This window comes from Platichthys flesus, chromosome 5, assembly GCF_949316205.1.
Source record: "Platichthys flesus chromosome 5, fPlaFle2.1, whole genome shotgun sequence".
Taxonomy (NCBI): domain Eukaryota; kingdom Metazoa; phylum Chordata; class Actinopteri; order Pleuronectiformes; family Pleuronectidae; genus Platichthys; species Platichthys flesus.
The window spans coordinates 26,539,961-26,660,598 of NC_084949.1; the positions used below are offsets into that span (position 1 = coordinate 26,539,961).

The 120,638-nt window shown below is 45.5% G+C and overlaps 1 protein-coding gene across 1 annotated transcript; it reads left to right on the forward strand.

Annotated features, from left to right (window-relative positions):
• The first annotated feature begins 11,627 nt into the window (after nucleotides 1–11,627).
• On the forward strand, nucleotides 11,628–112,670 carry cacna1ab (calcium channel, voltage-dependent, P/Q type, alpha 1A subunit, b). The gene is made up of 49 exons (XM_062388442.1): nucleotides 11,628–13,673; nucleotides 31,866–31,971; nucleotides 32,400–32,539; nucleotides 51,695–51,786; nucleotides 52,015–52,167; nucleotides 52,715–52,902; nucleotides 53,777–53,880; nucleotides 54,022–54,137; nucleotides 54,224–54,268; nucleotides 54,643–54,735; nucleotides 54,831–55,028; nucleotides 55,768–55,880; nucleotides 56,731–56,843; nucleotides 56,957–57,088; nucleotides 57,199–57,271; nucleotides 57,400–57,520; nucleotides 57,697–57,764; nucleotides 57,987–58,093; nucleotides 60,160–60,313; nucleotides 60,555–61,162; nucleotides 61,332–61,639; nucleotides 62,168–62,300; nucleotides 62,388–62,517; nucleotides 63,865–63,924; nucleotides 64,041–64,147; nucleotides 71,129–71,228; nucleotides 72,103–72,263; nucleotides 72,992–73,129; nucleotides 73,415–73,616; nucleotides 73,703–73,867; nucleotides 74,324–74,434; nucleotides 74,767–74,850; nucleotides 78,514–78,630; nucleotides 78,722–78,787; nucleotides 79,070–79,170; nucleotides 79,267–79,417; nucleotides 79,909–80,036; nucleotides 80,700–80,796; nucleotides 88,368–88,473; nucleotides 89,364–89,471; nucleotides 91,881–91,984; nucleotides 95,322–95,443; nucleotides 96,008–96,143; nucleotides 97,130–97,219; nucleotides 100,223–100,240; nucleotides 100,657–100,692; nucleotides 103,584–103,788; nucleotides 105,444–105,682; nucleotides 107,118–112,670. Exons 1-49 carry the CDS (start codon nucleotides 13,372–13,374, stop codon nucleotides 107,841–107,843), a joined length of 7,275 nt encoding a protein of 2,424 aa, XP_062244426.1. The 5' UTR covers nucleotides 11,628–13,371; the 3' UTR covers nucleotides 107,844–112,670.
• The last annotated feature ends 7,968 nt before the right edge of the window (nucleotides 112,671–120,638 follow it).

The window sequence follows — 120,638 nt, forward strand, 5'->3', positions numbered from 1 at the left end:
TCCTCTGCAGTACCGTATGTGACCACAGAGTGGCAGGAGAATACTGCCCACTACCCAATCGATTAGAAGTATTCTTCTTATTTTTCACAATTCAGGTCAAAATATACCAGCGACATATTGACACAAACATATTTCAGTTTGGTAACAGGGTGAAGATTTGAACTGTAAACGTGTGTGAGGCTGTAAATGTGAAGCGGAGACGATTTTAAAGTTTTCTGTAGGAAAAGTGCGGCTGCTCAGCACATTCCTGTCCCGGGTAAATGGACGGTTTAGAAATCATTGATTTGTCCTTTATTTTAATGAGGAGGAATCTGCTGGGAACGTGTTTGCTCTCTCCTCTGAGTGAAGTGTGCACGAGGCAGCACTTTAAACAAATACCCACTTAACACCACACAGAGGGAATGTGCACTTCATGCATCAACACACCGTTCTACTGCATTGTTCCTATTTTTACATGTCCTCATGTTTAGATTGCCCCCTGTTCCTGCTGCTACTGCTATTTTAATACTTTATTATATTAAGACTGCATCTTACTTATCACCTTTGTACTGATGCCTCTTATTTGGGCTTTCTGTAATACTGCAAATGAAGTCTTATCATTTGAGTCAAACGCAATAATAATAATATTAATAATAAACTTAGAGAACCTTTTAAAACAAGGTGCTGAACAATTTAAAAAGTGGTGATGTGCTGTGAATGAAAACACACGATATCCACAGCAGGATTTAAACATCATGAAGAAAATGAATTGGGTTGCTTCGTTCAGGAAGTTAGGTTTGGACATGTGGAGTCAAACGATCTGAAATGCACTGCAGGTCTAGAACAAACCTTAAGTCAACAATAAAATGTTAAAATCAACTCAAACATTTGTTGGAGACCAATGAAGAGAAGAATACAATTGAAAGCCTTTATTGTTATCCTCAGAATCAGAGGTGCTGCTTCTGAAAGTCAGAGACATTCGCTCTCTTTTCGTGGATTTAGTGAGAAGCTGTGTTTTATTTAAACGTAAACACAAATGACCACAGTCACCAAACATCAGAGCTCAGCCGCTGGTTTCTTTTGTTTCCAGACGGCGTCCCAGCTCCTACATTTATTCTTGTCTGATGAAATGTGGGGAACGGGTTCAGTGCGGAGGAAACAAATTCCTGTTTCCTCTTTAAATACTATTACAGTGGAAGGGCTGTGAATCTAACATGGAGCTGGGTGGGGGGGTGGGAGGGAGGGCGTTGGGTCGTAGCCCAGCGGGAGTCTTTGGGAGGAGGGTTTATTTGTCTGCTTCATCTGCACCATTTCCATTAAGACCCCATTCACAATTTGGCTTGTGAGGGCAGCTTTGCATTTTCAGCAGTTTTTTGTTTCTCTGTGTCGGGGGGGGGGAGCAGCTACTCTGCAAATTAAAGTGCAGCCCGTCAGTGTTAGAAAGTTGTTCTCCGTTTGTTTTCTCTGCAGGAATCAGTATTTTATATTAATCTGTTTTGAAGGAATACGTATTTGGTTGCCTGCCGGAGTCTGAGATGATTACTGCAGAGGTCGGGTGTGTTTGTTTTGTTGCGTCAGCCGCTCCAGTGGCCAACACAGTGCGCCTGTCAATTAGCTAATAGTCTTAGTCACAGCTATCTTCCTGTAATGACACAGCTGTTTCTCCGCCCGCCCGGAGGAGGCCTTGTTGGACGCTGCTGTGTTCGGGGTTGGGCTGCGTCCCGATGCTAATGGCACTGCTGGAGATTTTGGAAGCTTTTGCAAAGTCGCAGCAATTCAATGGGTTCAAGTCTGAATCTAAAACATCAAGGTTTTAGTTTAAAGATCCTCGTCCTGGTAGAAGAACACATTTAATTCCCTTCGACTTTCCTTGAGAGAACGAGCAAGAAACCTTAACGATTCGGGATAAAAAATGTTAAGCTCACATACGCTGCTGTGGCTCAGGTTGTAGAGCGGGTCGTCCACAAACCAGGACGTCTGATGTTTGATCCCTGGCACCTCAAGGCAGCATTCTGAAGTGTCCACGGGCAAAATACTGAAGCTTAAACTGCCCCGGATGGCTGGGCCGGCAGTGTGTGATGGATAAGGAACTGGGTTGGAGGAAAGTGTGTGTGAACAGGAACATGCAACTTGACTGTGAAGTAAAGGGTCGATAAGACCGGAGAAGCTCTAAGTGAATAAAAACTCTGAATCGGTTTCTCCTGCCACCTCCTGGTGAAGTGTCAGAGTGAGTCCATGTGAGGAACCAGCAGGACAATGTGTGGAAACTTCCCAGTGAGCGACTGGACGTGTGGAAACTTCCCAGTGAGCGACTGGACAATGTGTGGAAACTTCCCAGTGAGCGACTGGACGTGTTGATGAGGTTTCTAACACGTTAGGGACGTGAAACTGGAAGAACACAAAGATCTCAGGATGAAGAAGAGGTTTAACAAATACACAACTTCCACAGCAGAATTTAAACCTCATGTCCTTCCTGACTGACCCGTAGTTCTTTAGACCCAGAACCTTTAGATCCTGGTCCCTGTGGGGGAACAGTTCCTAGTTCAGGGGAAAGTTGAATCACAGATCTTTCAGGTTTGCTGTGGTCATGACTCCAGTAGGGAGCACTTTGAGAAAATGTGGGAATTAGAATTACGGATACTTGAATTTCAGTGACGCTGCAAAATGATGATGATTCATAATTTTCTGAAAACTCTGACGGGAAGAGAGAGTGAGTGAACTGCTTCGGGACGAGCGAGTGGTTCGACTGCATCGTCTGTGGTGTACTTTCATTCTTAAGAGCTGTTTCCTCTCTCTCTCTCTCTCTCTCTCTCTCTCTCTCCCTCTCTCCCTCTCTCCCTCCAGCTGTCACTCAGGGTCACCCCCCTCTCTGTGATTGGCCGGCAGCCAGCCGTTTAGTGAGGGCAACGCCTTACCCTTGATGCCTCAGCTTTTTTCTCAATGAAACCTTTACACCGGGGACGTTAATGGCACACATACGCTTTACACTTGAATGATAGATTGACTTAGTAAATGAGTTTAAACTTCCAATGGCTTTTAAACTCATTCAAGCTGCGCTCAGCAAGATTTTTATGTAAAAATCCATCGGTCTGCTTATCTGAACTGAATTATAGCCGCAGCACAAGAGAGCATCTCGCTCCCACTTCAGACGTCGGAGATTTGCCCGTTCGCTCAGGAGACAAATACCAAGTTTACACTTATACCTATATTTGACCTACAGCCATTAGACGGTACAAGCTGTCAATCACCACCAATGCAAACAGTGCTTCACGGTGTATACGACTGTAAATTATCATAATTTACTTTCTCACTGAACTACCCGTGGAGTCGCCCCCTGCAGGTCTTCCCAGAGATTGCCTCCACTTTGTTGTGGATGATTCTCAGTTGATGCATTAAATATATTTGCCTCTCTGTAAAACAACAGATGAGACATAACTCATGTTGCTCCATGGACTCATTCCTGTCCTCAGATGGACATTTAGATCCGTCCTGAGGAAAAGAAAGGGAGCTTGAAAGAGAGGAAGAGGCAGAAGAGGGAAGAGATGAAGAGAGATGATTGATTCAGTCACTTTATCGCTGCCTCAGTGTCCTGATCTACTTACTGCTCACACACACACACACACACGCACACACACACACACACGCTCTCACACAAACACATACCTAAAGTTTATAATACTTCACACATACCACAATACACACTTAACACAGAGAGACACAAAATACACACAACATTAATAGGCTAAAACTCACACACCCACACTTGCACGTGTGCATAATAACAAAATCACACACACCTTCGATAGGTAAACAACAGGTAAACACACACTCTCTCTCTCTCTCTCTCTCTCTCTCTCTCTCTCTCTCTCTCTCTGCACATCACACTGAGGACGAGTGTGTTGGGAGTAAGTGAAGGATGAGATAAAACAGGCTGTTCCTTTCCCACCCTCCCTCCCTCCCTCCCTCCCTCACTTGTCCTCTCTCTATCTCCCTCTCTGTCCCTGTTCTCCTCCTTTTCACCTTCCTCCACCTCCTTATCTCTCCCTTTCAATCGCTCGCTCCTCTGCTCGTCTCCTTTTGCTCATTTCGCTATCTCTCTTCTCTCACTTCCTATCTGACCTCATTCTCCTCTACATCTCTCCGCCTCATCCCCCTCTTTTCTCCACCTTCCCCTCACACCCTTTTCATCTCGTCCTTTTAGCTCCCTGTAACTCGTCCTCCTCAAGCTCCCCTCCTTCTCTCTTCACTTCTTCTTCCTCGTGTCCTCCCCTTTCTCGTCCTTTTTTCACTCATCTCCTCTTTGTCTCCATCTTTACTTTCAGTCGTTCTCTCCTCTTGTCTTCCTTCTCACTCCATCGTCAGAGGACGTCAGGGAAAGTATTAAACTGTGCACGTGTTCTCTTTGGCAGGTAGAAGAGTTTATTTTTATTTTTAGTCTCCTCCAGGCTTTACCGACGATGCCTGCTGCAACCAGTCGTTTATTTTTCACCTGTTTTTCTCTTCCTGCTGTTACCTGCACCCCCGATGCAGTTGGCAGACGGCAGGGAAACCACCTGGAGAGACGAGGGACCTGGTCCAACACGAGCTTCTATAAATAGACAAGCTCCAACATCGGTCTCTGGTCCACCTGGCCTCCACGTCTTTGAACAGAGGCGGACTGGGAATTGAACCTCAGACCTCGTTCTTCAGGCGCCTCGCTGTATTTATAGCAGGATACAGTTTCTGTGCTCTTCTGGTCTCGAACCCACTGACACGTGGAAAAGAGGTTTGTCAGTTAAATCCACAAATAAATGAGACACTGTTAAAGAAAGAGACAAACACAGGTGATGATTGACCTTCAGACTCAGGGGAATGAATCTAAGTACACAGGCAGAGAAAGCAAATCAAGAAAATACTGTATAAGCAAACTTCTTTAAGGCTACAGCCAGATTACTACAGGGTGGCTCCTGTCACATGACCTCCTTCCAGAAGAGAACGACTGGCATTGGCCTGAAGAGGTCATTTTAAGACGAAAACAGAGTAGCCTGGAATTAAATGAGGCTAACCTATGGTCACTACTGGTTTCCGAACACCAAGATGTCGCTGGACAACATGGTCAAACTGGAGGCCTCAGAGCATAAACCAGTGGGTGAAATCACGTAGGGTTGTTAACTGGCGATTTACCATCACTTCCTGTGGCTGTTGCGTCACTGGTTTGAAGAAGCAGAAACAGGCCGGAGCTCCACAGACTCTGTTCTGACACCAGCTTCCTGAATCTGCACCGACCACATTTCTGTTCTGGGGAAACTGGGACTCGTGTGGTGCAGCTGGTTCGCTGCTATGTCAACAAAAGAAAAATCCCATGAGATCCTACTGGGATCGTCATTGTCCTGGTTTTCTCTCACCGGTGAAACGCTGCGTCTGTGGCCGTGATTCTGATTACTTAATAGTTTAACTGGTGAAGCGTGTTCAGACGCCGGGCCGCTCAGTGACACTGTGTCAGAGCTGCGTGGAACCGGCTCATTACTCGTGTGAATAACATTATTACTGTGACTGCTGGTGTCCGAGCAACTGAAACCATCATGTTGGAATTGAATGGATTTGTATGTCTGCACCAGTAACAGGGGCCGGAGGCATCATGTTTTCTGTCTGTCCTTGTGAACACGATACTCACTAACGTCTTTAGGGCCTGTCTACAGTTTGGTACTGATAGTTCTACTGGTGTGATTTTGGTGTTTGAGGGTCAAAGGTCAAGGTTGCTGTGACCTCACAAAACAGGTTCTTGGTCTTATGAACACGACGCTTCAGGAACACCTTCAGGGAATTTCTTTAAATTTAGTAGAAACATTCATTTAGACTCAAAGATGAACTGATTAGATTTAGTCGGTCAAAGGTCAAGGTCATGGTGACCTCAGATGACTCTAATTCTGTCGTCTCGTTCAAACCACCTCTCCGTCTCTCAGGCTGGACACTGAGCTTGACCCACTTAACCAACATAACTTCATCCAGCTCCATTTCCCTCTCGCTCCGTCCTCCTCTCTCCTCCTCCGCTGCATCAGCTCCTCTCCGACAGAACATATACGATGACTGACATCCATTCAACCCCTTTTTCTTTCTCTCTCTTCTCTTTCTCCTCCTGTCTTCTCTGCTCTGTCATTCCTCCCTGGCAGAGCTGATTCTGAAAAGAGAAAGTTGCCTTTACGGAGGAAAAACAACCAAACAGTGGATCCGAGCATCGTCCTGACTTTGCTCTTTAATCAGTGTCAGCGCTCTGGGAGTCGTAATTCACTCGCTCCCACCGAGCAGCAGCAGCTCCCTCACTGCAGCCTCTTTACACTCACCATGTTTTCCTCTTGTTCTTCAGTAACTGTGGAGTTTGAAGAGCAGGTTTGTGAAAATGACACAAAGAAAAAACACTTTAATCACATGGATTTTTATTTTACCATTTTTAACACTTTCATTTTGACTTTTTGTCATAATTCAAAAATACAGACACACATCTTCCTGTTCTCTCTCTCTTCTGACTGACGGATGCTTGTCCTTATTTGTATAACATGGCTGATTCTCAATTTTCTCCCAGTCACCTCTTTTAGAATAAGCTCCTCCCAACACTGAAAGGAGTAAATACACAAACACATATTTTCTTCTTTGGTTTAATTCTCCTGTAAATTTAACATTCATTCAACTGGAAGGGGATTGCAGCCCCTGGGTGGGTATCAGACATCCTGGGACATATGGGCTTGGTGTGCTTGACTTGCCTTTCCGCTCGCCGGCCCTCAGACGCTGGCGGGTCGCCACGTGTTGAGCTGCATGGAGCTGAGCATTCTGGGTTGTGGATCTGGGATTTGACCCGCGAGCCGTTTCATATATTTACATGTGATTCCTTCTATCGCTGAGGACTAATGAATGGTTTTCTACCAGCTCTCTCTCTCTTCTGGTTGTAAACTCCTGAGTATACGAGTGAGAATTATTTTACCTTATTTCAAATTTGATTAACAGATTATAAACTATTAATAGATTATAAATGATCATGTCTGAGTTTGGAAACGTCACAGCTACGTTCTAGTCTGGACGGACAAACATGGAGACATTTGGAAATAAAATAATTTAATTCCTTATTGTTTCTTATATTATTTCTTTATTTCTTTATTTCTCTCTCTCTCTCTCTCTCTCTCTCTCTCTCTCTTTGATTCTGCTGATTCTTTGAACAGAATGCTTACTCCACACACCAGAGTGGGGCCCATTAGCTGAGCCCAGCACACTCCTCCTCCTCCTCCTCCTCCTCCTCCTCCTCTTCTTCTTCCTCCTCCTCCTCCTCCTCCTCCTCCTCCTCTTCTTCCGCCTTCCTGCGTTCCTCCTCTCCACTTCCATTAACCAGCCAATCAATTAATACAGGTTGAGTTGGCGTTAGAACGAGCCAAAAAAAGAGCAATCGTCTAATTAGCTTGGACGCTACATCAGCTCGCTATATCTTTCTGCCTGTTTGCATAAACCACACACACACACACACACACGCACACTCACAGACAAACACGCACACACACACACACAGACGTTCTCACATTAATTTCAGATAAATGAAGCATCGATCATGTGACCAGAGGTTCTCTCAGACACGTGAAGTCCAGTAAAACGCAGCTTTGTAATTGTGTAACTGCTGATCATCACTGTGTCAGGAACTGGACTCAATACAACACAACCTTATTAATCCTCAACACAATAAAACACCTTGAAAGAGATGTTCAGTTGCGTTAAGCTAAAAGTGCAATTTCTTTAAAAGCACTACTTTCAGAATACTAGAGTCTGTGATTGTGTCAAAATCTTTGCTCTGGTGTTGAATTACTTCTGCAGTTGAAATGTGGTTTAGTTCACGTGTAACAACATCTTCTCTAAGTCTTGTTTACATCTGACGTCCACACTACACCTTCTCTGAAACTGATACGTCTGGACAACATAAACACACATGTCTTCTTGTTAACACGCACATGCTCGGTGTATGTGAGTGGTCACTTGATCTAAGTGTGGACAGAGATATCAATGGTTTCCTCCTTACACTTCTGTCTGTCTCTCCTCTAACTGGACTTTATTTATGAAAATCATTTTTTTGTGAACCTCGACCTTATGCTCCTCCGTGATGATGCAGAGCTTCCTGGCTGCAGCAGCATTTAGGAACCAGAGCAGAAGTCACAGAGTTCACATCTCGGCCAATCCCAACATCCCATTACGAACCCACTCAGCTCACACTCATAAATACCAGTCCTCTAAACATCATCAAGAGCCATGATTTATTCTTTTTAGAAATCCACGGAAATGTTGAAAAATGCCTGATCTGTGAAGCACAATTTCAACTTGACGTGTCTGATTCCTCTTTAATTTATACTCTTTTGATTTTTTTTCAGTTTTTCCCCGTGTTAGAAACATCATCAACTCGCTCACGGTGAATCCTCTGGATAATCTCCTGCTGTGTCCTCACACTCGGACATTATCCAGAGTTCATCTTCCATTTAAGAACAACGCAGCAGGAGATTCTCCGGGACAGACTCGTTCACAACAACAGGAAAATGTCAGGACGTGAAAAATTCTGGTACAAAAATCGTTGGCGTCTAGGTTCATGGAGCCTCTTCTTCATCCTGAGATAGATCACCTCGCTTGTGGTGAATCCTCTGTGTAATGTGTTGCTTTTGCCATTTGACCAGGGGGCTGCTGGGAGAAACAGACTCTCACATACAAACCCTCTGGATAATATCTGGAGATTATCCGGAGTTCTCTGCAGGTCTGAAAGCAGCTCTGTCTGCTCCTGTGTTTGAACGTGAATTGGCCTGAACCCTGCTGTGTTGTCTCTCTGTCTCTCCACCTCTCAGCAGCTCTGTAGCTCCGGCCTGCTGAGTGAGATCAGAGAGAGGAGAGGGAGGGAGGAAGAGAGGGGAGTGTGGGGGGGGGGGGGGCGTCACTTCAAGTGGGAGGTGCCAGGGCTTCCTGCGGGGGTTGCCTGTGTGAATGCTCCCTGAATGACAATGCTGCGCATCAGGGCCTCAGCACGACTCTCTCAGCAGTGCACACACACACACACACACACACACACACACACACACACACACACAGGCACACACAGGGAGAGATGTATGGGCATGTAGCAGCAGCAGCATTATAATATTTAAAAAGTGAAACGAATGCGAGAAATGAGCAAAATGTCTGCGGCCTTCACCCTCTTCTCCTCATTAACAATAAGTGATCGGGGGGGGGGGGGGGGGGGCTCGTCATTTCTGGCATCCAACCATCGCGTGGTTTCCCGTGATCGCACACATCACAGGCAGGCTTGTCCTCCGCCACCACCATCTCTCCACCACCCAGCTCTTCCCGACACTCGCTTTCACTCTCCTCTCTCTCTCTCTCTCTCTCTCTCTCTCTCTCTCTCTCTCTCTCTCTCTCTCTCTCTCTCTCTCTCTCCCGTGCTGTCAGCGGGAACGGGCCTGTTAGTGGCCACCAGTCTACGGGAATCGGATGACGGGCAGGTCCGGTGATGCAGACACGTTATGACGTTGAGAAGGCGTCTTGTAAATAATAGCACGGCCCTGAGACAGCTGCAGCGGGGGGGGGGGGGGGGGGGGGGGAATGAACTACTCAGTGTGCATCTGCAGGAAATGTGTTGGGATTCTTTCGAGAGCAAAATCAAGAAGAAAGAAAAGGCTAAAAAATGGATTCAGCAATTTAGATATTAACTTTATTTGTGTAGCACTTTTCAAAACACTTTTAAAAAGGACATGATTTTGACTGTTCCCTTCGCAACCAGGTTAGTCCCCATCACAAAGTTTTTCCTGGGACTTTGTGGACTTCAGTTCCATCCCAGAATCCACCATATGGCTCAGTTTGAGTATTCCACCGATCAGAACTGCTAGCGTGGCCGACAGAGGAGACAAACGGCAGAACCAGCAAACGGGTCTCAGCGCTGAGCAGATGGCCGGAGGTACAGGAGCCCACCCTGAAGCACGATGGAGAGAATCTCTTCCAGAGACACGCAGGTGGCGACGGAGACTCACTCGCTCGTTTCAGAACTTTGGACAGAGACAAAAAGGCCTTAGACAAATACCAGTGGTGGTTTCAGCACCAAGGACAGCGACAATATGTTAAGAGGCCAAAACGTGTGATTTAAAACAAATCTTTTGACTTCCTCCTCTTTCTTTTATATAGAAAATGTCTAAAAGAAGCAGTTTTAAAGGGATTCTCTGGTCAGTGTGTTCCTGTGGGCTCTTCACTTCCCTCGCCGCCCGCTCCCATCTCCATGCACCTTCATTTCCCTGAGCTGGAGAGGTGACAGCTTGGTCGGCTCAGCCCAGGAGCACAGCTTGCTGAAGGGCATCAAAGACGACTCAGATGCCAGAGCCAGACTGACAGACGGCTCGGAGGAGAGGGGACGAGTGAAGACAGAAAAAAAAACTCTTTCAAATTGTCCCCAAAATAACAGTGTCCTCAAAAGACTCCCCGCTCCGTCCTGGCTGTGCAGACGAAATGTTGGTCCAACTTATTCATTGGTAAAATAAATTTTTTTGGGAGAAAAAACTCAAATATAATCATCAATAAAACTCTTTTTTCCTAATCCTCATTTGGCTCTGGATGACACAGTCAAGCTAAACACAAGGACGGTTCTCTTCTTGTCTCAAAGAATCTCTGTAAACTGTTATATTTAGATTCATGTAACATGTCCTGACTGTCAGATGGGGGATGAAAGTAAGAACATTGGAAGTAATCACCTAAAATAATCCTCCCTCTACACCTTCTCCAACAACCACTGACAGAAACTAGCTCTCGTTTTACCGGGAGGTTCCCTTGAAATCCTCTGGAGACCAAAAGTGGCTCCTGAATCTTATTTTGAAATTCACCTGAACCGGATTTAAGATCTTTTCCCATTTCTTGGACTTGTCTTGGACATTTCTTGGCCTCATCTCCTCTCTGCCCCTTCCGGGTGTGAGTAACATGGCGAATGGGACAGAAAGCTGTGGACAACTTTGTCTCAAGGGGCCTCAAGCTGAAGGAAGTCTAATAAATCAAATATCATTGTCAACCAGTGACACAATAAACGTTTAAACCTGTTTCACTGAACCAAACGAGGGTCACATCGAGTGTTCCGCATCAGGAACAATATAAAACTGTTTATTGTCCAGTATATATTCACCCCCCTCATCTCCTCTGTGTTTCCCCTGTGCCCCCCCCCCCCCACACACACACACACACACACACACTCGGCCTTGTTGGGTTTGAGTAAACAGTGAATGGGGCGATTTGTACGGTGCTGTTGGTGCATTTGTCAGAAAGCTGCAGGCCACTTCTCAAGCGGCTCCAACTCCTCCAATGCATAATATTCTAATGATCATTGGCAAGTTGTGTAATGATTAATAAAGGGGACAATAAACTATTAATCCAAACCAAACACAATGAGAGCCTCACACCACATTCCCCATGTTTGCTCGAGGCTGTGATGGTTGGATGGAGCTTCCCTCTCTCGCTGAAGGTTTGAGGCTGGAGCTCCATAGACCCAACTGACGCCCATACATCTCCTTCGTGCGCTATGGGGAGTGGGTTGAAGTGTGTGTGTGGGGGGGGGGGGGGGGGCTCCAGGGAGGCGCCGTGCGTCGTGCGCTGCAAGGCTTGGCCACGGATCTGCGCGCGGCGCTCGGTTCCCGTCAGAGCGATCAGGTGCTCAGCGCGCGGCTCAACCCGGACGGCTCACCGGACGCAGGAGAACCGGAGAAGCTGCTCCGCTCGTCGGGTGTTCTCCGTTTTCCCACGGCTGGTCTTTAACGGGAATACAGCTCCGGACCGACTGCGCGTTGGCTCACGTCCCCTTGGGGGGTCGAGGGAAAAAACAGGGAGAGGGGGGAGAAGAGAGAGAGATAGCAAGAGAGAGAGAGAGAGAGAGAGAGAGAGAGAGAGGAGCTGGACTTGCTGGGGCTCTGCGGGGTTGAACGCCTCTCTCTGGTTCGGGGAGCCTCGGGGGTGATGCTGCTGGGCGGGCAGGGTGCACGGTTTCTACCCGGTGGCGGAGGAGAAGACGATGCGAGCCGCGGCTCCGACGCACCAGCACCGCGGCCGTCGTGTTTTCAGACCAAGAATTGATGATGGTGATGATACCGCCTCCCCCAGTGGTCTTTTACTGCTCCTCCGGATCCTACTCGTCCGGGATTCTTCTTCTCCGAGCCTTGGATTATAGATGATTGTTGTGGACATTCATTTTTCTCTTCATTTCATTCACTCTGATTTTCTTTCTCTCTCCCCGGAGGGACGAGGGGGGGTGGGAATTTATAAATCGGTAGATTGAGCACCGGTGGATTTTTTCGACTCCAAGTGCGCGCAATCACGCCCAAAATCAGTGAGCGACGCCTTGGTGAGGAGGAGGGGAGGAAGAGGAGGAGGAGGAGGAGGAGGAAGGGGATGCCGCACCGTCCATCACCGAATATCAACAAATGTCACCGGGCTCGGATTTTGGGGAAGCCCCCCTCGGCTGGCGTTTGCGTGTAACCCGAGTGGCGCGGTGGCCGTGAGAGGTGGCACCCGCCGCGCCGCGCCGCGCCAAACATTGCGGATATATGGCACAGGAAGAAAAAATGAATTATTGAAGAATTCACTCGTATCTATTTCTATTTTTATCTCGCAGGGACCTGGGGGAAGGAGGGGAAACAAGGCAACTGCAGATCCTGTCAAGATGCACTAGGCTGTAGAGAGGCAGAGGAGGAAAAAGACGCAGTCTCCAGCTGAAGCTACTTAGTGGAGATGATTGCAATATTTGTTTAAAACGCACAGCCATGCATCCTTTACGCATGAAGCCCAGGTGATCGATGTGTTCGCAGATTGAGATGCACGAAGCGGTTTCACTCCTCGAGAGGCTTTTACCCAGCGAGAAAACAGAAAGAGGAAAAAACAGGATGCTTCATTTTCCACTGAGAGAAAAACGCTGATGCAGATTTTTTTGGGGCCGTTTTCTCATTCAACAATAAAACCAGAGGTGTTATTTTCTTCTCCTCTATCATTGCATTGATTTGACAGAAATTAAATAAACACATCCCCCCCCCCCCATTCATATTCCAAACGCACGACCAGAGACACCGTGCGCTTTCCCTCTCCTTTCCTCTCCCTCCCCTCTGCTCTCCTCCTCCTCTTCCCTCCCTCCCTCCCTCCCTCCCTCCATCCCTACATCCCTCTCCACACTCAAATGGAGGTATCTTCTCGGCGCTGAAGATCCGGGAAGGAGACAGAGATAGTCAGGAGGAGGACAGAGACAGAGAGAGAGAGAGAACCGTGCCAAACTCCATTCTGCATGTGCGTCCGGAGCCGAGGCTGATGGGGTGGTGGCATGTGGAGGTGTCACTCTGAGGTTCCCCCCCGGCTCCTTCCTAACCTCTGGCGTTTGGTGTCTGCAGAATGGCGCGTTTTGGAGACGAGGTGCCCAACAGGTATGGAGGTGGAGGAGGAGGAGGTGGTGGTGGCGGCGGTGGCGGGGGTGCCGGCGGACAAGGGGGGCCCGGCCGCGGTGGCAGCAGGCAAGGGGGGCCCCCCGGAGCGCCACGGATGTACAAGCAGTCGATGGCCCAGAGAGCCCGGACCATGGCCCTGTACAACCCCATACCCGTCCGGCAGAGCTGCCTCACGGTCAACCGCTCCCTCTTCCTCTTCAGCGAAGACAACCTGATCAGGAAATACGCCAAAAAGATCACCGAATGGCCATATCCTTTCATGAGCTGCTGAGGAGCCAGCCCGAGGTACCGTGAGTGTGTGTCCGTGTGTGTGTGTGAGCGAGCGCGCTGGTGCATGGCCTAGTGTGGTGTGGAGAGGCGTGGGGTTGAAATGGCAGCTGCAGGATGGAAGTTGTGTGTGTTTTCTTTTCTTGTGTTGTGAAACTAAGCTTTTTTGTTTCTCTGTGTTTGTGTGTGTGTGTGTGTGTGTGTGTGTGTGTGTGTGTGAGAGAGAGGCCTGTACTCTGGTGTAGAGTGGTTTGGTTGTGAATAAGCACCTGGAGGATGAAAGTTGTGTGAGTATTTTCTTCCTCTTTGCAATATTGTGTATTGAAATGTTAAACTAGGCCCAAGTGGTTCTTCATGCTCGGTGTATGATGTGTGTGCTGTGTTAGTATGTTTGTGCGTCTGTGTGCTGTTGACTGATACACACACACAACCCCCCGGCCTCCACCCGCCGGCCTCATTGATGGAATGAGAGATGGATGTTGATGAAGATGATGGTGGTTGTCATAACACCGGCAATCACAATCACGCTGGTGATTAAGATGCGTCTTGAATTCAGATCCAACCCGCTAGTGACCTGAGCGTGTGTGTGTCTGTGAGTGTGTGTGTGTGTGTCTGTGTGTGTGTGTGAGTGTGTGTGAGAGAGGTATTAGGCCTTCTGGTGTTGTGGGGACCTGAATCTTGTTACACAGCCACATTAAGGGGACCTATCCTCCTTATGGGAAGACCTCACAGTATAAATCATTACATTCCAAGTTGAAGGAATGTAAGAGGTACGTCTCAGGGACATTAAAGTAAATCTAATCTGAAGTCATGAGGACAGGACTGTGTGTGTGTGTGTGTGTGTGTGTGTGTGTGTGTGTGTATCTGTGTGTGTGTGTGTTACAGTCAGAGCTGAGTGCTGATGTCAGCATTATGAAGGCTTAAGCACCATGCAACCAGAAGGGAGAGGAAATGACTCTCCTGCTCCGTCTCTCTAATTACTACTGACCATATATGGGCGGCCGGTGGCCGGGCAGTGGAAAAAGCGGTAATTGTCGGGACGTTGTCTGCTGCCGTTACAACAACCTGCATCTTAACAATGTCGTCTATCTGACAAACTGCGATACTCACTCTGTGTGAAGAAACTAATTCAGATCGTTGTTTGGGTGACTCCCCATGTAGGTGGCCGTGAAAACTCAACACACTGCAGATTAAAGAAAACACACATCGTCATCAATTTCACGACAAAATGATGAAAGTTCCGACTTCAATACCTTCCCAATTGAAGTACCTCAGGGTTCATCACTTCTTTAGGTCCCCTGGAAACATTTATTTCCATTGTTGATTTCATTGCAGCGCACGTGTCGTCAAATTGACACAGGCAAATTTCTATTTGCCTGTGTCGAGCTCTCTGACCGCCGGAGTGACATGATGCAGGATTTAGAACATCTCATTGCATCATTTAAAAATAATCTTAAATCACTGGATCAAATCGATATCACTGTTCACTTTGTCTAAACTTCAGCAACGATTGGGCTTCTCATATTTACCCAACAAAAAATACAACTTGTCTCTCCCCAGAGGGGCAGCTCAGCTCTTCTATGCCGTGCACGTCCACGGCCCGACTGGATCCGGCCCGTCACAGTAACACATCCCTCGTGTTGGACCCCGAGGCCGGGGGGGCAGCCCAAGCGGGGCTCAGTTTGTCCCGTCGATGACGAGGCACTGAGAGTATTTTCCACAGCAGCAGTGTCTTGTTTCTTTTTACAAACACACACACACACACACACACACACACACTCTCTCTTTGACTCTATCAGATGTTATTCATCGCTTTCTCTCTCATCTATTGCAAACAATGAAGTAGAGCTCAACCACAGGGGTCTGGAAGTGAACGTTCATTTCATTTCTGAATTAAGATTTTGATTATCGGCCATATTGTTGATCACCAGGTAATATTTCCTTTTTTATCCTGATCCAGAAAAGTTCTCATCGCTGAGGAGGTTGTTGTGGCTGCTTGACTTGACAGAGATTGAGACTGGAACAAGGGATTCATTCAGGATTTTGAGAAGAGCCTGATATGAACATTTGATGCTGATACCAAAAAGGTTCTGTTACGATATATCAGCTAATCTGTGAGACAATGATTCCTGAGATGTCATCTTCAAAACCTGACGACAGAGAAATGAAGCTTGATGCCTCACAACATCTCTTATGAAAAACTATAAATAAAAGAAAACGTGTTTCACATCAATCTATCAATCAATCAAATTTTAACAAGGTGTGACATCCTCTGTTCTTCATACAAGAGTAAACATAAACAGGGATAGTATATGTCTGATACTGATATATTCAGTATAAATATCTTTACATTGCCATTGTAACTTAAATGCAAAAATATCCTATTGAATCTTGTTGAAATTAAGTTATCAGAATGTAATTATGTTTCTTAAAAACATATTTGCTAACACGTACATGAGCTTATTTTAGTTAAAGTTTAAGCAGTTATTTAAAATACTGTTACTTGTACAAGATGAGCAGTAGTAGTGCATCACAGATCCAGAATCAGCAGTGTCCAACAGAAACTCAGTCAAGAGTTTATTGCATAAATACTTGGAGCTGAAGAACGTCCACTTCCTGAAGTGAAAGTGAGCGAGCTGCCATCTGCACCGAGCCCGGTTGTGTTGGTTGGCAGGAACTGTGGCTTCTTCCACCAGAGACCCAGAGGACTTCATTATACCTCCCTCTCCTCTCCTTCCTCCATCTCTCCCTCCCTCTCTCTCTCTCTCTCTCCTTCTTATCTCTCCTCCACTGCACTTCTCCCCCTGCCTTCCTGCTTTAAATCTCCTGTCCTCCATCTTCTCTCTCCCTCCACATCTTTCTGTTTTTGTTTACCATTTTGTCTTTACTCATCTGTGACTTCTCTTGTGAGTCTTCAGTGGTTGAACGGTGGTGACGGGGGGGTGGTGTGAGGAGCTGAAGGTCGGTCAGAAGAATCAGCTGTCAATCATCTGGAGGAACGTTCATGTCTGTAAACGAGACGGAACGAGGAAGAAAAACATGAGAGTCGAGAAAACGCAGCTGGACTCTTGAATATTTATCTAATACGATGATTTGTTTGTTGTTTATCAGAAAGTGTTGTTTGAGGTGAAACTTGATATATGAGTTTCTCATCTAATCGGAATGAACAGGAAGGACACACACACACACTTACACACACACACCGCTAGGTGCTTCTTCTGCTGCTTTGGAGCTGGTGGATCCGTTCAGATCAGTCATGGCTGACAAAGGCTCACAGTGTGTGTGTGGGTGTGTGGTTGGGGGGAGGTGATACTGTAACACCTGTTCAGCAGGATCACTTACCTCAGGGGGCTCTGATGCATCCCTTCACACTCACAGACACACACACACACACACACACACAAACACACACACAGTCAGTGCAGCCCAGTAGATGGCAGAAAGAAAACGCCATTTGGGACGTTCATGCTTCAGTGTACAATCTCTCTCTCTCTCCCTCTCTCTCTCTATCTCTCTCTCTCTCTCCCTCTCTCTCTCTCTCTCTCTCTCCCTCTCCCTCTCTCTCTCTATCTCTCTCTATCCCTCTCTCTCTCGTTCTCTCTGTCTCTGTCTCTCTTCCAAGACACAAATTTAACATTTACTTCAGATTCTTTACAAGTCATCATTTGTAAAAGGCGTTTTTAAGAAAACTTCATGTTGAAGACAAACTGTGCTCTCTGACTCGATGCAGTGTATCGTCCTTGTACTTATACATGAAGAGTACTTAAAGACGGATATCATCAGGGATGTGGGAGACAAGCATTTCTTGTTAAAGACGACACATATTAACATACATGTACGCAGTATACTCAGTGTATAAAGTATATACTGAGTATACTGCCATCTCCGTCTTACTTCCAACATCCTGACAGACAGAAGAGCTCCATAGTAAAGGTTGTTTTACTCCAGACATGTGATCCTCACAGTCAATGTGTGTGTCTGGATCTCACTGTGGTGAAATGTGAGGCCCCTGCTGTGCTGTCCTCAGATCTGTGTGTGTGTGTGTGTGTGTGTGTGTGTGTTTTGCATGTTGTATGCAGCTGTGTGTTCGATGAGGTCGAGGTGGGTCCATCGTGTGTTGTGCTCACACTGGACGAGACTGAGCAGTACCACTTCATTCCATTTTTGTCTTGAATGAATAGTTTGTGGAATACAGGCAGGAAAGGTGAGGAGGATGAGGGTGAATGGGATGAAGACAACTGCACAGAGGTGTTGAGAGAGAGAGAGAGAGAGAGAGAGAGAGAGAGAGAGAGAGAGAGAGAGAGAGAGAGAGAGAGAGAGAGAGAGATGGAAATGTGGAGAAAAGAAGAGAATTAGAGAGCGATAGAGGTGGAGAGCCATAGTGTTTTCCCCTCATGTTGAGTCACTGATCTACATTCAATCTGCACTATGTGAATTATTGATTGGCCTTTAGCAAGCCTGTGTGTTGTGTGTACGTGTGTGTGTGTGTGTGTGAGTGCATGTGTGTGTGTGTGTAGTAGTGCTGAGATGCTTTTGCTGAAAAGCCCAGTGGTGTCGTTTTTTCATTTTTATTCTATTGACAGAGCGAGAGAGGTAGAATAGGGAGAATGGCACCGATTTGCACACGAATTACACACACTTCAACACACAAACACACGCACAAACACACACACTCGTCCATTGACACACACACACACAGACACAAACAAACATGCATAATACTGTATACATTCAGCCACGGGCACATTTGCATTTTTCTGGTCAGGACACACACTCACACACTCACACACTTACAACCACACAACCTTGGAGGCTGATATCTAAATACCAGCAGGGAGGAGACACTCTGAACCAACTCCCCCCCCCCCCCCCCCCGGTTTCCTCAGCCTGATGGTATCTTCTCCTTCAGGAGGTTTAGTTTGGAACGTTCCTGATGTTGCACGGAAGCAGCCTTGTCAGAGAATCGATGTATTAGCAGCATGTGTGTGTATGTGGGTGAGTTTCTATATTTGCAGACTGTCTCATCTCCTGTTCTCTCTCGTCTGCGTCTCGGGCGTCCAACACACGTCTTAGTCATCTTCTGGAAATACATTCTCCGTTTCATATTTATCCTCGAAACTATGTTTGTAGTTGGAAGAGGACGTGGTCAGTTTTTGGTTTCTCTCTAAGCCAGGAACATTTGTTCCACCTTTCTCGAATGCACCTCTCAGAAGAACATGAAGCATGCAAGCCGTGTTCGGCCACGTGTTTTATTAAAGCTGTTTTCAGACTTGAAGCTCAGAGGATGCCCACAGGTGTGGGTCCAGACTGCTCAGGTTTGAGGTAGCTACTAGAAGACAGAGCTGAGTTTCATGTGAACTAGACTCGTGTGGGGATGTGTTGCTCTTTCAGTTCAGAGCTCAGGCACCGAAGTCCGTGGCCTGATTCTGTCCTGGAGGAACCGGCTCGTCCGGCACCAGTTACCCAACGCTAAAGGGAACTGGAAACCTCTGTCCAACAAAGTGGATTTTATCCCAAGCAGATGAAGAAGAGTTTCTGCCGGGAGAGAGTTTTCATAGATTTTAAAAGTAGAAGTGGACACACAGCCTCAGATTCTCATTCTGTTGGAACATCAGCAGACTGATCTCTGTCAGTGTGTGTAATCTGCTGCAGCCTGATTGAATTTAAAGGGACTCTGGGGCGGTAGTGGAGATATGTGCTCTACTGAACGATTCTAGTTATTTGTGTGTAGACAATCAGAATTAGAAAGTATTTATTGCCAAGTAGTTTCACACCTACAAGGAATTTGCTCTGGTTGTTGGTGCATACAACGAACATAGAAACATAAAAAACACAATAAATACAACACACATAACAAAAGCAATAAAAAGAAACAGGAAATATTTACTCACTATTTGCTTATTATTTACTCACTTTTTCTAATATTTATACAAAGTAACATTTATTTAGACATAAACATATCTAAATAAAATATATATAAAAGATAAAAGACATAAAAACTGAAGTAAAAAGTGAAATGCAAAACAGTGAACAGTGTCAGATTGCAAGATGCAATGTAAAGCAGCTGCAACTGAAATTATTAGATGATTGAATATAAATGATTTTGCTTATTGATCCTTCAATCAAAAATTCTACTATTTATTCATATATATTGATCTGTTGCACAATTATAATCCGATAATCTTCAGGTTTTCGGCTGCAGGTTGCACAACATCAGCAATTTGATTACCTCACCTTGGGCTTGATTAAATATTATTCTTTTTAAAATGTAGTCTGGTAGGATTTGAACCAGCAACCTTACATCTAAAATGTCTGCATCGAGGGGCTGCTCCCCCATCCTTCCACGCCGGGCTGCCTCTAATGGTTATTTTGCCAAAGTAATGAATGCTGGTGTCGGGAAATGATCACCTTAATGATCGTAATTATTGTAATTGAGCTGCAGTGGAACATTATTGGAGGTTCCAGATAGATGAGGAGAGGAGAGGTGTGTGTTTGTGAAGCGAGGGGTGTGATGGGGTTGGGTGAGGACAGGAGGAGAAGAAGAACAGACTATTACAACAAAATAAAAGAGCGAGATATCGACACTCTCAACTCTCGCTTCATCTCTTCTTCTCCTCTCTCGCCTCCTCCCTCCTCTTCTGCCCCATCTCTTCCTCCGTTCTTTCGACTGCAGTGTGGAGAGCAGACCGCAGCAGCGAGAGAGGGAGGAGAGAGAGGCTGAGGAGTGAGCAGTGGTGGAGGAGTGGAGGGGGAAAAGGGAGAAGGAGAGAGGAATGAAGGAGAAGTGACAGGCGCGTTGTGCGTTTGATCTGCGCTGGTTTCCTCCTCCCCGCCACTGCAGCCCAGAGCGCCTCCCCCCAGAAACACAGGCCAAGTGCAGACATCTGTGTGTGTTTGTGTGTGTGTGTGTGTGTACAGTCCATGTGTGTCTAAGTGTGAGTGTGTGTTCTTTGCGTTTGTGTGTGTGCTTGTGGAGCGAGTGTATTTCAAAAGCTAATTTGAAGCTTGGTTTTGTTTTGCAGTGCGGTCCCCAGCTGCTGTCGGCTTTTCTATTCCATTACCCATCATTCCTTGCTGTGGCTAAGTGGTGGAATAGGAGTGCGATTGTGTTTTTAAAATAAAACACCTATGTCCTCCTATCTTTCTATCTTTCTATCTGTTTATCCATCCATCCATGATCTTTGTTGCAGTGACACTTTGAAGAGGATGTAGTACTTCATTTCCAGAGCAGCGAGTCGGTGAATCCACCCGATGCTGGTGGTAAAGTTATGATTTATGTAATGGTAGAATCAATTAAGCTTTGTTAGTAAATGGATTATTTAAAGAGTTGCTCTTCAGTGTGAAAAGTTCCTCCGAACAAAGATATGAAGCTTGTTCAGATGCTCAGGAGAGAAATCGTCCCAAATAATTAATATCCCAGAAATCAGAATCTCACTTAAGTCGTCTCCAAAATCACGTCAACGTGTCCTTGGACCAAAGGTGAGAAAACAAACACACAAGCCGCGAAGGTTTAGAAATAAGTTGAACACAAACTGCACCTCAAACATCGTGAAACGGAGACTTCCTCTTCTCCTCATTAAGCTCTAATCTACAGGGGGAAGTCAAAGTTGCTTGCAGGTGATTGGTCAGCGCTGAGCCCGTCCAGCTGACTGCGACCCGCTGCCCAATCAGCAGCCTGTCAATCAACCCGACAGCCAATCCGCCACGTCAGTGTGTCACTTGATTGGCCCTGTCACTCCGAAGGGGTGGGGCCTGGGGTCAGCACGGAGTGTCAATCAACGGGCAGGAGGATGAGTGCAGCGGTAACGGGGGGGGGGGGGGGGGGGGGGATAGATAAGTGACACTTTAATTAGCTAAAGGCTAGTTGGTGCTCTCAGGGTGGAGTTGATGGTGTGTGATGGGGTCAGATCAATACAAGGGTTTGTCAATATCCTGCAGATTTGGTCTTTTAGTTAAATAGTCGGACGTGTTGTTGTTTCTCTGTGACCTTGTGTTTCTGTTCTTGGTTGATTTAATGGAGTTTCTCTTAATTAAGACCTGAAGATAGATGTTGTTGAAATCGTTCTTTACTGGTTGGAAATAAATAAATTCATGTTTTTGGCGTAATTTGGGTTTTTGAGATACTTTGCTAGAAATTATGGCAAATATCATGAAAACAAGACCTGAACACTTTCTGAATAAATAAATGAAGTGGGTCACACTGTATCAAAAAAAGAAAGTAAACTTAGTTCAGATAAATTTTGGTTTCCTGTGATGGTCCTCAATTATTTCCACGTTAGATCGTGGTAATCTATCTCCATCAGTCCGGTCCGAAGTGGGAGGGAACCAGAAAGAGAACGGGAGGAGAAACTGGAGGAGGGAGTGTTTTCACTATCGGCAGCTGTTTGTCAGCCACGCCTCCTCGTGACCCCGGCCTGTGACCTCCTCCTCCTCGTCCTCAGGGGACGGAGACGTCAAACCAACCGACCTCATCAACCACAAACACAAAACAAGTCAATGCGTCTCCTCGTCCTCTGGGTACAGTTCTCGTCACCAGTCGAACCAGTAAACAAACCGAGCTTGTCCAGAGAAGTAACTGGAACCATGTCTCTGTGTTCCGTGTGTGAGACTGTATCTGGTGGACTGGATGGTCTCAGCAGTTTGTGTCCTCACGCTGACTCTTGTCTCAGTCCATCAGCAGGACGGCTCCATTAGCCCGCGTCGATACCGGCCTCAGATCTCCTGGTCACAGGTCGTGTGTTTGAACCAGTGAGGATGAGATGTCAGTGTCATTAGGGTATCCCAGGGCTCGTCCAATCACAGGGCTGCTCAGCGCTCACGGGGGATTACTGTGGAGAGGACAGATAAGATGTCTACAGAACAGAGATTCTATAAATTCCTTAAAAAATCCAATGTATAGATAAAATCCTTGTCGTCCTTTGAAGACTCACGTGCTCCTGCAGCTGGGACCATGTCTCTGCTCTGTCCTCCGAGTCCTCGGCGTCTCACGGTGAAGACAGTTTGGATCCTGATCACGCTTCAGTTGGACCATGACAACTGTGCCGTATTCCCAGTGGACAGTGGTATATTATGGGATGGTGCGTTCTACGTCTTCCTTGTGCTTGAACCAATATTCTTAAGAGTAAACACACCTGTCTGTAGATTGAGTGTTAAATATCTCAACCAACCACCAGGGGGGGAAGATGAACTGGCTCGTCCATCTTTATTTACAGTAATTGGGGGGGGGGGGTGTAAAAGTTGCAATGAGGTCAACATTTCAATTATTTTAAGATTTCTGATAGTTTAGAAAGTAAAGAGTTTGTTTCTGGTTTCAATAAATCAATATTTAGATTTTAGAGAATTACACATTCTTCTTGTTTAGTTCTTCACTTCACTCTTTACAGTGTGATTTCTTGCTGAAGACGCTGGTATGAAACCCACCATGGATTTTAACAATGGTGGTCCTGTGTATGTGTGTGTGTGTGTGTGTGTGTGTGTGTGTGTACAGTGTGTACAGTGTGTACAGTGTGTACAGTGTGTATATGTGGGTGAGAGAGAAGTGTGTGGTTGTAAAAAATACCAAGAGAGAAAACAGACAGAGGAGAGGACATAATTATAATTACAGTCTTTAATCCTCTGGACACACACACTCACACACACTCACACACACTGGGTGAGCTTTTAATTAACTATTGGGCGACAGGGGACTCTGGTATTGGGCTAATTATTTGAGCCACACATCCCTTCACTCCGATACGCTACCAGAGAGGCAAACAGGTATTCCTCTCTCCCAGCTCGAGAAATCCCTCGAAGCCAAAGTCAAAGTTATCTGGGACGGAGAGCGAGTGGAAGTTTGGTTTCTTTTCGGCCGCAGACTTATCGGCAGTGTAATGTGGATTCAGTGTTGAAGGAGGACAAGGAGGCAGAGTCACGGGCTGCCGGACGTTAACTGGTAAAATTACACTCAACATGAACTAAATGAAATCCACAACACTAAAGGAGAAGTCATATGAATTTAGTTGTCATTAAATCTAATATTAGATTTACCTAATTATATATAATTTATACCAATAAGATAGAGCAGCTTATTTATACCTAGAATATAAATAAGTTTACAAAAACGTTTTGCAGCATTTGTTATCGGAGGATTTCAATTTGTAACAAACTTCACGATCTCAGCTAAAACAGTTCAATGACATTTTAACTTTAAGGTCATTAATAATTAATATGAAAACATAAAATATCCGTTTTCATGTGTGTAATTTTTACTTGTCGGATTGTGTGTATATAGCTGTGTGTGTGTGTGTGTCTGTGTGTGGCGGTGGAAGCAGCAGTCAGGTGGATGCAGTCTGTTTCTAAATCAGATCTCTGTGTGATTCACTGGGTTGATGAGTCACCACAGCAGCGAGAGCACAACACACACACACACACACACCCTATATGTGATATTTGAGTGTGTGTGTGTGTGTGTGTGTGTGTGTGTGTGTGTGTGTGTGTGTGTGTGTGTGTGTCCGCTCGTACTAAATAACGGGGTAGTGCTCCGCTGTGCCGCTGTGATTTGGTGACTAATGCAGAAGCTGCTGATGTCATGTGTTTGTTCCCCTCGCTGCTGAACTCCTCATTTCCTGGTCATTCATCATCCATCAGCCAATCAGCTTGCACCTTGCACGGGCGTGCGCTCACAGACGCGTGCACGTGAACAATCATTATCTATATAGCAGATGCAGGCAGTGCGATATACAGGTTATCAGCTATTGACATAACATGACGAGTTGCTTTTATTTAAGGAAGAGTTCACCTTCTTCTTCTCCTGGCGTCCATGTTTTTTCTCTTCTTTTGTATTTGACTAGCAAACGTCTGCAGCACCCTGAGACCTGCTGCCGGGCTGTGTGTGTCTGATTTAAGGTTGTCATGCCCACGTGCAGTTGTGCGTTTGTTGTAAACGTGCACGGAGGCACTCTGGCTGTGTGCATCATCTTTTTATGGGCAAGGTGTGAGCTTGTGTACGTGCACGTCTGTGTGTGTGCATGAGTGTGTGAGTGGGTGTGCAAGTGACATGGGAGGAGGGGATGTTTAGATTTGTGGCTAAGGTGAATGTGTGTGAGTGTGTGTGTGTGTGTGTGTTTGTGTGTTTGTGTGTGTGTGTGTGTGAGAGAGAAGACAGACTAGTCGGCCATCAGTTCTCTTGACAGTTTTACGGCTGCTGAGCTAGCAGGACGCTGTGGGATGTTAGTTAGCCCACCTCTTCACACATCAGACCTGTGTGTGTGTGCGTGTGTTTGTGTGTGTGTGTGTGTGTGTGTGTGTGTTTGTGTGTGTGTGTGTGTGTGTGGGTGTGTTGCTCATTGCTCTGACTACAGCTCCATTGACATTCCATTGGACCTCATTGACTTTGACCTGCAGGCCTGAACATGCATGTAATGATTGTGTGTGTGTGTGTGTGTGTGTGTGTGTGTGTGTGTGTGTCAGTACAATGTTTTTCAATTACACCCCTGTCTGTCTGTTTATTTTAGTGAACGTCGGGATGGTCAAGAGAAATTTATTTTACATTTTGCAGAGGATCCACTTAAAGGGACAAATTGAGGATTTAAAGGTGTGTGTGTGTGTGTGTGTGTGTGTGTGTGTGTGTGTGTATGTGTGTGTGTGTGTGTGTCTGTGTGTGTTTGTGTGTGTAACCTACTTTTATGGAGCCCACTCACTCAGAATGATAAAAAATGCTGCAATTCTCCCTCCTCTCTGTCTACCTTTCCTTCCATCTCCTCCTCCCTTTACCCTCCTCTTTCTCCGCTCTTCTCTCCCTCCGTCTCTCTTCCTTCTCATCTTCACCTCCTTTCCTCTTCCCATCTTGCGCATGCGACTCCCTCCCTCCCTCTCTCCCTCCCTCGCTCCCTCTTCCCTTCACCTCCTTCTTCCCTCCTTCTATCCTCCATCGCTTTCCATCTCTTCCTCAACGGCTGCATTCTCTTCATTCTTTCTCCTCTTTCACTACTTTATGTATTTTCTGCTCTCACCCTCCATCCATCATCTTCTCTCTTTTTACATACTCTCCTGCTTCATCACCTTTTTATTTAATGTCTTCCATGCTGCTCCATCTCTCCATTTTTTTCCATGTGTTTCTCCATCTTTTTCTTTCATTCTTTCAACTCCCGGTTTCATGCCTTCATTTTCTTCCAATTTGTATTGCCTCTCTTCTTCAGCCATCTCTCCGTTCTCTCTCTCATTCCCTCTTCCTCACCTTCTTACTGCTTCCACTCATTCCGCCATTTACTTCTCCCTCTTTTTGATCTTCACCTTCTATTTATTTTCTATTCTTCTCTTGCCTTCTTTCTCTGCATCTTTTTTCCTGCTAAATTTCACTTCTTCCACTCCACCTTGCTCATGCCCTGCATCCTCACTTTCTTTCTTTCATTCTTTCATTCTTTCATTCTTTCATTCTTTCATTCTTTCATTCTTTCATTCTTTCTTTCTTTCTTTCACCTTGCCTCTTCCCTCCTTCTTTTCCTTCCCTTTCTCTATTTCACCCTCTGTCCTGGCGAAGAGATGCTGGCGCTGTAGCCTTTGGCCCGGCTGAGTTAAAGATGGAGGGAGAGAGAGGGAGGGAAAGCGAACAAAGTAGACGGAGGGCGAGATGGAAAGGAACGGTAGAGGACTATCTTCCGGCACAAGTGGTCCAGATTAAGATGGAATAGAACGAGGCCTTGACTCAGGATGGCGTGAGAAAGAGAGGGAGGGAAGCAGGAAGAGGGAAAGATGGAGGAGAGATGTGAGGTCGTTGGCTGGAGGAGGTTCAAAGAGGAAGATGTGTAGTTTTTTTTTATATGAAAGATTTAGGATGAAGGATTTAGGGAGTTTTGAAAATGTAAAGCTTTTGTTGGATTCAAGGTCTGATGCTGAAATTCAGATGGTGAGAATAATAATAGTTTAGATAGATCATGAGGAAGGTACTTTAAATATGAAGAGTTAGAATATTACAGTAAATCAGTTATTATATTATTGTTTAAGACATTTGAGTATTAATATGGTTCTGCTGTCCTTAAATTGACCTCTGCACCTCACTACCTTATTTTGAAGGTGTGCTGAAGTCAATGTGTTTCACAACCAGCCCCAAGCTTTTATTTTGAAAGGTTTTATCGTTTGGTGTTGAAGTATCTCTGCCACGGATTTTAACCTCCAACTTTTCATTTTTATTTGATATTTTATTTCATTTTGTTGGAAGCGTTCTCGTGTTTTCATTCCAAAAACCTGAAGCCAGAAAATGTGACTGACACTGGGACCAGTTGGAGAGAAATGAACGAGTAGCCTCAAAATAAGAAACTTTTTTTGTCCTCGTCTGCCTCTGGAGCTTTTACCAGAGTCTGAGTTTGAATAATTCAGAGGACGAGTGGATTTTTTAAATAGAGCAGGACTCCACATGATGGCCGACCCACAAAAGAAGCTGCTGCAGCACCGTCACCTGCCGGAGTGAAAAGCAGCAGTGGAGACGGTTTCATGTGTTTTGTGTTGATCTCAACCTGTGATGTCACGATGCTCTCGTTTTAATGCACGTTGCATTTTTACACTTTTAGTTTTTCATTAGTTTTTCTCTGTTTATTCACATTTCATCTTCTTTACATCTTTTTCTTCTTTCTATACTATTGTTTGGAAACTTTTAACTAAACAAGAAGAAAAGATTCGTGAGGATAAACAGTTGTTCAGGAGAGTTTTCTTAACTTGAATAAGGCCACAGATGTTCTTCATTACTTCCCACCTTTGTGTGTGTGTGTGTCTGTGTGTGCGTGTGTCTGTGTGTGTGTGTGTGTGTACACAGCTGTCACACCCATGAGATGAGACAGTTTCCTTGAGTTGCATCATGGAAGATGCTGCAAGTGTTACTGTGTTTATGCACGTGTGTATGTGTGTGAATAATTAGTTTATGTACTTATGCATGCTGGTGTGTGTGTGTGTGTCAGTGTGTGTGTGTGTGTGTGTGTGTGTGTGTGTGTGAGCGTGTGTGTGTGTGTTAGACATCTTATTTGTGTCACTCACTTTTGTATTTGTGTTTTGGTCCAGTGGCTCAGCACAGCAAGAAAAGAGAAAGTTTTGGAATGTCTGTGTGTGTGTGTCTGTGTGTGTGTGTTTGTCTGTGTGTGTGTGTTTATGTGTGATTGTGTACAAAAAAACAAGCTTCTTCCACAAATGAATAAGAGCTGGGGTAAGAGAGCGAGCGAGACACGCACCCTTTTATCTTTCACATGTCTATATATAGCAGTTCATGGAGGAGAAGAGTGGAGCAAGATGGGAAGGAGGGAGCGAGGGAGATAGGGCAAGCGGAGGTAGAGGTGGAGAGGATGGAGAGACGGCAAGATGGCTGAGCGAGAACAGAGATGGAGGAGAGATGTGGAGGGATTTTGAGACGAGTGTTCAACCTGCTGAGGCCGTCTGCTGGAGCCGAGAGACGGAGGGAGCAGATGGACGGATAAATGACAGAGGGATGGAGAGAGGAAGAGGAAGAAAGGGAGAGAAAGAGTCTTTAAAATGTTTGCAAACTATATATATATATATATATCAATACATGTACATACAGCATGTATTTTATTTTTTCTGAAAAACAAAGGAAACCAAACAGACGTGATTAGTCATTTTTCTTTGTTAACTTCTTTCAAACTAATAAAAAGCTCAAGACGTTTGAAAGTGACTCCATTTTGGATCCTTCATGGAGAAGAGTCGTGTTTCTGTGATGACCTCCGCTGGCCGGGTTCAGGCGTGGTGTGTTTTAAATGTGGCCACACCCTGCTGTGATGTATCTCTGCACTAAAACACAGCGTGAGGTGACGTAGGACGCAGGGCGGAGCAGACTGGAGCATCACACACACAGAGACTGGACTGGGCGGAGTCACTCGTTAACTCACATGACAGATGATCTGTGAAGGTCTCAAACAAACTAATCCTCATTTAGCTTTCCTGCTCAACGAGTGAATTTACTTTCAGACCCAGCGGAGTCCACATTGCTCTGATGTATGATCGTGTTCTCACCTGTTTCCTGCTATTTGTCAGGCAGCAGCAGGGAGGAGGAGGAGGAGGAGGAGGAGGAGGAGGAGGAGGAGGAGGAGGAGGAGGAGGAGGAGGAGGAGGAGGAGGAGGAGGGTGTGTGGGGGAGGAGGGGAGTGCTGCTTGCGTCACTCCCATAAAGGAACCGACTCTTGCTGAGTCGAGTGCTACACACTTTCATTTATTTGATAAAGCTTCATTTGGTGTGATTTAAAATCTCCCCCTCATCAGGCCCGGCTCCCCTAAAGCACAGCCTCAGCGCCACGCCAAAATGCCTCATCAGCTGAAAACACAAACACACTCGGCTGAACACACACACACACGCGCACACAGACACGCACACTGGTACACAAGGACATTTTTCACAGGATGACTTAGACGGAGGCAGATTGGAGAAGGTGTGGGTGGTTCTGTGGAGGTTTGGGCTCTGAGTGTGTGGACAGAGGAGGATTCTTTTTAAACACTTAGTTTGTCATGCTCCATCATGGAGGAAACTCTCTTTCACAGCAGGTGCACACGTGTGGGCCTACATGCACCGGGTCAGGTGACTGTAGAGGTTGGGCGACCAAATGAACTTGTGATGCAGATGTGAATAGTTTGTGTGACGGTGGAAGTAAAGCAAACACCTTGAGAAACCTTAAAGTATAAAACAGAAATCAGATGTAATTTGCGACTGTGTAATCACCTTCTATTTATTAGGTTTTATTTACAGGCTCAGTTAACGTAGGGTTAACAGAGCAGTGAACATCTTCCCTGGAGCCAAACTGCAGACGCTTCAGCTCTAGACGTTGAAATCACAAAAACTCAATCATATAAATATTCAGCCATTTTGGAATTTTGCCTGAAAATGGAGCATATGCAAACATACCACTTGTCTCTCGCTCTGTAATCAGTTGTTGCACTTGTTAGCAGAATCTGTGTTTGTGTGTGTGTGTGTGTGTCTGTTTGCATACATGCTTTTGTTTGTATGTTTGTGATTAATTGTTTGCTTTGAGTAGCCGCCTGCAGTGGGAAGAAGAGATAAGAGTGAAAGGAAGAGGAGAGAGAGAGAGAGTGTGTTTGTGTTCGTTTGTGTGTGTGTGTGTGTGTGTGTGTGTGAGAGAGTGTGTGAGAGTATGTGAGTGTGTGTGTGTGTGAGGTCAGTGTGTTTGGCAGGGCTTGCTTGCGGCCATCAGAAAGCCATTTTAATTAACGAAAGAGGAACACGCACATTTTTGCAGAGCTCACCAATATTACTGCTGCCAAAAATTTCAGCTCTCTAATTGTTTCCGATTCACTCAATCGCTCTTTCTCTCTTTCTTTCTCACAAAGAAAAACAGAAGTGGGAGAAAGTGAGGAGAAAAGAGAAGAGGGGAAAATTCGGAGGGGGGCCAGGAAGGGAGGGATGAGGAGAGAAAGAGGAGGAGGACGATAGAATAAAAAGAAGCATGGAAAATGAAAGAAGTAGAGAGAAGAGAAAGAAAAATCAATGAAGCTGAAGAAAAACTGAAAAAGAAACAGACACAAAGGGAAATGGAAACTAGCAAGAAAAGAAAAGGGAGAGGAAGAGGAGAAAAGAGGGAAAGATCCCAACAGATATAGAAAGAGACAGCAGCCACACACACACACACAAACACACACACACACACACAAACACACACACAGACACACACACACACACACACACACACACAGGGAGTGCTAACTCGTACTTTCGGCAGGTTGTTAGCCCAGCAGAGTGTGTGTCTCCTGAATAATGCATGGTGTGGCAGGCTAGCATGTAGTACACACACACATACACACACACACACACACACACACACACACACACACACGCACACACACACACACATACACACACACTGGGCTGCGTAAGGTTTCTGTAAATTGATTTGCAACTAATTCCAGCAAATGGTTCATGCAGTGATTTGAAAAGAAAAGAAAAATGAATGAACAGGAGAGTGGATTAGATTGAAAGATGACCCAGCAATAAGAATAACATAAATAATAAAAGTATGTCATTGGAGGATATAGAAACAGGTGGAGGTGTCATGGTCTCTTCTGTGCCGACTCATTATCTATATGACAAACTGCCCTTATATGGCTGCTCTCAGGACCCGGGTGCACAAGGAATTATGATTATGAATTATGAATTTTGCAATAACTGGGTTAGAAGCCAAAGTTTCTAGTTCGACCTCAGAGGAGAGGTCTTCAGGTGCAGCTGGTCCTCCGTCCTGTTTGCACAACTGTGTCGTGAGCAAGTCGGTGTGTGTGTGTGTTGCTTCTGCCAGTCAGCGTGTGTTGTTGAGTTCGGCGTCTTCTTGTTAGTGCGTCTCCTCGGACTGACCTGTCTGATCCTTTCACATCAGCCAGCGGCCTCTAGCCCCTCACACACACAAACACACACACACACACACACACACACACACACACACACACACACATACAGGACCGCCCAGTGTCGATGTCAATGTTGCGTCTGGTAAACACGACAATAGACACGTACACACACACACACACACTAGCAGGCTAACAGGATAATGACTGGCCAATTAGGCACAGGCTTGATCTGTCTGGATGTATCCAGTCATCTTAGCCCCTCCAGCGGCTCTTACTCAGGCATGGACACACACACACACACACACACACACACACACACACACACACACTCCACATAAAAACAGAGTGGACTGGATTGAGCGCCGTGAAAAGCTGGCTGCTCCACCGCATGACCTCTGTGAGTCAGACTGTGTGTGTGTGTGTGTGTAGGTGTATGTGTGTGTGTGTGTTTGTAGGTGTGTGTGTATGTGTGTGTGTGTGTGTGTGTGCGCAGGAATTTTATTCTTGTGTTCTGTGACCAACTGGTGATAAAACCAGTTTAAATTTAAAAAACGTGAGTCATTGCTTCTTGTGTTTCTGATCTGGGCCGATGCAGGAGTTGTGTTGTCTTTTGTGCGTCTGAATGTTGAAGAACCTCCAGTGAACTGACGGTCGCACAATCCAGATATGAACACAGGAGGAGTCGCACAGGAGGTTCAAGAGGAGTTAAATATTCTTGCTGCTCAAACACGCAGTGGCTTGGTCTGTGCATTATGTGCGATGATAGCAATGTACAGAGTGTGTGTGTGTGTGTGTTTGTGTGTCCTTGTCCTACTTTGTTGCTGCTGTTGGCCTTAACTCCAGCTCCACTCCATTTGAATGGATGATCCTCACCACCATCATTGCAAACTGCATCGTCCTGGCTCTGGAGCAGCATCTACCTGATGGAGACAAGACGCCTCTGTCCGAACGACTGGTAACACACACGCACACACACACACACACACACACACACACACACACACACACACACACACACACACACACACACACACACACACAGGAATATATTGAATACAAACAAACAAGCAGCGTGTGTACAGATAGAAATAACCACACAAAACTTTGCTGACAGACAGACAAATGTAAACTTAAATACACAGACACAAATTAAGAATAAATTTAAATACACAATCACACATTCTCATGTTTGCTGAAATAACAACAAGTGTGTAAAACCTCATATTAGTGTCATATTGTCCAAAGTGAGACTTCCAAGTGTTCTGGGTTATGAAGCCCAAATCTACGAAAAAGAGCGAACAACAAGTTAAGTTTCAGAACAGACAAGTTGAGGTCTTTTGACAGTTTCTTCCGAGTGGTTGACACGTTGTTCTGGTCCCGCAGGAGGAGACGGAGCCCTACTTCATAGCCATCTTCTGCTTCGAGTCGGGGATAAAGATCCTGGCTCTGGGCTTTGCGTTACACAAGGGCTCCTACCTGAGGAACGGCTGGAACGTCATGGACTTCGTGGTCGTCCTCACCGGGTGAGTACCACTCCTCCCTGTATCCCCCCCACATCACTTCTATGTCGTCCTTCCATTTGTTTCTGTCTCGAAGCTCAGTTTACCTCCTCCCGGTTTTTTAATCTATGTCCATATTTGTTGTTTATTGTGTTGTTTGCCTCGTGTGCGTCGTTCACAATGTGAAGGAGAATCTCCTCCTGCAGTCGGGACTTTGTTGACGCTTGTGTCGACTGTTTGTTTTCATCCTTGACTCTGGTGGAGGAAACCGTCAAACAAATCGCTGATAAGGTGTGTGTCTGTGTCTGCGTGTGTGTGTTTGTGTATTTTCCCAGAAGTATTTGAAGTGGCGACCCTTGTGTGTGTGTGTGTGTGTGTGAGATCTAAATATGGCAGCCTGAGTGAGAGAGGGGGTGGAGGTGATGGTAACAAGATATAGTGTTTGTCAAGAGGAAAAGACTTGAATACAATCGGACATATACAAGATGCACACACACACACACACGCACACACACACACACACACACACACACACACACACACACACACACACATGCATCGTTTCGTTTTACTTACACAATTAAAAACATTTAAGGTGGAAAGACATTTTAAGATACGGTTAATGCTTACTCTAAATCTGTGTGTTTGTGTGCGTGAGATTTGTGTGTGTGTGTGTGCGTGTCTGCAATCAGAAAAAAGGGGGAAATCATGCTTTTATAAGAACAAACATACACACAAACACACACACACAGACACACACAGACACAGAAGCAGCAGAGGCCTGGTTTGACAAGGTGTGTGTGATCAGAGCAGCTCCCCCTCGGTCGCTATCCTCCTTTAATGAGGACACACACACACACACACACACACACACACACACACACACACACACACTGGATCAGAGCAGCACTGCAGGGAGCAGCAACCAGGGCAAAGTGAAATGTCACTTCTCTAAGAGATGGGGGAGAAGGTTTGTCGTTATGGCCATGGCCGACAGTTTCCTCCATCCCTCTCTTTCTCTCTCTCCCTCCTCCTCCATCCCTCCCTCCCTCAATCCCTTTTTCTCTCACTCTGTTCATTTGAATGCGTTTTATTTGAACATGATATGATTGTTTCAGTCATGAGGTGTCGTTTAGTTTCTATTCAAGATTAAATGTAGAAAAGAGCCGTCCACACCAAGAACCATGTTACTATACACTAGATCATTCTAATGCAGGTAGATGGCTCAGATCACAGCACATGTATGTCACTGACAGTGATCATGTGAGGATCATGTTCAGGTTCGATGGTCCACACAAACAGCCAATCAAAAAACATCAGGATTTACAGGGTGTCATAGTGAAGGCTTTACTTTTATGAAATGCTCACCAGTAGAAGGACGTCCTGGCTGTAGTCGGGCTCACCGTCACAATCTGTATTTTTGGACACATTCTAGTTGCTCAGCCCGACGGGGGCACGGTGGTGCACCGGTTAATGGTGTCAACTGGCATTCTGGCTTCCCACCGCCATGCACTGGGGTGAGGATTGGGTTTGGGTTGGTTGGAGACCGTAGGTGTGAGCGTCCAGAGTTCCCCACTGCCTCTCGCCCGTGTCCACTGGGCTCGGCTCCAGCTAACTCCTGCAGGCCTCAGTTGATAAGTGCTGTAGATGATGGACACGTGCTTGGCGCCACTGTTTTAGTTTTTCTGCAATGTTTCATGGGAAAGGCACGTGAGCTGGTAACCGAGCTAAGCGGGTGTGGGTCCCTGAGAGGGACAAGGCTGGTCACCAGTTAAAAACACTTCTCACAAGATGAATTATATCTTATTTCCTCCTCAGTCGCTCCATCTTACACTCACCAATTAGCAATTAAACAACCACAGATGGATAGATGGATAAACAGAGAGACTGAGGGAGCCCGGTGAGAGCAGTGGAGCCTCCCCTCGCCACAGCAGCAGCAGCAGAGTAGGGCTGTGCTACTGCAGCTAGATCGTAGAGCGAGGGGAAAAGGAGGAGGAGGAGGAGGAGGAAGAGGAAGAGGACACGTGACGATGTCTCTCTGCTCCCCTGGGCTCTGGATAACAGAGAGAGAAAGACAGAGGGAATACAAGATGGGTTTGGCTGTCGGAGAAGGCGTGAGAGGGATGGAGAGCAGAGTGGAGGCAGAGCGAGAGGAGGAAGACCACAGGAAGGAGGGAAGAGTGATGGGTGGGGGTGAGGAAGGAGGAGGTGAAAGTGATGTATGGAGAGTGAGAGAGAAAGGTTCGGAGGAAGGATGGGAGAAGAAGGAGGAGGAGGAGGAGGAGGAGGGAAGGCAAAGATGGATACGGAAGAAAGGGGGAGGGGAGAGAGAGGGAGAAATGAGATAGAGCAAATGCTGAGAGGGGCATGCTTTGAGTGTGTGTTTGTGTGATTGTGCGTGTGTGTGCGTGTGTGTGTGCGTTTGTGTGTGTGAGCGTGTGTGTGTGCGTGTGTGTGTGCGTTTGTGTGTGTGAGCGTGTGTGTGTTTGTGTGTGTGCGCGCGCTGCAGTAACCTGCTTTTCCCTGCTCCCGATGATCAATCACTCAGCGCAGCCTATATACCACACTGCTGTTATCTGGTGTGCGCACACAAACACACACACACACACACACACACACACACACACACACACACACGCACGCACACACACACGTACTGTATTTCATCACTTATATTGGGAATTTATAAACAGAGAATTATTACGCATACATTACTTTGGCCTATATAGACAAATATAGACATATTTCATATCTCCATGTTCATGGTTTTAATATGGAACACCCTGTGTGTGTGTGTGTGTGTGTGTGTGTCAACAATTCCATATTCTGAATTTCAAATCTTAGAAATTCTTAAATTAAATAAATGATCACACACTAGGTCTTAAATACATTTTAAACAGGTCTTAAGTCTGTTATTGTTTATTTAACTTTCAAATGTAGTTTTTAAGAGAGAAATAGTAAACATAGGTGGTAATGGCTCTGGTGCTGTCGTACTTTTACTTTACAGAATAAATAAATGTTGTGTATTCAGAGTTATTCATAGTAAAGTTTATGGTTCAGCTGTAAAATATCTAAAATATATGTCAAGTGATACGGTGTCGAAAATTAGTTTGTCCCTTATGTTGGCTTGAACTAAATTAACTTTTTTAGTCTATGTTGTTTCATATCATGTTCAAGAACAAACACTTCAGCCTGTAGGAGGCGCCACTAAGGTTTTATTATACTCTCTCTCTCTCTCTCTCTCTCTCTCTCTCTCTCTCTCTCTCTCTCTCTCTCTCTCTCTCTCTCCCTCCCTCTCTCTCTCCCTCCCCTGGGAGACTGTATGCTTGTGTGAGTCGTGATTTAGAAGGGTGTGTGCATGCGTTTTCATCTTTGTGTGTGTGTGTGTGTGTGTGTGTGTGTGTGTGTGTGTGTGTGTATGTGTGTTTGTGCATTCACGCATTTGTGTTTCGGCTTCATTCTTGGCGAACACACTGGAGAGAGAGAGAGAGAGAGAGAGATACTTGATGAGGACACGTATTAATGAGAGGAGGAGAATAGAGGAGGGGACACACACACACACACACACACACACACAGTGAGGAGTGTGTTCAGTATTCAGTGATGACAGTCCATTGATTTCCAGCACCGTGCTGTGACGTCACACAGTAATCTAATCACTTACAGTAGAGTCTGGTCCAGTCAGTCAATGAGAGGGCAGCACAGACACGACTCCTCTAATGGACGCTCACAGACAATTCTAAAATAGACATCATGGACGTTTGTGTCAGTATATTCGTGCCTCTCCCAACATGGAGGCTTCTCTCTCTCTAAGTGAAACCGAGTCAGTCAGCAGACGCTCACTAGGTGTGTGCAGTCTGTCATGTATGTTGGCAAACACGCAAACACACACACACACAGCATCCAAACTGCTCCACATATCCACGTTCAGCTGCGTTGAAACAAAACACAACATAAATCAAATGTGTGTGTGTGTGGGGGGGGGGGGTGACACAGATAAGTGTATGGACAGTACGAGAGGAAATGAAGTTTGGCAGGGAGAGAAAAATGAGGTCGGAGGAAGGGAGGGAGAGAGGGAGAGAGAGAGGGAGGGAGAGTACCTGGTTGGAATTTGTCCCTTTGCCATCACTTCCATTATCATTATTGCTCTGCAGTCATTTACAGGCTCATCACTCTCCTATACGTTCTGCTATACCCTCCAACTCTGTGCCCTGCAGGCTGCTGCATGGACACACACACACACACACACGCACACTCACACACACACAGCCCAGTAAAATGTTGCACAGGTATCATAATGTCCTTTTGTTTAATAATACTCTGAGTCCTGGATGGAACTTCTCGTTTTAATTGTTGTATCAAAGGTTCCTCGTAGTTTAAAAATAAGCTTACACCTCAGATGTTGATAAAAGAAGAGTCTCTGGTTTATCTTGTGGAATTTGTGAATGAGAAAAATGATTTGTGTCTCTAAGTGTGTGTGTTTGTGTGTGTTTGTGTGTGTGTGTGTGGGTATAACAGTGGCCCTTTCAAAAATAATTGTGGAATAAAATCGTCATTGTGTCCTTTTAGGCAAAATCTAGCTTTTTTATAATTTTGCCAAAAGCCTGCCTCAGTGTGTGGTGAATTGTGCACCCACACGCCCTTGTGAACAGAAATAGAGTCACAGACACTAACACACACCTACAGACACACAAAGTGGAAGCAGTAGCGTGATAAACTTGTGTCATCATCGCACCCACAGATTGACACTCATCGTCCTGCTCGAGTCTCTGTGGAGTTGCTTTTTGCTTTGTTGTGTGAAATCTGACCTCTTTGGCAGGTTAGGCATAAACACTGTGTGTGTGTGTGTGTGTGTGTGTGTGTGTGTGTGTGTGTGTGTGTGTTTATAATGTGCGGCCTTGTGTGATTTTATTTTATTAGAAAGGCAGTCCAGTCAAAACTTGGGGTGAAGTTAAACTTTAAATTGGCAAAGGCTCCATCACGTCGTATTTATGTCCAGTTCAATATCTCTGTTTTGGTCTCCACCATCTCTTTTGAAAAAGGCGAGACTTTTTGCTTGGATGTGTCACAAGTGACCCCTGGCACGTTGCATGTAATCCTCATATCTCTCGTTTATACATTTTTGATTAATGTAGTTAGAGTTAGTTGAGGGTACTTATCAGTTTTCAAATATTTGCGAATGAATTTGCAGATCAAAAAAACCTGCAAAGCCTCCACAGAAACCAAAATAAAAACCATTCCATACACACATTCAACATAAAACTGCACGACATGTTGTGTAAGTGCCAACACCCACCAACACACTGAGAGGAAAAACACACACGGGGATGCAGAAGTCCAGACGCCGTACAAGAGTCATGCTGGCAGGAGACAGAGGGACAGGTGGGCCAATCAGCCGCCTGGCACGGGGAGCGAGGAGGCGACTGGTCAACGGAAAAACTGGAGGACGATTAGACACAGAAACGAGTGATGGAGAGAAACTGCAGAGAGGAAACAGACGAGTGGATGGGGGGAAGGAGGGAGGAGGAATGTCACAGGGTGAAACTATACAACAAACATGAGCTGTGACAATGTGCAAATACAAAATGAAGGAGCGTCTGCTTGATCCTTGTCGTCGTTGTCCCCCCACTCTATTGCCACATTGTGGTCTTGTGTGCTTGTTTGTGCGTTTGTAGTCATTTGTGTCATGGATCTCTTGTATAATGAAAGTTGTGTGGATGGAGATTTGCTGTAAAACTGAGGGGAAAATATTCACAGTTTTAAAAGTGTTTATTTCCGCTTCACGGTCAGAGAACCAGCCCTCATCACCCTCCAGTGGCAAAGACTCAGAAAACCTCCACCAGGCAAATAAAGGTTAATAAAACATATATGTGATTAAAGGACAGGAGGGTGGACGGATGGAGAGAACAGGAGGCAGAAGGCAAGAGACTCCCTCTTCCTCCGTCCTCCACCTGCTCACGCATGATGTCAAATGAGAGGAGGGCAGACGCACCAAGAGAGGGAGGCAGCAGCAGAAGCTTGAGGGAGAGAAAATGGATGAAGGGAAAATAAGGGAGTTTGGTTGGGGGTGGAGGAGGTGGAGCGAGTCCATCAGCTGAGTGGTAGCACTCTGCTGAGATCAGCAGTAATGTGTGAGCGAGAAAGTGAAGAGAGAGAACGTCGGAGGAAGAGGGAGATGAGGATGGAGAATGCGGTCAGAATGAGAGTGCTTCCATCCCGCCTCTGCCAACGACAGCTTCAGCAGCGAGGAGACGGAGAGAACTGGAAAAGACGAGTGGTGAAACGAGGGATGAAGAGAGACGCTCGAGCGGAGAGAGGAGAAAACAACATGTGGATTTGATGAAGTGCGAGAGAGGGAGGAAGAAACATCCCCGGCAGCACCCTCCCCGTCTCTCCTCCACCCCCTCCCCCCCAGTTTATTTCCTAACGTCCCCTCTGAAACCAACAAATAGACTCTCCCATTAAGGTGAAGTGACTGGGGCATACCTTGGCGGAGGAGGTCGGGGGGGTGAGCGGTGACATAACAGTCATAAAGTGCTGCTTAATGTCCCGTGTCCGCAGCAGAGGACAGGGTCGGTGTGAGGGGGTTTGGAGAGTAAGATCGTTTTGTTTTCCCACCTTGATTTATCCCAGTAAAGCTTTACTGCCCCCCCCCCCCACACACACACACACACACTCTGTACCCCACACACATTGGACAAGTACTCAACTACTTTGCACTAAACAACACAAATCCCCCCTTGCATCATCTCTAACATGTGGGGCAGCAGGTCCCTAAACTAACTTACTTAATTCTGTGAAACCATTGACTTTATATAAAGATGGAGCACCCCCTGGTGGTTGGAGTATTGGTCATAAACCCTGCCTCCTCCATGTTAGCAGATTGCATGTGGACAAAACCAAAAAGTCCTGGGTCCATATTTTTTATATTTTGTCGACCAATTTCTCGGATGTTGTCACCTTCTCTGTATATTTACACAATGTCTGAACATATTGTTCAAATGCTTCAGCTGTGTCACATTGTCCGTCAGGTGTGTGTATGTGTGTGTGTGTGTGTGTGTGTGTGTGTGTCTGTGTGTGTGTGTGTGTGTCAGTCAGGGAGGGGGATGAGGGCTCAGTGGGAGACACTAAGGGGACAGGAGCTCATACTGGGATGACACATGGCCCTCCCACACTATTACCACACAATACACACATACACCACGTGCGTGTATACTGTTACACATGCAAACACACACACACACACACATGGCACATATATAGCTCATGCACATGTCACTGGCGGGAACTGGTCACAGTTTTTTGCATGTTGTGGGTTTTGGCAAAATAAAAAAGGACCAAGAAGCCACACGGTGAAGGAACACATTACACACAACACACTCGTGAATTAACACACAGGGTCTCTACAGGTCAGTTGTGTGCGTGTGGCTTCAAATACACTAAAGTTTCATCTGTGACAGTTTATAAGCTGCGTCACAGAAACGGACCTCAGGTAATGTTTTGCTTATTATTACAGTTTCTGTCAGAAGAGAGGGGCAGATACAGGAAGTACTTTTCACACTGCCGAATCAGCTCCGAGTTGATTCTATCTGCGGGGGGGGCAGCGGCCGCACGTGAACACGCATGAAGGTCACTCTCAGCTGCTAAAGTCCAAATGACAGGGACACAGATTGAAAGCTGACAGACTGGATTTTCCTGGGAGAGAGAAAACTGCATTGTATCGTCTAACTGTGGATGGTAAAAACTTTACGGACCATTGTAGCTCGCTGTAGCTCGACAAAAGGCGACATATTTTACCGCACACTCACTGGAATTTTTTGGGATATATTAGGGAACTTTGGCGGCACAAATTAGAACATGGTGGAGCCACCACAGTCTAGATTATCAATGGGAAACAGTGGCCTTGGTTGAGGTGTGTGTACTTATAAGCATTCTAGTTGTTTTAGTTTATCCCATAAGACAGTTACCTCACCACCAGGGGGCGCTTGGTCAGTGGGAAAAACAATTGTTCAGAAAACCAACAAACTGAAATCACTGGTTTAAGGTTTTACTGCCATTTCCAAACACTCCCATGTGACTCTATGTGCTTGTGTGTGTATGTGGGGATTTGGTGTTTGTGTACCACTAACACAACAACTTCAGTGTTGAACACACCAGCAGCAGCAGAGAAAGTAGGTCATCAATACCTGGGCTGCGCTGCATCGTGCCCTGTGTATGTGTGCAGGGCAGGCACATATACACACATGTTTATCTGATGTGTGTGTGTGTGTGTGTGTTTGTATGCGGTAAAATGATGCATTTGGTGAGTGTGCGTTTGTGTCTGCATGCAAGGCAACCTTTGCTGATGTGAACGTACTGTACTGTGCACACCATGCACAGGAGCTGCTATCAGAACAAGGTGGGAGGGGGTAGGTAAGGATAGTGTGTGTGTGTGTGTGTGTGTGTGTGTGTGCGTGCCTGGGTGTGGGGATGCAGGGGTTTCGGGGGGGGGGTTGAAAAACAATCGCTAGGAGACTTCTCATCCCCGTTGCTGCGGCAATGCCGAGATTCCATCAATGAGCCGGCGCTGCGTTGCCCTGGCAACACTTATGAATGAGAGCAGGTCGGTAACCGTGGAGACTCGGCAAAGAGAGGAATTGCCGGTTGCCACGGCAATGCCACGAACGGGGGGGGGGGGGAGACCGAGCGATGCGAAGGTGGAGAGTGACCTCCGACCTCCGAGATCTCCTTCACCAGCGCGAAGACTCTCAGACGTCATGTGACTTCTGTTGATGGTTTGAAACACAGATTACCAGTAGACCAGTGGGGAAATCACACGATGGAACCACTGAGGGTGAAGAAATCAATTCATGATCATTTCAACAATCACTAAAAAGTTATGAATAAATAAACAGTGATATCGGATCAAGACTAGAGGAGAGAGCCTCATTAATTACCGATGTCATTACGTTGGCTGTGTTTCAGGAATTATTACCAGTTTGTTTTAACACTGAACTGGTTTAAATTAAATATATACATTTGCGTGGTTCCAGATGTTCTAAAATGTAGATGTTTAGGACTTCCGTTGCCGTGTGAGTAGATTAAACATCAAGTTGTTTGGTGAAACTCGGCAAACGAACTTGTGTTGATTTGAACAGAGGCTCTATCTGATCCCCCGGCTGGTTTGTGTTATTAATTTTGTTTAAACGATCACGCAAAAACTACACAACAGATTAATATGAAACCTGGTGGAGGGATGTGCTGAGTCAGGAAGATACAATTCTCCTACTTTAACATTGTAAGATGGGGTTCTCAGATATTCATTCATTAATGAATCTTGATTTAAAAAGTAAGGCATAGGCGATTTTAAGAATAAAATAAAACAATTTGATAATGAATTTAAATGTTTCAGTTGATATTAATGGGACTAACCGTTAATAATACAAATTGCCTTTTTTCTTTGGGTTCGCACTCGCATCCCACAGATGGAACAATATGTGATATGATTCAGTGATTTGCGGTGATGAATTGAGAGGGAAACACATTCTATTCCATCTTGACCTTTAATTTCATACAGCATACATGCTGTTAGCATATCACAGAACAAGCTTAAAGTGTGTGTGTGTGCGTGTGTGTTTGTGTTTGTGTGTGTGTGTGTGTGTGTGTGTGTGTGTGTGTGTGTGTGTGTGCGCTTTACAGGCTCATGTTAGGTGTTTCCCAGCAGTGAGAGCCTCTGTCATCACTGTCCAAACACCTTCTCCCTCTGCAGATAAAACTCTCCTCCTCACTTTTCTTTGGGGTCCCCCCCCCCCCCCTCCCCCCCACAGTTGAATCTCACACTTCCGACACACCGGACCATCACTCTCTTTCAATCTGCTCACTCTTCCTCCCTCTCTGTCCCTCAGGGGACGCTTTGTCTCTTCCCTCTCGGTGTCTCTGTGTTTCATCGAGTTCCTCTCGTCTCCCGAGCCGTCCCCTGTGTTTGTAGTGTCCCTGTCAGTCAAAGGATGAGGAGTCGAGTTCTAGAGAAACACTGGAACCTGCAACAGGAGCTCAAGACGAGGATTTAATGTAAAGACAAAATATTACAGTTAAACTTCGGCAGCAGCAGTTCACATATATTATTATCTAGTTAAGTTGAAATGTTATCGCTGCAAACAGTTGTGGGGGAAGAACTTGAACATTTTGCAAAAGCAAAAGTACAAATAAATCTACAATAAATCAACAACTAAAAGAACCACATTTGCTTATTACTTTCTCACCACTGAGCGCTGTCGCTGCAGGAGGCGTGGTCTAATGTTACCTGCCCGCTCTGATTGGATCAATGGACCAATTCTCGATTGATTGATATAATCTATTGCATGAGGCAGTGGAACTCTCCTCGTCTTTCTCAGCATAATAAAAAGATACATCTTTTAGATGGGATCATCAAAAATACATGACAATTGCAACGCGTAAATTCAAATAGAATCACTGAATTTACGCGTTGCAATTGTCATGTATTTTTGCTTAATTTATTAGTCACAATCTCGGAGGTTAAAACCTATGGACTAAACCTAATTGAATAACAGAACCTTAATATATATTCTCCTCCTGATCATTGAAATCTTCTCAGGTTTCTCTTCAACAAAGACAGTAGACAATCATTATTTAATTTATTTATTTATTATGATCTGACAATGATGACAAGTCTGCTTTAAAAGCTACAAGATAAACAAAGTGGAGTTTTTCACAGTCACAGAGCGCCGTCTTCAAGCCCCATGAACCTATCTCCACTCTTCTTCCAAGTTTAAAGCAAATGTCAGGATGATAACAAATCCCAGTTATCAAATAGAACTAAAACTATAACGAATTTGAGGACCCCCTCCAGAGACTCAGGGATGTTTCCAAAGTGAAATTTTGTATGTAATATGGTCGTACATACAATATTTCAAATGGAGTTATTTGCCGTACGTGTAATGTCTATGCTTAAAGTTACTAAATCAAGGCACTCCACCCATGGTCTTCCTGTCTACTACGCACTTTCTCAGTTTGTTTTTCAGTTTCTCCTCTTTGGAGATCTGGATCTCATTGGAGACTTAGCTCTTATCTTTGGAGATCTGGAAACCATTGGAGATTTCGATCTGCTTGGCGATCTGGATCTCATCGGAGACTTTGCTGTCATCTTTGGATGCTTGACTCTCCTCTTTGGAGATCTGGATATCGATGGAGATTTGGATCTGCTTGGCGATCTGAATCTCATCGGAGACTTTGCTGTCATCTTTGGATGCTTGACTCTCCTCTTTGGAGATCTGGATATCGATGGAGATTTGGATCTGCTTGGAGATCTGGGTCTCTTTTGAGATCTCCTTGGAGATTTGGATCTCCTTGGAGATCTCATTTGAGATCTGGTTCTCATTGGAGATTTAGATCTGCTTGGAGATCTGGATCTCCTTGCAAGCGTCCAAAGATGACAGCAAAGTCTTTGGATCTCCTTGCAAGGAGATCCGGAGGAGATCCGGATCTCCTTGCAAGTGTCCAAAGATGACAGCAAAGTCTTTGGATCTCCTTGCCGATCTGGATCTCATTGGAGACTTTGCTCTCTTCTTTGGAGTCTGGACTCTCCTCTTTGGAGATCTGGATATCGTTGGAGATTTGGATCTCCTTGGCGATCTAGATCTCATTGGAGACTTTGCTGTCATCTTTAGACGCTTGACTCTCCTCTTTGGAGATTGGGATATCGATGGAGATTTGGATCTGCTTGGAGATCTGGATCTCTTTGCAGATCTGGATCTCATTGGAGACTTTGTTCTCATCTTTGGAGTCTTGACTCTCCTCTTTGGAGATCTGGATCTTATTGGAGATTTGGATCTCCTTGGAGATCTCATTTGAGATCTGGTTCTCATTGGAGATTTGGATCTGCTTGGAGATCTGGATCTCATTGGAGACCTTGCTGTCATCTTTGGAGTCTTGACTCTCCTCTTTGGAGATCTAGATCTTATTGGAGATTTGGATCTCCTTGGCGATCTGGATCTCATCGGAGACTTTGCTGTCATCTTTGGACGCTTGACTCTCCTCTTTGGAGATTGGGATATCGATGGAGATTTGGATCTGCTTGGAGATCTCATTGGAGATCTGGTTCTCATTGGAGATTTGGATCTCCTTGCCGATCTGGATCTCATTGGAGACTTTGCTCTCTTCTTTGAAGTCTGGACTCTCCTCTTTGGAGATCTGGATATCGTTGGAGATTTGGATCTCCTTGGCGATCTAGATCTCATTGGAGACTTTGCTGTCATCTTTAGACGCTTGACTCTCCTCTTTGGAGATTGGGATATCGATGGAGATTTGGATCTGCTTGGAGATCTGGGTCTCTTTCGAAATCTCATTGGAGATTTGGATCTCCGTGGAGATATGGATCTCACTGGAGACTTTGCTGTCCTCTTAGGAGTCTGGACTCTCCTCTTTCGAGATCTGGATATCATTGGAGATTTGGATCTCCTTGGCGATCTGGATCTCATTGGAGACTTTGCTGTCATCTTTAGACGCTTGACTCTCCTCTTTGGAGATTGGGATATCGATGGAGATTTGGATCTGCTTGGAGATCTGGGTCTCTTTCGAGATCTCATTGGAGATCTGGATCTCCTTGGAGACCTTCCCCTTATCTTTGGAGTCTGGACTCTCCTCTTTAGAGAACTGGAAACCATTGGAGATTTGGATCTGCTTGGAGATCTCATTTGAGATCTGGTTCTCATTGGAGATTTGGATCTCCGTGGAGATATGGATCTCACTGGAGACTTTGCCCTCTTTGGAGATCTGGATCTCATTGGAGACTTTGCTGTCATCTTTAGACGCTTGACTCTCCTCTTTGGAGATTGGGATATCGATGGAGATTTGGATCTGCTTGGAGATCTGGGTCTCTTTCGAGATCTCATTGGAGATTTGGATCTCCGTGGAGATATGGATCTCACTGGAGACTTTGCTGTCCTCTTAGGAGTCTGGACTCTCCTCTTTGGAGATCTGGATATCATTGGAGATTTGGATCTCCTTGGCGATCTGGATCTCATTGGAGACTTTGCTGTCATCTTTCGACGCTTGACTCTCCTCTTTGGAGATTGGGATATCGATGGAGATTTGGATCTGCTTGGAGATCTGGGTCTCTTTCGAGATCTCATTGGAGATTTGGATCTCTGTGGAGATATAGATCTCACTGGAGACTTTGCTGTCCTCTTAAGAGTCTGGACTCTCCTCTTTGGCGATCTGGATCTCATTGGAGACTTTGCTGTCATCTTTAGACGCTTGACTCTCCTCTTTGGAGATTGGGATATCGATGGAGATTTGGATCTGCTTGGAGATCTGGGTCTCTTTCGAGATCTCATTGGAGATTTGGATCTCTGTGGAGATATGGATCTCACTGGAGACTTTGCTGTCCTCTTAAGAGTCTGGACTCTCCTCTTTGGCGATCTGGATCTCATTGGAGACTTTGCTGTCATCTTTAGACGCTTGACTCTCCTCTTTGGAGATTGGGATATCGATGGAGATTTCGATCTGCTTGGAGATCTGGGTCTCTTTTGAGATCTCATAGGAGATCTGGATCTCATTGGAGACCTTCCCCTTATCTTTGGAGTCTGGACTCTCCTCATTGGAGATCTGGATCTGCTTGGAGATCTGGGTCTACTAGAAGATCTGGACTGAGGCATTGAATGCTGAAGTATTACTGAAGGAAATATTGTTTGACACTACAAATTGAGATTATAGGCATTCCTTTGCTAAATCCTTTCCTTCAATATATAGAGTATAGAGTGTGTATCGTGAAGGTGTGATCAAAGACCATCCAAAGATATCATAAGCGATCCAGATAATACCCCATCCTCTGATGAGTCCTTTTGATCAAAGACAATCCAAGGATTGGATAAGCTATCAAGACTTTTCTCCATCCTTTGAAGAGTCCTTTGAAGGTGTGATCAAAGATCATCCAGAAACTCAAGGTCAAACACAGAAATACAGATTATGTTACATAATTGACAGACATTGTTATTAGTATGTCAATAGTCATTGATTGTCATAACCTTTTTGAGTGAAATTATTAATAAATATCATATATTCAATATTTGGTTAATTATTTTTGTGTTTTCTTAAAAACCTGAAAGATTGACCTGTGCCATTATTTTAAGAGGGTGACAATATACAATATCATGTTATCAAACCCTTATGACAAAGAAATGTGATATAGATTTTCAACCTAAAACTTTAATAAATAGTAAATGGTGTATAATATACATCTTTTCTGTGTACAAGTAGTTTTCATATTGGTGGATATCAGCCAACATATGAGGAATCGTTTGCAGTTTACACACACATAATGGGTATAAATTACAATGATTTTGAAGTTATTATTATATTATTATATTATTATGACCCAGGCACCGAATGGTGAGAGGCCCTATTGAAATTGTAAGGATTATTATTATTATTAAATTACAGAGGTGTATCGTGACCAGTTATGAAAACAAGTCTGTAGGAGCAATAAGAAAACATTTACAGGAAGCCCGCCATTTTAGCTTTAGTGGTCCTTTTGGCCTTATTCCACATTTTTACTTTGAAGTACTTATCCCACGGCTTTCTTCAGAACAACTTCATATTCAGATGAGCGTCATCACAATAAGATGGAGATAAAAACTGATTTAAAAAATCTCAGACATACAAGGTCCAATCGAGTCCAAACTAGACATGTAAGACAAGAGTCCCGGTCTGATGACATCTACACAGAAATTATGACTTTAAATCACAGCGCCCCCTGATGGCTACAGGAAGTGACATGTTTTATACTTTGATGAACTGCTCCTGGCTGCTTTACAATATACAGCTCAAAAGAGCTCAGTCAAGTCTTTGGTTGATAGTCATAATTGTGACATTTCCTCAAACCATGTAAACATTGATGTGCTGCGAAGGATAATCCTTCGCCAAAGGACACGATGTTGTCATAAGTCCACTGTGCATTGTCCTATAACTACCAAACTTCTGTCATCTGATCAGAGTCCAAGAGTGAACAGCTGTTTGTGTCAATATTTCATCAGTGTCGTGAATGTCTGTGAATGTGTTTTGGACAATTAAATGCATCTTAATATTAATCCTTGCTGCAGTGTGCAAAAAGCATGCAACGCGGAGACGTGCGCTTGGTCATCGACCGCTCTCTCCACCGACCGCAACAGGCTTCAACGTGCGGGTGCTCAGGCCCTAGTTATACTTGAGACTTGATATTTTCCAGTTTAACTATCAATTTCATAGAAAGTTCTAGAAAACAGAAACACAACCAAATACAGGCAGCTTAAGATTTAAGAAATGTTTTTAGTATTTGTTAAGAAAAATGCAAATCTTTTCTATAATCTTAAAGTTGTCTTGTTGATACATATCCACTGATACCTGATACCGATGAGTGTATATACATTGTATTGATGTATACATCAGGAGGGGAAGGCAGGGAGAAAAGCCAGAGAGGTTTGCTTTGTCAACATCCAGCGTGAGCTCAGGACCAGGGGAGTCTTCCTTCGTCACGAGTATCCCAAGATCTATAATCAGCTGTGTGAGTTTGTGGAGAGCATCAAAAGGTTGACTTCTTCCACGATTTACCCAATAGACAGAAGAACAGGGAAACAGTTTATGTGCATGATCATGGCTGCATCTGAGCCAAGAACACTGGACTGGTTGGGTACCCCTCATCTCTTGGATGATATAATATAATATATCACTGAATAGTAATGGTAACAAGGAGGGCCATTGTGTGGTGAAGTAATATGTGCGTGCCTGTGTGTTTGAGTTAAAATATAACCAGTGGGCGGCTTCATGTTTAATAGAATGAATATCTGCTCAGAACAGGCAGCCAACAATACATTTTTGCAGGAATGTAATTTACTTATTGTCATATTGCGCATGGTAAATTGCTCTTGATTGGAGCTGCAGCTAAAATTATAACATATTGAGAGTGATGAAGCATGCATACAGATTAGACAACATTCCAATGAAACAAATATTTTGTTTATCATTAACATGTAGAAAAAAAGCGAGCGTTGCATGCGTTTTGCCTGAAATTTTGTATAAATATTGACACAGAGAACTGTTCAGGCTTGCACTCTGATCATGAGACAGAAGTTTGGTGCTGATAGGACAATGCACAGTGGAGTTATGACAACATCGTCTCCTTCGGTGATTCATGGTCCATGTATGTCCGCGATACAGAACCACATGTTTTAATGGCATGTAATCAAACTTTGACGCCACACCACGGTCCCCTGAATAATAATAATAATAATTAAAGATCCCTCTGATCGTTGAACACTGACACTGCAGAAGTGGAGTTGTTTGTTTAGGCTCAGCATCAAAGGAGTCATGGTCCAGAACATCAGGTTTAATGGCATGTAATCAAACTTTAGCGCCACACCACGGTCACATGTTTGATGAAAAATCGATCTTTTAATAACTTTTAATCTCCATCTTGTTGTGATGACACTCATCTTAATTTGAAGTTGATCTGATGAAAGCCCTGGTACAAGTATACCAAAGTAAAAATGTGGAATATGGCCAAAATAGCCAAAATAGCAGGCTTCCTGTTGCGTTTTTCCAATTGCACCTGGAGACTTTTTTGTTTGTCTGGTCATGATACACCTGTGTATCGATTTTTGTGAAGATCGGTCAATGTCAACACATTCCAGGGGTCTGGGGGGGGGCACCATTGAGACATTTTTCTCACGCCAATTGAAAATTCACCACTTTCTAACCTTCTGCAAATTTTGGTAAGAATTTGAGCATGTTAAAGCCCTCAAAAAGCCAATTCATTTGCCTGAATAATAATAATAATAATAAAATGATAATAATAATAACTAAAATCATTACAATTTCATTAGAGCCTCCCACTGTCAGTGCTCGGGCCCTAACAACTAAAATCTAATAACATAAATAATAGATAATCATATTCCCTCTTGCTGCAGCACTTCCCCTCCTCTCCTCCGCTTCTTCCTCTCCTTTATTTCCTTGCTGTTGACTTGTACCTGCCCTCTCTCTCTCTTCACGCTCATGTTCTTGTTCTAATATTTATTCTATCATCCCTCCATCCCCTTCACCCACCGCTCACTGCGCCCTCTACTGGCCACCTTCACGCACTGTGAGCAGGTTCAGCCGTTGCCAGGGGTGACTGCATCCTGGAGGTTTTGGGATGTCTGTCGGCCGCGGAGGACGTCTCCGTCTCACACGGATGAATCCTGAAGCTCTGCGTTGGCCTTCGAATGAAATGTACACGAGGAAGGAGGAAAAAATACTGAGGCGGGGAAATGGTATAAAAAGAAACAGAAGGAAGGTCGCCGGATGAGATTCGAAATATCAGAACAGACCCTTTGATCGTCTGAAGCCTTGATGTCTCCGGTGCAGGATTATAAAACATAGAAACAGGAGTCAAAATTATAAAATGAAAACTGCAAAAACATATATTTAATATCGCATGTCAGTGTTGTGCTCCTCACACTGAGACGAGCTGGAGCTCTCCGTGTGGAATCCGAGCTGGACCTCAGGCTGTTTGCTTATTTTGCTGATGTCCAGTGATTCTGCAGCGCGGCCTCCAGCTCTGGCAGTTAAAAAGCCATTGAGGGAATGAGGGGCTTGGCTGCCGGTACAGTGTCGGTTAATAAATGTCCTCTTACTGGAATTAGCAGCCGACCTGGAGAGAGAGGGTGATGATGATGATGGGGAGGATGAGGGAGGACGGAGCAGGAACAGGACGGAGGAGGATGGAGGAGGCTGAATTTAACAGAAATTCTTAATTTAGATGAACTTTTCTCTCTTGATATTTTTCACCTTTTCTTTATCTTCGTGCTTCGTTTTCTCCTGCCACCTCCACCTAACCCTTTTTATTGCGGAGGGACAGAAAATACAAAGTGGTATTGATTGTGCATCCTGCTGGACGAGGTTAACTCGTCTGCATGGTCCAGTTTTGTGTGATGAAGATGAAGAGCAGATGCAAACAGCGCAGGCGCATTAAAAAGACAGACTCCGGGTTTAAACCATACAAGTCGGCATTGAGGTTCTCCTCTTGGCGTCTCTGTTAGGCTACAGTCCCAGGCGCTGCTTGGGTAAATCAAGCACAGCTGTGTGTGGAAGTCTGGGACCTGCAAGCTGCAGCTGAACATGTGAATCCTGCAGAGCTCTGAGAAACAAGGCCAAAGTTCATCCGTGTAAAATAGACGTTTATTTATTTTAACATCAATAGTGGTTTTGATTTTTAATGCTTCTGATCTCAGGTCAAAGTCCGCCCACGTACAGTGCTCCTCCCCCTGGCCTCCCTCTCTCTCCCTCTCTTGCTCTCCATCTCTCTCTCTCTCTCTCCTCCTCGGAGCATCCCCTCTCTACGCCCCCACACTCCCCTCCCTCCTTCCTGTTGGACAGACCCTGCCTTCCGCCCCCGTATGAGACAGAGCATGGAAATTTCCAACCTGTCTCTAACTGACTTCACACACATACATGCACACACACACGCACACACACAGACACACACACACACACACACACACACACACACACACACACACACAGACACACACACACACAGAGCTTTCAGAACTGCAGGTTTGTGCGGTGGGAGCCGCCTGACTGTCCGTGAGTTAGTGACTTAATCACTCCTGTTATAGTTGTTCATTTTAAACCTAGTTACAGTGGCACATGTAATTAGGTGCAAAATCATGAAATAATTAATAGTGGAGTTCGTTCAAACACGTAACAAATTCAAACAGTATTTCTTCATATTTAATCTCCATTCATGATCTATTTCCTCGATTGTTCTGCAGCTTCTGTTGAAATCGCTCATCAGCAGAAAGAATCTGTTCATTTAACGTGGGACCACAGGAAGCTGGAAATGGCCTCAGATAAATACTGATTCACTTACCGACTGCCTGCTTCAACTTCTGCTAGATGATTCATTTCATTAATTTCTCCGAGAATTGATCATTGATCTTGATGGAAAAATGCGGAAACAGTTACAGGACTGATGTTCATGTGATCTGTCAACCTGGACACGTTCATTTGTCTTTGCTCAGCAGGCAAGTCAGTGTTCAATCAGCAGAACGCGGGTGTGTTTTAAAAGACTCTTTTTGACAATAGAATAATTTTCCCTCCCTCTCTCTCTCTATCTCCCTCCCTCTCTCTCTCTCCCTCCCTCTCTCTCTCTCTCTCTCACTGCAGTATTTTGTCCTCGGTGGGGTCTCAGCTCGACCTGAGGACGCTACGAGCCGTCAGAGTGCTGCGACCACTGAAACTGGTGTCTGGGATTCCCAGTAAGTGTCTGAATGCAACATATGACGTGAAACACTGAAACAAGTAACACAATTTACGACAACTGTAAATTTGTTGATATCAGCTATACAGTTACTACAGTAAATCTACAAATACCTTAATCCAGTGTCTGGTTTTCCACTTCAAAACTCCACTGTCCACTCTGTTCTTTTATGATTAAAGGCCCAGCAGCACTGTCCTGACTAATTGTTTTGCGCTGTGTCCTCCAGGCCTGCAGGTGGTGCTCAAGTCCATTATGAAGGCCATGATCCCCCTGCTGCAGATCGGCCTGCTGCTGTTCGTGGCCATCCTCATGTTCGCCATCATCGGCCTGGAGTTCTACATGGGGAAGTTCCACAAAACCTGCTACGATGACTTCACAGGTGAAATAAAAAGATGGAAAATACATATGTTTATCTTTAGAAAAATCTTCAAAGAAAGTTGGAGGCCATGTCTGCTCCCAAGAGTGAAGCCCAATCATCTGCTTCGGTGGCTGGCTGCAGAAAATGTCATAAAGACTTCCTCCTCCAGGTTCAGGTTCCTGGTAATGTGCATGCTGACTCACTGTCAAACTGTTCCATTCATATTTATCTATTTTTTATATATATCCTTACACTTAAGATCTGCATGTAACTTATTATCACTCACTGACGCCATTTTTTGACTCTTGCTGCTGTAATATCTGTTTTATCTTATCCTCTCCTAACTTATCTTGTGGCTCAATGGGATCACAGATCCTAGTTCTGCTGTTTTAAATATGCACCACGGTCCTGGAGCCGACACACCGAAGTGGAATGCCGGCATCATTAAATTAAAAACAGTTTTTTGATCAAATACATAGTTTTGTCTGATCCAAAATGTATTCGAACTCCTTGACTTGGTTTTAAATCGTGGATCTTTCCTTCTCTCTGTCTCTCTCTCTCTGCCCAGGCGAGGTGGTGGATGAACTGCCGTGTGGAACAGTGTTGCCGTCCCGGTTGTGTCCGAACGGCACGGAGTGTAAAGCCGGCTGGATCGGACCCAACTACGGCATCACCCAGTTCGACAACATCCTGTTCGCCGTGCTCACCGTCTTCCAGTGCATCACCATGGAGGGATGGACAGACATGCTGTACTACGTGAGTTCACCCGTCCGACCTGACGAGGACACGACCCTAGTTTAGATCCTGTTGATATGAGATCACTAATGTTAACCAGATGTTACCCAGGTACACATCTTGATATTTGTTGAAATGAAGAAGCAAAATATGTTTTTTCCAATTAAAGTCTTATTTTGTGGATGTGTGTAGAATCCCAAGCTGCCTCTGTCAGTGTGCAGGTCACCAGCTCTTCATCCCTGTACCCCCCCCCCCCCCAAAGACTTGTGGAGGTTTAATTCAGCTAAATGAGGCGTAAACCACCATTTATTTGTCTTAGAGCCGCTTTCCACCCCCTCTCTCTCTCTCTCTCTCTCTCTCTCTATCTCTTTATTATTCTCTTCACTTTCTTTATCCGTCTTCTCATCTGTCCTTCGCCTGCCGTCGCAGTCGCTCTCCCTCTCTCTCCGCCTCCCTCCCTTCCTCTCTCTATTCCCGTCTCGCTCTATATTTAACATCTCTTCTGATGGATGGAGGCCGACTTCCACACTCACACAGGCAGTCAGAGGGAAACCGATGAAAGTTTAATAGAGAACGGGCAGATTTCAGTTTGCCGTGCTGTATGAGAACCGAACCCATGCACGCAGCTCAGATAATAATCAGCTGATAGTTCCATTAGAGCATTACACGGGTCACAGGAACACGTTATCCCCCCCGTGCAACCCCACACACCTGCACCAGGGTCAGGCTTAAGGTTCAGAAGAGGGTCATTTCTGAACCGGCATACGTTTCCCTTCTCCTCGGATCTGATGCAGCTCAGGAGAAAGTTGCAGTGTATTTGATTTGTCCTCTCTGGTAACAGACATTTGCATGTATTAATGAAACTGTCCTAACTGGTGTGTCCGTGTCTGTGCAGAGTAATGATGTGGAGGGCAGCGCCTGGAACTGGATGTACTACATCCCCCTCATCATCATCGGCTCCTTCTTCATGCTCAACCTGGTGCTGGGTGTGCTCTCAGGGTACGCTCCTCCTCTCATGTTCACGTCACTAAAAGCTCTAATATGTATTGTACTTCCTCATTTATTCTACATTATCGCTAAATCTACATTTTGTAAAATGGTTAAATAAAAAATTTAGAAAACTGACAATTGTCCCCGCAGTGAATTTGCCAAAGAGAGAGAGCGGGTGGAGAACAGGAGCGAGTTCCTCAAGCTGAGGCGGCAGCAGCAGATCGAGAGAGAGCTCAACGGATACCTGGAGTGGATCTGCAAAGCAGGTCGGTGCTCGTGACACTCCGGTCCCTGAGTCCACACACTAACCTCACACAGCGTGCTGACATGTTGTTTCCTTTCATTCGTGCAGAGGAGGTGATTCTGGCCGAGGACGACACCACAGTGAACTTTGATGGTATGGACCTTCCTCCAATTTGAGTTGTGTGTATGTGTGATGCAGAGAAAAAGAGACGGTGCTAACTAGGAGACTACAGTCCAATCTACGGTCAATCTCAATGTTAAAGAAAGTGAGAATCCGCCCCTGGGTCAGGAAATATCCCAAAAGTTAACAGGTTCTTCCCTGACCCAAGTTTTCTTCTGATCCGTTTATACATTCTTGTGTAATCTTGTTGTTTTTGTCATGAGCAGAACGTCTATTGTGCTTGTTTGGTCGTTGTGTGTTGAGCATTTTCCGCGATCTCTCCCCTTATACGTGTTATTGTGGGATTTTTGCAAGATGCAGCTGCAAGTGACAAAGTTTGGGCAAAAACAATCTTCTACTCTCGACAGGAACGAGGCGCCGGCCGACCATCAAAACCAAAAACAACAAGACGGAGCTGCTGAACCCGGAGGAGGGGGAGGACAACATGGGAGACGCAGTGGGTAAGAGGAACAGCGGACAGGACGGAGACACACTTTCATTGCTGTGACCTGTAAACAAACCACACTCCCTAACACCCCCCCCTCCTCGCTGCTAGGTTTCGCCCGCTCCAGTATCAAGAGCAGTAAGGACGGGTCCAACTACAACAAGAAGGAGCGACGGCTGCGATTCTTCATCCGCAAGATAGTGAAGACGCAGGCGTTCTATTGGACCGTGCTCTGCCTGGTGGGCCTCAACACCATGTGTGTGGCTGCGGTGCACTACAACCAGCCTGAGATGCTGTCCGACTTCCTGTGTGAGTGAGCGCACACAACACACACACACACACATATAGACACACATACACATATCAGCTGTACTGCCGTCAATCACCAGGGGGCGAGCGGGACACTTTACTTTTTAGGAGCTGTCATAAGTCATGAGTCCAATAAAATGGCTGCTGACGTGCTTTGGCCTCACTTTGCATTTTCATTCTCAATGTGACTCAAGACACAGACGTGCTGCTGTTGACATGAGCAGACACACACACACACACACACACACACACACACACACACACACACACACACAGTCAGCTCATAGTCCCTGGCCAGGGTCCAGTGTCATTAGCATATGAGGCTGTAGCTGCTGATGGAGTCCATTCATCACCTCCCTGTCGTACACTGCTGGGCTCGCACTACCATCAGCCTCCACTCCTCTGACTCCCTCGTTTCCCTTCTTCTCTTTTGTTTTTCATCCCCTCCTCTCTCTCACTTTCTGTCCTAATCTGCTTATTTCTCCTTCGGCCCTCTCTCTCTCTCTCTTTCTCTCTCTCTGCCTTCCTCTCTTCACACTCCTTTATCTTTCACTCTCACCGTCGCCTTTCCTCCAAAATCTCAACCCTTGCCTTCCCTTCTCCCTCCCTCCCTCCCTCCTATCCTTTCCTCCCTCCTTCCTTTCCTCGCTCTCTACTTCTCCTTTCCTCCCTCCCTCCCTCCTATCCTTTCCTCCCTCCTTCCTTTCCTCGCTCTCTACTTGTCCTTTCCTCCCTCCAGTCTATGCAGAGTTTATCTTCCTCGGTCTGTTCATGTCCGAGATGCTGATCAAGATGTATGGTCTGGGCATCCAGCCCTACCTCCACTCCTCATTCAACTGCTTCGATTGTGTGGTGAGTGCACACACACACACACACACACACACACACACACACATTGGGCTCGTAAGTATCGGGACTTGATGACAAATCCGCACTCAACAAATTTGAGTAATCGATTTTTCTCCCGTGGCTCTGCGACAAAGACGCAGAGCAGACTCAGCGTCGTGTTTGGCTCAAAGTGCAGGAGCTGTGTTTTCATTTGTCAGTTTGACATTGTGACTGACAGCTCACTTCATATTGCACTGGGACACAGCGCCTGATGAAGTGGCTCCACGTCCGACTGCGTTCAGGCAGCCGGTCGGGTCAAACACTCCCAGTGCAGCAGAGTTGAGGTCTGCAGCTGATTTGGGATCAAAGTTTTTAAAAATGTGAACGTGTCCTCCTTGCCATTATTTGGATATGTATATATATTTATATATATATATATAAATAAGCTGTTTGAGTATTTCCATATTAACAATGCAGTTAACAGTTTGTGATCAAATCAATGTTTGTTTGTCTGTATAGTCTTTAAAGCACTTTGAGCTGCACTCTGTGTATGAACGGTGCTTTACAAAAAAAGGGTTTTATTATTGTTATTATTATGTCAGTATTATTTGTGCTGTGGACTGGTACATGTGACCGGATCGAGGACCAAACTCTCATTGGACACATGTAGAAAATACGATTTTTTATATTTATGACATTTTAAGCCATAAGGGGGGGATTGGGAAATGTTTTTTTTTTTAAACCACATAAGACCAAATTGGTGCATTTTAAATATTGGTGAAATATCTTGTTCCAGGTATCTGTTACGTTGTGCACCACAAGAAGCTTAACAACAACATTCATGTGTGTCTGTTGTGTGTGTGTGTGTCTACAGGTAATTGTGGGCAGCATCTTTGAGGTGGTGTGGGCCATGATCAAACCGGGCACGTCCTTCGGGATCAGCGTGCTACGAGCTCTGCGACTGCTCCGCATCTTTAAAGTCACCAAGTAAAGTCTCGCTCCTCCATTTCCCACTTTCTGTCTGTCCTGCTTGTTTCCTCTGCATCACTAACCTTCATCCTCCTCCTCCTCCTCCTCCTCCTCCTCCTCCTCCTCCTCAGGTACTGGGCTCCTCTTCGAAACCTGGTGGTGTCACTGCTGAACTCCATGAAGTCCATCGTCAGTTTGCTCTTCCTCCTCTTCCTCTTCATCGTGGTCTTTGCCCTTTTGGGGATGCAGCTGTTTGGAGGACAGTCAGTATCAACACCAACAAACAGACACATTTCCTCTGTATCTAATATCAAGTCTTTAGCATTTTTTAATATACGTATGTAACTGTGAACGTGTTTCATTTTTTCCTCAGATTCAACTTTGAAGCAGGAACTCCTCCGACCAACTTCGACACTTTTGCTGCTGCGATCATGACGGTGTTTCAGGTGAGAGAGCATCGACACACGAAAAGCAAATTTGTATAATCGCCATAAAGTAAAATCCCCATAACTCTTAAGTTTTAAAATTAATATTAACTTCATCCCTGGTGTTTATCCTCTTCCTCTCTCTTTAGATCCTGACAGGAGAGGACTGGAACATGGTGATGTACGATGGCATCGAGTCCCAGGGAGGAGTGAACGACAAAGGGATGGTGTTCTCCATCTTCTTCATCGTCCTCACGCTCTTTGGCAACTGTATCCTTCGTCCAACAAGCACATACACAAATATTCTCCTATTTTTTTTTTTTACAATAATTTTAGTATTGGTGAGGTTTTTCCTTTCCCATCTGTGTCTCTCCATTTATTTCTTCTCCCCATGTTGCTCCACCAGATTCCTCTCAGTCATTTCTCTTTAACCTCCTCCACCACAGACACGCTGCTCAATGTGTTCTTGGCCATCGCTGTTGACAATCTGGCCAACGCACAGGAGCTCACAAAGGTACCGGATATAATATTTAATATAAAACCATTTTTAGATTAATAAGTGAAATACTAAAATACTTTGACCTATGGAAGGAGATCTAGTAATTTGGTAAAACAGACGTGACTTCACCTTGATTTACAGTTTTTGGTTATTTTCTAATAATTTCATCATGTGCCGGTAAATTGAACTTCAAACCGAGATAATGTGAATGAGACGGTTTCTTTTCTCCTCCAATAGGATGAGGAAGAACAAGAGGAGGCAGCCAATCAGAAGACAGCAATGCAGAAGGCCAAAGAGGTAGCGGAGGTCAGCCCACTGTCAGCCGCCAACCTGTCTATTGCTGCGTGAGTCCACACACACACACAGACACACACATATATATGGCCAATATACACAAACTCAGGGAAAAACATCCATCTAAATAATAAAATATAAATAAGTGGATAATTTGAATAATTCCTTTAGCTCATCCTCATGCAAACTGTTTTTTAAGTCAATTAAGACCCAGATATTTTTACAATAGCGTTCGGATGTGCAGCATTTCTAAAACTGCGGTTTCAGGGGAACGTGCAAATCTAAGTTTCTCTGAAAACGATGACACCACAGTTTACTTTACGCCCGCAAGAAGAGGCCGATCAGCATCAGGGCAACACAATACAGAACTAAAACTACACACGTTCAAAGGTGCAGTTTGACATTAGTTGCCAATGGAGTAACTACTTTACAGTGACTGTGTTGAATGCTCTGCTCGGTGTTATTCCATCTGCAGCTAAGTGTTACATTACCCACATTCACAGGAAAATGCATCGGTAACCTGAATGTAACCTAAAGCATAAACCCTCCTCAGCCCTTTGAAGGGGCCTCGCTCCCAGGGTCTAAAAAGTGGTCCTCACAAAGATGATAATTCCACTGTGCACACAACCCACACTTGTAGACAATAAAAATCCCTCCGACTCTTTTTGTCAAATCGCACTCGCACACAGAACACTGTCTCTCTCTCAGAGCTGTCCTGAGTGGCAGGCGCTCATGTGCACGTGACGCACACACACAAGCACACGCCACCACACTCTGCCCGTTGTCGTCCTCCAAAACACGACTTAGCGATTGTTCTGGGAGTGAAAGGAGCCGATTCAGGGCTTTGTGAAGGGAAGACGAGCGAGAGGCGGCCGCTCTGTAAAACCCGCTCCTGGCAGCAGAAAGGCTGACAATGGGACACATCAAAACGATGCTCAGGAAGAGAAAGGAAACCTGCTGCTGCTTCAGAAGTCACCGGACTCGAGCTGAGCCTCTGACGCCTCGATCAGGAGCTGCTGGGTTTGTGCTGCAGCAGTGCTCGTCATGCACACACTAACCTGTCAATCATTTACCGTATAACTTCTATATGTGAGAATCCAAATCACGAGCAAGGGGTTAAAAAGTTTCACTTGAACAGAACGTAGAAGGAGCAGCAGTTAGTTTCACTCCTGCATAAACTCTCACAGTGTTTCAGTCACTCACAGGTTTATCATTTTAATGTGGAGGTCAACCAGGATGAGGTCACATGATGTCAAATTGAAAATATACATTATTTACAAATGACATCACCCATCGGTTTGTGAGCTGCAGATTTCTCCTTTGTTTTATGAGACCATAACTGGAGGAGCAGTGGGTGGAGCCTAACAGAGAGCTGCACACCCAGCTGTCAATCACACAGTGCTTTATGGTCTGTTTGAAAGAAGATTCCTCCTCTTTCCTGTCGGACTCCTTCTGATGGGGACTTGGACGTTAGCACAGTAAACACCATCTGTTGCACGTGAGAGTTTTGTTTGTTCACGTGCAGCCCTGCTTCCACCGGAGGTTGACAGAAGTCTTTGGGAAACACCTGAAGAGAAAGGGAAAAACAATGGATCTGCTTATTCATTTGGATCTGCGACTAAATTGAATGGGTTCTTTCCTTTCCACCAAATGCTGTGGTGATCCGTCCAGTGGTGATTTTACCAGCTCCGCTAACAGCCTACTTGGTGGAGGTAATGTGTGGAGTAGGTGGTCTGTGGCTGTGTCACAGGTGTAGTACCACAGTTGGACACTTGGGCGCATTTGCGAGACGAGAATAAAGAGCATTATCATAAAATACAAACACATCGCGGATAAGATCCTGTAATTCAGACTCAGACGGGAGCTCGATGGTCATTGGTCAGTTTCTCAAGTCAAAAAAACAGAGGTTGCTTCTTTTAAGACAAATTGCTGATAAGTGTGTGTCCAGTGCCGGGATGGAAAGTGTTTACATGCTCTTCTCTTCTTCACAGTTCAATGCTTCCTTCATTCACACCTTAACGTAACGTGGTTCTGAAATCTCTACTTATTTCCTCTTCTTTTTCTCTCGCCCTCCTCATCACCTCCGTCTCTCCCCTCCCACCTGCCCCTCCAACAGCAAGGAGCAGCAGAAGAACTGCATCAAGGGGAACAAGTCTGTGTGGGAGCAGAGAACAAGTGAGATCCGCCGGCAGAATCTGATGACGAGTCGCGAGGCGCTCTACAACGAGCTGGAGCAGGAGGAGTGGAAGGTGGGAGGCGAGGGAGAGGAGGTGAGGAAACCCCCAAACAAGTATAGACACAAATACACATACATCTTTAGTATCATTTCACACTGGTCTTCAACAACAATTCGGTAATAATTTCCCATTTTTTATCAAAACCAGGACTAACAAATGAAAAGTTTCCACATGGCTGCTATCCCTGAATAAGAAAATGCATCTCATGATATTTGGATGAGCTAATCCTTTCTAATCCTAACTATAGCAGCACCCATCCCCACCCCCCACCCAGGTGTCCTACCCACGCAAACCCCGTGGTGACATGAAGACCCACTTAGACCGGCCGCTGGTGGTCAACCCACAGGACAACCGCAACAACAACACCAACAAGACCCAGCCTGGTGAGCTGCCTCTGGAGCAGGAGTACCGGCACCAGGACATCGACCACCAACGCCGAGCCGCACACAACCACCACCACCACCGCCATCGCCATCAGAAAGCTATTGGGCCAGAGAGTGGGGACGCCGGGCAGCCCACAGAGACCCGCATGGAGCACGGGTTCAGCTGCACGTCTCTGGGGAACGTGGAGGGCGGTGTGCCGGGCCAGCCGGGGGAGGAGAGGCACGGCCACAGGAGCCACCGGGGCCACCGGCACAGGAACAGGGAAGGCCGGGAAGCTCGCAGCGCATCTCCCCACCGCAGCGAGACGGGAGAGGGGCACCATGAGCACAAGAGGTCCAGGCAACACCGCCGGGCAGCCAGGGAGGGCGAGGAGGGCCGGAGACACAGATCCAGGGGGACGGAGGTGGAGGGGGAGAAAGTTGAGGACGGTGAGGGACGTAAGACAAGACGGCACCGCCACGGCAACCAGGAGAGGAGCCGAGGGCATCGCACCAGAAAGTGAGTGAATAGAGCATGACAAGTTGAGTTTGTGTTTGTCTGTTGCCTTTACGTACAACAAGAGATGCCCCCCCCCAGTGTTCAGTGCACGGAAACGCATGAATAACAAAGATGCCCCTTCCGTCACCTGATCTTCCCTGTTTCATCTCTTGTCTCCTTCTCCTGTCAGGGAGCACCACAGCTCCGGCCCCAGTCTCTCCACCACTCGACCCATCCAGCAGTACAACGAGGACCTGGACAACTTCCGCAACAACAGCAAGCTGGCGAGCGCCCACGAGCATCCTTACGCCCTCCCGCCAGACCACCCCGACCACCCCGACCGCGTCAACAACCTGCTGAACTGCTGCGACGCCGACACCCACACCCTGCTCCACAGCATGGACAGCCTGATCCTGACCAGCATGGCCAAACCGGATTACACATCCATAGACATGCCCCCGGTGTACCCCTACCCCTCCACCAATGCCATCCTGCAAGGTGAGCGGCCATCTTAACGTCATAAATCCTTTGACACCGAAAACAAACGTCTCTTGACCGGCCTTACTTGAGTCAGAGGCGTTGATTTGTGAACTCCAGGAAAAGTTTGGTCAAATGGGTCTGTGAGTTTTCTGGATATTTTCCTGCTGTATTCTCACCTGGGTTCAGCCGTCCTCCAGAGTGTTTTGCTTTGGGGCTTGCAGGTAAACATTTGTTTACTCAAAACAGCTCAATCTGAGGCGGTCTGTTTTAAATGATCCTTGAGGTATTTTGACCAAAAAATGTTACAGACATTTCATTAAGGCCCCAAGGAACCATATCAACTGTGGGGAAATGGGCATAATATGTCATCTTTAATAAATGATTGGTATAAACCCGCCGTCTTTCAGTTCTGCTCTTGGAACGATTCCGTCTGAAGCTGCTGGATTCACGTGTTTACTGTTTTGCTCTGGTGAAGCTGACCTCCTTCTGTCTGTCTTCCTGTCCATCCCTCCTCCTTGTTGCCCTCTCTCTCTCTGTTCCGCTCAGTGAACAAGAACGCCAACACCGACCAGAAGAAGAGCGAGGAGAAGAAGGAGGAGGAGGACGAGGAAGGAGACGGCGACGGCCCCAAACCCATGCCTCCCTTCAGCTCCTGCTTCATCATGTCCAACACCAACCCGTGAGTACCGACTCTACTGTGTGTAAAGTGAGTATGAGAACTAGTCTCGTGCATCAACACGTGCACGCCTCCTTGTTCGCCCCACAGGTTTCGGAAGTGCTGTCACTACATCCTGACTCTGAAGTACTTTGAGTTCAGCATCTTGTCCGTCATCGCCATGAGCAGCATCGCCCTCGCTGCAGAGGACCCAGTGTCGCCCGACTCGGCACGAAACAACGTGAGACCTCAGTGTGTGTGTGTGTGTGTGTGTGTGTGTGTGTGTGTGTGTGTGTGTGTGTTCATATGCTCATGCCCATAGAAATGTTGACAAAGGTTCAAATCAAATATACCATGGGGAAATCGTTTGGAGGCTAAAGTGCTGTGTGAATATTGCAGCTAAAAAACACTTAAAAGCATAAAACACCAAAAAGATGAAAAACAAACACTGGCAGAGGTTGTGGAATAACTTTTATGATATTATACCACCAGTCGAACATATTTCTAATATTACAGTTTTTTAAGAGAACAGGGTTTTCAAAGTGTTTTGAGAATAGCACCAGAGACCTCTTACACGTCATGGTGGATCCCGCCTTACAGCTGGTGCGGATCAGGCTCTGAGTTCCGGTCCAGAGTCGGTGAAGCCTCAACACAACAGGCTCTGCAGCAGCAAAGCAAAGGTCGTCCCCCCCGCTCATGCTGAGAAACCCTGTGTCAGGACGGTCAGCGATCAAACCTCTGACATTCAAGAACCTCTTGAGGACTCATCTCCTCCGAGAGCACCGCGGGTTTAACCGATTTAGCAGCTGGTGCTTCAACGTCTCCGACTGTACCGGAGCTTAACGGTTGTGCCTCAGTTATAAGTCGCTGTGGAAACTAGAAGGGCCCTCACCACAGCGGCCCTACCCCGGCAGCGGCTGATGGGCCACTTGATCACCGTATTGCATATTGAGATCAGATACATCCAGATCATTGAATCTGCATTAAAGTGCACCTGTTCACAGGCAGCAACACTTCACACATGAAGATCTCTGCAGTATTTATTGAGAAGTAAAAAAATATATATATATGAACCATCACATCCTGTCACCAATTTCAAGAAAATGGATTCATTAGTTTTTGCTTAATCCTGTTCGCGGACAAAACTGAATTTGATCAGTTCGTCCCTGATCCTCACGTCACTAAGTTTCATGGAAATCCGTCCAGTAGCTTTTGCGTAATCCTGCAAACAACAACAAAAAATGACATTGTGTATTAAAATGTATGAAGTGACTTGAAAGTGTTGATTATTGGACTGAAAGTAGCTCTGAGGTTGAAACTGTGGACGATCCTGAGAAGAAAGGGAAATCGGGAGAATGAGAGAAAATGAATTGAATTGATTATTTTCTGACTTTTGAATAAATGTTGATAAATGACTGAAATCGCTCGTTGTGACAAATGAATCCGATAAAATGGGATTTTTAAAAATAGAAGAAGCAAAGCGGATTAGGATGTTTAGGATTAGGATTAGTGTGCTTGGTGTCTTTTTGTTCATCTCTCTGTTTCTCACTGGGATGATTCTACCTCCCTGTGTTGTGTTGCTCTGCAGGTGCTGCGTTATTTTGACTACGTTTTCACAGGAGTCTTCACGTTCGAAATGTTGATCAAGGTAACAAAGTATCACTCAGTGTGTGTTTCTGTGTGTATTTGTGCTGTGTCCGTGCACTGATGTGTGTGTGTGTGTTTGTGTGTGTAGTTGTACTGAGCCTGCTCCCTGTTTTCCAGATGGTGGTGCTCGGCCTGTTTCTCCACCAGGGCTCCTACTTCCGCGACTTGTGGAACATTCTGGACTTTATAGTGGTTAGTGGTGCTCTGGTGGCCTTCGCCTTCACGTAAGTGCCCCCCCCCATCCCCCCTGACCCTCCACCCTCCTCTTCATCATCTCCACCACAGTCACACACACACAAACACACACACACATTTCTCCATCCAAAGAAAGACCCTCGTCACGCAGCCTTGTGTGTCCGATACAACAGGCAACGCTGATGTTTCTCCTCTAACTTCATCACTTCTTCATTCATCTTCTCTTTTTTTTTAACTTCCACTACTTCCTCTCTCTCTGCTCCAGCCTCGCCTCATTCTCTTCTTCCGTTTAATATTATTATCTCCCGGGTTTGACATCTTCTCTTCACATCTCTCCTTCCTGCCTTCATGTCTTTCCTCCATCTTCATCCCTCCTCTTCCTCATCGGTCATGATCAGCAGGTCTTTCTCCACGTTTCATCTCCACGTCACCTGGACAAACCACCCGAGATCCTTCAAATCCAATCCTACATTTTCCTCCCCTCTAAGACCCCCCCCCCCCCCCTTCTCTGAGCTACACCCTAAAAGTGAAAAGGGCTCCTCTGCTCATTTTGACTCCCACTGAAAAACGACACCCGTCTAAATGATTGGAAAGCATTTCTTCAGCGAGGACCCTTGAACTGAGTTTTTAGAGTGTAGTTGCAGCGTTACCTCCACCCTCCACCCTCCACCCTCCACCCTCTACCTCACTAACCATCCCAGACGTGATTCCCATTTACTGTCTGTTCTAATAAAAGCACCTCCTGCTCCTTTCCTACATTTTCTCCTCCCGATCCTCCCTTGCTCCTGTTCCCTTGTGTCAAACCTTGCCGCTCTGATATTTCCACCAACCAGGCCGTGAGTCATCCCTTCCTGTTTTCTTGCATCTAAAACCCCCGACTCTGATTCCCCAAACCTTTGCTCATCAACACACACCCCACTCCCAGGTCCTTTACAGCTCTGGCCCCTGCTGATGCCTTCATGTCCTTTCAGATAACTCCTCCTCCTTCTCCTTCTCCTCCTCTCATCATTATTACATTACATCAGATTTCCCTCTACTACCTCCTGGATCCTAACATACAGCAGATAGAGTAAGACGACAAGGGAAGGATGAGCCACCCTCATTTCTTTACCTCAACTTGGGTCCATAATTGAGACCGGATTTTAAAAACCTGGTTCAACTTTGCTCTCTATAATCTTAGAGTTCAGTGCTTGTCTGGAAGTAGCTTAATTGATATCAGCTCTCTAAATGTGGCAGATCCATGAATTATTTACTGGGAAATCACAAAGTTGAACAAAGGAGATAAAATGGGTCCATGTCCCGTCCGTCCTCCAAGTTTCATTGAAGTCCATTGAGCAGATCTTGCACAAGCCTGCTGACAATCACACAAACAAGCTAATGGACACATGAGGTCTTTGGCCCAAGTGCTGTAATTAGCCCAAAACACAAAGTACTGCTGAGGGTGATGAGAATCATTTTTTGGATATAAACCAAAGTATCAAACAAGTTGACCTGCTGGTGATACATATATATTAAGAGGTTCACCACAGTTAATACAGTTTATCCATTGGGGACCATGAATACCTGTGTCTGGACTAATCTGGAAGAGTCGTAGGAAACTGTCCCTGATCAGCTTTTGAGGTTTTGAGAAAAACCTCAAAAATGTTTAACCCCTTCTGGACAATTGAGACGTTCCTGAACGCTCTTGCTGTATGTTGGGAAAAGTTTCATCCATTTCTCTAGTGGTTGCTGTTACCTTCAATCCCTTCTCCCCCTGTAGTCAGCCCCCTCCGTCCCTCCAAACTCCACCACTTCCACCCCCCCCTCTCCAACGGCCATTCAAGCAAAACCACATCCACCTGTGCAAAAAAAAACCATCCTCCTGCCCTCCTCATCCTCCCCCGTCCTCCGGGCCCGAGGTCCCCGGACAGTCGGTCCGTGGGGGTGAGGGCGCCCCAGACACCTTTAACCCTTTAAGTGCCCAGGCTATCTGTCCGCCACGGGAAGGAGCACCCCCACCCATGCCTCTCTTTTTACTCACACACAAAGAAACACAAACACTCACACACTCATCCGCCGCTCTGGCCAAGTTCAAGGTATTTAACTCTCCTTCCTCTGCACGACCCGGGGAAAGCAGAATGAGCGTGGGAGGGAAGGAGGGAGGCATGCTGGGTGAGGGTGTGGCGGGTGGAATGATTTGTGATAAAGGTAGACAACAGGTAAATACATATGGATTATAAAATGTATGATTACTATGATATATGCACCTAAGTAGGCCTGAGTGAGGGAGAAAGACGCTTGTGTGCATCTACCTCAGCTCAGTGGATGATCACTGCATGTTTGTGTGGCTGCATGAAGCTGAGCACAACCCGTGATGCAGTAGACAGCATCACTCAGAGCTGTGTTTGCAATGTTCAGAGATAAGAAACACACAATGATGTGCCCAGTCAGGATCCACCGCGGAGCCTCTGACGCCCCCCCGTCCACACTGATGCGGATATTTTGACCAACTGTTCCCTCTGGGTTTGAGCCTCTGGGCCACATGCTGGCGTTTTCAAGTTCAGCTTAAACTGAGATTTCCAACATGCAGATTTTAACGAGAATGCCCCCGAAACAACAATGGCGAGGATACCCTGGTGTCGCTCTACGTTGAGTTAGCACTGCTCGGTCTGATTACACATTTGCAGCTAAATTTAGCCTCATTGCACCAAACGGATTCTCGAATGTGAATCTGCAGAATCTGTTGCGAGCTCCTGATTTCCGTTTCCACATTGACCAATCACGGGTAAACATGTGGAAAGTAAAAGAGGTGCAATGACTGAAATGCATCGACTATCGGTTCTTTTGGTTGCTCATATAGAGATTAACATAAATCTCGTGTGTTTTGTGTGAAGAAACGTGAGATGTGTGTCATCATCAGACTTTGAACAGCAAATAAATATAGGTTGTTGTCCCCAGATGCTGATTCCTCTTCAGAAACGATAGCTGATGGCCTCCAGGGTTACTGACCCACCTTCACCTCGCCCAGTATCACTCAGACCACAGTTCTTCTTTGGTATTTGACGGATCGTTGATGGAGAGCGGCCCGAGTTTGTCTTTTATATATTTGGTTTAACAGAGGAGGAAATATTCATCCCCCCAAAAAATATCCGCAGTAGTGTGGACAAGGCACTGGACCCTGTTTAGACCTGATAGTTACATGAGTGATCCAATCAAGAGGACACGCCCCTAAAAGCCTGAAGATCTGGTGATATTCAGAGGTCACAGGTTCACAGAAAGATCAATAATGACAGAACCCAAACTTTCACTTTGCTGGAACATTTTAAGAATCAGAAAAACTTTCTGATTCTTAAAATGTGAAGTGAAACGTCACTTTATCAGAAGATAGAAAAAAGCGGAAGTTATTAAATTCCATTGTGCCTTGTGGCTGATAGGTTTATTACAGGAAGTTGAGAATCACTCCACCGCTGCACCCCCCTCAGCATGTCCCCCCCCGCCGACAAAGGGGGTGCCTCCTCCCCTCTACCGCTGACCTCCCCTTCCTCTTCTCGCCATCTTCAAGGTTCTCCCCTCGCTTCCCACTTCTTTATTCGTCCCTGTTTCAAGGCGATGCCCCCTTCGCCTCCTTCTCTCCACCCTTCCTCCCTCGACCACCATCTCTCCTCCTCTCTACCTCCTCACTCCCACCATCCGCTCCAGGGCTGAGATGTAGAACGTTTTTTGCTTCAAGGGGCTTCACAGCGTCACACCTATGAAATCTCTCTCTGACGCATGACTCTGTTTAAAAGCAGGTCCGTGACGGAACCATTGTGCGGAGGATCTTTTAGCATGGTCAGAGTGCAATGGCTTCAGACTCTTCTGGGTTTTAAACACAACAGTTGCGCTTCTGGCTCCCATCACCCCCCCCCCCACAGTACACGCTGAATGAACCGTGGTTGTGACTGGGAGCTGCATGCAGTCGCAGCCCTCTGTGAGAATGCCCTGTCGTCCTGTTGGCGGTGTGTGTGTATGGGACAATACACACAAGTCCTGGTTTCTTGAGGCTCCGCCTATGTGCTCTGTGACATGTCAAGAAAACCTGGAACCGGCCACTTGTTTAGATTTAGTGCCGCTCTCCTCCCCCTGCGCAGATGTGCATGCAAAAGAGCTTTGATAAAAATCCCACCAGATGATTGCAGATCTAATGAGGGCAGATTGTGCTGCACGCTGCTCTAATTGATCATTATGGTGCGATAAGATAAGAATCGGTGTAGATGGATGCAGCAATCGAGTTTCCTCCTCCGGCCGTGAAGGTAATGCTTCATAGAGCTGGTGGCTGGGCAGAAGAAGCCAGGAGACAAGGAAGGTTTGCATCCACACTCTGAGCCAGCGGCTGCTCTTATTGGTCTGTAGATCTCCAGAAGTCGCCTGAGAATATAATGTGTGGACGTCTCTTGAGTGGAGCTAAGTGTTTCAGTCTTAATGGAGAATAGACCATGTTTGCATTTAGACTTGTTTCCACACAATGTCCACATTCATTCCTTTCTTAATTTCTCAATAATGTGTCTATAAACTGTAAATCAGACACATAAATGTTAAAGATCTGCCCATGACATCATTGTGGTTACATTTCTGTCGACCAGATAAAACGACACAGTCACCAAATGTATAAAACTATTATCTACATCTGGTTGTGTTTCAGTTTTTAGGGCCATAAGAATTATTATAATAACCCGGAGAATCAAGTTTTGTGTTAATATTAAGACGGGACTTCTCCCATTTCTCTCTCTTGACGTTGCCCTGATGATCTGTCATATTCTCATCCAATCAGAATCCTAGACGACGAGTTGATAGATCTAGTGTGTGGACGACAGGTTCTATTTCAGATTGCCTAACCCTGAACTTTCACAGCAAAGGAATAAATGTGTGTTTTATTACAACACAGAGGAATCACTGAATCTGCCAGGAGACGGGTGTGTAAACATCCCATAGGTTTGTTATGGAACTAAGGGGGGGGGGGGGGGGGGGGGTGTGGAGTAAAATGAGGAGTGTAGTGTTGTAGGGGGGTGGGGGGGGGCGTTACTGAGCAGCTATGTCCATCTTGCTGTCCTTCCTTCTTTGTCTGTCTCTCATGTAAATGTATTTTTCCCTGTTTCTACCAAACCCCCTCTCTCTTGTCCTGTGTCTGTTTGTCTCTCTCTCTCTCTCTCTCTCTCTCTCTCTCTCTCTCTCTCTCTCTATCAATGTGTGTCTATGTCTCCTTCCTTACCTTCCTCCTCTTCCTCCTCGCCCTCCTCGTCCTCCTCTTCTCCTGTCTCTGTCTCTCTTCCTGTCGCTGTCACTGACTCTCGCTGTCCCCACCTTCGTTGAAACTCGACAGGACCAGCACCCGGTAAAGTGTCATCCTCCTCTTCCTCCTCCTCCTCCTCCTCCTCCTCCTCCGCTCTGTCCCTTGCTCTTCATCACCGGGTCAAACAGGCTTCTCTCTCTTTCTTTCTTTGTTCTTCTGGTCGTTCGTACTCATTGGCGCCGTGACGTTCATGCCACACAGGAAACAGGAAACCATCCACATCCTCACGTTCAGTCCTGCAGGTGCTGAGAGTCTGAAACTCAAAACCCTGTAGTTCTTCTAATCCACGTCTCCGTCCGCTGGAGGACCTTTTCAGGCGAAGGGACGGTTCGATGACACGTCGCGCTCTCACACGTTAAACTCCAGACTCAGAGAGGCTGCTGTCGTTGAGCTGGTGTGTGTGCGTGCATGTGTGTGTAGCAGGAATGTCGTTAATTCCAAACACCTTTGGCCTCGCTGGGCTTTACTCTAATACTCTCAAGCTGCTCTGATAGAGAGAACTCAGTCCTACTCAGCTTCAGAGGAGGAAGGCCTATTGATTATTGATCGAGTCTCACACACACACACACACACACACACACACAAACATGTAGAACTGCAGAGGCTCAGACTCAATCAATCAGCCTTGAATTGAATTGTCTTAGGTTTCCTGCCACGGGAGCTGAGTTCATAGTTAAAGAGCGAGCCTTGATGGACGACCTCTCCTCTTGGCAGCCGTCCACACGCCTCCTGCCTCGTTTCTTGTTTTGTTCTTTATTTTGAAAATGGCCCGTCCACTTACAGTAAAGATCAACTGGGCTATTTGCTCCCTTGACAGCCCGAGTCCTCCTCACTGAGAGTGGTTCACGTACAAATCACGAGCACGAGGTTCAGTTGTGTGCGTCGCCACGTGATTTGTAGATCCACTCGTTTCCTCCGGTCGCTCTCGCGGCTCGTTTGAACTTTTCCGTTGCTTGTGTGTCTTAAGATGACATGTGATGTCACTTGCAGAGCATGACATCACATGCTCCGAGAGTCTCACATAGCCTCGCTCTCCTGGCCACGCCTCCTTCGAGAAAACCACGGTTTAATTTACCAGAAGTTTGGGACGAGACGGAGAAGGACGCTATGTGAGACGTGTGTGAACAGACTCAGGATTATTGTGACGTCATCCGAACCCTGTGAATTAACTCCATGTGTCCACTTGTCGAAACTCCCATTTCCCCCGAAGAACCGAACGGCGTGTCACTGAAAAAGAAAGAAAGAGGTTTGGCTGGGCACTCTGCCGGGAGTTGCCTGTCGATTTGGAATGAGTGAATGTCTCCTGTGTGACGATTACGATAAGTGATGAAACAGATGATGCTGCTTCTCGATGTCCATGAAACCAGGCGGTCAGGAAACTGATCGCTCTTCACCCGGTTTCATGTTTGACGCTCACGGGACGCAGAGTCTTTGTCCTGCAGCAGAAGAGACTGAGAGCGTTGATTGTCCACACGAGTGAAGTGTTTGATACAAGATGTCCCATCGTGTGGTGTTTGACTGTAGAGTTCATGTTTGAGATGAAGTCCAGCACATACCTCCACCCCCCCTCACCCCCTTTCTATCCATATGATAGTTGACCATAGGGTTGGGTAGAGAGTTGATTGTTCCATCTCCTCATTCCTCGGCTCCGCTGTCTATCGTCCCCTGACGCTGTTGTTGTTGTTCCCTGGCTGAACTGTAGGGGGAGCAGCAAGGGCAAAGACATCAGTACAATCAAGTCCCTTCGAGTGCTGAGGGTGCTGCGTCCTCTAAAGACCATCAAGCGACTCCCCAAGTTAAAGGTACGACTCAGGACATCAGGTGGTGCGTCTCTCAACCCCAAAGCCGAATTCATGCTTCTGCGATGAAGCTACACCGTAGACATTGAGTAGAAGAAATGAACACGTCCTTCTTTTCCTCGCTAGAATTCTTTTAGAGAAAGTAACTGCTCTTCACCGTCTATCAGCTCCAACACAATCCGTGACAACTTGTTACGAAGTGCACCAGAAATAGGAAGACACCCAACACCCACACAGAAACTCTACCGCCACTAGTGTCTCGGTGGTGTAATGGCAACGCCACTCACACACACACCTACACACAACTAGGACACTCGGCCTCGTGCGTAGTTTCAACACAAAAGCATGAATCAGCCTGAACCCCGGGCGCTGATTTTCAGGGTCACAGGAATGTTCAGGGGACTGACTCGTCACCATTAGGAATTATTATATTTATAGGATAAGATGATATACTCCTTATAAGCCTAGAATATGAATAATTAGGATAATACAAGAATACAATTGACTAAAAAATGTATATATAAGAACACAAAAACAGAAAATATACTATATACAGTGCAGATAACATTGAATCAAATTAAATGTTGTGATGTATAACTACATAATCGACAGAACAGCAATATGGCTCAACCGAAGATCTATAATATATATATGATAAGTATAATATGACCAAAGTACAGTACAATATACAATGGAATATGTAGTACTAAGGGTAATGCTGCTAATATTACTATTGATATCAGAAAACACTGCATACAGTGATAGTTATGATTCAAACATATATTTGTACACATATTGCACTGCATAACAACCTCAGACAGATATTATAATCTAACGTTCAGCCTGAAGGAGTAACTGGTGAACGTCTCCCCGACAGGCCGTGTTCGACTGTGTGGTCAACTCCCTGAAGAACGTGCTGAACATCTTGATCGTCTACATGCTCTTCATGTTCATCTTCGCTGTCGTGGCCGTTCAGCTGTTCAAGGGTCGATTCTTCTACTGCACGGACGAGTCCAAAGAGTTTGAGCGTGACTGCAGGTCAGTGACCACACGCCTCCAGCCGCTCGGCTCCTGAGCACAAACATCCGTCCATTGAATCAACCGAAAACAAACTTGAACACTGGGTTGAGAATAGATTTATTGTTTCAGTCATTTTTCCAGCAAAGACAAATTCATTTAGTTGTTGTAAACTTAATATTCCTGGTTATTTAGACTTGATCTGGCCAAACACTTTCAGACTATAACATTAGGATAAATTGAGGAATCTGCAGATTAATTGATGTTTAATAAATTATTAGTCGCAGTCCAATCAAATCCCTTTGTTTATCCGAACTCTTATAAAAACACTTGTTTGTTTTGTTGCTTTATTTAATTAATTGTTCTTCTGCATTAACTTGTTAGATAAAGTTTATTTTTCAACTGGTTTCTGGAAGTATTGTTCGTCGTGTATCAAACGTAGAACCAATACCAGTAAAGATTCATTAAGTTTCACTCAGTAGTCTGTAATCATCACAATGTTGTTGCATAGATGGTTTTATTTCTTCATTATTTTATTGAAACTGTGGATATGAACTTAATTTAAAGAGATTTAAAAAAATACAGAGTCCTCGGATGATTGTGTCAGGCCGATGCTGCCACCTAGAGGACAACATGAGAAGCAAACACTCTACAGGACCAACTCTGAACCTCTAACTCTGATCTACAAACATCAATAGAAATGTAGTTTATGTTTTTGAGTTTTTCACGATGGAAACGTGTTCCTTCAGGGGCGAGTACCTGGTGTATGAAAGAGACGAGGTTAAAGCGCAGAAGCGGGAGTGGAAGAAGTACGATTTTCACTACGACAATGTGGCTTGGGCCCTGCTCACCCTCTTCACTGTCTCGACTGGAGAGGGGTGGCCACAGTGAGTAGAACACACACACACACACACACACACACACACACACACAGCTTTAAACAACAGCTGTAACCAGGCATTTCAGGGTCTTTCATTAAGTACGTCAAATGTTTCAAATTATAAGTGATGGCTTATTTAAAATTGAAGTAAGACAAACTGATGTTAAAATGACAAATCTATTCAGAATTTTCATTTTAATTTGTTCATATCAAAATAAATGTGTTGATGTTTTCTCCTTGTTTCAGTGTCATGTGTCTAATGTTCTTTATTCCTGTCTCTTCCCTGTCGCAGGGTGTTAAAACACTCTGTGGACTCCACTTATGAGAATCAGGGTCCTAGCCCGGGTTACAGGATGGAAATGTCCATCTTTTACGTGGTGTACTTCGTAGTCTTCCCCTTCTTCTTCGTCAACATCTTCGTGGCTCTTATCATTATCACCTTCCAGGAACAGGGGGACAAGATGATGGAGGACTACAGTTTAGAAAAGAACGAGGTGAGGCACCAGGCTGCCGTGAATCTTCTGTGTTTTGGTCTTTTGTTCTCGAGCCCTCACACTCGTCTCCTCTCCTCCTCCGACAGAGAGCCTGCATAGATTTCGCCATAAATGCCAGGCCTCTCACCCGTCACATGCCCAAGAACAAGCTGAGCTTCCAGTATCGCATGTGGCAGTTCGTGGTATCTCCGCCCTTCGAGTACAGCATCATGGCTCTGATCGCGCTCAACACCATCGTGCTCATGATGAAGGTACGAGTCTGACTGAGTTGGATAAATTCTGTTTTCTGAGCTCAACAGTGTGGTTACCTGGTTAAAAATCACATTTTCTGAACAGATTTTGATTATCAGCCATAAAATGTTAACCATCCGAGGTAGACTGACAGACACTCTGCAGTAAATGCAGGTTTTCATTGAGACACCGGGGGGGGGGATTTGGCAGAACGGCGAGGTGAAAGAGCGCCTCGAGTTTGTGAAGTTGACCGTGATGAACCGTGGAAAGAAAGTCATTGTGGGATTCTGATTTCGGTGTGTGTTGACAATGTAACCGCTGCACCACCGTGCCACCACTGCAACAATGCAAACACAAATTGTGGCTCTGAAAGCACAGGGGGAAGAAGTGTGCACCTAAAACTCGGTATTGATTTTCTTTTGTGTCTAACTTGTGTGTTCCCATTGCCTCTCTGCCTTTGTGTTGTGTGTCTACAGTTCGACGGTGCATCACCTAACTTCGATGACGTCCTGAAGTACCTCAACATCGTGTTCACCACCTTCTTCTTCCTGGAGTCCATCCTCAAAATCATCGCTTTTGGCCCTCTGGTAAAATCCACAAACACGCAGCAGAGACACACTCCTCCAGCGGGTTGACCCAGTCTATATGCTTCGAGTGTTTCATCCTATTATTCATTTATAAAGCAGGTTATTTTGGTAGACAGATCTAGAGCCTGTCCCTGAACAACCTGGAACGTAATGTACACAGCAAGTCACGCTATCGGCCTCCTTCCAGCCGGCCTCCTTGGTTACAACACCACTATGGGTCAGGGTCCCTCACCAGTCCCTGGATCCACATGGGGGACGGATCCAGATGAAGACCTCTCTCGTTTTCTCACTCATCTCAAACTGTCTCTCTCTCTCTCTCTTTCTCTCTGCAGAATTACTTCAGAGACGCCTGGAACATTTTTGATTTTGTGTCCGTCCTTGGAAGCATCACTGACATATTAGTGACAGAACTAGGGGTAAGTGCTTCTGGGAGTTCGGACAAAGTGACACACGTCGCTTGTTTTTCTCATGACACTGGTTTGGTGGACTCAAAGGAAACATCAGCCTTGTAGTCAGTGATGAAACCTAAAGCCTCCGGGGATTCGAAATGTTTCTGGGCTGAATTTCCCTTTTAGGTCAGTTAGTTGACGTCTGTAAACCAGTGTCCATCGCATCTTCTAGACACACACACACTCAGAGGAGCTGCTAAAAAGGAAGAACTGCAGAGGGAAACAGCTGGTGTGGCTCTGAGGTAACAAACCCACGTGGTACAGTGACCCCTTGTGGCCAGACTAGCTGTTTCCTGCTGTTTTTAATCTGTACGCCAAGATCAACAAAAACACTGGTGGTGGTAGGATCATATTTACAACAGGAGAGGGACCAATCCAATCTGACTTGTATGTATGAATATCGGTTTGTTTGGCATGATGAGCCACCACGTGTAAATGTCACCAGGGATTTGAACCGATCCTTTAACAAACATGACTCAGTCGTTAATTGCACCCTCAGTATGACCTGTGTGTGTCTATGTGATGCTTGTACATTATTCCGTGGAGGATTTTGTAAAAAAAAAATCTAAATTTGCTGTGGACACTATTTCCACCACAAATCCTTCAAAAGTCTCTGTACTTTTGTTCTATCTCTGTGTGTGTGTGTCAGTTTGTTTCCTTCCACACACATGAGATGACTGTGATCAGGGAAATACGAATCCGTATAATCCAGTAGCGGCGTCAGCCCCTCTCTGTTGTCCAGCGTGACCCGAGCCACTCGTGGGACTTCTTAATAAACCTCTCTGACTTGTTCTGAAGTCTCGCTCACACTGGATTAGCTGTAACTGTGCTAATCACTGTGTTTTCAGATGATTGTCGACGCCTCCGGCCGAGGTAGAGGGAACTAAACGAGCCTCTCAGCTCTGTGGCATTAACTGACATGTTTTCAGCTGATTATTTCAGACGTCCAATCGATTACCTGTCTGCTCAGTGTGGTCATGCAGCGGCGAACCTGCTGCTCCACTAATTTGCAACAGGTTTGCCGGTTGCTCTGTGGCACAGTGCATTTCCTGGGGGGGGAACATAACCTCATCGGCGGAGGTGATAACTAAAGCATAAGTTTTCAGATACGAACTCCGGAGAATGTCCACACAATCGGAATTGGAGATTGTCCGGATCAGACTCGCTCACAACAGCAGGAAAATCTCCCGGACATTTTTTCCTGCAGTATTTTTATTTAGGTTCATTTAAATTGTAGGTGTCCTGAACCCCCCCATGAATTTTTACATTACATTATTACATTACATGTCATTTTAGGGGTTCAGTATCTTGCCAAGGACACTTAGGCAGGCAGATGGGAAAGAGTGGGATTCGAACAGGCAACCTTCTTGTTGCAGAACACCCGCTCTATCCCCTTGGCCACGCTCTCCAATTTCACCTAAACACCTAATCTAAATTCTGATGGTCTCTATGCAGGCATCACAGGGGGGCTGAACCACCTGATGTCGCTCACTAACTCTTGCTTTTGTTGTTGTTGTTGTTGTTGTTGACTTGAAGTTGTGTTTCACTCTGCCTTTTATGACGACGCCCATAATGACTCCGTCTTCCTCTTCTATCTCTTTACATGCTTTCTTTAAAACCTCTCTACTTTGTTGGCCCCTCCCCCCCCCTCCTCCTCCTCTGATAAAATCCATCCAATCAAAATGCACTATGAAATCCTTCATCGTGTTCTCTCCATCCGTGCTGCGCCATGACATGTGGTGGTGGTGCTGTGATGATGATGATGATGATGATGATGAATATAATGATGGTGATGGTGTGCGTTTCCCCCCCCTCCCCCCTCCCCCCCAATAAAACACCAAATCTCACCCCAAAAAAATCTCAATGTGCTACAACTTACCACAATAAAACACCACCTCCTCCCCATTCATCCTTCTACATCTTCGCACATGTAGAATCTGGTTGGTTTGTAATTTATCTCTCAGAGCTTTATGCTGCATCGTCATTGGTCATGTGTACCCCCTCCCTACCCAACCCCCCCCCCCCCCCCCCCCCCAATCACCCACTCCCTCAGATCTTAACCTTTGACCCCAGTGCATGCGCTTCTCTGGGTGACGACTTTTATGTTTGGATCATATTTAGTTCCCTAGAAAGGTAGACCATGGTAACTTATTCACAAACTGCTCTGGAGCAAAACCTGGCAATGGTCAAACTACTGGCCAATCAGATCACTGGAAAACCGGTGTCATCGATCTACAGGATCCTGAACGGGACAAAAATAGTTTAGAAATAAAAAAAGTCAGCAGATATTTTTTATAAATGGCTGGAATGGTTTAACCGGGAACGTTAATCCCAACGTTTTAATGCATCAGAACTGTTATAGCTTCATTTGAATTCAACAAAGATTCTTTGATTTTGAAAGTTAGATTGAAAGTTTCAAAATAAAATCGCTCACACTCTTAGAGCAACTAAATAAGTGAATGTGTGAATTAGAGTTTATGATTTGTGCTCGGCACCCGCTGCCCCCTGCTGGTCTGCATGTAGGCCAGTTACCACCATGAAGAAAGTATGCTGCCGTGCCAGTCCAAGCCATGCCAAGCCATGCCAAGTCAAGCCATGCCATGCCATGCCTGCACTGAGGCTGATTGCTACTTCCTCCTTTCTCCTCTCCCTCCTCTTCCTCCTCATGCTCCTCTACCCGCCTTGCCTGTCAACCAAAAAACACCAGGTTCTCACCTGGGAGAGTTCGGCTGTTTTACATTTAAATAAATCCAAAACTGGGGGTAAAAAAATAAAGATCTTTATGAGGCTATTAAACTGGATTCCAGCTCCAAGAATCATACATTTGGATTTTAATAGTGGCCTGTTTTCATCCTCCTTACATGAGGGTATCAGAAAGTGCACCAAACACAAACACAAACACAAGTATATCATTTCCGTACACTACAGGAATCAGAAACTGTAAACGTTGCATTTTAAATAGTGAAAGAATAATAAATTTGCAAAGAATTGACTGAAGGTGATCGTCAGTGATTCATGGAGCTGAATCCCAGTTTGAACTGGTTTTGACAAATATTTTTTATTAAATATTTTTTAAATTTTTTTATATTTTTGAATTCTTCCAAATATTTTAAACAATATTTGGAAGAATTCAAAAAGTGAAACAAGACCCCGAGCCATGCTCTTATCTCCAAAAGAACGTGTGCGTGCGTGTGTTTGTGTGTGTGTGTGTTTGTGTGTGTGTGGTTGACAGGCAGAGTGCACTGTGCTCCATCTTGTGTGGCCTGCCTGCCCCCCCCCACCCTCCCTCCCCCAGAGATCAGTGCATTTGGTCCTAAAGAAGCGTCCTGCTGTACCAGATTGGATGATGACCTTTAGACTCTTTGACTTATAATTTTCCTTTTTTCCTTCTCTTTTCTTTTTCTTTGTCTTTTGACCTTTTCTCTCATTTAAACTTGTTTCTTCTCCTCAGTGTCATTATGTTTTCAGTTGTGGTTTATTTGGTTTTCGCTCCCTCCCCCTTCCCCCCCCCCTCTCTCTGTCCTCTCCTTCCTCCGCTGTTGTTTTTGGTTTTTGTGTTGAGCAGAGGGAGGTTGTGCAGGTTTGTTGTGTTTCGTGAAACTGATTTTCATCCCTTGGTCTCTGCTGTAGAATAATTTCATCAACCTGAGCTTCCTGAGGCTGTTCAGGGCGGCTCGCCTCATCAAGCTGCTGCGACAGGGAGAAACCATTCGCATCCTGCTGTGGACCTTTGTCCAGTCCTTCAAGGTCTTCACATGTTGACACAACGCACATACACACGTTCAATCCCCGGCTCTGTTCACGCCTCTGACCAACATTTCTTCTTCTGCTCTGGTAGGCTCTGCCGTATGTGTGTCTGCTCATCGCCATGCTCTTCTTCATCTACGCCATCATCGGCATGCAGGTGAGCTCTGACAACCAACCAGTGTTGATCTCTGTTCCTCCACGCTGGTGTTAACAGGAACATCTTAAAGGAATATCTTCCTTGGAGTCAAGGATGAACTGATTACATTTTGGAGTTCAAAGTTCAGAGGTCAAGGTCGTTGTGACTTTGGGAAACACAACAGCTCAGAAACACCTTTTATTTAATTCCCTGGTCTTATTTGCTTTATTCCTGTTTCAAGCATGTAAAGCTCTTTGTAACTATGTTGTGTGTGTGTGTGTTTGTGTGTGTGTGTGTGTGTAGTTGTTTGGTAACCTGGCCCTGGAGCACGAGGAGGGAGAAAGTGCCATCAATGAGCACAATAACTTCCAAACCTTCATCATGGCCCTCATGCTGCTGTTCAGGTGAGTCCCTCCCACTTCTTCTTCCATCTCTCACTTTACAATCCGCTCTCCGTGCTTGACCTCGCTGCGTGTCCCCCCCCCCCCCCCCTCGTGCAGGAGCGCGACAGGCGAGGCGTGGCACGACATCATGTTGGCCTGTCTGGGGGGGAAAGAGTGCGACCCGGCCACAGGAAACACGGAGCCGGAGTGTGGCAGCGTCTTCGCCTACACCTACTTCGTCTCCTTCATCTTCCTCTGCTCTTTCCTGGTGAGAAAAACACACCGACAAACGACAACACCTCTTAGAAACTGACTCAACATTAACTGTTAATAGGAAAAAGTTCCATTGTTGCAGTAATAATAATAAAGAAAATACTTTTTATTTGTGTTGCGCTCATCAAGGAAACTCAAAGACACTTAAAAAGGATTTAAGGAGAATAAAAAGTATGATTCAAATACACACCACAGACATATTGAAATCAGTTCTGTTTCGCAGTACTGCAGCTGGCCACAAGGGGAAGATTGTTAGAAACTCTTCCCATATTATGAAATCATGTGTTTGTGTTCTGCATGTTAAAATGGATGTTGACTCTAAATCCTGAAAGTGAAGCCAATGCGGAAGTGCCTGAAACCTGCATTCTGTCAAATGACCAGCAGAGGTCGACATCCTCTTTTATTTTCAATGCAGTGTGTAGTTGTTTGAACTTGACGAGGGAAGACCTTGGTGTGAGTGTGTGTTTGTTTGTGTCTCTGCTCCAGATGCTGAATCTGTTTGTGGCTGTGATCATGGACAACTTCGAGTACCTGACCAGAGACTCGTCGATCCTGGGGCCGCATCACCTGGACGAGTACGTAAGGATTTGGGCCGAGTACGACCCTGCCGCCTGGTGAGTAGCGAGCACGCAAACACACACTCTCTCACTTTCACACCAACACACACACACTTTAGAAAATCCCACAAAACAACGCAAATGCAGAAACAGACACGTGAAAACAGCAAATACACAAACCTACCAACTACAGACATGTGTAGCATAAAACTGACGTGTCCACAGACTTTTGGACACTTTCATGCTGAATGTATCGTTGCTCTTAACCCTTGACTTTCTCTCCCGTCCTGAAAACGGGGCCAAGCCGGGCGTCACGGTGCAACAGGAAGTGCATCATGTGGTGACAGACGTTTAAAAGTGGGCCGGTTAAAGCGGACACGTCTGAGAGAAAAGAACGATCCAACTCTCTCCCTCTCTTTCTCGCTCTATGAACTTTCTTTCTCCGATTGCACTTTGTGGTGCACAGTTGAGATGAATGTAACCCTCTCCTCTTCCTCTCCCCCCCCCCCTCTCTGAGGAGAGTGTGTGTGTGACTGAGCATGCATCTTCTTTTAATCTTAGTGTAAATAAATGTACTCTCCTTTTCTACCTTTCCTCTCTCTCTCTCTCTCTCTCTCTCTCTCTCTCTCTCTCTCTCTCTCTCTCTCGCTCTCTCTCTCTCTCTCTCTGTGACCTGTGTGCTCCCTCTCCTAACCTTCCCTCCTTGTATTTTTCTTGCAGCGGGCGCATACATTATAAGGATATGTACAGTTTATTGAGAGTTATCTCCCCTCCCCTGGGCCTTGGCAAGAAATGCCCACATAGGGTGGCCTGCAAGGTTTGGAACAAACCCCTAAAGCACAAACTTTAACACAACCTGCTCGCCTTTAAGAGACTGGAATGAATGTCGCTCTTTATCACTTTTAGAACCAATTCTCTCCTACTTCAAACTTCATTTGGTCTGTTTCTGTTTGGGTTTGCATTATCCAGTTGTTTTAATCTCATTTCACCATTGAATCATTTAGTTTTCTTCGGGGAGGGGGTTTCTGTTGTATTTGCATTCTGTCATGACAATGAGAATGTTTGGGACAATGCAGAAATGCACACACACACAATCTTGTACACGCACACACACACACACACTGGTACTGGTGTGTGAAGCATGAAGTGGTGCACTGCACTCGCTGCTGTCTCCTGACTGAACGCTGGGGAAGTTACACTGATGTGTTCACTTTGAATTCACTGCGATGTAAACACCAGAGTCTGGACTCTTTTCTTTCTGCTTGCTTTCTGATTTTTGCCTGAGCAGCGAACAGTCGAGCACTGTGCATCGTTCTTGTTTGGGGTTGGGTGAGGGATGGGGGGGTGGGGGTTGGGGGTGGGGGGGGTGAAACGCTGTGAGGGCTCGCTCTGAAACCCGTCACCGCGCTGACGCCATGCTGACCTGCAGCCATGTGTCACGGAGGCTCCAGAGTCTGCAGACTTTGACTCATGCAACCGATTCCTCCGGAGCTGCTCAGTCCCACCAGGTGATATTTATTCATCTTGTTCGCACATGATAAATATTGTGTGCACAAGTTACTTTAATAAAAATTCATATATGTCTCTTATGAGAGAATTCAAGTTTCATTCACATAATGAACTTCTTGCTGCTCCTCAACAGGAATCATTGGCTGCACATAAGTTAACTTGTTCTCACAAGTCATTATCGAATCATCAGATTTATATCTTGTCCACAAAAGATATTTATCCTGCGCGAATAATTTAATATGATGAATAAATTTCACCTGTTGGGACATTCGAGGCTCCACAGACTGATTCTGGTGCCTCCATGGTTTGTGAAGAGCTGTGCTCAGTGATATATACGTACGATACAAGTTTAAAATGTGTAGTTTCCACATCTGACTCCAGAATCTTATTACTTAGAAAGATATAAGATTCCATAGTGTTGTTCAGATTAAATAAGAAAATCCTGAGCACCTTGACTTTAAGGATTCAAGGAATGAAAAAAATGCTGTAGGCCCGTTTCAAGCTCTTCATAAAGACACAACAGTGCACAATATAATGTGATTTAAATCTAAAACAAGCAACTACAAAAACAAATTTCTGTTAAATCAATTCAGATATAAAAATGTTTCAACCCGATATACTGTTAAATAAAGAAGTTCCTAATTACATTGACATCACTTCTCCTGTGTGCGTTGGTTATGAAAGCAGTGAGCTTGTGTTGCGTCGACAAACCTTTAGTGGAAAACAGACCTCAACAACTAAAATGATACAACCAGACAGCCTCTGTTTGTGGCTCTGAGGAAGTTAAAGGGTAGGGTGTGTGTGTGTCTTTGTGTGTGAGTGTGTGTGTGTGCGTGTATGGTTTGGGCCAGGGGCTCTGGACATATAAAGGTCTTGTGTCCACCAGGTTCTGTTCCTCTTGAATGTTGACAGATGCTCGTGGGAACAATCATTGTTCTTCACGTCTGCGTTTGTTAAGACCTTTTTAAAGCTCCTTCAGGTTTTGGCTTCAAGAGAAGAAAAGGTTAAAGGTTCAGGGTGTAGGATCTAGTGACATCTAGTGGTGAAGTTGCATGTTGCAGCCGAATACCCCTCACCTCATCCTCCCCTTCCAAAAATGAAAAAAACATGGCAGCCTCCGTGGAGAGGTCGATATAAAGTTTTTAAATGTAAAGGACCGATCTTTTAGGGTAAAGAAAATAAACACCTGGATTTACCTAAATCTTACAGACTGAGCCTTTAAAGGGTCAAATCACCTACATCCCAACAACCTTGGAATCAACACACACCCTCAGAGGACAAACACACACACACAGACACACACTTACACAATTTAAGTAGAGCCCTTATTCCTGTTTATAGTGACTTTTATAGATTATGTCCATCTGAGATCTTTACTTTAGCCAACCCCAGCTGCCACGAGGGGTTCGGGGAACCGCAGGGCCGACCAAACTGCTTTCAGACATGCACATAGACACGGGAAGAACATGCAAACCCCATGTCATAGAATCATATCTCGTTATCAAACAGCCCGACACCATCAGTGACCTTTTCTGTCACGCGGCTGAACTGACCTTCTCGAAGCCAAAACCTACAGGAGCTGTCGGGGAACCAGGATCAGTGAGGTCTCCTGGGAACATCTGGGCAGCTGTGAGGTCCCTGGTGGACACGCAGCCTCAGTTGCAGACTGCATTGACTCGTCATGTGACACCGACCTCTGCAGCGGTGCTTTTCTCTGCCTGCCAGAAGCTCCGCTGCCACTTCTATACGAGCGGCGAAAGAGGGCGAAGACCAAAAAACAAGCACCTCCCCTTTTCACCTCGCATAGAACGGCCTCTGAACAACTAACTAAATAACACCTCCTCCTCCAGCCCTCCCCTTCTCCCCCAGCCTCTCCCCCCCCCTCCTTCCCTCTCCTCTCCCGTACCCTATGACAAACCAGAGTAGAAGCCACGAATCACACCCCCCCCCCTCGTTCTATCTTTTTCTCTCTGTCTCTCACCACAGCAACCACATGTCCACAGCGATCAAAACAATAACCTCTGTGTATTTGTTCCCTCCCCCTCTTCCTTTCCTTTGTCGCTTTCTTTCTGTTTCCCCCCTCGTGTCTCCCCCCCCCCGGAACACACCTGTGTGCGTCTGCGTCCTCCCTCTCCCTCGACCCTCACTGTTTTTCCTTTCTTTCGTTGTCACGTCGTCCGTCTTCGTTTGTCCTGTCTGTTGTGTGTGTGTGTGTGTGTGTGTGTGTGTGTGTTGGCGTGCGGCTGTGTGAATCCATGTGTGTGTGTGTGTGTGTGTGTGACCTGTGTGTGTTTGTGGCCACCCCAGCGGCCGGATCAGTTACACAGACATGTATCAGATGCTAAGACACATGTGTCCGCCGCTAGGCCTTGGGAAGAGGTGTCCCGCCCGGGTCGCCTATAAGGTAGACTCGCCCCCCACCTTACCCCTCCACCACGACCACTCCCACCTCCTCCTCCTCACTCCTCTGTCCCACCATCCTTTTCTCTACCCCCCCCCCCATCCCTCTCCCCTCCCATCTCCGTCCTCAGACCTCCCCATCGCTGGGGAGGAGAACCTCTCCTATCTCACCTGTTGAAGTCCACCTCCCCGAGTCTCTCCTCCTCCTCCTCCTCCTCCTCCTCCATCCCACCCCTCCTCCTCCCAGCGGTGTTCTCCTCATTGTCTGTCAGTGGTGGTTGTGGTGGTGGTGGTGAGCGCTGTCCTCTCTTCTCTCTCTCCGACCGCGGGGATGGAGGGATGGGCTTTTTTTTGTCATCGTGCAGTGAAGTGAAGTGATAGTGGAGTGGTAGTCAGTCCTCTTTTCTTTTTATCCTTTTCCTCCCGTCAGGCCGCAGGAGTGAGGGAACAGAGGAGGCTTTGCCAGTCCCTCTGCATCCTGCACGGACGCATGCACGCACACAAACACACACCAGAAAACCAGAGATACAGCATAAATCGGACTCTTTGAAAGAAATAACTCTTCTTTCAAATTATTTAAAAATGACATTTGCATATTTTCATATCTTCTAGAATAAGTGCACGAACTATGAAGTAAACTTCCATGGTAATCATGTCTATGCAGCCTGATTGTTTAAGAGTTGTTATAAATCAAATATACACCAAATTTTAGTGCAAAAAAAACTAATATTATAAATAAAACCTAATATTCGGCCCCATTTTCTCAATATTTGCGACATGATTATTTTCAATGACCGCAGGTGTTTAACTTTGTGACCGCTACTTAAATATTAATAATCACACTTTACAGAAGCCGTTGTTTCTCAGTTTTAATCATAAATAATTTATCTATTAACTCAAAAAAAAGATTTTTCCTTCAGGCTTATTTTCACACCGTGCGACTCTTTGCTTACGATGCAGGTACAGAAGGAACGGCAAGGGTTTCTGTCTTCAGTCCTCTGAGTCTCTCATTCCTGTGGATGGCACTTTAGTGCACACATACACACATGAACACACATATACACGCTGTGCACACAACAACATAATAATGCAAAGCAAAATGAGTAGGAAGGAAGTTCTGTCCCTCAAGCTTTTTTTTTAACACCCAAGGAAACGTCAGCGTCTCTTCGTGCCTCAGACCAGCAGCGTCTGGATTTGAATCGAGCATTTCCGCATTCGCTGTCCCATCTTGTCTCTCTCAGTATAAACTCTTCTCTCTCTCTTGTTGACATCCAGATTCACCAGGGTTACAAAAAGATAAAGCGCTTCAGGGAAGAACAAATTGTTTCTGGTAATTTACATTAAGAGGGAACATATTATGCCATATTCCTTGGGGTCTTAATGAAATGTCTCTAACATATTTTGGTCAAAATACCACAAGGATCATTTAAAACAGCACCTTCTCAGATTGACCTGTTTGAGATCCTTTGATCAACATGATTCAATCAAATGACTCTAACTAGCACCAATTGTATAAATCATTATCTGGATTTGCCACAGGATTAATAACGTATCCATCTTACTATCTATCTAAATGCATAAAATCCTTACACCTATTCTGTATGATGCCTATGATCAAATATTGCAAACACTGAACCTGGATGTCAGTCGCTCATCCACTCCTGTCTCTCTGATTTGTTTTGATCTTTTCCTTTTCTTTACTCCTCCTTCTCTTCTCCACTGTCTTATTCTACTTTTTGCGCCTTTTACGAATTTATGTTGTTATGCCTCCGAGCCGATGACACCCAGTAAACATACGTACATACCGACGTTGGTAAGTTGTCCAGATTTGGCACAAAAGGTCACGGTGGCCTTATTAAATATTTTTGGGGCTTAAACGTGAGTCTGGATTGATAAATGTTTGTAAACTGAAAATGCACCGGTTGGTGGAGGCATACAACCAAACGGCGCTAATTCTTTTTCTTCCTTTCTAAGTTTTATAAACTTCTCTCTCTCTGTCCTTCCTCTGTCCTTCCTCTGTCCTTCCTCTGTCCTTCCTCTGTCCTTCCACCTGTGTGTCCTCGAATCAGCTCATCTTCACTCCTTCACAGAATCCCTGGTTTGTCTCTTCTCACCCTCTCCTTTCTTTTCCCTCTTTTCCTTCCTCTCCAGAATGTCAACTTGTCTCTGCAGTGCCCCCCCCCCCCCCCCTCACATACTTCAGCCATCACAGCCTTCCAGTATTCATTGATCGAGTTTCGCAGAAAGAATAAGTCTGTTAATTAAAGACCTTTAGAGATGTCTTCTTGTTTCGTGTCGGAATAGACTGATTACTAGATTGCTCGAAATGTCTCGGTAAGGTTCTCGATCTTCCCCTTAGTGGAAAAAGTAGTTTTGCTAACAAAGCATTGCGTGGTTCACGAACTCGACCTCTTCTCAGTAAACTTATGTCAGTGTTGTTTCTAGTCCTCGTCTTTATCTCTTGTCTTGTTCTGTAATTTCCAGCCTCCCTCTTCTCTCTTTTCTTTCTATCTACACACAAATCGCACTCAAACTTCTCTCTGCTACTTCCGACTGAAACACGTCTGAATCCTCTTTTACTCTCTCAGTGTTTTCCACGATCCTCCTCTCCCTCCTCATCCCCTTTTTATCTGTAACTACATCTCATGATCAAGCTTAGCTTCACAGAGTTTAAGTCAACTAACTGCTGTCCCTGCCATGTTTCCCCTTCGATAGACCCCTCCCCTTACCCCACAGTACTACAACAACTACTACTACTACTACTACTACTACTACTACTACTACTACAAAGTCTGGTTGAACCAAAACAAAAAACAGGCCGAACATCAGTCATCTCTTTTTGATCTTCTCTATGATTTTGTTTCTTCTTTCAGGGAATGCCACAACTCTACTCCTTTCTAACTCTGAGTCCCCCTTAAGACACTGCACCCGTTTGGCATTGAGAGAGATCTTGACCTGATATGAAACATAACCATCGGTGTCCAATTTGACTCCGATTAACGGAGCCACGATTGTAAAAAATATAGAGAGCAAACTAAAATGTATATCAATCAGTAGGATCAATCCAATTAGATTGTGGATACTCTCTTTGCGCGGATGCACGGCTGCTTGTATTGTGAAAGTGGGTTTTGAGGGAAATTGGGGGGGGGGGTTACTGGGATGGGTAGTTGGGAAGAGTTGGGGCTTAGATAGTGGGAGTGAAGTCAAGGCATGCTGCATGCTCTGTGTCGGGGTTTGTGGGATTTTATTTCCAGCGGGTGTGTTGTTGCATGCAATCCCTCGCACTCTGTGTCGCACGGCTCTCGAGCCCCCCCGCTGCCTGCCGAGCGCTGTGGATGTTGGCCGATGCCCTCTGCCTGCCGCACACTCGGCTCTGGGCATGCCCGACACTCGCACACACTCAGGAACACACAAGCACGTACACACAACCCCACCGCCGTCAAACAATGTGCTTGCCATCGTGAGTGCCCAACGCTCATGTTCGTCGGTAAATCCGATGGACGCCAGGATAGAAACGGCAAGCGGCCCCAGGTGGCCCAGCTTGTTTTGTTCTATCTGCAGGTTTCTCCATTGGTTTTACTTGGTATAGACATGTAAAGACAGGGAACCTCCTAACAGGTGGGGGGAGCTCTATAGCAGATGCCTCAGTTAAATTAAACAGCAGTCTCCTGAAAAAAATAGCAGAATTACACCAGTGATACTGTTATTGTTCCCCAGTCGACCTATTTTGTGGACTCCAATTAAGTACCCTTAATTGGAGTCGGTGCAAATAATTTTGTGTAAGTAGATGGGGAGGGATGTTGGGGTTGGTGGGGGAGGGTCGGTGTATGTGTACTGTTGTATACATCTATATCTATATGTGTGTAACCACAGAGATGTGTAAATGCGCCAGAGCATTCACACATTTAGGGAACATGGGCACAGGTTGGGTCGGAAGCCATTTTGGCTCTTATTGTTCTTCCTTGTGGTTCTTGGCTCTCACAGTTGCTTAGCAGCAGATGGCCCCTCATTGGATAGCTGTGCTGTCACGTAGAGTATCACTGGCAAGAAAAAAAAAAAAACAGGAGACGCAGTTACTCGTCTTTCTTTCCTCAAGCAAATGCTCTCGCATAAATCGAATAAAAAGATCCAAGTGTGCATCAGACTTAACACACGATCGCACAACACTCACTTAATCTCACACACATATGACAGATAACATTAAAAACCCAAGAGCTGATATTCCCTGATTTGACGTAATTATGCTGCGTTTATCAGATCTGAATAAGTCTAAACTCTAATCTGTCTCAGGGAATATGGAATAAAACCTGGACAAATCCACGTCCACTTCTAATTGGCTGTTGTCTATGGAGCTCTCTCAACCCCGTCCCCTAAACCCCCCCGACCCGCCCCCCTATTTCCCGGAGATTCAGGCACTCCGCTCTTTTAGCAAAGACGCCTCCTCCTTCTCATCCTCTCATCCCGACTGGCTCTCCACAGAGGCTGCTGCGCATGGATCTGCCGGTCGCAGACGACAACACGGTGCATTTTAACTCCACCCTCATGGCTCTGATCAGGACCGCCCTGGATATAAAGATCGCCAAGGGTACGACTCAAAGTACTATCAACCCCTTTACTCTGTCATCTGTTCATCTTTCCTGTCTGATGTTCCCGGGTGGTTCCCGGGTCATTCACAAGTATTCTCATATGGTTGTTTCCCTGCTTGTCTTCAAGTCGTCTTTCAGTTCTGGAGCCGGACTTTTTGCTTTCACGTTCAGTCTTTGTAAAGCTTTCACTCAAACTGTGCTTGTGCTCAAACTGTGCCCTTGCTCTCAGATCTCCTTCCCTCCACATTCAGCTCTTGTCCTCGTGCTCAGGCTGCTTCTGTGCACTTCTGTGTAATGTAAACAGTTTAATTTGGCGACACTTTACCTGGCATTCTATTGACTGACAGAAAATAATCCAAGAGCAGACATTTCACGTTTGCACAGAAGCAACGTGAGCGTGAGAATAGGCGACAGTGAAGCGCAGGATATCAGACAAAAAGTTCTGCGTTTGAGCGCAAGCGGCGCAAGACTGAGCACAAGCAGCAGATGCTTTACAAAATCAGAAATTGAAATCAACAAGTCCTGCTCTCAAACCGAAAGACCAAGCTCTTAATTAAAGAGAGGAGAAAAAAGAAAAATGTTTTTTATTATTGTTGACAAAATTATGATATTATGACACTAACAAATTACTTTTTTTGGGGGGGGTTGTATGTGCATATGTGTGAATGGTTAAATATATTTCTTTTGGGACTTTGTGCCATTGGGCCTCCCTTTTGGTCCGCACCTTCTGTGCATGTTTCTATTTGTGTGGGATGTTTGCAAATGTGCGGATGTATGCATGTTGGATGCTTGTGTGTGTGTGTGTGTGTGTGTGCGTGTGTGTGTGTGTGTGTGTGTGTGTGTTTGTGTGTGTGGGGGTTCTCTGGGTTGCTGGGGGTGGGTTGCACAGGGGGTGCAGACAAGCACCAGATGGATGCCGAGCTGAGAAAAGAGATGATGGCAATTTGGCCGAACTTGTCGCAGAAGACTCTGGACCTGCTGGTGACGCCGCACAAGGGTAAGTTGAAGGAAGGTGCACATAGTGGTGTGTATGTGTCCGATCACCAACTCACCAAGAGGACAGCTTCGACCAGTCAGTGTCATTCACTGCTTCACATCTCCTGATCAGGCCACGACAACACAAACTCACTCAACATGGAGATACACATCCACTGCATACAAGAACTCCAGGCTCACCAGCACATACATGCACACAGCTCCTGTTCAGACCCGGTAATGTCAAAGGTCCTGAGTGATCCGATCACAGGTGGTCAGTGCTAAGTTCAGATCACAATCAGAGGTGGTCTGGGACACGTGTGGCACCATATGAAGGACGCCCCACAGGACGTCTCTGACCCGCTGCGGTTTAAACATATTTTAGCACATCTCAGTGCGTCGATTATTTTTTAACATTCTTTATGAAGTTGTCATAGCTGCGCCAGCCATTCATTCGGGCCCTGTTGACTCCGCCCTCGTTCTCACTCGCTCTCTCGCTCACAGGGACTCAAACAAAAGAACAAATAGAACGGGGAAGTGGACACATTTGAATGACCGGTGCGAACACACGTACTTAATGATGTCCAATTGTGATCAGGTCTCTCAGGACGGGAGACAGGTCCATACATCACACACACACACACCACACACACACACACACACACACACACACACACACACACACACACACAGCTGCCCACACACTGGTCAGTCCTGGTATCAGGGGGTGTCTGCTATAGAAGATCCTCTATAGAAGTCTTTTCACTACAGGAAGAATTTAGAAGCAAATAAATTAGCACAATAGGCTGATAATTAAATTCAGTTTGAAAACTGAACGTGATGAATGAACATGTTCAGGTGAATCTGTTCAGGACAATGAGGATATTTGAGCGGTTTTAGTGCCAACATGACTTTAACTGGCATACTTCTGCATGTTTAGCTGTAACTTTGACTTGTTTGGCTACATGCATGGCAGTTGATGAGATATACGATATGCTTTGTCATGTCTGATTGACCAGTAATGTAATGAAGAGAGTAAGATATGTGTGGTCGTATCTTATCACGTGTTTTAATGCTGGAAGACTCGTAGCCGTGCCACTTTGAAAAGGTCACCGCCCATTCAATGACGCTATCTGAGAGCCAAAACAAAGCTCAACGATTTTTCTGATTTTAAATGTTTAATGTGTTTCATCCAAACTCTGGGGATACACGTCCGGAGTTTGTAGAAAAAAGTTGAGCTCCTGTTTTCCAGGGATCATTTGACGGAGGTGTCCGTGTCTTTCTTCGTGAGGCGGCTACTTCGGTCCTCAGCCTTAATATTGAGATTAAAGATTAAATACAGTCAAGGTTTGATATGGATAGAGAACGACACGCAAGAATGTGAATTGATAGGTGAAGCATCTGCCTGTGAAAAGACTACCGGCTTTGTTGTGGTAATAACTGTGCGGTGATGTAATAACGTGTGTTGTTGTGCACCAGCGAGCAGGTTCAGCTGTTTCAGTTCAGGATTCAATGTTTAAACGGAGGTGATCACTAATTCTTTAAGAAAACAAAAGAGGTTTAGAACTGCACTTTAATTTAAAACAATATAATTAATCCTGTAGATAAAAAATAAGTGAACCAAACAGAACAAGGGTTTGTGACAAGGAGGGTGAACACAAGCATGAAGGTGTGTGTTTCATTCATGTCATAATCACAACTCCATTAGAAAATGTAATAATCAAATAGGTTTATCTATAGATATGTCGACTGTATTTAAAGATGGACGACGTGACAGCTCCACCATCGCCCCCTGGTGGATGGCTCCAGTACAGGTCATAAATCCCACCTCCTCCACATTAACAGATGGGACATTGACCAATCTGAAAAGGTCAAAGTAGAAGTTCAAATGATGATTTTTTTTTTTTTTTTTTAAAGGGCTCAGGATTTACAACTAAGGCTGACTCGTGATTGGTCGAGTGCACGTCTCCATCCACCAATCACAAGCCCAGACTGCAGCGCTCGTGTCTGGGATATTTTGGCTTCATCTCTGGATTGTGGGAAAAACGTTGTCCGTCTTTATTTATATAAATCAATGGAGTAGTTTTAACGTAATCCTGCTAAATAACAAACAAACAAAGAGGAAAATATAATAACTGGCAGAGGTAATGAGTTTGTTCCTCTGCCTCTGTGGGGGAGGAAGATGTAGTGACATTAAACCATTCATTTCTGGTTAAACTTTACTTTGGAGACGTAAAAATCTGAGCCCACCACAAGGAGACAGTTTGAATTCTGCTCCACATGAATCCCAGTCGTCCCTGCTACTGGTGCACTCTGCATGTCACACTGAATTTCTCTTGTGTTGTCTCGTACCCCACTCCCATCCCCCCCACGGCTCAGGGTCCCATACCACTCGGGTCTAATCTTGCAGGGTAACTTGTCATTTTCTCAGCAGCCACAGACTTGACGGTGGGCAAAATCTACGCCGCCATGATGATCATGGAGTACTACCGGCAGAGCAAGACGAAAAAGCTGCAGGCCCTGCGTGAGGAACAGGTAGACGCCAACCCAGAGAAATGCCTTGAACGCAGACATTTTTTCTTCCTCTTCTCTTTCTCCTCCTCCTCTTCCTCCTCCTTCACTTGGTTGTCTCTCTCGTGACACCGCTGCCACTCTCCTTCAGAGCCCTCTCAGCCTGAGCCCTTTAGCTGCACGCTCCCTGAGAATCTGCCTCGTCCTCTCTCCAGCACCTTGTCGCTGCCTCTGTTTGTTTGTTCGTTCTTCTCGTGCTTGCGTGCAGAGGTTCTCCAGCTGTTTAACTTTCTCCAGCTAGTCAGCAACTTCCCCCTCTGCTTCAAGTCTTCTGCTTCTTTTCACCATGACATGTTTGAGCATGGTGGCGAGGATCCAGAGTTTGGAGGTTTACTCATTTGCAGCGATTGTCTGTGTTGTCGATGATGTTTTGCATTTTGATGATGATGACGATGACGAGGATGACGAAGATGATACCACATGGCCTCACGTTTTGTTCAGTGTCAGTGCTCTTCCCCCCCCCTGTCGATGAATGCCCTTGAGATGCACTCGCTCCCGCTGCCTGGTCCACACTGTGAAACATCTCTCCACTCAGGCAACACCTCCGGTTCCCTGCAGACTCACTGACTGAGACACCTCCAGGGTTCCCTCTCATCCAGGGAAACACTTTTCCACTCATGGAACCAACCTGGACATTTTTCAAAATTACCAAATATCCTGGAAATTATTAGATTTTATTTGAGCTCCATGCATTGATGGCAAACGTGAGTGTGTGAAGCTGTGTAGTGTAAGAGGAGCGCCCTCTCCTGCAACTCCTGTGTAACTACAGGCCAATAGGGGGGCATGTAACAACACCACTACTTGATAACTCTCCTACCTCGGCGTTTCCTCACAGTTGTTATTATTTTATTAATGTGGTGGTCGTGCTGAGTCATGTTATGAATTTGAGGGAATGTTCTTCATGACTTGGAACCCAGACATTTCGTGCAGTAGTAGATTTGTGTTCTGCAGAACGAAGGAGCGTGTAGGTGACTGGAGAGCATGTTACTCATTTTTATTTTTCATCTTTCCTTCCGAAGAGTTCGACCCTGCAGTCACAGTGTATGCTGGTATGTTCCTGAATGCAGCCATCCCATTGGACAGAATGGACTGGTCCAAACAGGCTCTCTCAACATCAGGCCTTTAACCGTCTCTGTGTCACTTTGTCCCACCGTCCGTCTCTATCGTGTCTCTGTTTGTGATGCAGCACTTCAAAGAAAGAATCCACTCAGAAACCTCTTAACCCTGTCACTTTGATATCTGATCATTTATTTTGATCAAGTGTTGTTTCGATGGAGAATCCAATAAATTATTATTTATTGATTTAAACATAGATCCAGCATCTTCCCTCAGAATAGAACAGATTAGAAAATAAAAGTATCTGGTGGGCGATTCTCATTCCGTGTTCACTGCATTTCACATTAAAATAATCACAACATCATCTATTCTTTATGATGATGAATGATTGGTTAATCTAATAATCTCATTGGATGCAAATGTTTATGCATCACCACTGACTTCACAGTGACACTGTGATGACATCATTTCTATTTAAGCTCCAGGTTGAGTTAGCAGTCCTGAAGGATGCAGAGAAACCCAGAAAAGTTTAAACTTCATTTTGACATTAAAGACAGAAAGAAAGAATTTCCATCCATATCCTGAAGTGTAAATTACAGAGATCAGAGTTAAATGTGTGAAAGAGAATTGTAAAAGTATAAAAAAAACAAAAGCATCATGAAAAGGCTGCAAAGATCACAACAGTGCGGAGAACCAGGAAGTGGATTCTTTGTTTAACTCCTCCTCTGTTTGCTCATCTCTCTCTCCCCCCCCTCTGGTGTTTTTCCTCATGCCGAGTCTTTGCTGAGTTTTTGTCACGTGTCTGATATCCTGTTGTGTTGCTGTTTGTCTGCTCTCCGTGCTTCTCCTGTCTGTTGTGTGTAACCCCTCGTTTCCTGTCTCCCATGTCATCTCCAAACTTCTGACGCTCTCCCTTTATGCTTCCAGGAAGAGACGGGAGCTTGACTTATCAAGCTCTCCCTGTTTGGTCAATCCAGGTCGATTGTCACCAAGTTTCTTTAACCAGGAGCCATTCTCTCCGGTCCTGTGTGTTGGTGAATGTGTGTGTGGTGGTTGGTGGGATGTTGAGGTCCTGGGACCAGCGGCTCTGTATGTTATCATAGCTGAGACTGATACATACGTCGCTGCTGAGGCATATTCCATTAGAGCTGGTGGAGTTCCACAGCTCGTGGTTTCACCTCAATCCTCGTCTGCGTCACTGGGGCTTTAGCTTTAGTGGCCAAAAAACCGGAGTGTCCAGAGAAGGAAGGAGAGATGAGCCCCTCCTCGCCTGGACAGGAACTGACGGACAGGCTGCGCTCGTAGAAGAACTTCAGCTGAACACTCATTTGATTTTCTTTTCTGATCAGGAATCGATATTTCACACATTCAGCACAGCCACAAAATAATTGTTTAATTCAATAACTATGTGATTTTCTTAGTAAGCCAGCCTATGGTGCTCATTTAGAAATAAAGCGACCCATTAAGAACGCCCCCACCAGTCAACTAACCACCCTCGATTAAAATCGGTCAACTGGTTAAAGTATAAGAGCTGAAGTGCAGCTTGACGAGCTTCCTGTCCAGCAGATCAGCCTCGTGTGTCTGACGAGGTTTGGACCTGATTAGTTTCTGAACAGAACTCGATCCATCAGTGCTCAGCATCCAGCCTTTACTCTCCCGGCTGTGGAGGGGCATGACACAAGCTGTAGTGGTCATGAGGACTCCATTACCCAGGACCCCCTGGGAGCCACGCTGCCTGACCTCCGACCTGTCAGATGGAAGCAAACGTTGCTTTTTAACACAACTGGTTCAGGATCAGATTGTTCTTCCCACAAAAATGGCATATTACTCAAAAGATTGTGAGATCACAGCAGTTGTTAAGCAGTGATTGTTGAGTAAAATGTCGTTTTACCTTTGTGTTTCATGAGTGTGGTATTTTGGTCCATGACCTGTGATTTAAGAACAGTTGTACCTTTAATGCCAAAGGTAGAAGTTCCCCACAGATCTGAGATCAGCCCTTCCTCCTCGAACTCCAGTCCAAAAAACGACTTTTTAAAGTGTCTCGTTAAACACGAGTTCGAGGAGGTCAGCAGATCCCTGATCAGTGGCCCGCCAGGGAACTTTACCTTGGCTACCCACAGCCATGTGTTTGCCGATGGCGCCCCCATGTGGGTGCATGCTGCGAGTGCATCCTGTGTTTGTGTCCTGTGTCCGCCCCCTGTGTGCCTGATGCCAGCCTGCAGGCCATGTCGTGTATCTCACACAGAACCGAACGCCATTAATGTTTCAGCGCATGGAGCCGCCCCCTGAGGGAGGGGGCACGGAGGGCCAGGGGGGGCAGGGCGTGATCGGCCCCCCCAGCACCCAGCCCGACAACATCAACAACATGTGAGTGCACCTGGGGGGGGGGGGGGCAGGGGGGCACATGTACTGTACTGACATGACTGAGACAGAACAACACATGAACACACACATTTATATCCTGTATATATGTCAATGCACTATATATACTTTTAAGATGTTGGCTCCTTCATCAGGTGATTAGGGAGGAGCCATGTTTGATAGGTGGTAAACTAATAATTATAATAAGCTCTATTCATTGAGCAGCTTTAAAACACAATAACAAGGTGCTTTGCAAATTAAAAGCTTCAAGATCACACAACGTGAGAGGAGAAATCTAAAAATAAAAAGTATTACAGAGGAAAAAAAGAGTCAAAACAAGATAAAGTCAAATTAGTTTGAGATTTGAATTGTCAGTAAAATCAGGAGTATGAGAAAACAGATCTATAGATGTGTGTCCTTAGGAGAGATTCAAAAAGAGAGAAGGACTTTGTGCTTATATTAGGGTCTTGGTCACAACACAAATTGTCACTTGTTCAAGAATTTACGAAAAACTGTCTCCTGGTTTGTAGTTCTCCAACTTGTGTGTGTGTGTGTTTGTGTTAATGCCAGACCTCCAGAGGGTGGCCTCCCAGAGAGCCAGTCGTGGGTGTCGGACAAAGCCCAGGAATCGTTCCAGAAGCCGGACAACTGGAGCCCGGACAGGCCGTACCCCGACGAGCTCCACGAGAACCGGCACAACCCGCAGGTAGGATGTGGTCGCGATGCTGTGGTGACGGTCCGTCCTCACAGCTGAACCAGCATGTGACCGAGCGCTGATCCATGAAAAGCATTTGAATTACAGGTTGACGCGTTAAGATGCATCAGTAAAAATCTGTCTAGGAAATAAATAAAGACAAACTGAAGACAGTGACTGAGTGGAAAGCTAAATCCTCTGATTTCATTCGTCTCTTCAGGTGAATATTTATATTTTTGGGATTCGTATGTTTCCTCAAATGAACGAGGCTCAGTCAGAATCCATCCTTTTTCAAATTTAAGTCTTTCTGTTAAAAAACACAAGAGCTGTTTGTCCTGAATCCTCAAACCTCCGATGAACGACTCGTATCTGAAGAGCTGGACGTGGTTGTTGCTCCAGCAGAGACGACTCTGTCCTCTCAGCTCTTTGTTCATGTTTCTCTCTTCATCCTTCTGCTCAGAGACATCTCCTGTTTACAGTCTTCCCATCTTCCCTTTCCTTGATGGTTTTCAATGAGTTAGTGGATCTGTTTTATGACGTGCACCTTTTCCTCCTCACTGCCCCTTACCTTCGCTTGTCTGTTGGGACGTCCCTCCTCCGCCAGCACCTCCTCTCTCACTTTAGCCCCTGGTACGAAATGGATTTGGAAAGAAAAGGCAGAGCACAGGTTGCAAACGTTGATGTAAATAAAGATGGAAGACTCCACTTCCTCCCATGACCCAGAAATAAAGCCCAAATAAACCCCGGATTCAAACGCTAGGGGGCGAGCAAGGCCCTTTGGCTCCACTCTCAAGGAGCCGTCATGTCGTCCATCTTTATTAAAGTCAACAGTTGCAACAGTGACTTCAAGTTGCCTTAGTCCAACGAACTACAATAAACTTTATCTACGACTCATTGGATTTATTACCTGGCCCGTTTGGTCAGCAAGCCCCTCCCCCTGTGTGAGTCCCCTCCCCCTCACAGACAGCGGTCACGCCCCCTCTCGTTGTGTTTTGCAGACGGTAGAGATGAGGGAGATGGGGCGCTATCACCCAGTGGATGGGCATGGGCGGACCCTCTCCATGCCCCGCCTCTCGGCAGACAACCAAGTGAGCACCTTCATCCCACCATCCTCACCTTCACCTTCACCTCCACCCATTAGCACCATATTAATATCATTGTCCATTATCAGGAGGAAGTGAATTGGAAAAGTGTCTCCTTGCATCCCTGAAACTAAAACTTGTTTCTCAAACCGTGCAGCTTATTCACGAACACACAGATTTTATTTTTCTTTCTGAAACATTAAAAGACAAAATACAGGAGACATATATTTCACATCACAATTACAGTTAACAAACCAACAATGTTCTTTTTATTCAGGATTAAATTCATTTTGGGGTCAACTGGGGACAAATGAGCGATTTAACATAATTCAATTTTAGATTCCTGTGTCTTTGATTTAATGGTAACAATTCATATTCATGTTTGTATAAATTAGATCTTTGTGCTAATTCTTTATTTCAAGATAACATTACATTTCTAATATACATTAGGGTTATGGATTAGATATATTATTATTGATACTTTACAATAAATACATGTTTTTATTTATTCTAACTTTCTGTAGATTCAAGGATTTAATTTTTCAATTCTCTGATTGGGAAACAAGTGTTCAATGCAACACAACAGGACTTTTATCAAATTCACTTCCTCTGTCCGGTTCCTCTGTTTGTCTTCCTCCCTCTTCCTCCTCCTCTCCCTCCATCTCCTAACCCTCACCCCTCCCTCTCCCTCACCCTCCACTCCTCCACTCCTCCACCCCTCCCCCCTCCGCTCTGAGACAAATCAGAGCAGCGGAGCGTCATGCTGACGTTAGAGCAGCGTGTACGTCCGGGGTCGAGAGGCTGGATGAAGTGTCCTAGATATGTATGTAAATATATATCTAGAAGACCTGAATGTGTAGAATACTTTCCAGACCTGATCCATCTCCATTAAATCCTTGGTGTGTCTGTCTTGTGTAAACTGTGGCCAGAGTTCACGAGACAGGGACACGGACTCTGCAGCGTCTCAATCCAATCAGATCAAATCACACAGTGTCCGAATCACGCAACTTTATATCTGTGGTGACAACGGATGATTAAAGCAACACTATACAACTTTCACTGAGCAACAGCGCCCTCTGCAGCGAACACACGGTTCTGTTGGGATCTGTGCAATTAACCAACTATACTACCCATGATCCTCTGCTTCCTGATCCAGACGAGCTCCTGATGTGACAAATCCACCAAACTCTGATTAGAATTCTTAATAATTAATACGTTTCCCGATGAATATGGGAGATAAACTCCGTCTTTTTAACTGATCTACAGTTCAGCTTCACAAAAAGTTGCATAGTGTTGCTGTGTAAACGAGGCGATGCAGCTTTTTAAAACTATAAAGTTAAAGATTCATGTTTTTATTGAGCAGCACATGAAGCTTTTCACATCGGGGACGGACACAAGAGTGAAAACTGTTCAACTTTGTGCACAAATTCATGGAGCGTGAGGAGAAGTGTTGTGATTACTAACAACTTTGGGCTCGATGCTTCTAACAAACATTCATATTTAGTTTTTACAGTTAACCCCTTGTAGACGAATGTCACAAATTTGCTGTCAACCCCATTCCGGTCTTAATGCTGCTGAGGTGACGGTTGTGCCTGATGGTGCAAATACTACACATACCCAGGAAGGTATTGGAAGCACTCTGCCACCATCTAGTGGTCGGAGTGGAAATACATACTAGCCGTTTGGGACTGTGCAGCAAAGTTATTTTGAGGTATTAAGCTGTATTTGAAATACTGTGATGATGGAACAGCAATGATTGTACTGAAAACATATGTTGTTATTCAATTTCAAGCAAAAGCACCAATATAATAATCTACATACCAACATTTGTTAAATTAAGGTTATGCCCCATTATGCCTAATGATGAGTCCCGTGGGTTTCTCTAAGTATTAGTCACCAAAACGAAAGAAGCAGGAGCTGAAATGTACTTTTCAAATCACTCAAAGTATTTCCAAATGGTTTCAGCTCAGAGGATTTGTGTATCCTGTCACTTTGAGGCCTCTGGCTGCAGTTTCACACGTTCACGCTCACACGCGTGGCCACTCCGCCATGCCACCGCATCCATGTTGCTCTCACTTTGGTGTGTTGGTTCCTGCTGAAGTGTTTCTGTTTGGAGACGGAGAGAGAATAAATGAGGCTCGCTAATACTTTGTGCTTGTGAAATAACATAGCAGTTGTGCGTTATCATCATAAAAATAGTTTTGTAGCTGTAGAAGTGTTGTGGATGTGTGTAATCTTTATATTTGTACAAGTCAGTACAAGGGCTAACCCTAACCCTTCCCATTCACTAACCATTCATTCTTGCAACATTTTTACCCCAATTTGGACAGTGGGGATGAAATACACAACTGTACGAAATATTGCAACAGATACAAAACGTTTTCACACACTCACAAAAAGTGACACACTGACCTTTTTTCACAAGCACCAAATATTATTGACCATAGTTTGATTCCCTAAATATTTTAACTAAGGACGGTGTTTTATTGACAGAGGCAGAACTCTGATGAGTGAAGAGTCTGTTAGTTGCATTCAGTCTTAATTAATGATTTTAAGTCCCTGACACATTTAAGATTGATTAGATGAAATGATTATTGGAACATTCTTTATGTTTGTAGTGACTTTTAGTCTAATTAGAGTGGATCCTTCGTACTCTACCCTCGTGCTGTGTGTGATTGTTAAACGAATCATCTGGACTGCAGAGCAAACACAACAGAAGTATTTCTGATTGAGTTTCATCTCACCTGCATGACAACAAACCTGAGTGTGTCTGCAGGTGTGAGCTCTGTTGTGTGTCTGCCACTGGTCCTGAAACACGCAGCACGAGTCCTGGTGTCGACATAATTAGACGCTAACTTGAAGGAATTAACACAATTAGGACGTAACTCCACATGAAAAAAGGCAGAGGTGTGTGTGTGTGTGGGTCTGTGTGTGTGTGTTGTGTGTACAGTATACATGTGTGTCTGGACACTGTTACTTATTGTCTTCTAACACTGCTCTGCTTTACAGAGAGTTCATGCTGTCTCGGTAAGTGTGTGTGTGTGTGATTGTGTGTGTGTCTGTGTGTGTGTGTGTGGACGCAGATGCATCTTGTCCTCTGTCCTCTCTTGCTCACTGGCACCTCGCTCTTATTTGTGTGCTCTGTTCTTCTTCTGCAAATTAACTGGGTTCTCTCTTTCTCCTCCTTCTGTCCCTCCTTTATTTCTCATCCTTTTTTACCTTTCCTCAATCTTTCTTCATCCCACCTTCATTTTCCTCCCTCCTTACCTGTCCCACATCTCCTTCATCCTTCTCCTCTCTCTCTGCCTTGATTTTCTTTTGGTCCTGGCGGCTACGCTATACCTTTGCTCTGTGTGTGTGTGTGTGTGTGTGTGTGTGTGTGTGTGTGTGTGCGCTACACTGCTCTGCTCTACATATCATCTCTGTGTTTGCCTGCTCTGCAGCGGAGGAGACACAGGCCCCGTGGAAATAACCTCAGTGTATGTACCTCCCTCTTTCTCTCTCTCTCTCTCTCTCTCTCCCCCTGTCTCTCTCCCTTCCTTCTTTTTCAAACTGGATCTGCACCAAACTGTTCTTTTCTGGTTATTTGGCTCCATGAGAGATGGTCTGAGTCTGACTGTCGGACATTAAACTGAGTTTACATAATGATAAATCTCGATTCGAGTTTCCTCACGTGAAACTGCTCAGAAGTCAGTTTACTGTGCTCGTCTGCAGACCCCCCCCCCCCCCCCCGCCTGGTGCTCAGAGCCTTTCAAATCCACTGCAGCAGAACTGTCTCTGTTCAGATCTACTTTGATCTTCTCTCTGTCTTTTCTGTCTCTCCATCCTTTCTTTGAGCTGCCCCAGCCTCTCTCTCTCCCTCTCCCTCTCTCTCTCTCTGTTTCCTCCTCTCTCCCCCTCTCTCTCTCTCTCTCTCTCTCTGTTTCCTCCTCTCTCTCGTGTCTGCTCGTGTTGAGGTCACTCTGCTCCTCCATTGTTGGTTCTCTGTGATGAGTTTCCCTGGAGATCTGCTTGTACGCAGTGTGCGTGCGTGTGTGTGCGTGTGCGTGTGTGTGTTTGTTCCTCTCCGTGCGTCACGTTGTGTGTTTCTTCCTGCTGCATCGCTGCAGACTGGGTCAGCAGTATATGACAAAAGCATGAACTGGCCTGATATGCAACCGTTGGCCTGTGCGGGGCAGCGTGCCGGCATGTCATTGGTCGTGCATGACGTGGCCGAGCTGTGGATGTGGTGGAGAGGAGCTGGTGCGCCTGGGGGGGGGGGGGGGGGGGGGGGGGGGGTGCTACAGTGGAGAGAAAGTTGTTCAGAGGCAAAGTGGAGCTCTCATTCATCGTCATCTGTACCGTTGTGTCTGTCTCTAGTAAGATGACGCCATTGTTTTTAACTTTTCCTCTTTCTTGTTATGAACAGGGATCAAAATAATTACAGAAATATCCTGAGCCTGACTCAAAGAGAGGGATAAACAATTAAAGACAAATTTACAGTAACTCAGTAGAGCTCATATCTCCATCAAGGACAAAGAGTCTCCTTATGAAACCACTTTTACCTTCACTACATCCAGACTTTTATTTTTCTCATCAAGACGCAAAAATTATTCCCTGAAAAATCGATGAAAATGTTCAAGAAAGAGAAAAAATATATATTTACCGGATCCATCCCCTGTTCCGCATCTACAGCAAACTTTGATGGGTTCTTTCCTGACCCACACTGCATCCTTCCAACAAGTTTTGTGGTAACCCGCCCTGTGGTTTTTGTGTAATCTTGCACATACACAAACAAATGTGCCAACAAACAAACAGACAGGCCTTGGCGGAGGCAAAACAACAACAGAAGCTTTAACCATTGATTACTTTCATTAGGGATTGATCCGCCACATATTTTCTTTCAATCTCAAGATTTCTCTGGCTCATGTTTCGTAGAAATCAGTTCCTGTTTAGTGTTGGTGCGATGCTTCTTCTTCTTCTTCTTTGAGTTCCAAACAAACAAACAAACAAACAAACAAACAAACGGGGGTGAAAACGTGACCTCGTTGGTGGAAGGTATCAAAATCCAATTATCAGGGAGCTCGTTGTCAACGTAAATGTTTCATTCCAAAACAGACATCCAAAGAATGTGTCACATCCTTTTAAAGTGTGTGTGTGTGTGTGTGTAGACGTGTCATAACCTGCAGTGTACTGTGCTGCCACCTACAGGACATGCATGGCTTGTGTGAAGCTGCTCAGAGAGTGTGAAGCTGCTGGGTGTGTGCAGTGCTGATGGGGACTCCTCTTTGCGTTTCGTCTTTGTTCGGCCGGCTGACTGCAGACTGACGATGTGTGCTCGGCCGTCAGGGGGGGGGGGGGGGCGGACTCACAGGGTCAGTAGAGTCTGACCTGAACCCAGAAGGAAAATCTCAAAGAACGCAGCATGTAGACTTTATCTCTCCATCACGTCAGGCCTTGCTCCTGGTACTGTACGATTTTAACATATAAACCATCCTCGTGTTGAAATCCTTCAAATTCCAAACAATTTAGAGGAATAGAATCTGTAGGATGTTCCTGTCGGGATCTTGCAGAGCTCTTTGACCAGACTCCAAGGTTATGAAACATCAGTTTACCTCATCTGCTCGGCCGCCATGTTTGATTCATGTCACACTCTGTGTTGGGGAACAGATATGGAGCCAATGCGAGTCATCTTCAGACGAACGTGTATATCTCAATATCAAAACCAAATCAAGTAGAAAGTTGATTATAGAGATTTAATTTCTTTCCATATCAGCGTTGGTAAGATCTTCTACCGACATCTCTCCAGCCTGGGTGTGAGCTGAATGAAACACGGCTTGGAAAGCGTCCGGTGGGCTCCTCTGCCGTTGTGCATGTGAGGCATGGTTTCTACAGCCTTCCTTCATGCTTGCTCTGTGTCTCTCTGCCTGTCAGCCATGTTGATCTCCGTCTGTTTCATTACCTCCATGTTCTGGTGGAGAAGCATGTGCTCGTTGATGGGTTAGCGGTCAGGGAACTCAGAACCCATCACAGTGTCTTGTTTCAGATCCGAGCCACACCGGACAACACACAACCTGAATATGAATTGTCTGCGTGTGGTTCACCAGTTTGACCCGAGTCATTTGATAGACGTACATGAGACAGGATCTGGATTTTAAATCCAGCTCTGTATCTGTGTCAGCTGCTCAGTCAGTCAGTGAAGTGTGAAGAGAACAGACTCTGATTCATTAAATCTCACCTGCTTTCTCCTTTCTCTCTCTTTCTCTCCCCCACTACTTTTATTTACCTCTTTTCTCCTCATCACCTCACTTCCTCTCCTCCCCTTTGTCCCCCCCCCCCCCCCCCCCCTGTCTGTATTTCTTTGTCTCCCCTCTCTCCTTCGTCCTCACAGACCATCACCGACACCAGCCCGATGCGGCGCTCCACCTCCAGCCTGGTCCACGGGCGCACGGGCCGGGGGGTGAGGCTGGACGACTACACCCTGGAGAGGGTGGTGTCCGAGGAGGGGCGGCACGGAGGAGGAGGGCGCAGGCACAGGGACAGGAGTCACCGTGCGTCACAGCGCTCGCTGACCAGATACACGGACGCAGACACGGGTGAGGCACTCATCACGGCCATCTGACACGAACATGTGGTTTCAGCTGCTGCAGGTCAGCTGAGATTAAAGAAGAGGTCCCTTAACTAGAACAGCCAGGTAATGAAATCGTGTCCATCTCTGCAGCGCGCACAAAGACCCAACAAACTAGGCTGGCGCTCAGTAAAGTGCCGACCTTCACCAACTGTCTCTTGAATTCCATCAAGCTGCACCAACTCCAAACACTCATATATATCAGTTCCCTTAATATGATGTTTGTCACCCAGATTCCCAAATCCCTCCGTCCGCCCCTTGATCCAGGTCCTTTCCAAACTTTCACAGGTTCTTCCCTGACCCATGATCCTGATGGATTAGCAGCAGCATCGTTTGTAGCAGATTGATTTCAAATCTCAGGTGGATCCTTCCCGGCCCAACTTTACACCAGAGGATGTGGCCCCTTTGAGACACAGCAAATAATGTTCTTCAGTACTTACACTCGCTGTTGTGATGAGTCGAGTGTTTTATTAACAACACAAGAGTTTTCCTTTCAGCTGGTTCCAGGGAGAGTTGGTCCTTCTGAAGTTCCTCGGTTCTCACTCTCTGTTCTTGTTCCCGTTGAATACTTAACTTGAGGTTGACAGAGCGTAGACTGATGACAAATGATGTTCATTAAAGAAATTAGAGAAGTTGTTCCATCTGGACATAATGAGAACACGTGTACCGCAGCCATCATTTTGCCTCGATGGTGAGGAAACGTTGTCGTCCTGTCAGGCGTAGAGCGGCAGCATAATGCAGAGCCGCCTTAGAGCTCAGTGAAGTGCGACTCAGCCGCAGTCGTTTGGGCAATTAAGCAAAATCTCTGCGTTCTCGGAGGTGAGAGGCAGCAGGCTCGTGGTAGTAGTCTCCACACTCCACATTTCATGCAAGTCTCGGCACAAAGACGTCCTTGAAAAGAACATTGTGCGAGCACATAGTTCACTTCATCCCTCATTGGGAGAACAAATTGGATGCTTCAGCTGTAAAACTAATCCAACAAGGCTGCCACAGTTAAACTCTAAATCCCCTTTATAATTGGAGAGCGCTCTAATCTGATGGATCCTCTGCTTCCCAGCCTCAGTCCTTTTAAATTACGTTTCCATGTTCCACCTTCAGGTTCTGCTTGGTTTTACCACATTTGTCTTTTCAGTTTAATATAACTTCCTATTGATTCTGCTACATGTCAGGACTCTAACCCCATAGATTCCCATGAGCCATGAGGCAGAAACACCAACACTTGTCCCAATAACTTCAAACAATGTGGTACCCAAAAAATATCAGGTTGATTGGCCAGATGGTGGCGCTGTAATTAAGAACTAAAAATCAAGTTTTAATTATCTGTTTGGGTCGCAGCATAATTCTGATTGACTAGAAATTTGAGTCAAGCTCAATGTGCTCTACACAAAAGTTCTCTTGGACCTGAAAAATCCACCATGATGGATTTTATCGTTATGTTGCCAGCACCACATTTTTTGTAGCTTTGCGGTCCTGTGTTACACATTTCTGTCTTTCACTAAATCTTTCATCCAATACAGCGACTTTCAGGACATTGTCTTTGTGTCCCTGTCCTCACACCATATCTTGACAACGTAACAAATCCATTTGCACGTCCAAACGTAAACTGAGACATCTCCTTGTTAGGGCTCGGCACAGACCTCAGCACCACCACTCAGTCGGGTGAGCTGCCCCCCAAGGAGCGTGAACGGGACCGCGGCCGCACCAAGGACCGCCGTCACCACCATCACCACCACCACCACCACAGCTCCATGGACAAGGAGCGCTACGGCCACGAGCGTCACGACTACCCTCCCAGGCATCCACACGACCACCACTGGTCCCGGTCGCCCAGCGAGGGGCCCGACGGGCGAGGTCCCAGACAGGTGGGCTCCAAAGACACCAAGATGAATGCCAAGGGTCGTAGAATAGAGGCGACAGTTTCTACAAACTGTCCCACGTACTTTTCCTCTTTAAATTATTTGTTGAATACCTTTGTATAAAGTGTTTTTTACCTAACACAGGTTGGATAAAACTTAACTTATAAATGTTTCATTCTGTCATTATGGATATTTAAGTGCTGACGATAGTACTTTACTAGTTGTACTGTACTTATCATTAAAAACACTAGTGCTTATGTCATCAGCAGTTGAGCACAGAGGAATCTCATTTAAAATAAAGACTGTTGTTCCGAGCACACCCAGGGGAAGGATGGTTTTAATCTGCTTTCAGACACGACTGAGCTCCGGACATTTTACTGAAGTTATCCAGAGCGGCTGTGGGAACACAAATGTTAGAATCAGTCGATTTTCCTGCAGGCGCCTGAGTAACATGAAGCATGCTGAGAGTGAGCCTATGTGAAAAGACGGACTTAACAAAGAGAATACAAATATCTCAGGATGAAAAAGAGGGGATATCTTTCTAGCAGACATCAAAGAGGATGTCCATATGGAGCTTTCTGTGACAGTGGGATGTCCAGCGTCCTGCTGCTCCACACGGGCGCCCCCCCTCTCCTGAACAGACCATCCATTGTCTGGAGTTCAATAATGAAATAGTTTTAATAAAAGTTTTAAAGTCCCGAACCAGTGAGAGCAGTCCAGACAACAAGAGTGCAACAGAGAAGAGACAGGAAGTAACATCTCAATCAACACACATCATATTTACATAGTCCACACAAATCGTTCACACAGTGAAGCAGATCATAAAACACTGACTTATTGATATCAATCTCTCTTTTTTCTGTTATGCTTTTTTTCTTTGTCACTGTTTCTCTCTGTCCATTTTTCTTCAATGTGGGCTTCTTGGTGTCAATTGTTTGCCTCATCACTGTTTTCAAATGATTTTCAATGGTGCTTATCTATCTATCTATCTCTCTATCTCTCTATCTATCAAACTATCTATCTCTCTATCTATCTATCTATCTATCTATCTATCTATCTATCTATCTATCTATCTATCTATCTATCTATCTATCTATCTATCTATCTATCTATCTATCTATCTATCTATCTATCTATCTATATCTCTATCTATCTCTCACTGTCTCTCTCTCTCTCTCTCTACCTTTCTATCTATCTATCTATCTATCTATCTATCTATCTATCTGTATCTCTCTCTATCTATCTATATATCTCTCTATCTGTCTCTCTCTCTATCTATCTACCTATCTATCTATCTATCTATCTGTCTTTCTCTCTATCTGTCTCTCTCTCTATCTATCTCTCTCTCTCCCTCTCTCTATCTGTTCACCACCTCTCTGCTCTACTCTGGTCTCTGTTGTTGTGGTGCGTTTTGATTTTCCTTGTTTACATTTTGCTGTAGGGCAGTAGTTCGGTGAGCGGCAGCCCGGTCCCCTCCACCTCGGGGACCAGCACTCCACGGAGAGGACGTCGCCAGCTGCCCCAGACCCCCGCTGTCCCCCGTCCACATGTCACCTACTCCCCCGCTGTCCGCAAGCCCAGCTACGGGCCCCCAGGGCCGGGCCGTCTGCGCTCACCCTCGCCCAGACACTTCTCCCCACCAGATCACGACAGAGGCTACCACCACGGACCCCCGTCACGTCAAGGCTCTCCCCATCACGGGGGTTCGTCATCGCGACACGGCTCGCCACGCTCCCCAAGGAACCAGTCCCCTCGCTCGCCCCTCCACGGCTCGCCTAGGTCCCCCCGAGGCCGCTGGAGTGGGCCTCCGCCTGGGGACAGCCTGGAGGGAGACGGGCCCTTCTATGAGCATGATTATGAGTATGAGCGGCACCATGAGCCCCCTGCCTATGAGCAAAGCCTCTCCCATGGCAACCCACATCCACACGGGGGAAATCCTCACCCACACCCACGCTCACCAAGGACTGCCCGCCATGGGCCCCCTCCGCCCCCTCACCCGCACCCACGGAGGGTCCCCAATGGCTACCGTTCATCCTCACCTTCCCCGCATCGACGGGGACCACCCGGGGCACCCCCCCATCCGCACCACCGCGCCCCCCATGCCAGAGGGCCCCGCAAGGGCCTGCATGAACCTTACAGTGAGACGGACGAAGATGACTGGTGCTAGCGACGACAGGGAGCGAGGGATACGGGCAGGAGACGAGAAGAGTAGCAGCAGCCTCCGGTGCTCTGGCCTTGGATATGTAGACTTTATTAAAGCAGTGGTGGTGCAAACGTTGAGGGGGGTTGGACGCCCCCCCCCAAACCCTCTACCCCCACCCCTTGGACTCTGAATGAGAAGGGGGCGGAGGGGAGGGGGGTGATGGTGCTGCTGTAGCCTTTTACACATTTTGTGTAAGACTCAAATCAGCGACAGAGCAGCACACGCATATAACCAGAAAGACACAGCCAAGATAACTAGGGCAAGGCCCAGGCCCAGTTTACCTCTGCCTCTCTGTCTCAGAACTACACTTCCCAGAATTCTCTGCTTGACCAGCAAGGCCAGGCTGCAGGAGAAAGAGAAGGCGCGGGAACAGAAAACAAGGGAGGAGCATGTCGCTGTAAAACCGGCCGTTGATCTTTGCTGTTTACGAGGCCTAAAAGCACTTCTCCCAGACTGACGCGTGATTGGTTAGTTTCATCAGACGTGTGCTGTCTGTCGCCGGCCAGTTTGCTGATGTAAAAGCCTGAAAACGAGTTGGAACGCAGCTCCACTGATACGTTTAAAGAAAAATACACAAAAAGCCAGGACCCCCCCCCAACCCTTACATGCCAAGCTATGCCTCCAGAAAATCAAACTTGAACAATGAAGAACAAAATGAATCTTTACATGACAAACAATGAAAAGAAAAAAGGGAGAACAACCACTTTATCTTTAACCTTTTTCCTTTCCAAGGGACAGAACCAGGAAGCTCCGCCTATACTGCAAAAACCAGCCAATCACAGCGCTGGCTGATATTTGATGAGTTTTATCATCTCTGTTTACTGTTAAAGACTCACCTAATGCTGGTGTGGCATCACTTCCTGTCCAGGGGCGGTGGTAGTGGAGGGGGGCGGGACACGGCGTGGGCTCACTTCCTGTTTGAGTCCGCTACCGGGGGGGCCAACTCAGTTAACTAGAGAAGGGAGTCGGACACTCAGTAAAGCCCCCTCCTCCTCCTCCTCCTCCTCCTCTTCCTCCTCGGTTACTCATCTCAGCGCACGGCGAAAACGGTGACCCGACAGGAAATGACATCACACGGTTGACTGGGGCGGAGGAGAGGAAAGGAGGGATGGGGAAAAAGACTAATTTCTTCTGTATTTCTTCTATCGATTACTTCTCCTTCTTGTTCTTCTTCGGACATTGGAGCTTGGTTCTTCTGTTGCATTCGCTCAGCCTCCTTTGGTCTTTTTCCGAGTCCAAAATTTGATGGAAACCTGCATGATTGATTAAATACATACTAGAGAGGAAGTCTAACTGGTGTGGATGGGACCTGGAGGCTTTATAGGAAACTTTGCTTCTTTAGGTTTACAAAAGAAGTTCTCTTCTTTCAATCTCTCTCTCTCTCTCTCTTATCTTAGGCAGAGTTTTCGGTTCCGTTTTGCCGGAAACAAGCTTTGACAGTGGGCTAATTTCTTTGTCTGTTGATACGGTTCAACGGCCACGTTTCTGCAACCTTTTAAACGACAGGAAACGCTTCAGGATCACGTTAAAGTTTCCTGTTGCTCCTGAGAAACCAGAGGGAGAAAGAGTGGAGAGAGGCGGACTTCTACCACACTTGATTTATTATTGTTAATGATGATTATGAATAATGATATCAATGTCAATGCAAAATGACGATGACAATGATGATGATGATTGACTGATTGATAGAACTGTAGATTTGTTGTCATGTTACTTGGAGTTCAAGTTGGCTATGCTACGTCCATCTTGTTTACATCCTTTATGTTTTTATTCCCCTGTTTAATAACGTTTACCGGGTTCCTGATGCCTTCACGGAACATTTCGGGGCAGTGACGGCTTGGGGAGCATTTCACTTTGCAGCGTTGCGTGTTGTAACGCAACTCTCTCTGCAGAACGGTGGAGGGGGAGACCCGGGGAGTTTCTTTGTACCTGACCTACAATGATTGGTGGGGTCAGTACTCTTGTCAAGGCACCCAAAGATCAAGAATCCATGTTCAGAGCCAGGGGTATTTCCATTTGTTGACCGAGAAGAAACCTCTGCTCTTTCCTCTGCAGAGGGTTGAGTGTAGTTTTAGTGAGGTTAGAGTTTTACAGAGGTTGAATTCTTCCGCTTGCTGCCAAAAAACTACAAATCTCTTTGTTTTGTTCTGTAGTTTCAAACAAAATCGGTTGCCAGCAGTGACAGCACAGTATTGGTGGAACAGTGTTGGTGTGAGTATTAGGTGGTGGTGTTTTTGTTTTTGCCACCAGGGTGCAGTTAACAGCACACATTTTCCACCCTGCCTTCCCCCTCTACAGGACAGCCTCCAGGCCACATCCTTGTTTCTAGACCTTCTCTTATATCTTATCTAGGTGAGATACACAGACACGAGTCTCGTCCTGGTCAGGAAACGTAGGATGTAGCCCGGGAAATGCCATATCTGTCTGTTTGTAGGTCCGTCCCTCTGTCTGCCTGACTGTGCCAATGCTGACCCCCCCCCCCCCTCCAGCCCCTACTCTCAGGTCTGGATAACCAGAGAACAGTCACCAAATCACCAATCCAATCATGTGAGGTTGTAGCAAAGCTGACACCTCCTCTGCCAAAACCCACTTCAGTATTCAACAACCTCTCTTTCCTCATTTGCCTTTTTCTTTTTCTGTCCATTTACTCTCGTTCTTTTGGTTCTTGCCCGAGAGTGACACTGAGGACACTCAAGGCTTCACGGGACAGAAACACTCGGAACTGATCGGTTTCATCCTTGTTTTTATGAGGGAGAACAATTATTTATTGACTATTCAATAACTCTAAGACAAGATGATAAAATAGAGATGATATAGATGATAACCTACAGATGAATCTAGATATTATACCGTAGATGTAGTTATAGATAACAGACAGAGAATAAATAGAGTTTCAGATATTTATTTATTTTGCACACCGTTCATGCTCATGGCACGGTCTACGATTTAGCGACTCTTTTAACCTTGCGCTGTTGTCTTCGCAGTCGGAGAAGCCAGTTAACGAACCCCAGTTCACAAGTTTTGACTCTATGCAGACCTCATAATAATCCTCATAGTATTATTTTGGAGGAGAAACTGCGACGCTGTGGTACTGTAATACGGATTAATGAAACTGGAGCGCGCGGATCTGAGAAAATGTGAAGATGGACACCACTTTTGCACACGTCACTCGACATCACACCCACTATGACCCCCTTGTCTTTCATGGGCCTCTGTTGCTGTCTTTTTCCCTCTCGTCTTCCGGCTGATTCCTTCTCCCTCCCCCCATCTCTCTCTCCTCTCCCGAAATGTGTTGCCTCCACGTCAACTAGTCGAGCAAAGCTTAGTGATAATGGGGATAGGGGATCTGTTTTCGTTGATTGTCTATATGTCAAGGTGTCGAGGGGCACAAACCTGAACCCCCTCTGCTCTTACCTTCCTTCTGGGGAGGTTACGGCAATTGGGGAAGCTTCCCCAAAACCCCCCTACAGAGCCACAGTGCCTTCTGTATCAGAGTCACATTCGTCACCCCCCAAGCTCCTCACCCTAAGTCACTCCCGTCCGCCACCTCCTCACCCTCTGTAGTAGATGAGATCAACCACACTACGCCTTAAAAGTCGAGTCCCCGCGGCTCCCGTGCTAGCATAGAAATTGGGAGAGCGGTGAATTGAGACTGGGCCATGGTGAGGAAAAAGCCAAGAGTCTAAACTTGACAAAGGGAAATCAGGACTTTGGACTTAGTCGCTGAAAATTTGTTAAAAACATTCAAAGACTTTTGCAAAGTTTGCCAGTTAATCAAAAGAGCCTTGCGTTTTGTGACTTTCAAGACTCAACTGGTCATTGTTACCCTCTTGGCTTCACCTCCCTGTCAGGCTAGGCACAAGGGCGCCATTTTGTGTCCATCCCAGAGATGTCCTAGGTCCAGTTTCAGGCGGTGTAGTGAGAGGTTTACAGAGGTGCAAAGCGGTTCGCTTACTTCTCAGGTCCCTCTAGAGTTAGGTAGCTATCTAGTTAGACCATGTGGGGAAGAGTCGGCTACGAAACCAGCAGGCCTCGGATTGAGTTATTGTATGGTTTTACCTGGCATTGCGTCAGACATGTTGACCCCACCCCCTCTCTCTCCTTTCACTAACCCACATCAACAGCCTGCACCAACACTCCACTCCAAGCGTGTTGATGGACAGGCCAGGAAAAAAAAAACACCTCCATTTTTGGCACCACGACACCACTCGCTTGTCCAGAATTGTAACAGCGGATCCAAAATGGCCGACACACAACACTGCCCTTGTGTGAAAGCATGTTGTGTGCGCACTTTTCCCAGAAGAAATCCCATTCTTTGGAAAACAAAGTGAACATTTGATCTTTTTTGTTGTTATTGTTGTTGTTTTGCTTCTATTTCTTTTCTTTATTTGTGAACGGGATCGTGGGGGGAGGGGGGGGTTGCAAATTGTTTTTTTTGCGCAGTCATCGCTTCTCTTCCACATTCGCTTTCTGTGTCGTCACCTCCAGCTTCCGTCACCCATCGGCCCCTCGGCTCATCGTTTGTTCCCATTGATTCTTCGTCCCGGGACGAAGGAAGAACTAACAACCGCACCCGCCCATCCACTCAGTCGGATGTGAAATTGTGTCAGTGGGTCAGGCGTGAGGCGCCGTGTCGACAGAAACACGAATAAGGGCTCTCTTTAAAAAATACAAACTTACCAGTGGGTTTTAATGTACAGTAGTGCTGCCAAAAGTTGTGCTTATGTAGCTGAAGCCACGCCGTGGTCTCCCCTTTGTACAGCACTAGATGTGTGCATGCGTGTGTGTGTAGGGGGGTCAAGAGTGAGGCGGGGAGGGAGGGGGCGGGGTCAAAAGGTGATGAGAGAGAGATTTTAATGATGCGATGCTGTGTGTGGAGGGGGGGGGGCAGTTTTGAGGGGGTTGGGAGGGGGGAGCAGAGGTCGTAGTGATGTTAACACACAATTTCACAATGGCACTGGACCACATTTCCGGGCTCATCTTCATGCTCTGAAGCCATTTTATCACCTTCGCCTAGGGGGGGCGGGGCTACTGCGACAGGGAGACATTTACTGCGTGTGTGTGTGTTTGTGACAGTGTGTGTGTATGTTAGTGTGACAGTGTGTCAGAGTGTGAGTGCACTTATTTTGAAAAAGTGTTTTGAGCCTAAACTGAAAATGTCATTAGAGCCAAAGCAACTTCTCCTTTGGATTAAACACTAAATTGCTTACATTCATAAATATCTGATTATTTTGCATTCAGAGTTATGAGTTATTTCCCGAGAAATCCACAAACATTTTGAAAAACACATTATCTGGAAATGTTAAAGAACATGAAAAATCCTCACCATAATGTACTGAGGTCTTCCCTTCTTGTACTGAGGGAATCAGAAATGTGCATTACATATTTTCAAAGATAATAAGAGATCATTTAAATTATTAGAATTAATTCTAAGCAATGTTTCTAAGAATCTTCTTCATAAGTAAAGATAAAAAAAATGAAATTGGAAATTGAGATTCAACAACCAGAGATGTTTTCCTTGATTTTTGACCCTAATCACTAAATTTCACTGTATTTTTTATTAGTTTATTAAATGACTAATTGTGTGTGTGTGTGTGTGCGTGTGCGTGTCCTGACACCATCAGCTACAGTAGGTTACCCTCAGTGCCTTACACTGTACAGGACACAGTGATATCTCCGTCTGAGCGGTGTCACAGCACGCACGCAAACTTTTAACGTCCTCGTCGCCGTCCTCTTTGTCTCTCCCCATCTCTCCCTCTCTCCTTCTCTCCTTCTCTCCTTCTCTCCATCTCTCCCTCTCTCCCTCTCCCCATCTCTCCCTCTCTCCTTCTCTCCCTCTCTCCCATGTGTCGTGTGTTTCCGTTCTGTAAATCCCGTGTATATAATCCATAAAGTTTCTGAAAAACTGTCTCATCTCACTGTTTGTCATTCTTCTCTCTCCTCAGCATCTTCAGACACAGAGTTGTCTCCTCATTCTGGTTCCTTCACCACATTGCATGTAATTCCACTCAGTAACACAGGGTGGCGGGATTGAGCTTCATCACTCATTATGAGAAGTGTGTTTGTGAGTGTGTGTGTGTGTGTGTGTGTGTGCAGGTTGAACGAGTTCGTGTTCTTGAGTGTGTGGGAGTGTGTCTGTGGAGTTCAGCAGGTTTTAGACTGAATCTGTCATTTCTAGTCATTTTATTTCTGTGGACACTTAAAGCTGCTCTTATCTTGTTTGACCACTAGGGGGTAAAATAACTCAAAAACAAGGTCAAACGATGTATTGTAACTTCAAAGAGTCGTTATAGCTCAATTTTCTCTGCAAACTCAAATTTGCACAACTTCTGAAAACTCCTGAAACGTTCCTGTCTCCATACGTATGTGTTCATGTGTGTGTTTGCGTGTGTGTGTGTGTGTTTGTGTGATTTACAGTAAACCGGATTTATCAAAGAGACGAAGGTGAATTGTCTCCAGCTGTCGCTAGAACCCTCAAGGCCTCTCTCTCCATCTCTCTCCTCCTCCTCATTTCTCTCTCCATTCGTTTTCCATCCCCATCGACCCGGTGGAGACTCGTTGCTTCCAGAAGATTTCTCCTGAGCCTTTAGCTCGTAACGCCACAGCTCAGAGGATCTCTGTGGAGCCACAACCCTCTGGAGCTGAGATCTGATCGTACCCTGACCTTTCAAACACAATACAAGTCTCTTGATTAGCTCAAGAGCATTTGGGATCTTATAGGAGAGTTGTTATTTAGCTTTTGCACTCAGTTGCCTCAAATTGGCATAAACAAACCTTTAGCTCATTTATTTAATTGAGATTTATCTTGATTGACGTAAAGTTAAAGGTAATTTTTTTATTCTGGAAACTTAAGCCAAAGATTGTGAAAATCACTTGTTTGTATCCGATGCCAATAACGATGGTAAGGAGTTAAGAATTCAGATTTTATATATTAAAAATGAATTGGCGACAAGATCTTATGATAACTAAGAAATGCATTTGAGGTTTGATATTTTACAGTTTAACCATAAACTGTAAAACTGTTGAAATAAAAGTAAACGATGCATTGTGGGAAAACTCTCCGAAGCAACTACCATCCATCCATCTCATCACCGTGCAAACCATCCTCCACTCGACCCAGTAGAGACCGAACCAGTGCCACAGTAGAAAACCATACAGGATTCACTCAGCAAGTGGGGGGGAAAAAAGAGAAAAAATAAATAACCATACATGGCAATTTAAGATAAAAGAGAAGTATTTAATTACAGATTTGCATGTGCAATGTGCATGCCACTATGTGGGGTTACAAGTCAACTTCAGGAATTAAAAAAATGAATATAAAGAAAAAAGTATATATATGTAAAAATATATATAGATAGATGTTTTTAAGAGCAATGTGTTTCTTTTTTCTTCTATTTTTAAAAACAAAAAATGTAAAACCTGACCCAAAAAAAATATCAAAGACAAAAATGAAAAAAAAAAAAAAATGCTGACAAAAAAAGGAAATGACTTTGGTGATGAAATCAAAGAATGTTTGTTTGTTATATTTGCCAGTTATTTCACGGGGGATAAACCGTGGGGGGGGATCAAGGATAGATAACACTTTAACTAACATTACAAAAAAAAAAGAAAAAAGGTTTTAAAAAGTGGGGGAAGGAACACAAAACTTTTCCTTGATGAAAACAAAATCCCCTTGACAGTAAAGAGCTGCCTGAACCTGAATCTGGTGATGTTATTCCCGTTTGTTCCGGCTATGAAATCCCTTCTTTCTCTCGCCCTCTCTCTTTCTCTGACCACCTCTGTCTCCCCCTCTGTTTCTTTCTCTATCTATCTCTGCTGTTTCTACCAGTGCATTTTGTAATTTCAAACAGAACTCTTCCTAAAGAACCTGAATAAACCAGAGAGAATGCATTCTACCCATCGTCCCGCCTGATTTATTGATGCCCTGTCGCACACACTCGAGTAGTCAGATTACACCTGAGCAGATTACATTTTCACAGGTGTAACATTTTTCTATTTGGAGAAAAAGGTTTGTTGTTTTTGAAAATACACTCGTTTGTTTACTTTCCAGGGAATCGAACCCCCGACTCTCTCATGTGTGTCCATCAGATACAGTCTCCACTAGTTGCCTGGCAGGCCTTTGTTTAAGATGTACAGAAAGTCAACCGGTCATTTTAACAAAACACAGCAGGTGCAGACACAAATAAACTGATCTGGAGTTTTAATATTGTTATCATTTTACATGATGAATGGAAAGATAGATGGGTGGAGAGAGAGAGAGAGAGAGAGAATATTACTAACAGATTTGTTTTAGTTTCCAGTAAAAATTAGTAAGACCATAATCAACAGTTACATCACTTCTGAGAAATACAGTTTGTCTCATCATGAGTCTCTGTTCCATCGTTCCTCTCATTTAAAGACATGTCTCCTGATCTCCACCCGAGGGCTGATTTCTCTGATCAGACCCACATCATCAACACAATAAATGCAGGACTTCATTTTTTTTTTTCTGAATCAGTGTAAAGATGAAGGTTAAACTGAACCTTCATCTTCCTCAGACTCAGGATCTGCCTGCACGAAGAAGCAGTGATGATCTTAGAAAAACCCACCAGGCTGTTTCTCCTTCTGTTTCCCAGTTTTATATGTGAAGAAATCAAACGCCCCTGTACATAGTGTCCTCAGACTGTCTCCCTCCTCCTCCTCCTCCTCCTCCTCCTCCTCGTCTGGCACTACGTCACTGATGACACACACACACACACACACCCACACACAACCTTTTGCTGCATCTTACACTCCCTCCTCCCTGTGTACTCACATTTTATTGACATCCCTCCTCCTTCCTTTTTTCTTGCTTTGAACGACGGCTGCTCTTCCTGCAGTCCCCCCCACCCCACCCCCCCAAATCTTTCCTCCCTTCTCCACACACACACACACACACACACACACACACAAACACACACACACACACACACACACACACACACAGGAGCAGTCAAATGACAGCTAAATACACACAAACAATTGTCCTCTAGTTAGATTTTTTTTTAAGATACCTTTATTTGTGGACTTCTGCCTCCCTACCACACACAGACACACACACACAGACACACACCACACAATCACACAAGGCCAGATGTATTGTCGAGCTCTGTCCTCCTGCAGCTGAGTCTTAAAATAGCCTCCTCCTACTGATTCCATCGCCCGCCAGCATCAACGCATCACTTCCTGTCTCTGCCAGCTCTGCTGCTGCTGCCAGACACACACACACACACACACACACACAAACACACACTCACACAGCCGTGTATCCATGACTTCAAAGGACATTACATTCACTTCCTGCAGAATAATCCAAACCATCTTCAGCTTTAAATGTTATGATGTTATGAGGACTTGTGTTTTGTCCCCATGGGAAAGTCCCAATAATGTGACTGTGTGAACCGGATATAGGTCCCCACAACATGAGTATCACCTGGACCACACACACACACACACAGACACACACACAGACACACACAGAGACACTCTTACAGACACACACATAGACACGTAGGAGTTATACTCACTCACACTCAGACTTAGTCAGAGCTCGGCTGTAATGAAACGTTTCAGTCTGTCACACAGTCGCTGCTGTGGGAAGCATGAGGTCATGTGTTCACAGCCTCTTGACATGTGATCATCAAATGATCACACGCACACCCACACGCACACACAATAACACTTGACTTCCTCATTCGATTACAGAAAAACATGAGACACTTTCTAATCACATTTCTACAGAGCATGACTTCCTGTTCTCACACACACACGGTTGGATCAGTTGATGGAGGCTGGAACCAGATAATATATCACCAATAACATAATAAACATATCCATAAAATATTGATCGTGTCATAGAGACTTTGAATCCTTTGATTAACGGAAAGAATAATAAAATAATCACATTAAAAGTCTGTAAAAAAGAGGACGTCTGAAGTTGTTTGGTAGAAAACTGCAGATTTGTTCATTTTGAGTCTTCGTCCAGATTCATATCTGTCTCCTCTGATTATGTTTCATCTGTTTGCTTGTTTGTTGTTTAGCAGGATGATGCAAAAACTATTCAATAGGTTTACCAGACGATTTACAAGTAGGAATCATCCACTGTCTTAAACATCTGGAGATGAGGTTTGCTGTTTGTAGCCTCCCAGTAAAATATCCAGAGAATGTCCGAGTGAGAAACCAGCAGGACAAAGTGTGGAAGCTTCCCAGTGAGCCAGTGGACCAGTGGATGAGGTTTCTAACACGTGACGGACGTGAAACTGGAAGAAGACAAACATCTCAGGTTGAAGAAGAGGAGATGATGAAGACGTCAAGTTGGAGAGACGAGGAGATCCCAGAGCGAGATGATCATTCCATCAATGTGTTAAGGTTTCAGTTGATGAGGTTTGAGTGCAGATCTGTAATGTATTCAGTTTAACAACACAAACACAGCCATGGATCCTCAAACATATGTTGAGGTGACATTAAAACCTGATGTGCACTGTGACGTGAAGGATCAGAGACCTCGGCGCCCACGCACACATCTGGCTCCTTCACCCCGATTGGCCCGGCAGTTCATCAGCCTCCATCGGTGCAGGGAGCAGCCGCTCGATGTGTGGTGACTGCATCCTGTGTGAAGACATTTCCTGTGCTGATCTTTTTTTAGCTCCTGGCTGTTACTGAGCTGTTGGAGCCGCACGTCACTGCGACTGCCTGGCCTCTGCTCTCTGCATCTTAATGAAGCTGCCACACACCAGGCTGCAGGTCCATCGCTGGAAACATCTCTGCTGCAGCAACAGCCCCTACTATAGATATTCAATACTAGAAACACCTTATCCCCACTGCCTGTATCGTAGAAATTAATCAAATGAAAGATAAATAATCAACCAATCCAATTCTATTTGAATAGCCCCTATTCACAAATCTCAATTGGTCTCATAGGGGGAATTAACATTAAGTGAATATTAGAATCAACTGGTTTGTGTCTGAGAGCCTTGTTGTTGAGGATGAGTCACTGAGGTGCAGTGAATTCTCTCATTAACACAAACATGAAACATTCTGGTTTCTGAGTTTATTCTGAAAGAAGAAATATTCCCACTGGGCTGTTTGAGTAGAAGATGAAAGCTCCCTTCAAATGCAGCTGCGCCATTTTGTGTCTTTGCACCGAAATAAGATTCTCCTGAACACAGCAGCTCCTTCTTTCATTCCTTCAGCGACCTTATGGACAAGGTCATCGAGGAGGAATCATCCAAACAGCTCAGAGCAGAGACCAGACCCTCATGTCTTCTGGTCCCATTCTATCACATCTCGTCCAAAGACTCAATTGGACTCGAGAGGGAACTGATCAGATTTTTGTAGTCAAAGGTCAAGGTCACTTTTTCCACATTTGGAAACAACGTTCATTTAGATTTGAGGATTAGCTGATTAGACTTGGTTGCTGGAGGTCAAAGGTCAAAGATGGTGGCACCAGGATATTTGGACTTTATAGCAAAGTGTGTAGTTTGTTGGTGAAGTGCGGCATTAACTCTCTTTAGAAAATGTGTTGGCAGAACTGACTTCAGCACATGCTCAAGGACGCGTTGTGTCACTTTGGGAACATTGTGTGTCTCTGTTGTTGTATCTGTGTGTGACGAACTTTCGGATTAAACAGCTCAGCTTTCAGTCACTCGTCCACGTCATCCGTCCAATCACGAGGAGCTTAATAATCACTTAATTACATGTCATTGTTATTCTCTAATTTGCATTCATAAGTGGAATTGTCTTCAATAGGGACCTGATCATCCTCGTTTGACTAAATAATAAACTCAGTTACAGCCGGAAATCCTCTTTGGCTGAATTATTATTGATCAAAGAGCTTAAAGATGGATTTCTACGTGGATTTCTAAATGTCAGCGTAAACACACACACACTGAGTGACCCAGATCTGGAAGATGTTGTTCATGTTAATCCAGTGATGCAGTAGATCAGGGTCAGTCTATGATAGAACTCTGATCTGAAGGTTTATGTGTCCATGCATAAGCTGCATGGGTATTAACACTCACGGTGCCATAATGCAGCCGCTCAGCCGCTGGTTCACAAAAACATCAGTGGACACAAAGAGAGAAAGTGGAGAAAACAGGAAGAGGAGAATCTGAGGGGTCACAAATCTGTTTACTTTATTCAACTTTTGTCATTTGTCATTCAAAGCAGATTAACAGAATATAATATTAGCATATATTTGACTGGTCTATCATGTGAACTTGAGAATAACTTGACCTTTGACCAAATATACTCTGAACAGTAGTTTGATGGTTGTAGACATTACAGCGCTGCATCCTGTGGCTTCTTTTAGCTCTGGCCAATCGGTGAAGTGTATGTGCTCCGTCTGTGACTCTTGTTGTTGGTGTGTGAGGTGAAGCAGGTTGTGAGGTTCCAGCCTGATGCACCGGAGACACATGAATTGTGTAGCGGACGCAGTCTACACCGCACACGCACACCCCCGGGTCAGCAAAGGCCTGAAATGACCCCGACCTGGTCCAAGAGGCTTTCTGCGATCACCAGCTCATCCAACCCTTATTCCAGTTGCTGCGGGCACCATCACCTCTTTGTCACTGGACCCTGGGAGGGGTTGAACTGGGAAGGATCTACCTGCTGGAGCCTTTGTTTCTCTGAGATGAAAGGACAAGCATTGGTCGTCCACATTTTGAAAGGGGACCGTCTCAGAAGGATGCAGACCCTTAGTTGAGACACAGCTAACACGCAGTTCTATAAGCCATAAAAACA

What these genes read in the sequence shown, in the direction of transcription:
- cacna1ab (XM_062388442.1), top strand. Translation starts at nt 13,372, where the DNA reads ATGGCGCGTTTTGGAGACGAGGTGCCCAACAGGTATGGAGGTGGAGGA. An exon ending in GATGCTGTCCGACTTCCTGT is followed by an intron (nt 55,029 to 55,767) that starts GTGAGTGAGCGC and finishes TCCTCCCTCCAG; the next exon opens with TCTATGCAGAGTTTATCTTC. An exon ending in CGATCATGACGGTGTTTCAG is followed by an intron (nt 57,272 to 57,399) that starts GTGAGAGAGCAT and finishes CTCTCTCTTTAG; the next exon opens with ATCCTGACAGGAGAGGACTG.